We start from the raw sequence: 144,179 nt of genomic DNA on the forward strand, positions 1-144,179 counted from the left end.
TATGAACTGTTTTTGGTAATAATAGCTGGTTAATGTAAACATTATTCTTGTGCAACTGAAGCGCTATCAACTTTGGTTATTCAGGTGGGATGTCATTCAGAGAGCAGAGAACATATAAATAAACATGTCAAGTGGCCCTATTAGCCTTAAATAAAGCTCTTCAAACCTGCTGTCTCTCACCAAGTCTCACCCATTTCCATACAAAACACACATGAAAATTTCACAAAGGTTTTATATGGTTAAAAACCTGGAGAGAATGTATACTTTATACTTTTATTTGTATAGCCCATATTCACAAATCACAATTTGTCTCATAGGGCTTTAACAAGGTGTGATATCCTCTGCCCTAAACCCTCAACAAGAGTGAGGAAAACTACAAAAAAGAAAACTTTTAACAGGGTCAAAAATAACGTAGAAACCTCAGAAAGAGTCAGTGTAAAGGAGAACATTATCAGGATAAAGGTTTTAGCAGCATTGATGAGGGTAAACATTTTGAAGCATAACTAAAGGTCAATGAATTGATGGATTATTGTCAGTAATGGTCAAGTATCTGAGGAGAAATACTATGCATCAAGCCAGTGGCGGTTTTGGGCATGGGCGAACCGGGCAGCCGCCCGGGGCGATACCTTTTCATGACACGTATGGGGCGGCACGAGCACTTAAATAATAAATAAATAAAATCATCTGGCCCGGTTTTCTATTATCTATCATATCACTGTGTGGGTAATTGGCAAATTGGCACCCCCTGCAACTGCAGGCGCCCCTGCTTGTGTTACGACCCTGGTTGTCTATATGTGTTACTGTGTATATATGTTATTGTTCTGTTCCTCCTTCTAGAGTGTGAGCAGTCTTCTTGAGTGAGTGTGTGTGTGTGGGTGCCTGATTGCTAGCAGGTTGGACCTGCCGATTGGCGTGAGCCACCTGATTGCTGCTCCAGGATTGGCCAGAGGGAAGAGAGGAGCCTATTTGAACCACTGACTGACTGCAATCTTCCTCTCTCCACCAATTCTCCCACAACCAACTTGGACCAGTGTTGGATGAATTATTGTTTTGTTTGCGTACGGATGAAAATAGAAAACTGTGTGTGGTAGCCCTGTAGGAGGGAGAAGCCATTTTCTTTTACCCTTTTCTCCTGTGTTTCCTGGTTTAGTAGTTAGGTAAGCTTTTCTCTTTTTGTTAACATTTTTGGTTTGTAGCAGGAAGGTAGGGAAATAGCTTGTTTTTGTTTGTTGTTTTGGCCTGTTCTCCCTCTGAAGTGTAAATAAAAAGCTACCCGTAAACTAAAATACCTGGTGACACTGGCCTGCTTGGGAGTGGGAAGAAGTGGGAGACGCACCACATGTTATGTCTCTGGGTTCCCCTAGACCAGGGCGTAACATGATTTGGGGGCACGTCCACTCTTTTCTGTGTCGATCGTCGTCGTGAATCGGGTGAGTTTGATTGTACTTTTGGTCCTCATCTCTGCTTGTTTGTTTGGCAGTTTATTCTTTTGTGGGGGCTGGCAAGAGTCTGAAGTGGACTCTTTTTTCAATGCGTTTGAACGCATCGCTGCTACGTTGAAGTGGCCGAAAAATGTGTGGTCTCTTCTGTTACAGTGTTAACTCGTGGGTAAAGCCCAAGAGGTGTGCACGTCGCTGTCGATTGAGGACAGCTTAAATTATGAGGTAATGAAAGCCACCGTGCTGCGTGCATATCAGTTAGTGCCAGAGGCTTATAGACAAAAATTCAGAAAGTGTGAAAAAACTGCCACCCAAACATATGGGGAGTTTGCGAGGGAAAAAGGGGCTCTGTTTGACAAATGGTAAACACAGCTGGTATGATCATTGGTGCCCCACTCCCTTCCTTGCAAGACACTTACACCACCCGCCTCACCCGGAAAGCTACCTCGATTGTGAGTGACACCAGCCATCCCGCACACGGTCTGTTCAGCCTCCTACCCTCTGGAAGAAGGTATTGGAGCCTCCGTTGCCGCACCACCAGACTCAGAAATAGTTTCATACACCAAGCTGTTAGGAAGCAAAATTCTCTCCTCACTCCCTCCAGCCATATCCTCCAGTCTGACTGGAAGCTGAAATCCCCCCCCCCCCCCCCCCCCTAAAAACACTCAGGACTCTGCAACAAACTGTCTCTTGTACTTTTTGCACTTTTATCACTTAATCACTACCTTTACACTTTAGAGAACCTTATGCTGCTGTACTAAAAAATCTTTACGTTTACTTAGTATTAGGAAATGTCTTGTTATCTGTTGTGCCTCTGCACTTTATATGTTTCACTGTGGGAGAAGAAACGTCGTATCGATTCCTTGTATGTTTTGAACATGTTAAGAAATTGACAATAAAGCTACTTTATCTTTATCTATAGATTAAGGTGATGTGTTTAAGGGAAAAACAATATCCCTGTCCCTGCCAATTGGACAGAAACAATTTGCAGTTAAGCTAGGGTGTGCAAGAGATCACATGAATCATTATAATCATAAATGTGCTTATTTGACCAGTCCCCATGATTCTGTTACTAGTCCGATATTAGTTTTGGAATGTGTGGTTGTCAATCTAGCTGTCAGGATTTTAATTATTACAACATGTGTTGTTATGGTAGTTTTAAAGTGGAAAAAGTAAGTGGATCACTTTACCCTGTTGATGTCTCACTTTAACCCTGTATCTGGGATAAAGTGAGACACAAGACAAGACTTTTTTTAAAACAATTATATTTTCACTGCCCTTTGTCCTGAAGACATTCTGATCATTTCCATGGCTAGAAAACATCCTGAATTAATGGGAAATGTGTACATTTTACTGATATATCATTTTAGCTCGCCTAGAGGGGAGCAAATGTAAAGTGTCTCACATTACCCCTCTCTCCCCTCTGAACCACAACGAAGCAGGTTCATTGTAGACTGTATCCACGTAGAAATACAACAAATAATTTTGCACTCTGCAGAAAACCCCTTTTAACGGCGTTGAAGTTCTTTTGTCGCGTTCTCTCAGCCGGCGCTGGGCATCTGTTGTGTCCGCGCGTGGTCGCCGCTGCGCAAGACGGGAAGAGAGCACGGCAGGATGAGCTCAGGTGAAATGTCATGTGAATGACAGCAGTCAGGTCATGTATTTATAGATTATTTAGTATTAATTGTTAAATGTTCTTCATGAAAGTCCATGGGCACTTTTGGGCATCCAAGGCAAAGGGGCAGGTGCTCCAGCATTTTTCGTGTTTTCAAGTGTAAAACGAAACTGCTCACGGAATCGAATCAGATTTTAATGGTGACTGGCGAGGGGACAAGCCAGAAGCCTTCTTGTTGAACCAGCAGGATTCGCTGATGTGAGATATGGCGGTGCAGGGTTTTAGGGTTAGATGATCCGTCGTTAAATAAGAGTGAAAAAGTTGAAGAACAGGTATGTTCATTGTGAGGTAGCGTTATCGCTGTCAGTCCGCCGTGCCCTTCCTCTAACGACACCTCCTTTCTACCTACGCACATCAACTGCTCACAAATCACCGCAGCAAATCGGTGGGACTGTCAGTGAGAGACGAGATGAGGGTTTCCCACCTGAGGTTTATATGTCTGCTGGCTTTCGTCTGTTTGGTGTCGTTTACTTGGATTAAATCGATTCACCGTGATGAAGGTAAGTTGCCAGTGTACCTGTCGGCTGCGACAAGAAATAACTTGCAGCATAACTATAGAATAAGCTATTGTCACTCACTGTCCGTGAAGCATGTTAAAGGTTAAACGCATTGAAGCTCAGCCAGGAATTCCACTGATGGAACCTCATGCTGGCAATTTGTGGACTGAAGAGTCGACAGAATATACAGAGCTCTGATGTTTATTTTGGCTTGAGACACGTGGTCTTAGATGGACATGAAGTGGCATTGCAGCTTTGGAGACCTCATCTAATATTCCAATACTTTCACTACAGGAGTCAATACTTTTAACGGTTGGAGCTATTACAATATATTTTTTTTAGATAGCCTCACTGATAACATTAGGTTTTCCTGAAGCGTTAAGTGTCAGAATAAAATTTTATTAATAAAGAATTTGACAACTGTGACATTTCGTTAGTCTCTGGTGCATTAGTTATACGGTTTGGGAGTGAAAAATCATAGATTTGGGGAACGTCGACAGTATGCATGGCCTTATCAAACGACAACAATTCAGGTTTGTTCTGATTGTCATGGACATTTCCTCATACTCAAACTGGAGTATGACTGAGTCACTCAAAAGTTAGTAAACTCAGTCTCTGATAACACACCCTGTTCAGAGGAACTTCTACAAACATACAAAATAAAAAAGGTATTATCTTATTTGTTTGTAGCACATGCTTCAGTATTCAAAACTATATATATATATATATACACAAACATTAGGCTTAAGATCAGAATGAGAAATGGTTTGGAGTTTGAACTTTAAGTTTACTTTTGGGATGTACATTTCTTATACGCCAGTCTAGCCAAAACAAGTAGTGCATCTATTCGCAGCACTTCGTTATTCTGTGGGGGGCTATTCGGGTTCAGCATCTTGCCCAAGGACACTTTTCACACAATGAAAAATAATGATGGGGACATTTAATAATGGGGGAAATTTCAGTTACAAAGTGTTTTTTTAGAGAGTTTTAGGGTTGCCATCAATAAGGGTTTGAATAACCGGGCACCGATATCCTGGTTTCACGGAGGAATAAGACACGCAGCCTTCATCTGTGTTTACCTGGAGATACCAGGAGACCGTAAGTTACACAAGGAGAGCTGGACAGGGCCGTAAAAGGGCATCAATCCAGTAGCTGGACAGATATCTGCTCCTTTGTGCGAGGAGGACCAGGAGCATCAATGCCAGACCCCTACAAAATGACCTCCAGCAGGCTACAGGGATGCATGTTTCTAACTAAACTGTCAGAATCCGACTCCATGAGGATGGCATTAGGGCCAGAAGACCTCTAGTGGGACCTGTGCTCACAGCCCAGCACCGTGCTGCTCAATTGGCATTTGCCAGAGAACACCAGATTGCTACCTGTAACTTCATCCAGCATGACCAGTTTGGAAGTGAGTCAGTGATGGTCTGAGGATGCATATCCTTGGAGGGTGGCACAGAACTCCATGTCATAACCAACTGTATGGTGACTGCTGATAGGTTCCGGGATGAAATCGTCAGAGCGATTATAGGACCTTACGCTGGTGCAGTGGGCTCTGGGTTCCTTCTGGGTCAGAACAATGGCCACATTCTGGCCTCATGTGGCCAGCATGTGAAAGCAGTTCCTTGATGACGAAGGCATTGATGCCACTGACTGGCCCTTTCATTCCACTGACCCAAATCTAATTGAGAACCTATGGGACATTATTTATCCTTGCATCTGACGCCGCCAAGTACCGCCACAGACTGTGCAGGAGCTCACAGATGCCCTGATCCAGGTCTGGGACGAGATCCCCCAGACACCTTTCACCAACTCATCAGGAGCATGCCCACACATTGTTGGGTGTGCATAGAGACACATTGGGGACATACACTATATTATGAGTTGCTGTTATGAAAGTCATGCAAGTTGGATCACCCTCTGGTTTCAGTTTTTTTCTTTGATTTTCAGTATGATTTGAATCTAGCCCTCAATGGGTTGAAGATTTTGGCTTACATACTGTTGTTGTCAATTTGTTATCAACGAATTATAGAACATCAGTTAAGATTTTAAATTTGAATAATTCATTCATCAAGATCTGATGTATGATTTATGTCAATCAATCAATCAAATTTTATTCGTCTCATAGGGCTTTAACAGGGTGTGACATCCTCTGTCCTTAACCCTCAGCAAGAGTGAGGAAAAACTACTAAAAACCCTTTTTAAAGGGTAAAAATACATAGAAACCTCAGAGAGAGCCACATGTGAGGGCTCCCTCTCTCAGGACGGACAGAAATGCAATAAATGCCACTTTTTTGTGAATCCCCTATTTTTTTTGAGAATTGTGTTATAGTTTCAACAATTGTATGTTTTTTCTCTGTCTCCAGGTTCAATCATGCTGCCAGACCTACAGAACTTGTATGAGCGTCTGTTGGTGGCTGAGGAGTTGGGAGGGCAGGTCAGCAGGAATCTCAGCAGCATCCAGGAGCAGCTTAGGAATGTGTTCAAAGCTGCCAATAACACCCACCCCACCACCAACACCACCATTATTATTTCCACAGGTAGATGCATGGCTGGATGAGTTAATCTCATCACTATTGACTTTGCATGTTGTAAAGCTGGTAGCAGTATTTCTTTCTTAAACTGTAAAAGTGACTGTCAAGTTCTCCAAGGTTTTTGTTCACCTCCTGCCCAAACTTGAAAACGGCCTGGTTAACTTTAAAGGATGCATGGGACAGCTCACTCTTCTTTTCCCCAATTTTTATTTAAAATCCACTTCTGTGCAAATTGGAGGTTTGATATTGATTGTAGAATTTTCAAAGTTTTGTCTTTCAGGGTTAATCAGAGTAAATTTTTCCAGGTTGATAACCTTTTTAAAGACAAATAAAAAATATTCACAATATATAATAACAGAATATCCATTTAACTGTACGTAAGTACATGCAAAATACAAAACAAACTTGATACTCTTCTAAACAATAATATTCAGATCACTCTTCTTTTCCCCCATTTTTATTTAAAATCCACTTCTGTGCAAATTGGAGGTTTGATATTGATTGTAGAATTTTCAAAGTTTTGTCTTTCAGGGTTAATCAGAGTAAATTTTTCCAGGTTGATAACCTTTTTAAAGACAAATAAAAAATATTCACAATATATAATAACAGAATATCCATTTAACTGTAAGTAAGTACATGCAAAATACAAAACAAACTTGATACTCTTCTAAACAATAATATTCAGATAATTTTCATTAACTTAAATTACTACCACAACACATTTACAATATCATAATCAAATTAAATCAGTCCGTTTTCTTTTTTAATACCAGTAGCGTCTGTCTGTTAAGCCACGAGGTGTACGCCGTCTTGTCTTTGTCTACCTGCAAAGATACCAAGTGTCCACTTTTCACTTTTCTTAATGAAGCTGTGATTTTTTCTGCTTTTTTCTCTCTTCAGCGGTGCGCCGATCGGGAACAGCAACCTAAAGTTAAACTTAGGTTACGGCTGGTTCCTCTGCGTTACGTTATTATAGATGATTTTTGATTCTTATTTCTGCCTTCTGTTCTGAGTTTTAACTGAACAGTAACCAACAGTCATTGAGCTGCAGCAAGTAAAAACTGGCTGTGGGACACACTACAACTAGTGTTGAATAGCTTTGAACTGTTCTTGTTCTGAAGTTTTGCTGTGTCTGACACTTCATCCCAACATATCCTAATAATAATAAGTTCTTAAAACTAGATTTAGACACAGACCTTCTCAAGACAAGATAAAAGTAACAATGCATGACCCATTTACTCAAGTTGTCTAAATTCTGTATTAGCAACTAATAAAGATAATCAATCTTAATAATTTGATGTAATTCAACGAGTTTCATAATTACAGTTTAACATGTGAAATGTAACTCCTGTTTGACTGCTGAGTACTAGCTTTTTTACTGACAAAATACTTCTTCTGTATCCTCATAAAACAGTAATGCAGACAGGCACTCCTGGTCGACAGACGCTCCTCCAGCCCAACATTTACCTCTACTTGCCTCACCTCAATCAACATTCAGACAGCCTCATTCCTAACATGGTCCTGGGTCGGGGACACTCTGGAGGTATGGAGCAGTCACACATAAACACAAAAGTACATCCATAAAAACACACACCTTTACTGAGGCTCTTTGAAGTCAGCGTCTCTCAAAATGTTATCTGATAATTATTTGAAAATTTTACATAAATGTACTTTCATGATGCCGTCACATGAAGATCAAGTAAAATGCTGCTGTTTAGATGGAACGTGAGAGAGTTACGTCAGATAATTATAATTTACAGATGAGAGAGAGAGATTTTTTAATTAGATTCTGAATTTAACAAAGCCTATGCAGAGAAGCTATGACAGGAGTGTCGATCATTGCTGCTCTGTTTTCTCTCTCCTCACCTGTATACGTGGGTGTCTCTGTCTACTCCCAGTGTCCATGGTGCTGGGCATTCCTACAGTGAAGCGTGATAAACAGAGTTACCTGTTCAATACTCTCAACTCTCTGCTCTACAGACTGAATTCCTTCGCAGCGCCAAGATCTTCTCATCATTGTCTTTGTTGCTGAGGTCACACAAATGCTCACACACACAACCGTACAATTGTGACTCCATGGCCTTGTTTGTTTGCGTGTGTGTGTTTGTGTGTCTGTGATTATTGCCAATGGGAGTCAGGAATAAATTACACTGAGCACATGATACTACACAATAAGTTGACATTTTAGGATGCTACATCAACCAAATATCAAATGAAACTTGAATGGCCCTTACCTTAGGGTGATGAGCACAATGAAGGTGTCTCCCCCCATAAGACCTCCAAAATCTGTTCACTGTTGCAAAAGTAAGGATTTTTTTATTAATTAATTAGTGACCTCTTTAAAATATCGATGACATTTTTTGTTATCCTCCTATGTCAGATGGACTCAAACAATGAGGGCAGCATAGCAGAAACCATCAGAAAGAAGTGAGTGTGTTTAGATTGCTTCCAATGATGCAGTTCTACTATTATCACTGTTGTTTACATTGATTTAATGTCCTCTAATGTCAGTGAAAAGTGACATCAGTTGTAAAGACAACATCAAAAACAAGTTCTGATCAAGTTAAAAAAGAACCACTCCTACATCAGCCCAGTGCCTATATCATAAAGTGAGGCCTCCCGTCAAGCTTTTCCCCCTGCTCACTCTGAGTTTCATATATTTATAAGTGTAAATGTGAAAATCCCCAACCAATGTTCCAGCAGAGTCTGTGTTTAAGTCTAACCAAAAACATAAATCTTGACAACAGACCATTGTACTTCCACCTTGTAATAATGACTATAGTAGAGTTTGTATATATAAATGCTTATAAGGCAGGTGGAGCTGATGAGTTGTTAACAAAAGTATTTTATCTTAAGTAAAGGAGAGTGGTGTTTTTTTTTAATATGGGTTGGAGTGTTAAAGATGTAAGGCGTTTTTTGTCATTTTTAAGATTGTTAAGGGCATTGTTTACAATTAATTAGTGATAGTAAATAGGTAAAAGGAAAGAAGATATTGGGAAGTATATCTAACATTGCCAGCATCTTAAGGCTTTTGGCCCCTTAGAAAGAGAGTGGTTATTGAATTGAAAATGCGTTTTTGTTAGCATTCACATATTCAAGAGCATAGAAAACTACAATCCCTTTTGTTTTACAATAGGGATTACAAGATTGTTTACAGAAAACATCTTTTAGATTTTCAGAATGATATTAATTTGTGAAATATTACATCGAGCATAAGGGGTAGTTAAACAAAAACTGACAAATGGTATTTATATTCACATAGCCTTCTTGCTTTGAATTGAAAAGCAGAATCCATTAAATTCTGCACTGGATCTGGGAGTTTTTTAGCCTGGATGCCAGACGAACTTAGCCCCGCTCACAACATTTTAGGTCGGGAAGTTCGGTCTGGAGTCGCTCCGTTGAGGAGAAATTATGCCCGACCGGGCCTATCAGATTGTCAGGGCGGGCTTTATACGATGATGGACAGATGATCAACGGTAACGTAATCAACCACGTCATCAAAGTGCCCTTGGGTTGAATTTGATTTCAACAAACATGCCTGCTGCTGGAGAGCTGAGATGTGTAGATGCTGCCATTGAGTCTGTTTTAGAAGACACAGACAGCGCATTCATTTTGAAAGAGGAACAGAGAACGTGGAGGCGACGCCAAAGCACCATGCTAATCCCTATCGCTCCGGCACTTGGCTGTTCTCACCGGACACTGAAGCGACGCTGAACCGCCGGGCAGCGCTAATAATATCACCCGTTGGTTCTGTAGATTAAAAGCATATACTTACTTGTTGCTCCAACATTAAGCAACAGCGTCCCAACATGTGTCCTCCTTGGTGTTGTCTTTATACAACCTGTTCCGAGGATCATACAACTCACTGTACTTCTCCACTTCAATTATTAATTTAATGTCATCCATGTTGAAGAACTTCGCTGTTTGCGCCGTTAAATGTCGGGTGTCGGGGGTAAATTACGTATTCTCAACTCAAGCCTATGTGGAGAATACTTAGCCCCCCCTCTCTCTCTTTTGATCTGTATCACTGCCTGTGTGGCTGTAGTGGATGGGCAGAGGGGGACATTTAATAATGTCATTGGTCAAATTAAAACTCCAGGACAACAGAAGGGGACTTGAAAGTATGGGATGCATATTTGATCATTTATATCATATAAAATATGTCACAAATATCGTTTAAAATCGTTTTTCAGTGTGTTTCCTGTTGCGATACGCTCGCATCAAGCGCAAAAAAAATGACTCGACGCAGAAGCGAGGCAGCCTTGGCGCAGCGCGGTGCTTCAGCCTCCGGTGTGACCGGCACAAAGTTTTAACATGGGAGAGGATGGGAGCCAGCTGTAATTTAAGGCTTGGCGCTGCTCTGAAGCGTCCGGTGTGGACGTTTCCAGAGACAAGCATGGCAATGATTGCCCAGAGAAAGACACATTTTGCGCCCAGCAGTAGTAAAGTATTATTATGGCGATTCATGCCTCAGCAGTTAACAGAGTGCAGAGTGGGGAAAATGCTGTTTGTACAGTCACCATCTGTGGGCAGTGCATTAAGTGCAAGGGGTGCAGAGTAGCATCTCATCTTGCCTGCATTGCAGGTGTAGATGCTGACTGATGGGAACAACCCCCCCTGGAGGCTGACAATGGCAGCCCATCGAGAGCAGGCATGGAGCTGTGTTTTGGGAGCCAATGTTTGTTACTGAAAATGTAGCCATTAGCCTTTTCACATGGATTTCCTCTGTCCTTATGTGTTATTGGTGCTGCCGCTTGATAATGCTTGGGACTTATTGTTCCTATGCATGTACAGTCAGTGGACCAGGTGCCATGAGGCTGTCTAGTATAATCTCAGCCAGGGATGAGTTCCGCCACCTCCTCTTGGCCCAGTTCCAAAATTTACCCAGCCCACTTTCTCATCCACAACCACCGAACCTGGGAGTGGAACACCAAATCTATACTACCAGCCCTTTGGAGCCTTGACCTAGCTATGGTCAGTATCTTGAACACTTTGCTGAGACCTTTTTTTTTATTTGGAGGACAAACTTTTTCCAAGGCAGAGCATGTATTCGAGTGGCTAAGTCACCACAGCCTGATTGCATGTCAACCCGGCCAAGTGCCAGTTTGGGTTGGCCATCAGCGAAGTCCGGGCATACAGTATCACTAAGGATGGTGCAGTCTCTCTCCAGTCAAAGGTGGATACCTTCTCAGGTGGCTCTGGAATATTATCCAGACTTTTGTTTTCATTTTGGTATGCCAGCAAACAACTTATACTACCAAGGCCCTGAGTTCAAATCCAGTCACTATAATACAGCATACCCCCAGCAGGCAAAGGGGTTGTGCGAGCAGTTCCATTGTTCCAATAGATGGAGAACCAATATTATTCCCAATTGATGACCCAAACCGTAATAATTAAAATATAAGAGAGTAGGGTTCATGAAACCAGTTGGTTTCTATATAACTTTTAAATTGTTAAGATTTGGAAAGAACTTTGTAACCTTGTGTAGATAAGTGCTAACAAATATAGTCATTATTATTATTGTTATTATTATTATTCAGTGGATATAGCACCATCACTACTGGTAAGCGCTATTAAAAGCATATACATATAATATTTCACACAAAATAAAAGTAAAGAGAAAGAACACACCTCAATTCTACCAATGCAAACTCAGACAAAAATGCATGCAGAAATTAATCTTGGAAATATCTGGCCTACCATTAAGCGAACAAAGAAAAAAAAAATTCTCACAGACAACTGAGGAAATAAGACATAATATGTCTAAGATATTTTCACTAATCTAAACTCAACATGACAAATAATAATGTGTGAACCATTTGGAATGACCAAACATGGACAAACAAAATGTAGTTCAGCAAATAACACATGAACCATTATAATCTTTTGTGTCATTAACACACCCATTTTACATGCACAGTACTGTTTCTCACTGTTGGCAAGCAAACAAACACTTGGGTTAAACAAACAGTAGGTGTGGATTCAACCTGTCAAACCTGTAGAGCAAATTCAGATGTTGAGTCAAATTGTTATGAGATATGTTTTTGTAATTAAAGCTGGAATTTATGATTGTGACAAAACTATATGTAAGAGTAGAAATGATAAGAGGTCATCTGACCCAAAGGAGTGTGACAAAATAAATGGGAGAGCTGTCAATCAAACCATCAGCTTACACCCACCTATTCCTGAGAAGAGTTGGCTTTAATCTATGGCATTGTCATGCAAACTGGACAAGTTAAGAGAGGCTTCTATTATTGGTGACAGGAACCTAAATGTTATTAGGGCTGTTTAATAGTGAAGTAATAAGTTACTCCAAAAAAGTCTACTATATGATTTTTTTTTTTTTTTTTAAATGAATTATTTTTTGTGTGTTTTCCAGTTGGAGGATGATGTTGTTGTGAAGGCAGGCTACTACAGTGACATGAAGACCTTTGCCTCTCAGGAAGCCTCAAAGCCATGGCTTTACCTGGAGTTCTCCCACCTTGGAATTATAGGTGTGTGTCTGTGTGTTTATGAAGACGTTTGTACATTTTGAAATTTTAATCTTTCTCTTGTTACAGCAATTTACAAAAAAATCTATTTGAACAATGATCATAGTTACTTACTCCTTCATGTAGCGTTGTGATGGGGGAAAAGTTACAGGAAATATGCAAAATTGTGTAAATTAACACATGGATTTATCTCAATGGAATTGAAATGTGATCATTTGAGTAATGGTGGCAGATAATATATCAAAATAGGATTGTGAGTGAATGAATGAGTAATTAATCTACGAAAGTAAATTTAAAGATTATCATTCTGGTAACCACATCAACCCAATCATTAATAGCAGAACACAATGATTTGCCGGAGCCTGAGTGCTTCTGTGCTTTGGAGCTTCTGGGCTGGAACTCAGACTTTGGTACGGTGGCCGGTAACTTCACGTCGAGTCCAGGTGGGTTTTCCTTGAGAAGTCAGTGTGTGCAGCCAACAGGTCTTCGATTAAGACTGTTGGTGCAGGCCTGCAGCCGGCGTTGCTGAATAATTAAGCTCAATGCTCGACTAGCATTGGTAGTATGAACCAAAATCTCCAAAATTATTTAAACAAAGTCTTCATAAAGTTGTTTTAAAAGATCAACCATAAGAACATTTAATGCACTATTCTCATAATCAGCTTGTAATTGATTTGGGGGCAGTGGTTGCTTTGGGGAGGCCCAGCTTGCAAATGTTTGAGAACCCCTGTCGTAATTGAAGGTTTTAAGCCTACTCTTAAAACGTACAGATTGTGTCTGACTCCCGAACTGAAAGTGGGAGATGATTCCACAGGAGAGGAATCATCTCCCACTTTTAGAGACTTGATTCCTCTACTTTTTAGAGACTTTAGGGACGACAAGTAAGCCTGAATTCTGGGAGCACAGTGCTATAGTGGGCTGAAAGTGTTACCCGCCGATGAGGGAAGACCAGTGACGAAGTCCACAGGTATATGGGTCCATAGACAGCTGCGGATGGGCAATGTTCGAATCAGTCCAGAGGGAGGTTGGTGGGAGCCCTTACCACAGGCGCCAACCGAGCAGGCAGCGACAAAGGACTGGGTGTCCTGGCCGTTGGTAGGCCACCATAAACGTTCTCTGATATATTCTTATGTGCGTTGGATTCCTGGATGGAATGTTAGTCTTGAGATATACGCCCACACTGGAGTACTTGGGATCTGAGTGGGACAGGGACATAGAGGCGGTTAGGAGGACCATTACCTGGGCCGGGGTCCGTCTACTGGGCCTCCCTAACCCAGGATTCCACCTCCCAGAAGGCAGCTTCCACAATACACGAAGGAGGGAGGATGGACTCTGGGAAATTGCTGGGGGGTTCTGTTGGGAGAGGGCATCCGGTTTCTGGTTGCAGAACTGTTCTGAGTAAAAGGCACAAGGGTGTAGCTTGCCTCCCGAGAGTGTTGTTAGAGGATGGCCCGAACTCTGGTGTCCTGAACATCAGCTTCTAGGAAGATCTGAAGGGAATGCTCTGGGTGGATGAGAACTGGAGCGGTGGACAACCATCTTAAGTTATATGAATACTTTGTCAGCATCAGGAGACCAGCTGAAAGGAACTGTATGAGGTGAGTCCTGTTAGGGGTGTGGCTACCTTACTCCAGTCTCTGATGAATCGGCAGTAGAAGTTGACAAATCCCAGGAAGCATTGTAGATGTTTCCAGGTCTTGGGACAGGCCTAAGGTTGTAAAGGGGCGGACAATTTCCGATAAATTTCTGGAAATTTCCGGAAACTTTCCACGGGAATATTCAGCTCGGGAAATTAGGGAATTTTGACAAAAAAATGTATATGCAAAAAAAACGCTGAACAATAAAAACATCATTCAAAACTCTAATTTAAAGATGTATGGAATGCAGCACATGCTGCTCGGTGAATTTCAACCTTCCACTGTGCATCACATGCGCAGATCATACCCAGCATCCTGCACACTACAGCAGAGGCCTGCTGTAGTGTGCAGGACTAGTCAGGTAAGTTTCGATGATATTAACCATTAGCCACTTTCTATTCATTTATCCATCAATTTTAAAATATTTTTAAAACTATTTATATCTCTAGCATTGCATTAGTGATTTTTTACAAGCTTTTTTTCTCATCTTATTCTACAGAACAATTCAAGAAGCACTATCTCATGTGTGGAGACATTTCACCTCAGCCAATGTAGTAGAAGAGGCTGTGTACATTTGCAAATACTGTGCAAAGACTTCTACAAAGATTCAGAAGCATATAGTCAAGTGCCCAACGTTTCCTCAGGGCTTAAATCAGCCTATGAGAAAACAAATGTTTATATTTATGTCTGTATATGACAAGGTAAATACAGTCAGTATAAATTACCCACACAATTTCCCGTTAATTCCCGTATATTCGCCTTAATTCCCATGGCAAGTTTCCAACTTTGAATATTCCCAGAATTTTGCAACCCTAGACAGGCCACGCCCTGACTTGTTCCTTCTCAACGATGTAACCCAGTAATGAAACAGACTGTGTGGAACAAGGAAAATAAACCATCTAAGGATTCGGTGTCGTGTTTGACGGCTAATTCATCCTTAATAATATTGGCTAGACCCTGTGAAAATACACTCTGTAAAGTGAGCGCATCACAGCCACTTTAGGCTGTCAGAATGCGGAACTCGACTACACAGCTGGCCACGCAACATGTACCCTGTTGAGGCGAAAGCGATTGAGCTGCAGGTGAGATGGTGAGCTGCCCCTGGTAGCATCTCCACTGAGTCATCGGGAGTATCTGGCGCACACCTGAGGAGCAGAGACATAACAAGGGAAGGGGAAATATGCTAGGGAGTGCAGCGGAGCTATGACAAAAATCTCTGAGTATGTGGAATACATATGCCGAGAACCATTACTGTTATCTGCTTGAAACTTGGCATGTGTACTGTTAAGGGCATTCACATTTATATGTACAGTGCCTTGCATAAGTATTCCCCCCCTTTGACTTTTCTACTTTTTGTCATGGCATGACCACAGATTATAATTTATTTCATTGTGATTTTATGGAGTGGACCAACAGAAAATAGTCCATCACTTGGAAGTGGGGGGAAATATTATGGATATATTATGGATTTAAAAATAATTTGCAAATAAAAATCCGAAAAGTGTTGAGTGCATATTTATTCACCCCCTTTACTGTGAAACCCCTAACAGGGATCTGGTGCGACCAATTGCCTTCACAAGTCACAGTAGCAAGTCACATAATTAGTAAATAGGGTCTACATGTCTGCAATTTAATCACCTGTTCTGTGAAGGACTCAGAGTTTGTTAGAGATAATTACTGAACAAACAGCATCATGAAGACCATTAATGGTTGGGGCAGTGTTGCCTAGTGGTTGGAGTGGTGGTTCTCCAACAAGAACCAACCGGTTGCCGGTTCAAACCCCACTCTCTCCCATCTGCATGCCGAAGTGTCATTGGCAAGATACTAAACCCCTAAAATGGCCCCTCATGAATGTTGAGTGTACTAATTGTAAGTCGCATTGGACAAAAGCGTCAGCCAAATGACATGTAATGTAATGTAAAAGACCAAGGAGCTCAGCAAACAGGTAAGGGATAAAGTTGTGGAGAAGTATGAAGCAGAGTTAGGTTATAAATAAATATCCCCAGCTTTGAAAATCTCACGGAGCACCATAACATCCATCATCAGCAAATGGAAAGAATACGGCACAACCGCAAACCTACCCAGACAAGGCCGTCCACCCAAACTGACAAGCCGGACAAGGAGAAAATTAATCAGAGGAGCAACCAAAAGGCCCATGGTAACTCTGGAGGAGCTGCAAAGATGTCAACTATTAGTCGTGTACCCCACAAATCTGGCCTTATGGAAGAGTTGCAAGAAGAAAGCCGTTGTTGAAAGGGATCCATAAGAAATCCCATTTGGAGTTTGCCACAAGCCATGCGGGAGACAAAGCAAACATCTGGAAGGAGGTGCCCTGGTCAGATAAGACCAAAATTGATCTTTTTGGCCTCTATGCAAAATGCTATGTGTGGCAGAAACCCAATACTGCCCATCACCCTGAGCACCCCATCCCAACAGTGAAACATGGTGGGGGTAGCATCATGCTGTGGGGATGCTTCTCTTCAGCAGGTATAGGGAAACTTTTCAGAATTGAGGCAAAGAAGGATGGAGCTAAATACAGTGCAATCCTTGAAGAAAATCTGATGCAGTCTGCAAAAGACTTGAGACTGGGGCGGAGGTTCATCTTCCAGCAGGACAATGAACATAAACATACAGCCAGAGCTACAATGGAATGGTTTACATCAAAGCATGTTCATGTCTTAAAATGTCCCAGTCAAAGCCCCGACCTAAATCCAATTGAGAATCTATGTCAAGACTGGAAATTTGCTGTTCACAGACTGTCTCCATCCAATCTGACTGAGCTTCAGCTTTTTTGCCAAGAAGAATGGACAAACATTCTTCTCTAGATGTGCAAAGCTGGTAGAGACATATCCCAAAAAACTTGCACCTGTAATTGCAGAGAAAGAGGGTTCTACCATAGCCTGACGTTGTCATACTCATAATTCTAGTCAGAATATGAGTCTGATAACGCTCCATTGGGCTGTGATTATGGGGCGTGTGTCAACCGAACCAGGGGAAAAAATGCCTCTTCGCTTAATTGGATAGACCAGCGGTCGCAACCTGCGGCTCCGGAGCCGCATGCGGCTCTTCAGCACCTCTGCAGTGGCTCCCTGTACAATGCATGTTGCGCATATTTTTCGCGAACAGTGAACTTAACAAATCAGTTCTTTCATATGATGAACGTGAGTGAACGTCACGTTCACGTTCACATTCACGTTCACTTTTAAATAATCATCGTATCAGGCCATCATGAAATACCAGGAGCGGGTGAATGTGTGTGTGTGTATGCGTGTGTACGTGCTCCCAGATAGCCGTCACACACACAGAGCCTGGGCTCCGCCCCCCGCCCTGAGCCCCGCTCACTCGCTCAGAGAGACACATCAGCCTTACCGGCTGCTTCTCAACAGTGGAAACAGTGAAAACAACGAGTTTCTCTGCTCTCAACTGATCAGAGATCAGCGCCTAAGCTTCTTGATAAGAGCAGAAGCTGCAGGTGGTTTGTACCGATCTGCAGTTTCTGTGTCGGCCTCCAGTCTGACCTGCTCTCACGTTTTGTTTTAATATTTCAGCAACTAAAATATGCGTCACATCCTATTACGTCCCGGCGCTCTTCCCTGCAGGTCGCTAATCTATAGTTCCAACCCCCGGCCTCGGTAAACTAATCATGGATAAATCCCAGCAAAGAAAAGTCTGGGAGGGGAATAGAGTTTAATTCTGCGTGGACAGATTACTTTGCTTTCACTGCCACCAATGCTGTCTTACATGTATGTTTGATATGTGGCGAGGAATTAGCAAACAATAAGAAACGTAATGTTGAAAGATATTTCCAGAGCAAGCACACAGCATCTGCTGAAAAGTACCAAGCTGGAGATGAGCAAAAAAAGCTGAGTTCTGTGTTTAATTTATTCCAAAGTAGGGCCACACATGTATTTTGTTCTCCAATTCATAAGAGTTTGGTGATTTTGTAACAGGTAAAAATAGCAGTTAAATGTCAACAGTTTTTTTATTGTTGTTCTATTATTTAATAAATGCAACAAACTATAGTTTTTATATATATTGTATAACTATATATATATATATATATATATATATAACTTTATAACCTGTGTTATCAAATATGTTGTGCGGCTCCAGACAGATTTAATTTAGGGGAAGAGGGGGCGAAATGGCTCTTTCGATAGTAAAGGTTGCCTACCCCTGGGATAGACCTACCACCAATCAGCGCAACGTAGTATGTGACGTATGTAAAGTGACGCATAGTTGTTGTCAACAGACCTCAACTGCACGCACGCTGGAAGAAGTAGAAGAAGAAGATCAGCAAAAACGATTTTTGCCGGTGTTGTAAAAATAATTTAAGGATACACGGAGAGCTTACCAACATGATAAGCATTTTTGAGATAAACAGTGTAACAGCCCCCCCCCCCCCGCTTCCCCAAACATGACGCAGAGTTTCTCTACTGATGTCACACAGCTCTTTATTGTTCACTTCATCGTAGCCATAAATACACCGTAAAACTGGAATGACATTAAGTAAACGATATTTTAATCCATAAAACCAAACACAAATGTCAAAATACAATAAAAAAACAAATCACCACGAGACAAGGCTGATGCGTTAGCGTGACATAGCGACTCCCGTTCTGCGCTACCTGCAGCAAAGTAAATGGGACCAGCTTCCTTACCTCGTTCCGCTGGTGAGGGGTTTTAAACTATAGTTTTTGAGAAATGCCGCACAGCCGGCGTTCGGTTGTTGTTCCTGTTCCTATCCTTGTGCCGGCACTGTACGGCAGGTGTCTTATTGCACTGGTCAGAACAGCTTCTGTTCGGGCATAGTTTTCCCCAACGGAGCGACTCGAGACCGAACTTCCCGACCTCAAATGTTGTGGGCGGGGCTAAGTTCGTCTGGCATCCAGGCTAGTTCTACCAAGTATTGATTCAGGGGGGTGAGTACTTATGCACCCAACAGCTGTCAACCTTGATGTTCTCATTATTGTTTGTGTCACTATTAAAGGTATGTCACACCTTCAAAGTACTATGCATATTGTGTTGATCAAATAGGAAAAAGTCTGTTAAGTCTAATTGAATTCCAGTTTGTAACAGTACAAAATGGGAAAAAGTCCAAGGGGGGTGAATACTTATGCAAGGCAGTGTATATATGTCTATGGTTAACGGCACAAGACAGTAATATGTTGAAAAACAGAAATCCAACCAACTACTTTCATGTGAATTTTACAACCGGTCTGGACCACTCATAACTATATAAGTATGATCCTACCATTGAAAAACCTCAAAATATATGAAAAAATTGGTTAATAACTCAATTCTCATCGACAATTGAAGAGCAGAACTGCTAAACAATGATTGCATGAGTCCCTTTGTGTTTGTCTGTGTTATGAACTAATATTGTGTGTGTGTGTGTGTGTGTGTGTGTGTGTGTGTGTTGTGTGTGTGTTCGTGTGTATGTTTCTTTCTGTCAGGGAAGATGTTTCGGACTAGTGACCTTCCAATGATCACTGAGTTTTTCCTGATGTTCCATTGAGACAAACCCATTGACTGGCGTTTGGATCATATTCTGTGGTTGAAGGTTTGCAACCCAGAGAAAGATGAGGTGAGTCAGTTTTGCCAAGCGGTGAAAGCACATCACATGTGTATTTTGGATGGTGAATTGACTAGTGGGGTGATTGTGCACAATATGGAGGTGCTCTGGGCCAAAGCAGTAATCTAATATAAGGTAAGAAGATATAAGATATAAGAACTTTATCGGTATCTTAAAGGGAATTTATTCAGCAAAAGACAAAAACAACAAAGTTTTGTGTTAAAAAAAATATAGTACAGGAAAGATAAATTAGTAGATGCATAAGGGAAATTAAGGCTGGTATATATAAAAAATGTTGTTGTTTGAGTGTTTTTGTCTGTCTGTGTGTCTTGTCTCTGTGCTTATCTTTTGGACTGTTTTATGTCTGAGTTCATTTGTGTGTGTGCATGTGTGTTTGTGAGAGAGAAAGAGCAAGAGAAAGAAAGAGAGAGAGATTCACATTCTTGTGTTTCCATTCACATTCGTGACATGGAAACACTAAGACAAAGATTAGACATCATATATTCTATTACTATATATATATTATTACATCCGGAAAGTATTCACAGCGCTTCACCTTTCCAAATATTTTTATGTAACAGCCATATTCCAAAATGGATTAAATTTAATATTTTCCTCAAAATTCTACACACAATACCCCATACTGATAACATGAACAAAGCTTTTGGGAAAAAATCCAATGGACATTATTTTTCACAGCCTTCGCCATGAAACTCATAATTGAGCTCAGGTGCATCCTGTATCCACTGATCATCCTTGAGTTGTTTCTACAACTTGATTGGAGTCCACCTTTGATAAATTCAGTGGATTGGACATGATTTGGAAAGGCAACCACCTGTCTATATAAGGCCCAAAGTTGACACTGCATGTCAGAGCACAACTAAGCCATGAAGTCAAAGGAATTGAATGAAGACCTCCCAGACAGGATTGCATCGAGGCCCAGATCTGGAGAACGTTACAGTTTTTTTTCTGCAGCATTGAAGGTCCCAATGAGCACAATGGCATACATGGAAGGATTTTGGAACCACCAGGACACTTACTAGAGCTGGCTGCCCCGTCAAACTGAGCGATCGGGGAAGAAGGGCCTTAGTCGGGGAGGTGACCAAGAAACCAATCAGGCCTGTATGGTGCAGTGGCCAGACAGAAGACACTCCTCACTAAAAGGCACATGACAGCCCAGCTGTCAGTGCACAGCTGAGGGACTTCAGGCCATGAGAAACAAAATTCTCTAGTCTGATGAAACAAAGATTGATCTCTTTGGCCTGAATGCCAAGCGTCATGTCTGGAGGAAACCAGGCACCGCTCATCACCTGGGAAATACCATCCCTACAGTGAAGCATGGTGGTGACAGCATTATGCTGCAGGGATGTTTTTCAGCTGCAGGAACTGGGAGACTAGTCAGGATCGAAAGAAAGATGAATGAGGCAATGTACAGAGACATCCTTGATGAAAACCTGCTCAAGAGGGCTCTGGACCTCAGACTGGGGTGAAGGTTCATCTTCCAACAGGACAACTACCCTAAGCACACAGCCAAGATAACAAAGGAGTGGGTCTGGGAAACTCGTGAATGTCCTTGAGTGGCCCAGCCAGAGCCCAGTCTTGAACCCGGTTGAACATCTCTGGAGAGATCTGAAAATGGCTGTGCACTGACGCTCCCCATCCAACCTATGGTACGGTGGCCCTGAGAGCTCAACGAACAGCAACTTAAGAAAACACTTGCAAGTTGACATACACATGCAAGTTGACAAAACACAAGCAAAGTAAGAAAACATCTTCATCAATTTCACAACACAACACATTACAGAAACGCGCTGCAAATAGACGAACGCGCAGCAAATAGAGGCGACAACACAACGGAAGTGTTTCCAGAGGACAGCTAAAAGGGATGGACACCGCGGCCACAGGAGACACTAAAACGTCCAATACACCATACAATTTCGGTTCCGCACAGGGGTTGTCATCCCGCGGCTCTGGAGCCGAATGCGGCTCTTCAGCCCTCTGCAGTGGCTGTACAGTTCAGTGTTGTGCATATGTTTCGCGAACGCTGAACTTAACGAATCCTTTTTCATATTATTAACGTGAACGTAATTTTTTAAATCATCATCGTATCAGGCCCTCATGAAATACCAGGAGCGGGCGTTTGTGTGTTGTGTATATTGATACATCAACCCAATAAACTCTGTAGTATGCAATGTAGTGATCTACATGCCTGTGTGTTGTGTGACGTAGAAAGACTGCAAAGAACATAAGGCATTGCTCAAGCAGAGGTACAAGCCCTCACTCTTGCAGCATGTAGGCCTACACTCCTCTCTATCTGGGAAACTCCAGTATCTTGTGGTAAGTGTGTTACATAAACCCAACAGACAAACCAGACAATGGATATTTGTGGACTGTATTACTTAATAGTATTTTGTTTGCCTCAGCAGGATTATTCCCTGTACATATGAATATGTAACTGAGTGGAGGGATAGTCTCTATCTGATAACACCTACCACACCCTTTGACATGAACAGTAAAAAGCCTTGTTAAACCTATTTGCTATGAAAATATTTTAGAACAAAAACATAATTTCAAACATGTAAAAGGCGGACACCACCTCAAATCTAATATCAAAGTGAATTTAATCTATTGCAATCACAACTGTATTACACAAATTATTATGTACTTGACAAGATTCAATCATAAATACAGAACAGTTTTGTTTTTTAGTGCTGCCAGCAATGGAAGTAAACCGCATGTGTGTGCATGCGTGCTTGCCTGTGTTATTTTCTTTTTGGCCCTTCAGGATAAAGACTTTGGAAAGCAGATTCTGTACCATGCCCATAGAAACCTGGCTGCAAAGCTGAACAGCAGCCTGACACATTACCAGCAGCATAGTTTGGATAGGGCTTACAGGGGAGAGGACTTCTTCTGGGTATTAACGCCCATCCAGGGTGACTACATCCTCCTCAACTTCCTCGAGCCAATCAACATACCTCGGTCAGTTAATTAGTAACAATTTCCTCTGTTGTGCATGAGGTTTTCAGTTCACTAATCGTGTAGTTTACTTTTTCTTTCTGGGGTGCCAGCCAGGGAGAGCCCTGACAATAATTTATTTCAATTAATCAACTAAGCCACACAAGGTTATTTTCACATATAACCAAAAGGAAACTTATCAAAATATAAATAATTCCAAAACCAACGATATGACTTTTAAATGTACAAATTGTAAACACACGAGGCGTAAACATAAATTAGATCCTTTCGAAAACCAATAAACAAACTCCAACAAAAAGAGTCCCCTTCAGGATATGTTTCAGAAAAATAGAAATATGTCAAAACTCCAACAGTCCAAATCCCAAAAAATATGAGAGTAATGTTCGCACACGTCAGTTCTTCAGTCAGTCAGTCAGCGATCTCAACCGGCAGCGACAACGCGGTCGCTGACCGGCCAGGGCTTACTCAGTTCCTCACAGGTCCGGTTTCTGTAGGTTCGAGGGTTTCTCTTTTACTTCCTCAGCTTCCTTGTCTCGCTGTTTTGCCGGCTTCCTCCGCTCTCCCTCTCCCTTCGCCTCACACTTCCGCTTTCTCCTTCCCTCTGCGACTCATCCTCCACCAATAAATAGTCTTGACAGCGCATCCCACGTCATCAACCGGCGACGTCTATTAAACAACACCCCGGTGGGTGGGTGGGGGGGGGGGGGAAGAGAGTCTCTCGCTCCGTTACACCCCCTTCCCCGTGAGAAGAGCCTGAATAGGCGGTCCCATCCTAGGCATTTATTGGAACCCAAGGAATTCTTCATCCCTAGACTCCTCTCCAAAGATCTCCCTGAGGCGGCTGTGCTGGTGTTTTTCCAACTCCAGAGCTGTTGGATAGCACGGTTTAAGCTGGGCAATGTTTACAACGCGGAGATCCTCTCCAGAATCCTCCAGGACTACTTTGTATGTCAGTGGGCTGATTCTCTGCACTACTGGATAGGGGCCCTTCCAACGTGGAGCAATTTTAGCAGAAAAGGACTGGCCCATCTTTGAGTACGGATGACTTTTTAACCAGACTCTGTCTTTTTCCCCAAACATTTGGTCTCTCCTATAACGGTCATAATTAAGCTTCTGCCGCTCTTTCGCTTTTCGGAGGGTTTTGGTTACCAACTGTTGCAGACCTGATATTTGATCCATCTGGTTGTAAGCAGATTCATCCGGGGTGCATAAGCGCGGGTTTAGCTCAGCGTCCACTGGGCCCTTAAGTGTCCGACTAACATTGAGCTCTACCGGGTCGCACTCCAATGGACTCATGGACAGCGGTGTTGAGTGCAAATCGGAACTCGGGTAAATACTTGTCCCAGGTTTTGTGATCACTCTTCACATAGGATGCAATCATGGCTTTCAAGTTCCAGTTTACTCTCTCTGTAAGATTGGTTTGTGGGTGGTATGGTGTGGTTTTCCTTTGTTTCAGGTTCTATTTCCTGCATGTCTCCCCAAACACTGAAGAGATGAATTGGGGTCCCTGATCCGAAAGAATGTAGTCCGGCACTCCCCAACGAGTGAGTATTTCTCGAACTAACACTTGAGAAACGGTCTGTGCCATTGCCTGGCGTAAGGTGAACAATTCCACCCAGCGGGAGTAATAATCAACAAAAACAAGTAGATAAAGGTTGCCGGCAGAGCTTCTAGGGAAGGGTCCCATGATGTCTACCCCTAGCATTTCCCATGGATGACTGACAGTGGTCTGTTGTAGTTTCCGCGGGCATCTTAGAGGGTTTTATGAGGAAGCTGTATCACCCGGTATACTTTGTCTTCTATAATTGTGATTTTAGTGGTTGGGTTCACAAGTTGGTCACCAGAATCCAGGATGGTTTGATAAAGCTGCCCAATATCCGCGTCAGCCTGTTGAGCTTTCCAAATAGCCTCATCTGATATTTGCAGATCTTCAGCCATTTCCCTCTTGGCAGGTTGTATGGTGGCATAAATAGGGACTTGGCCAGGCTCGGTGTCCACAGGAGCTCGGGACAGGGCATCAGGAACAATGTTATATTTCCCCTTCCTATACTCAACCGTGAAGGTGAATTCCTGTAGCCTCAGCGCCCATCGTATCAACCGGGTGCTTGGTTTTTGTGTTTTAAAAACCCACACTAGTGATGAATGATCTTTAACTACAGTGAATATTCTCCCTTCCAGGTAATAGCGCCATTTCTCCAAAGCCCAGACAACTGCTAAACATTCCTGTTCTGTGGTGGAGTAGTTTCTCTCTGCAGAGTTCAGTGTACGGCTAGCAAAAGCAAGGACCTTTTCACTCCCCAGTCCAGTTGATTGGGCCAAGACCGCCCCAATTCCAACATCACTAGCGTCAGTGTACACGATGAAGGGCAGACTGAAATCAGGGTGGCCAAGGATTGGTGGTGAAGCCAGATGCTGCTTGAGGGTCTCGAAGGCCACTTGACAAGCTGAGGTCCAGATGTACTTGGCACCTTTTTTCTTGAGGGCGTTAAGGGGGTCAGCAATTTGTGAAAAATTTGCAACAAAACGGTGGTACCACCCAGCCATCCCCAGGAACCTCTGCAGCTCTTTAAGATTTGGTCTTGTCCTCATCCACCTGCACACCGTTCACTGAAACAACATGGCCAAGGAATTTCAGAGAAGTCCTGAAGAATTGGCATTTCTTCATATTAAGGGTGAGGCCTGCTTCTCGCAACTTATCCAAGACAGCTTGAACGTCCTGGTAGTGCTGCTCGAAGGAAGGTGAATGTATAATAATGTCATCCAGATAGACCATACAGATTTTCCTTTTCAGATCTCCCAAAACAAGTTCCATAAGTCTTTGGAAAGTAGCAGGGGCATTTTTCAATCCAAAAGGCATCACCTGGAACTGGAACAACCCAAATGGACAGATGAAGGCAGTTTTTTCTTTACTAGCTTTCTCCATAGGCACCTGCCAGTATCCACTGTTTAAATCCATAGTGGTGAAGACAGAGGATCCAGCCAGTGATTCCAAGATTTCCTGTATATTTGGTATGGGCTACGCGTCTGTTTTCGTTTCGGCATTGATCTTCCTGTAATCCACACAGAATCGAGACCGGGGGTTGTTTTTCTTGGGCACCAGCACGACTGGAGCAGCATACGGTGAGGTGGAAGCTGTGATAATCCCATCTGATAGCATCTCCGCAATGTGTGATTTCATTTCTTGGAGTTTTCCAGGTGAACAGCGGGATGGTTTCTGTCTGATCGGTAAGTCATCAGACAGTAAGATTTTATGCCTCAATATATTTGTCCTTCCCACTTTTCTGGTGCAGACATCAGAGTTCCCTTCAAGTTGGTGATACAAATGTTCTTTCCCTCTCTTCCCCAGATGAGCAGACTGGACAATGGCATTTAGCCCATTTTCTATCGAACCGGCGGGATATGAGTTTTCCAACACAATGGCAGGGGATAGAGCAGAGTAAAAATACACCTGAGGGTGTGTGTTGTCAGGGAGTATTACGCCCTCCTTTAGAAAGTTGAACTTTCTTTTATTGGCAGATTTGAACCAGTAAGTGTTCTCCGACACATCAAACTGTAGACCGGAAAGAGACACAAAATCCAGACCCAGGATAACAGGAACTGCAAGGCCTGAAGAAGGCAGGACCACGACAGGGACTTTGTTAGATGGTCGTTGGACATTGAGCTCTAATTCACTCCAACCCAGGGGGTATCTTCCTGAGCCATCCGCCAGATACAAAGGCCCTTGTTGCCAGGGTTGTAGCCCAACATGATGTCCTCTCAAGTCCTTCCACAGGGTAAGTAATGAGGGTATAGGAGGAGCCAGTATCCAAAATAGCTGTTCCTCTCCAGGAGTCAACCATGACAGGGAGCACTAACTGCTGTGGCCGGGGTGCTATTGATGTTGAAGAGACAGGGTTTCCCCCATAGGGTGTGCATGCATTAAGAGTGGGATTTGCTGGAATATTCTGTGGATTTTGGTTAGTCATTGGAAATGACTGCTTTTGGAATCTGTTCTTCCCCAATAGGTATTGTGGACATGATGATTGAGCATGTGAATTTTTACAGCGCCAGCAGTAAACCTGAGTCGCACCAGGTGGATTGGTCTGAGGGGGCGGAGGACCTATATCCGGTTTTAGCGGTTTCTGCACGAGTTTCTTCCTTTGCTCATAGTAGCGTTGATTTTCCCTGTCCTTCTCCAATTGTTGGCCAAGCCGCACCAATGCTTCCACAGTTGTTACTCTACTGCCTCTTAGTTGACTAGCCAAGTTAGGGTTGATGTTTTTTAATGTTAACTTGACCACTTCCTGCTCAGTGACATTTGGGTTCCATCTTTTGCATAGGGACCGGTACATATAAGCAAAATCCTGTATACACTCCTCTTCTTTTTGAACACGGGTCCTGACTCTCTCTGCTAACTCATCTTGATATTCTTCAGAGAGAAATGCAGACCGGAACCGCTTTTCAAAAACTGCCCAGGTGGCAATTTCAACCCTAGCAACATCCTACCAATCATGAGCTGTACCATGTAGTACGTTGTGAAGCGTGGCAATTAACTCTGCATCAGTTAGGGGATGTTACGCCAAAAAATCATTACACTTCTCGAGATACAACAAAGGGTCTTGTGTGTCTTCTAACATTCCAAACATTGGAAAGTGCATTTTAATTGGGCTTATCCCACGATATAAGGTTTTTGGCTCAATGCACTGTTCTCGTTGGACTGGAGAATTTAGGTCCTCTTCATGGCCATCGGTGTACATGGTGGATTGTAGTCGTTGATCTGGACCCTGAACCTGGACCCTAGGTGGTAGCTGGCTAATAGATAGGGTTTGGGTCGATGCATTGACTAGGGAGGAGTGTGAAGTTGATTGGAAGTTGTGGAGGTTTACTACTTCCCCTGATAGGGCACTGACATTCACGGCGCAGTGAGTAACTTCATCCTCCAGATGCCGGAGTGCAGTTGCCATCGGAGATAGGACAGATTTCAGATCCTTCAATAGTTCCATGTGATACTGCTTGAGTCGCCAATTTATGGTACTGGTAAGCTGATGGTTGATATATTGAAATTGTTGTTCCATTTTGGTCTCCAATTCAGTCATCTGTATTCGTCCTGCTGATGTGATTGCCTCCGAGGTTTTCCCCAACCCAGCTTTGAGTTCTTTCTTGAACTGCTCATGCTGGGCAGAAACTATCTCAGGGATGGACATGTTAATAATGGATGTAACACCTGGTTGCTCTGTTTGGTCATTGTTCTTTTCCATCGCAGAGGTATTGTCCAGTGGTAGTGGAATCAATGGATCCCCCAATTTGACTTCTTCGCACAGTTCCATTTCTAACAGAGTGTACTTGGTTGCTGCAGTGTTCTCCTCATTCCCAGGAGGGCAGATGTAGGATTCCTCAAGAAGGTTACCTAAGCTCCATGTGCTTTCAGCCATTTTTGGTTCAATTCTCATCAAAGAATATATATATTTATCCTTTTTTTTCAATCTTATTATTACTATTATTATTATAACTTTTTTCTAAATCTGGGATTTCTGGGTCCCATCTGGGGTGCACTTATTTATGTGTCGGCTTAAGTTCACTAATTGTGTAGTTTATTTTTTCTTTCTGGGGTGCCAGCCAGGGAGAGCCCTGACAACAATTTATTTCAATTAATCAACTAAGCCACACAAAGGTTATTTTCACATATAACCAAAAAGAAACTTATCAAAATATAAATAATTCCAAAACTAATGATATGACTTTTAAATGTACAAATTGTAAACACACAGGACACGAGGCGTAAACATAAATTAGATCCTTTCGAAAACCAATAAACAAACTCCAACAAAAAGAGTCCCCTTCAGGATATGTTTCAGAAAAATAGAAATATGTCAAAACTCCAACAGTCCAAATCCAAAAAAAGATGAGAGTAATGTTCGCACACGTCAGTCCTTCAGTCAGTCAGTCAGCGATCTCAACCGGCAGCGACAACGCGGTCGCTGACCGGCCAGGGCTTACTCAGTTCCTCACAGGTCCGGTTTCTGTAGGTTCGAGGGTTTCTCCTGCCTCTCTTTTACTTCCTCAGCTTCCTTGTCTCGCTGTTTTGCCGGCTTCCTCCGCTCTCCCTTCGCCTCGCATTCAGCTTTCTCCTTCCCTCTGCAACTCATCCTCCACCAATAAAAAGGCTTGACAGCGCATCCCACGTCATCAACCGGCGACGTCTATTAAACAACACCCCGGTGGGGGGAAGAGAGTCTCTCGCTCCGTTAAAACATGCCTATGCACAATTGGTATAGTTAAGATCCTATTATCATTGAATAAAGTAGAAAATGACTCCAATTATTACTAGTGAGGTGTAGTAGAAAATAAATAAGTGTGCTGGAAAACCATTTTGATTACCTGTCTGAGACTTTTATGAGCTTAACTGTTTGTGACCTGAAACCTGTATGACCTTTTTAACTTATTGACTGTCCAAGAACTTAGACAGTCTTTAGCCGTTTCGAGTGGTGGTCCACATCCACCATCAGATGTTAGTGACATGGATTCAGTTATGTACTTTAATGTCATCAGGTGTTTAGCTCTTGTTATCAACGATACAGGCTGAACATGATGGTACCCTGAGGTAAATCTGAGTGGCTACTGGCTTGTGCAAACCATTGCTTTCCAGCCACGTTACTCTGGTCTCAGTGTGGTAGTGACAATATGTGATGGCCCACGTCCACCAACATCTCCCAGTCTCGGGGTGCTCAAACTGACCAACCCTGGTCATTGGAGAAGGCCCTCTCTGTCTCTGTTCCCACTCTTGGACAAATGTTGCTCTTTGAAATGCGATAATACCCTGCATACTTACATACGTTTTCAATTCGAGAGACTTTCCATTCATGTTTGGGTATAAGTGCTTCTGTGTGTTTTTCTTTAACAATGTGATGCGAAACACTATGGGATTTGAATATTATTGAAACTACCTTTTCATTTTACCCTTCTCTGTCATTATTTGATGAGTAAGGCGTTTAACTTTATATTTGCATTTCCAAACACCTGGTGGCTGTGTTGTATGACAAGCAATTCAGTTTAAGTTTGTTAAGAATTATTTTTGGAAAGATCTTGAAATTATTCATAACCATATGCTATTTTAGATCAATATTGTCAGGCTCAAGGAATAAAGTATAACCTAACAGGATGGGTTGGGATGGAGTACTCACTCGTTGGCAGAAGTTTTGGTCCCTAGTCTCTACCTTTAAGAACTTATAGATTATATGGCAGGTCTGAAAATGATATGTCACAATGTGATGCAATATTTTTTATACACTTTTGCTGTCTTCTTTGTTATAGGTACCTGTTTCACTGTGGAAACATGGAGACAGGTGGAGATAAATTCTACAACACCACAGTAGAGGTGCTGCCCAGTAATGTGAGTACACTACGTGTGTGTGTTTTCCTGTACATATATCTTTGTGCGGACCATCTTAAGCATAGACCCTGCAGATGGAGGACATTTTGTCTGGTCCTCACTTTTTCAATGGGCTGTGTCAGGGTTAAGACTTGGTTTTAGGGTAAGGGTTAAAATTAGGTTATGTCAATGAGTGTCCTTACTAAGCTAGAAGTAAAACATGTTTGTGTATGTGTGTGTACAGTTTGTTTCTCAGCCTTTTAGGGTGAATGTAGCAAATTTGTTTGTGTGAATGCACACCTCATTCATCATTTTAATTAGTACCTATAACAACTAAGAGCTTGTGTAATGCTCCAGTGATGACTACTTGTTACACATGTAACAATATAGTGATTATAAGCTTATAAGCTTAGATTTAGTTTTTCAATTTCAGTTCTTTTTTAACCTTCAGATCAATCCTGTTACCTTAAGAAAAATGTAGGTACTATGTACACCATAGTCACGTGATTGGCATTAAAAGAACAAATGCTAGTGACGAAGTTGCATTTAGCAATCTGTTATAGACTGTACTTGGAACAACTCTTAGTTTCCTACATTCATAATTTGACCCTGTAGAAACATGCTGCACAACATCAGGAGAATACGTCCATCTTCTCACGCAGAACGCGACACATTGTCTGGTCCAGTCTCTTGTCATCGCAACTCCCTCCTGGCAGGTCTACCTGTTAGTGCCATCCGATCTCTGCAGCTCATCCAGAATGCAGCTGATCAACTGGTCTTCAACCTGCCTAAGTTCACTAATGCTAATCCGCTCCTCCGCTCCCTTCACTGTTTACCATTGGCTGCCCGCAACTGTTTCAAAACACTAATACTTGCGTACCGTGCTGCGAACGGCTCGGGTCCAGTCGCATTACACCTCAGCCTGTCCGCTCTGCATCTGCCAATCAGCTTAATGCTCCCTCACTGGAAGGACACCTAGTCAATTAGCAAAATCCCTAATGCTTGCTGTCCTGGCTCCCAAAAGATGGAACGAGCTCTCCATTGACTTCAGGACAGCAGAAAGTCTACACATCGTCCGCCACAGGCAAACAAAACCCACATCTCTTCAGACTACACCTTGGTTAAGAAAAGAATGTCTAAAAAAACACTGTCAACTCCGGTGTTGATATTAAAACGAAAATGATGTTTAGTTACACTTATATGGCACTTACATGTAGCACTTGTAGATTAACTTTTTTGAAGCAAATTGTACATACTTGATTCTTGCTGTTCTGGGTTTGAGCCCTCATGGTTAAATGCGCTTATTGTAGGTCGCTTTGGATAAAAGCGTCAGCTAAATCAGTGGCGGCTCCTGGCAAAGGCGACATAGGCAGTTGCCTAGGGTGCAAAATGCTGACTGCCAATTAGTCGCTTTAATCTTGATCACGGACAGATGCTGGATTTCATATACAGAAAGGTTTGAAGTTAGCCTGACGTTTTCAGACTCACAATTCTAGTCAGAATGTGAGTCTGAGACCGCTCCATTGGGCTGTGATTATGGGGCGTGTTTCAACTGAGCAGGAAATAAAATTCCTCTTCGCTCAATTGGATAGACCTACAACCAATCAGAGCAGCGTAGTATGTGACGTATGCTAAGCAACGCATTGTGAGTTATTTACTAACGCCGGGTTCACACCGGACACTTCAGCGCAGCGCCAAGCCTTAAATTACAGCTGGCTCCCATCCACTCCCATGTTAAAACTTTGGGTAAAGCGATCGTTTCGTCGTCGAGTCTATTTTTTGTGCTTGACTCGAGTGTATCGCACCACGAAACACACTGAAAAACGATTTTAAACTATATTGATGACATATTTTATATGATATAAATGATCAAATATGCATCCCATAATTTGAAGTCCCCTTCTGTTGTCCTGGAGTTTTAATTTGACCAATGACATTATTAAATGTCCCCCTCTGCCCATCCACTACAGCCACACAAGCAGTGATACAGATAAAAAGAGAGAGGGGGGGGGGGCTACGTGTTCTCCACATAGGCTTGAGTGGAGAATACGTAATTTACCCCCGACACCCGACATTTATAGAGCAAACAGCAAAGTTCTTCAACATGGATGACATTAAATTAATAATTGAAGTGGAGAAGTGCAGTGAGTTGTATGATCCTCGGAACATGTTGTTGTTGTGCAATAGTAGGAGTAGAATTGACGTTGGCTAATTATTAATAATCATGAAATATGATTATTAAAATAACAATTATTTCTTAAAAATAATCAAAAAGGATAAAGCTATTAATTAAGAATAGAAATACATTTAATTAGAAATGATACGGTTATCCACTAATAATAGTTAAAATAATTAATGAAAACAATAAAATTATCAATTAAGAATAATACAAATCTGTAATCATTGCTTATTGTCGCGAGGCACCACCCTGGTTACAGGGACCAACAAGTCAATCTATAAAATATCAGTCTCATAATGATAAATGTCAAATCAATAATCTCAATATTTAATATTAATAATTATTTAATTAACAGTGAAGGCTTCTAAGTTCGAGCACAGGCAATCATAATCCAGCTGCAATCACATACATATGCACAAATAATCACAGACTACAGATACTTTAATTACAAAAGCATTTATTAAAAAGGGGAAATAAAGTTATAATGTTATTCAATGATTCATCATTTTAACAAGCTCCGATATTTCAAAGATAAACACAGCCGCAGCACTTATCACAATTCAGAAAATACATGTAAAACCGGCGGTCTACCTATGTATGTCTGTCTCGGTGTGTGTGTCTGTGTCAAAGGGTCTCTCTGTGTGTGTGTGTGTGTCTATGTGTGTGCATGTGAAATACAGTTAGTGTTATTTAATGATTCATCATTTTAACAAACTCCCATATTTCAAAGATAACAGCAGCAGCTTATCACAATTTAGAAAACACATGTATTCATCTATGTGTATCTGTGTGTGTGTATCTGTCCGTGTCTATCAATGTGTCTCTGTGTCTGTGTGGGTGTGTTAGAGTGTGTGTGAGTGTGTGTGAGAGAGAGAGAGAGAGAGAGAGAGAAAAAGAAGAGGGGCGTGGCGATGACGAAGTCACGTCACATCTAAGATGGCGGCCGATCATGATTCGTGGAATCAAGGCCTAAAAACTCTCAAAATGGCGAATTGACTACAAAACAAGATGGCGGAGCCGTTATGAATTTAGAGCCAGAATGGGAGGAGAGTGAGAGGAGGCGTGGCAATAATAGACTCAAAATGGTGGTTTAACTTGCGTTATTCAAAATGGAGTCTATGTTAATGACAGCATGTGGGTGGAGCTCACACTGGTGGTCGTCACATGAATTACACAAAGGGATTTTCAGACAAAGAGAATTCTTTGTCTCTGCTTTGGCGTTCGGCCGCATGGCTTCCAGATGTGTCCAGCCTCTCTGAATATAGCTTTAACTATGTTACATGAACTGTATTCTAAATACAGATCGGATGTGTGTATAGGTCGGTTTAGAAGGAGAGAGAGAGAGATAGAGAGAGAATACAAGGAGAGAGCAAAGCTCTTAAAAGCACCGTCAGAGACAAGTTACATTTACTTTACCACTCAGCACCCAAGTGGCGTTGGGTGCTGAGGTTTGACCGGTAAAGTATCTTTAAAGTTGTTCAAACGGTCACAATGAGCTGGAGACGCTGCTCACGGCGCTTAAAAACTATGGCACAAGGCCGTAACCGGAAACCGGAAGTGGCGAATCGCCGCTAAAACACTAGAGACTCGGCGATCTCATACAAAACAAATACATTCAAGTATTAAAACCATACGCTACGTATTAGATTAACATCTGCCCAGACAATAAAGCCTCTTACTGTGACCTTCACGGTGTTGCATGCTTGGTCGCGCGGATATTTCCGAAGTCCAGTGAATAATCGTGGCCGCTCAAGCTCTGTTGCGCTGGTTCCTCTGTCGCAGCGGCGTTGGCTGGGCCGAATAGGAACGGATTCTGCTTGCTCCTCAACGGGATGAACGTCGCGCTTCTTCTTCAGGGATGTGGAGGTCGTGCTCCTCAGCGGAATGAATCTTGCGCTTCTGCAGGGGACGGCTGAGAGGTTCTTGCTAGATTGTTGGGAAAAGAAAGTAAAGTCCGTGGGGAAAGTGAAACAGTCTGAGATTGTTCCGCGTGCAATTTCCTGTTTGGTCTTTTCAAGTTAAAACAAAAATAGTCTCTATCAAAGTAAGATCAAACTTAAGATAGAAGAAAATGAAAGAAATGAAAGAAAATAACTCTGGTTGCCCCCTTTAGCAACTAAATCATCTGGAAAGACCCGGAGGGGTCTGTTGACGTCTTCAGAGCAGGGAAAAATGGCTGATAAACTAAAAGTTAAGGTTACCCCCTTTAGCAACTAAAACAGCTGGGAGGCCCCGAAGGGGCCTCATGATGTCTTCAGAGCAGGGTAAAAATGGCTGCGATTATTGATGTCTCAGAGGTTTTGTTCTACCTGAGAGGTCCTGCCTCCTTGAGGTGCTGGTCATGGGATGATGCTGGCTTTTAGCCAATTGAGTGTCAGAGGTCAAAGGAGAGTGGGAGCGGTCAGGAGCAGAGCAGGGGTTTCTGGGGAGACCCCAGGGATTAAGTTAACACCAGAAGATACAATCTCCATGCTGGATCTTAGAGGGAGACTTTAGCTGGCTTCATCTTGGCTCAAAGGCCCCGCTTTTACGATCCATTGTGTGTGGATCCTACCACATGGTTAGTTCTGTAGGGACTCTTGCCCAACATTGTATAAAGACAACACCAAGGAGGACACATGTTGGGAAGCTGTTGCTTAATGTTGGAGCAACAAGTAAGTATATGCTTTTAATCTACTGGATCAACGGGTGATATTATTAGCGCTGCCCGGTGGTTCAGCGTCGCTTCAGTGTCCAGTGTGAACAGCCAAGCGCCGGCGCGATAGGGATTAGCGCGGTGCTTTGGCGTCGCCTCCATGATCTCTGTTCCTCTTTCAAACTGAAAGCGCTGTCGATGTCTTCTAAAACAGACTCAATGGCAGCATCTACACATCTCAGCTCTCCAGCGGCAGGCATGTTTGTTGAAAACGAATTCAACCTAAGGGCACTTTGATGACGTGGTTGATTACGTTACCGTTGATCATCTGTCCATCATCGTATAAAGCCCGCCCTGACAATCTGATTGGCCCGGTCGGGCATAATTTCTCCTCAACGGAGCGACTCCAGACCGAACTTCCCGACCTAAAATGTTGTGGGTGGGGCTAAGTTCGTCTGGCATCCAGGCTAGTTTGAAGTCTCTGTCCAACATCTTTCTGTGAAGATCAGCCGCAGAGCCTCCTATCCTGCATGCACGCACGCACGCACACACACACACACACACACAAATACACAAATTCCAACCTTCACTCCAGAGGTTACGTTCAATATTTTTTTTGAAATAAATGGACTACTGGATACTGGATGTAGGCTATAAAAAACATTACAAATATCTAATAAAAATATAAAAAGAGTCGGAAATCTGCTGTACTGACACCTGATAGCTGGCCCTGAGCTAAATGAAATGTAATGTCATGTAACTGTGAACGTTAAAAGTATTAGTTCTGTTCAATCAAGACAATGGTGCCTGCAGTTTACGTACATTCGTCAGTTCTATTCTTGTGAACATATTTCAAGATTGTCTTCAGGGAATTTCTTCACATGTGATCAAATGTGTCTCTCACATCGTAACTTTTGGTAAGACGCTGAAAATGGGGTGTGTTATACCTCGTGTTGCTGCATCTTTTGCGTTTTCTCCCCTCAGGCATCAAAGCAAAGAAAACTAGTCACTGGCTCATCCACACTCAACAAAGAGTCTAATAACGGTTTCATCATAATTGGTAAGGAGGCACAAAATAATGGTAGATAAATCTGTCCCTGTGTTTCATGCACACGTGCAGTGCCTGTTCTAAAAGTGCCTTCAAAGTTTGGAATAGGCTGCTTGCTTTGCTCATGACAACACTGGTTGCAGCTTTCTTTCTGAAACTGTAGCAGTGACCTGCAGAATTTGAGCTGCTGCAAGTAAAGGATGGTTGTGGAACCCTGAGACCATACCAAAAAGAGCTGTGACAGGCAGACATTTCCGGATTTATTAGACTGATCAGATGCTCTTAACGATATCTGTTTTATCCCCAATTTACATAAGAATGTATGTGTATAATAATTTTTAAATATGACATCTTAAATGACAATGGCAATTTACTTCAGAATTATTCCTTGTCATTAATGAGCCATCCTCAATTACTTCTACTATAGGGTGTCACTTTTTTTAACATTATTTAATGTAATGTTTGTGTGCTGAATGTTATATGTCTATGGTGCAAGTAAATCCATAATTAATCTGTTGTGCATCCATGATCAGCTGGAGAAAGAAAGCAATTAGGAAGCATTACAGACCTGAACTAGATCCTGATCAACACCTGATGGCTTAAAATTATTGTTCCAAAAATCTCTGTCTGTCCATCTGTCCATCTGCCTGTTTGTGGCTCAAATATCTTGAGAACCATTTTGATTTGGATATGCAATATGTTTATTCTGTTCACCATGCCACAGGGCTCTCCCACACACAGCCAGAGATAAGGGTGTTGCTTTTTAGCATTATACAAACAATAATACAAAAACTTAACCTTAACTTAAGTGGCCAGCTTTTCAGCTAAGCTTCGCTGTGTCTCTCCGTGACTCCCCTGTGAGCTTCCGAGTGCGTCTCTCCTAGATCCTCTGCTTCTCTGTCCAGAGCGTTTCCCAATCTATGCCTTTTCAACCTGATGATCAGTCAGCTAACAGCTCTCCCCTGCACTGTTTGGTCCTCTGGTACAGGTGGAGGTGCTCTCCCAGCCACCTTTGAATAAATAGTAAAAAGAGCCTTTTAGTCAGTGGGGGCGAAGCAACATGCCTTACAGGGGAATTTAGCTTTTTCTCAACCTGGGCACTATTTTTATGAATGTCGGTGTGTAAATAATTTCGCACCTTGCACTCGGTTTAGTAAAGTCAGCAAGGGCAACATGGCAGCAGTGGCTACAATGTAATCATATGGGGCAACTTCAACATTACACTTAATGTCCACTGAAAGTGCTTTATTCTCAACGTGTTCATCTCGCTCTTTGCTAAGAGTCTAGCAACATTAAGCCAGGGGTGCAAACTGGATAGTTGTTGGCCTATCACATGGCCAACAGAGAAATGAATATACGTATATACAAATTCATTTAAAAATCTATTATGTGTGGTTTGTGTGTTTGAGGTGGATTCGAGGATGGAGTAGCTGAGGGGGAGATTGAAGAAGCGCTACAGCCGATCTCAGCACTACGTCTGGTGGTTCACTCTGATTCCGCTGTCTGGGCTCGACTGGCCGAGGTCTGACCTGAGAGCTTGTGTTAATTAAGAGTGCATTATCCTGTGTTTGTGTTCAGATACATAAACACAGTTAAACAGTATTAAATACTATCATTTAACTGATTAATAACAAAATTATAAGGTGTTAATGTATAATGTCAGAGGATGTGACAGACCCTCTCATTAAAACTACTTCAGAGTAAATACACATGAATATATACATGACCAATTTAACTCTGATTGGTGATTAATAGTAAAACTGCAGTGGGTCAGAGGATGTCGGCTTAGTAGGAGGTCCTTCATATGTGGCCCAGAGTTACTCTTACACAGACTTCTAGGCCACAAATTTCAATGAACACGGTTATGATCCAATTTGTTGGTCCTCATGACATTACCGTGACAATAAAGGCATTATAATAATTAGGAAGAGATTTTTTATCCACATAAATCCTGATCCAAAGAGCACCTCAACCTAATTAATTCTGAGTCCAGGAAGTGCTCTCTCTCAAAGATTTAAAGGTTATGATCCGAGTTGGATTTTCATAAATGGCTGTCTACTCATCTACATTGTCAATTTAAGTATGTGGCTATTATTTATATTTTGACACAACTTTACACTAAGAATAGACCACCTGGCTCTCTCCATGCTGCTTGCCACTAAAGTGATTGGGCAAGGAGGTGTTATAATGGTGCGATGGTTAGCTTGACTTTTCTGTTTCTACGCTGTTTAGTATAGAGCAGAACCAGGCTGCAGATTGCTAGTCACATCTGCCACTGCCAGCAATGCACATTGCCACTCACTTTACATTATCCTCTGCATAGTGCTCTGAACTCACCCTCCTGTGGTCATAGGGTTAGGGTTAGGACATAAATGGAGTTTAACGAACAAAACAGAAGTTGTGTGAATGTGGTCTCAGATGGATTAGCTAGTTGAAACTGTTGCCAACTATTAACTGTTGCAGCACGCCTCACACTTTCGTGTTTAGTGTAAAAGACATAAATAAGTAGGTCAACTGATTAAAGCCTGTCATGTCTAACTATTCTACTGCAATATATTCAAGTTATTTATTATCTTTATTTTGTTATCTTATTACTGTGTGCCTGACATTACCTAATGTTCATCGTAGAAATCCAAAGCAGTTGAAATAGTGGACGATATTATTGATACTGTTAATCACGTAGTTCTGCAACCTAACACTGTTCTTGTCTGTCAGATTCTCATTCAATTTGAGGACTAATATGCAAACTTGCTGGCATCCAGTCCAGTGCTTCTCCTGAACAAACCTGCCTCCTGCTGGACAAAGACCTTACACTACAAAGGAGACCTGAGATGCCTTCAGACTGTTCCATATGGGGAAAGACGTTTAGATTTGCCAATCTGACGTCACTTACTTTATCTCCAACATGTTGTGAACTGACCAAATGGCCAATGTTACTGCCTCAGAGAACCTGTATAATTTATTACAATGATTTTGCTGTAAGAAAGAAAATATATCAAACTTCTTACTGTCTTTGTAATATTAAAGGGCCCATATTGTGTAAAATACATTTTTGGGAGTTTTACTATCCATAATGACTTGAAGGCGGTCAGTAGGGACCCTCAACATATGAAAACAGTCCCTCAGCTGACCTTTTCACTCAGTCCGTTCTAAGAAATATGTATTGACATCCCTCCGAAACCACCAACCCTGCTCCCTACCTCCCCCACACCGAACGAGACACCAAGCAGACATGTTGCTGAGATAGCAGCTTGTTGGCTACCACAAGCTAACCACAACAAACAACACTGAAGAAACACTGCAGTCTGGAGGGATGCAAGGAACAGAATGTGCCGTGCACATTCCTCCTAAGAACGTTACTGTTCGAGGCCGGTGGTCTTAAGGTAATCGGTCCTTACGTGGACTGTACACATTTTGTTTTCCTGTTGTGGCAAGGAACAGAGAGAATTACATCACTGAGTTATAGTTGGTCACATTCAATATCATTATTGTAAGTAAATCCAAAACAGAGAAGTACTGTGTGTGACTCTAAAAGTAATGTATTTCTTTTAACTCAGTCCTGCTGCCATAAACGCTCACTGCACTGCCCAATATTTGACATTTGTTAATAGCACATCAATGATCTCTGTTCATTAAACTTCATAGCACTAACAGTGTGTATTACGATGTTTATGGGAAATCAGATCCTCTTAAAAAGTTAAGCATAAAAAGGCCAATACTCTCACTCTAGATTCATTGAACCTATGACTGTAAACTATCAGTTAAAGTGCATCTTATATGTATCCAACACACAAACCTACTGGTGGAGACGAGGTGCAGAACGCCAAGCAGAAGGTCACTTGTCATTGTGAGCACCCTAAGGTATAATGAGCATGTGAAACATTGAAATAACCGATGATTAAATTGGTAAACATGACTCAACAAAGACAATCCTCACTTTATTAAAACAAAGTAATTTAAAATGAGTAACACAACAACCAAAGTTACTGATATACAAATGCAGTGCAACCTACAAGAAGCAGACTGAACTTGTGCTGACAAATGGGCCTTTAGGCTTTACAGGCTTTAACAGCAATACTGACCCAAAAAAACTGAAGGAAAGGGAGATTTTTTGTTACACAGTGGGGATATGCAGTGTCAATAACATGATCTCTCAACAGCTTCCCACCTGGAAACAAGGTAAACCAAGGAAGGGGAAGTTTAAACATGAACACTTTATCTCCAAAGAGGGTGGCAGGTGTGAGTGCGGTTGTTCAGAGGCTGAATCACAGATATCTGTGGGCAAAGGAATGTCTGATCAAATGGCTTATCAGTTTCCTTCATATTTATTTCAGATTAGAGCGATTGATGAGTGAAGTCACTGTAAGTAACCAAGGGCTTACTATTGTATTGATTTTTTGTTGCTGATTTGCGTCATTAACTGCACCAACATCTACTTGTGATCAGATCTCTCAGGATAGATGTTAATGCCAAATTCTGAATGGGTTAATGTTTTTTGTGGAGAGGCGGTGGTCTAGTGGCAGAAACTTGGACTATGGGCAGAGAAGGTCTCTGGTTCGTCTCTGGTTCAACTCCACGGAGAGACAACAAAAGACGAACCTGGATTGATCTGTCCAAAAATCCAAGAGTCTCCCTACCCTGTCTAGTGCCCCTGAGCAAGGCACCTTACTCCCCCAACATCTGCTCCCCGAGCGCCGTACATGGTCGCTCACTGCTCTGTGTGTCCTGCACCAAATGGGTAAAAAGCAGAGATTAAATTTCCCTACCTAGATGAGTGTGCCTTTGCATGTCTGTGCATGTGTTTGGGATGAATAAATGGATCTTAATCTTAATCTTATCAAACTGATTTTCCCTAACTGAATTAAAAATCAGGCTCCGGTTATATAATTTTTGTATCCAATTCATCACCAACTTCTGCACATATGAAAGTGACAGCAAAAGCCTCCACCTGTAGTATAAGATATTTGACATGTTTTAGGATTAAGCTCTAAGAGTCTGTAATGTTGACATCAGAGTCCAGTCATCCAGTCTATTAGGTGCTGGGTTCAGGTTTGGAATTTCTCCTTATTTTCATTTTGCTCTTGGTCTCACTGGTCTGGAAGGCACTGGAGGCAGACATAAGGTTCTCCTTATGTCTGCCCTTAGGGTTTTCAGGTTTTCCTCTTTGACAGCATCCACCCGGGAAGAGAGGTCTAAGAAAAAGACACATCAAAAAGTTGATATGCTGTTATTGATGACTGATCAACCAAATAACATGTAATTCTGCTTGCAGGGATAGTTCACAAAAAAATGAAAGTTCACTCACCACTATGATGATAGCAGGTATGGGTGAAGTGTTTGAGTTCACAAAAGTGAGGCATTTGTCTCACTTTACCCCACAGCCACCGTTTTAGCAATTCAGGCTAATCTTCAGATAGCATCAAACACATGGTTTTATAGGTTGGAAGATCACAAACATGTATGATATAAGTTTTTCTACCTGATTCAATTTGTTTTGACACAACAGTTGATTAAGTTCAAAGCAAGAAACTGTACTTTTACAGAACTACAAAACTAATTTTTGTGAAAAAACATACTTTCCACAGCACCAGCACCAACTTCACCTTCATGGCAAGGTGGGAATGGGAGGGGCTTGAAAACATAATGGTCACATGACCACAAATGTGTTCCGTTGCCTAGATAAAGGCGGTGTGTCACATTTGAAGATTGAAGATTGTTTTTGCTTCAGTACAATGCTGTTGATGTAATCAGAGCTCATTTAAAGATGGTTGTGAATTTGTAGTTGCTGTGTTTTCTGCTTATGTGTAATAGTACGTGTTTGTTTCATGTACATCTATCAATTTTAAAGAAAGAAGGAAAACGAGATTTCTCTACCAAACCAAGTGACCTCTCCGTTATCTGCAGATGGTCAGGGGAAGTTTTTGTTCAGCCTCGGTCATTGCTCTGGTTACAACAAACCCTAAAGAGAAAGCTGACGGCTGGATGAAGTAAAGAGATCATGACAGTGAAAGTGATTTGGAGTGGAAAATTATCACATGAGACAACATCAGTAACAGATTGACTTGATGTACTCATGGTTCAATCTGCCATCTCACCAGTCTGGGTGTTACTAGTCTTTTATGTCTTGCAGAAGAATTTTTTATTTTGATGTCAATACCACTTATAGGGATATTAAGATGAAAACTTTGGTCAAGTAATTGCTAGTGTTTGGTAGATGGACAATTTGACTCAAAACAGGATTCTGTTGTTTGTGTGCGTGTGTTTCTGTTTCTGTGTGGTTATGATTCCTTCTAAAGTGTGCTGAAGCTCCAAAACCTGGTTGATGAGCCTCGTCTTCTCTTCCAGCTCAGCCTGGTCACCTGCAGCCATGAAACAGTCAAACAACACACACTGACTGACATGTGAACTCAACACAGGCCGTGAGTGAGTGTGTCTTACCCTTGTCTGAACTCATGGTGAAATTCTCGTCTTCCTGTGTGGGGAGACTATAAAGATTGAGGATGTGCCATTTCATTTGTTCAGTGTTCTGGGTTTACAGAAAAAGATACACATAGTAGAGCCCGGCGATACAGCTTGCCTGGCGGGTCGGGAGCATAGAATGTACAAAACGAAAACCAAAGCAGAGCAGTGTAAATTAAGAGGTTTAGAGGTTTAAATACAGGCAATGGTCTGAATTCACTTTTCATTACACAACATGAAAATGTCGTATTTGTAGGTGACTTTCCAAACACCCCACTCATATTCATTTCAGATTCACTTATTTGCAAAGTGGAACTTCCAAAATATAATTGTAGTGCTTTATAGTTCTCTGCCGACGTTGTCAAATTATAAGATAATGCTGTATACAAGAGCGACGAGCTGCTACCATGCTAAAACTCTTGGCATGTGTTGCACATAGCTACAAGCAGCGAACAACGAGAGCTGTGGAGTCTGAACACACCTCGTGATGTGGAAATCCACAACGGTTGTGCTAATGTAGAATGTTGACAGAAAGTGTGAAAGGTTGAAGTAATTTCACAAAGCTTTGTCCGATATTTCCAGTTCGCCATCATCAGCTCAGTAACCTATATGGCCACCAGGGGATGATATGAGACTCCAAAGAAACTTCTTCTTCTTCTGCTTCTTCTGCTTCTTCTTCTTCTTCTTCTTCTGTGTGGCGGCTAGCAACACCTTATGGGAGCATTACTGCCACCTTCTAAACTGGAGTGTGGATCTTAATGATTTTTTTTATACCACTCTCATCAGACAAGCCTTGTTTTTTTTTTACATGCCCAGAGCTGAATGTTAGAATTTCTTCCAGTTGTTATTCTAAAGTAGAACTGTCCAGAAAAGCAGATGTCTCCATCCGTAGGTTATTACAATATACAATTATATACCGACTAGAATAGAATTCTGTTAATTTTTAATGAACTGAAATTATAAACATCATACATGTGACCCCTAACTTCACACTGCAAAGAGCTTGTTATACTATCTTTTGTGTAAAATCTTCATGTGACTAATAACGGACATTTTCAAATAAAAGTAGAGGAGATGGTATATTCCTCTGAAATGTAGAGAAATTAAAGTATAGAGATAGAGTATAATGGAAATACTCAATGAAAGTATAAGTGACCCTTTATATTGCAATAAACATTTATTAAAACAGGTATTGGCTCATATTTATTTTCTGCTAATTGTTTCTTGTGTGTTTTCACTGTAAATAGCCCCTCCCCTTTTCCAAATTCCTCCATCTGCTATTAAGCCACACCAATAGACCGATCTGCACTAATAAATGTAATTCAGTAGGACTGAAAACATAACTGAACTGAGAGTACTCCCTTACAGACTGCAATATTTCACTTCATACTTTGCGACAGCCTTTCCCTTATCTTAGTGATGACCATGACCATTTGAAGTTTGTCATTTACCTTTCTTTCTTGAACATGTCTTATGCCTTCCCACGTCAAAAAAACTCTGATATTAAACGTTCTCTATTAATCTGTGCTATTTCACTCTCTAAACACAGAGCTGAATCTATTGTGGCCTACTTCCTAAACCCACTCTGATAATTGTTTAGTAGTTCATGTGTGTCTATTTGATATCATTATCTTTGATTTATAAATGTTTTCATGACTTCTCCTTCATGTGAGGTCAGTTGGCCTATAGCTTCCTCGGCTCGGATTCTTACCACGCCTGAGTTAAATAAGGAAAAGACTAAAACGAATGCAACATGTGGCAGTTTCACAGTGAATGACGCTCGGGTGTGTGGCGATACAGCCAGTCGGGGCTGGTGTGCTCATCCCGCAGCATGGAGAGCGATGAGGAAAATCTAGAGGAGCTGGTGGAAGGTAAGCGTTGTCTTACTTTGACTTATTTCTGTATATTGTACTCAAAGGAATGCTGGTCATATGCAACATTTCTCTGCCACCCACAGCTTCTCGTGTCAGTTCTCCGTAAATCTCCACGAGTCAGTCTCACTGCAGGCCCGCGCCAGGGACTTTATTTCAGTAGTGAACCCGCTTGACAGGCGGCAGAGTGCGGTCCGGGTCATGTGTGTGTCCCGCTGCCTGCATGAGAGGTTAATGTATGATTTCACAGTCTGTTACACGTGCATTCCATATCACAGTTGGCAACGTAGCATGCTAATGCATAGGTGGGTCCATACTAATGCTGCTGAGACATTTGTATTGTTGATATTTGAATAAGTGAAAACGCAGATGAAAGCAAATGAAATCAACCTTGAGCTGCAACTCTCCTTTAGATACGTTTTTAAATGTAGTTGAGAGTTGCTACATGGGGGAATCAAAAGAAGAATGCGAAGCTGCACTTATCCATATTTGTATTTTAACAATAGATTCAATGACTGTAATGTGAAACAGCTCCCGCATTGTGATGAACCAGTGCATCATAGTTTGGGTTGTATGATCCTCAGCAGCTGTTTGGTTAAGTGGGATATTGTCTCAGGACTTACTGTAGTTGTAGGATAATGGATAGTTGTTTGAGTGAGTCAGCTGTGAAGTCAAATGACTTAACTTCAAGTGTATATGTGCAGGTCCATTGGATGACGATGGTCAGCCCCATGGTTTCTGCACTCTGACCTACTCATCCAGTGATCGTTTTGAGGGACACTTCACCCATGGAGAGAAGAATGGAAGGGGCAAGTTCTTCTTCTTTGATGGAAGGTACCATAAAGATAAAAAACAATTAGAATCTTGATCACTCATAAATCATGCAAGCGTTTTGTGTAAACCTGTGACATAGATCACTGATAGCAAATGACCGGATATGCTGTTGCTCGTGATCATAGCGACCGCAGACAAACAGGAGTGTGAAGACCCTCCCTCATCATTTAATTCTGCTGTGTGGCAACACTACAGTTTCACAGTCACTATACGGATGACGGACAAAGACAAATGAAACATACAACAGCTGACATTGCGTTATATGTATCTGGAGCGCATCGAACATGCCGACTCGTTGGTAACGGCAACACCCGAATAAGACTAGTTCCGCTTAAACCCAGCTCCACGCTCCATTAAAGCTGCTGCTGACATATGTGTTTTTATAGCAGCGGACATCCGACCGTTATCTGTTGTTGAGCATTCTGGTTTCTAAACATAGCCTGGTTCAAACGTGGCTGGTCGCGCTGATGACGTCATTCTTCCGTGCCCATCCATACCAGCGTGATGTGTTTACGTCGTAACGGAAAACTGCGTTGTCGTTGTGGAAGTGTTTCACACTTGTTTAGAGCGACTGTATGACTATAAATTGTTACAAATGTGCATAGGTTCCGATAGAGGTGGAAACTTTAATATTACCAATCACAAAGGTCACCCGTAGAGTTCGGCATCAACAAAGATGGTACTGGTGCTTTTCATCAACGTTATTAAATTAACCAGGTGAAAACATAAACTTGCAACTCTTTAACTTAACGCTGCTTGCTACTAACTTTGCAGCTCAGTATTGTATCTTAATTACTATTTAAGAACATTTACATTTACTTTTGAGATGTCAAAATAATTAATTTAAATTATTTTGAAGGAGACATTTTCCTCCTCCACCAAGTTTTCTGATGTACTAAACGAACACTCTTGAACTGAGTCGTAACTGTTTTTGTTGTGTTTACAATGGAATATGAATTCAGCCCTATTTTCTCACTAAATTCTATCGTTATCGGACATGTGAAGCATGTAGGTATTGGTTTTGGACATATCCATGGGGAGGTGTAGTGTATAGCATGCCGCACCATGGTGCGTTGTAAACAGCGCACGGAGTGGAAGCGGCAAGGTGCTCAATGTTGCCAGATTGGAAATGGCAAAGGAACGTTCCAAAGGCTCAAATAGTCGTATTTGGAGGATAATGATCTTGGCTCTGGCAACCCTGAGATCGGTCGCCCAATGACAGACTCTCTCTACAGTCAGCTCGCGCAAGAAGGTGGAACGTAAGGGTGGTACCATTTCCAGAACTTGGAAGGCCGAAATAACTAGTAGGCTATGTTAAAGACCCAGAAACACAAATATGCGACGAGGCAAAAAAAAAAAAAAAAAATATTAATATTTTTTTTGCGACGAGGCAAAATACCGGACGTTTTTGGAATCCCTGCCGGACGCATTTTTTAGCTCTCGAAAAGAGGACATGTCCGGGAAAAAGAGGACGTCTGGTCACCCTATGTTACACCCCCAGTTCATTGTGAACTGAGTGAACCTCAGTGCTCTTTTGGTATCATTCTAATACCACTGCAAACCGAAGCAGTGCCGCAAAGCTCCACCCAGTAGGCACCTAGAACCTAACATGCTTTCCAAAGAAGCTGAGGAAAGCTCTTGTACACCCTGTTTTATCAGAAGTGGAGAAGTTAACCCACTGAAGGCATTATTAGGAACCCTGTGTATTCTATAATTATCCCATCAGCCAATCATGTTGTGGCAGTACAATGCTGCAAATAGAAAGCTGACAAATCACAATTTTTCTCATTTAATGAGGTGTGACTTCATCTGCCCTTAACCCTCAACAAGAATAGAAAAGCATGGTTAAAAAAAACATAGAAACCTCAGAGAGAGCCACCTGTTAGGGATCCATCTCCCAGGATAGACAAAAGTGCAATAGATGCCACTTGTAACATGTCATACATATCTGATTATCATTGCCTTTAGGTGATGGAATAGATTGTTAATTTTCTTTCTTCCCCCTCCATACAGTACCCTGGAGGGTTTCTATGTAGATGATGCTCTCCAGGGCCACGGGGTGTACACGTATGAAGATGGCGGTGTACTCAATGGAACGTATGTGGATGGCGAGCTCAATGGGCTTGCTCAGGAGTTTGATGGAGAGGGCTGTCTGGTTTTCAAGGGCCAGTATAAAGACAACAACCGCTGTGGGGAGTGCTGGGTCTCCTACCCTGTGAGTGAGCTCACTTTTCACTATCAAATTCTGTTCATAGTTACATGAATGGAGAATTGTGTGTTGATGTTTATTGTGGTGTTTCCAGGATGGGGGCTGTGTGTTTGGGAAGGTGAATGAGGAGGGGGAGATGACCGGTGAATCTGTAGCGTACATCTACCCAGACGGACACACAGCTCTCTTTGGAAGCTTTGTGGATGGCAACCTCATCGAGGCTCGCCTTGCCAGTCTGATCTCCTGCGTGACTGGAAAGTCATGCTTTGATGTCCCACCAAACAGTCAGTGCATCTATCCTCTTTATGACCTGCTTTGTCCAGATGCTTTAGCCACATGCTCTACCCATTGGTATATATGTCTCTGATGAAGATGTCATTAAAAAGTTTTTTTGCCAGAGGCAGGAGAGAGAACGACTAAAGGCCAATTTATGCTTCTCCGAGTCCGTTATGGATGGATCGGACACACACTTTTTGATTTATAGTTCTCCGTTGCTGAAAACAATTGGGCGCCTGAACAGTAGTTGGCGCAACGGAAGACAAGCTTAGAGAAGCTTACCTCATGAGTTCTCAGAAGAAGTCCACGTTCATTATTTACCTGCTCCCGGCTTTTCACACACTAACTAAATAAAATAAAGTGACACCCAGCAGGTCATAATGCTTATGTTATCGTTTCTTAGCGCAGCGGTTCCCTGGTCTTGTTCCCGAACTGCGTTGCTAATTCCATGGCTTCAAGCTACACGGAAGCAGCTAGCCCCCCCCAGCTTCCACATACAGTCAGCAGGGACTCCCGATACTAACCACTACCAAGTGTTTGCTTCTAACCTGACGGTGTTTGAGAAACAGTGTCATGATAGCTGTGGAATTACAGTCGTGACAGCGTTTTTTTTTTTCGCGCTGTTACCACCGCTGTTAGCATGATGGCTAGCACGCTAGCACCATTATGAAAGTTCGTTATAACCGTGTGTGACCGTACACACATGCCGTCAGGGCTCTAACCAACCACCGTCAGCCGAACAACTCCGCTGGATTAACACACTTGTCACATTAATCGTAGAATCGTAGTTGTGTTTGGTTTTATTGTGATATAGGAAATGAAACAGGAAGTTTGAGGTCTGGAAATGATGTCGTTCTGAAATGCTGTCGTTAGCGGACCAATCACAGCCAATAGCTATCAGTAGGCTCTCCGCCATGCTGATGTGTAGTTAAAAAAATCAGAGGTGCACGAAAAGCTCAAAGGAGGTCCGTCAAAACGGAGAAGCATAAATTGGCCTTAAAGGCCTCTAGGCCTATGTAAATAGAGTTATTTTGAATTAAATAACTTTACAAAAAAGAGATGACATACGCTCCTCATTTTTCAAACCACTTTCTGAAAGTACCTTTCCATCAGCCACATCTTCATCCCCTTCTCTTTCCTTTTTCAACCCCCTGTCTCCCAATCAAGTTTTTACCCTGGTAACTTCCGCCTGCCCAACCACCTGCCCACTTGACCCAACCCCTCTCATATTCTCCAGTCTATTGCTCCTGACGGTTTTCCTTTTCTCATCCATTTTATTAACACTTCCCTGTCAACTGGCTGTTTCCCTTACTCTCTTAAAGAGGAACCCTCTCCTCAAGAAGACCACCCTCAACCTGTCAGAAGTAAACTACTACAGACATGTCTTTCTTCTTCCCTTTCTTTCCTGCTGTCCTGGCTCACAAATGGTGGAAACAGCTCCACATTGACATCAGGACAGCAGAAAGTCTACACATCTTCCACCACAGGCTAAAAATACATTACTCCGACTACACCTTGGTAAAGAAGATGATGGTCTAGCAAAAAATAAATAAATAATTCAGTTTATTTCCACTTATATATTATTTGTACAAGTAGCCCTTTGTAGAAGCTAATGTACTTGCATGATTCTTGCTGTTCTGGGTTAGTACCCTAATGATTGAATGCACTTATTGTATCACCTAAATAAAACTGAATATAATGTAAAGAACTTTTTTACAAGGAAATTATAAACAGTATAAAACCCCAGGTGTTCACTTAACTGTGATGTAAATCCAAACATTGCAGAGTCTGAAACCATTACATTACAGGTGTATTTTTTTTATTTAAAAAGTTACTCTTAATGAATGGATTTTCTAAATGGTTGCCAGTGCTATATCATGATGTTTCTATATTTAGGATGTTAATAGTAATATCATGGTGTTAAACTTGTAGTTATCAGATGTGCTGGAATATGGGTGAGTCACATTGTAATCTCTGTCAAGTTGTCCTCTATTGTTTATGGAAACAACGTTAATCTGACATCCCCTGTTTTAAGGTCCTGTATACTCGTATGACCGGTCCACATCCACCTGCATTGCCACTCACACTCTGCTGCCTGACCCGTATGAAAGCAAAAGGTATTTCTGCTTTATCCATGCGCTTGTCCTGATAATTATTGTGAAAATTTAAGAACTGTTCTTCTTACTGTCACCATGTGGTTTCTGCTTGTCAGGGTGTTTGTGGCATCATCAGTGATTAAAGGAGCCGGACAGGGATTGTTTGCCAAGACCGATGCCAAAACGGACACTGTGATGGCTTTTTATAACGGAGTACGCATTACACACTCTGAGGTATGAAACACAGAGCAAGTGAAGAAGTATCTTTACATGGAAAGATTTTAGATTAGCTGAACTAATATAAAAAAGAAAAGGTAATTACAGTTTGTTCATCTTAAGAAAAAACATCCCTTTTATTGAATCAAGGTAAATGTACTGGCAAGCAAAGAAGTTGAAATAGCTCAAAAGAGTTATCAGTTGAAATATGTATTTTTGTATACAAGATTAAACTAAAAACTAGTAGAAAGATTATCACAAAGCTTGGTGGAAGGATCTGGTTCAATTTTGATCAGGTTGTGGAAACAGCATATTTGGTAATTTACTTTCTTTAATATAGCAAGATAGGATATTGTGAGTGCCATTCATATTCTTAGTTTTCTTAGTTGTTTTTTTAAAGTATTTCTACTTACCCAAATTTCTGTCTTTGGTAAAAACATGGACTTCTCAGGTCGACAGCAGAGACTGGGCCCTGAATGGAAACACCATCTCACTGGACGAGGACACTGTTATTGATGTCCCTCAGCCACTGGACCAGACAGAGAGATACTGTGCCTCTCTGGGTCACAAGGCAAACCACTCCTTCACACCTAACTGCAAATATGACCCGTGAGTCTACACATCTTCAAAATACAATTAAAATGTTTGAAATTATAAGTTATTATTATTATTATTATGACTATTATTATTATGATATTAACTTGAAAGGTGCCACATCAATAATAAGCGCCGCGCTGCGCTAATCCCTATTTAGCCGGCGCTTGGCTGTTCACCCCGGATGCTGAAGCGACGCTGAACCGCCGGGCAGCGCTAATAATATCACCCGTTGATCCAGTAGTATAAAAGCATATACTTACTTGTTGCTCCGACATTAAGCAACAGCGTTCCAACATTTGTCTTTTTTGATGTTGTCTTTATACAACAGGATCATACAACTCATTGCACTTCTCCAATTATTAATTTAATGTCATCCCTGTTGAAGAACTTCTCCGCTATTTGCTCTGTTAAATGTCGAGTGTTGAGGGTAAATTATGTGTTCTCCACTCAAGCCTATGTGGAGAATACATAGCCCCCCCCCTCTCTCTTTTTATCTTAATCACTGCTTGTGTGGCTGTAGTGGATGGGCAGAGGGGAACATTTTATAATGTCAATGGTCAAATTAAAACTCGAGTACAACAGAAGGGGAATTCAAAGTATGGGATGCATATTTGATAATTTATATCATATAAAATATGTCATCAATATCGTTTAAAATAATTTTTCAGTGTGTTTCCTGGCACGATACGCCCACGTCAAGCGCAAAAAATAGACTCGACGCCGAAACAGTCGCTGCACGGCGCTAGGCAGCCCTGGTGCGCCACGGCGCTTCAGCCTCCGGTGTGACCAGCACAAAGGTTTAACATGAGAGTGGATGAGAGCCAGCTGTTTTTTAAGGTTTGGCGTGTCGCTTCAACGTCCATTGTGAACCCGGCGCTAGTAAATAACTCACAATGCGTCACTTAACATATGTCACATACTACGTTGCTCTGATTGGTTGTAGGTCTATCCAATTGAGACAAGAGGCATTTTTTTTCCTGGTTCGGTTGAAACATGCCCCATAATCACAGCCCAATGAAGCGGTATCAGAATCACATCCTGTCTAGAATCGTGAGTACGACAACGTCAGGCTAATGTTTTGGGCCTATTGAGCATGAAATATCACGTTTACAATTTCTTCACATTTTGATAATTTGACGATTGCCACTTTCAAAAAGTGGCATTTTAGTGGTCAGGTCACAGTGAGCTCATGAATCTGGAAATGTGTGAAAATGTATATAAACTCAAACCACAATGGTTTAAAGCTCCATCTAACCGCTGGGTGATAGCTAAAGTTAGAAACTAATAAACAAAATTCTTAGTCAAGTCTTGTATTAAACCCGTCTTTGTACTTTTTTTTTATTTTTTAGATTTATAAAAATCAACTATTAAAATGCATATAGAAAATCTCATCTGTTTGGCACCTCAATACTTGTAAATAACATAACATTCCTTCAAGTGATATTTTTGTTGTTGTTTGGCTGCAACCGTCCAGTGCAGTGGCGTTCAGCTCAATCACATAAAGGGACAAAATAAAAAACTGGGACTATGTCGAGGGCCAAACCGGGTCAAAATGTATTAAGGATATACAGGATATTGGATAAAGTGCAAAAATAAAACTTATTTAAATTCTTCTTTTAAGCCTGGCATTGAGCACCATGGCTCGGCCTATAGCCCGTGCACACCGCCTTGCTCTCACCCGGCAAGTGGAGAGGAATAATGGCTAGCTCCGTGTGCACTGCGCACTGTGGCAAGGCCTATGGAACAGTGTGTGTCCTATTTACTGGCGGGCCAGTTAAACTAGACATATGATATTTTATCGCATCGAATTTGACATGTCTGATTTACTGTATCATCAATGATCTGAAAAAAAACATCCAGTTTCTTTATAACTGTCATGATAGAACACCTCTACATCAGAATATGTCAAAGTCTTGATCTTTTGGGGACTGACATTCATTAGTGTTCGCAATTTGGTGCAGATCCAAATTGAAATCCATAAATAGTGAATTCAAATCTGGTTTCTTAAAAGGACTTCTCTTCCATTTCCCCTCCCCCAATAATCTACATACATATACTGTATATATTACTTGAATCCAGGTACTTTTTCTTTCAGAATCAGAAGTATTTTATTGCCAAATAGGTTTACACCTACAAGGAATTTGCTCTGGTTATTGGTGCATACAATGAACATAGAAACATAAAACGCAATATATACAACATACATAGGAAAAGCAATAAAAAATAGAAAACCAGTATATATTTACTCACTGTTTACTTCTTATTTACTCACTTTTTTCCAATATTTATACAAATTAGCATTTATTTTGACAAACATTTCTGAATGAAAATATATGAAAGATAAAAGATATGAAAAGTGAAATGCAAAATTCAAAACAGTAAAAAGTGTCAGATTGCAATATGCAATGAAATACAGTATAATATAATATGAGATAATGTGTTCATTTAACACATCCTTGAGGTGTGGGGGTGGAAGTCAGGTGGGGGTCCTGGGCCTTGTTGATGAGGCCAACTGCAGCTGGGAAGAAGCTGGTCTTGTGGCGGGCGGTTTTGGTCCTGATGGACCGCAGCCTCCTGCCCGAGGGAAGAACCACAAAGAGTTTGGGACCCGGGTGGGAAGGATCAGCCACAAGTGGTTTCTTGTTATTATTATTTAGTCGGAATTACATGATGATTTGTTATGTCTTCTGTGCAGGTTTGTCCATCCCCGTTTTGGACCCATCAAGTGCATCAGAACATTGAGGGCTGTGCAGAAAGACGAGGAGTTAACTGTTGCTTATGGCTATGATCATGGGCTGACTGGGACGAATGGTCCAGAGGCTCCTGATTGGTACAAGCAGCAATTGGAAGTGTTTCAGCAGAGACAGGTTGCTGCTCCTGGCCAATGAGAATGCAGACGAATACCTCTGGAAAATGTTGTGTGTGCTGAAACCTTACAAGACTCCTGGAGATTTATGGCACTTGATATCCTGTGCAGTTGCAACACACTCTAGATATTTATGCTTTTGTAAGTTGTATTCATGTGGAATACTGCTTTAGCAATTCATGTGAATGTATGTAGTATGATTGGAGGCCTTGGAGGTACAGGGCGACACACGAACTATGCAAAAAACAATTGTAACATGACATATTACATTCAGTAGATGGATGTGCTGATATGCCCTTTTTTTTACTGTCCTCCTCATCACATATTATACATATAGGGATGATTTACCTGCTGATGATTGGTGATTGTAAATTCAGGGTATGACAAATTTATTTCTTTCAGTTTTCCCTATTTTCACATAACTGTCATAAATACTGTTTTTATGATGTAGTATTTATCATATGTTTTTAAACTGTTAAGCTTACACAATTGAATTCATTCAGCTGGCCCCATGCTGACAAAATTGCAAAAGTTTTAGACACTTTAGGTATAAATTCTTATCCGCCATCAGCCCCATTAGGAGGTTTGGATTTTTACACCGTAATACAGAACCATGTTCAGAGACAAAACAAGATAAGGAGTCCTGCTGCAGATGGTCCAGTCTGGTCCCACATGTGAGGGATCCCTCTCCCAGGACGGACAGAAGTGCAATAGATGCCACGTGTAGCATCTATTGCACTTCTGTCCGTCCTGGGAGAGGGATCCCTCACACGTGGCTCTCTCTGAGGTTTCTACGTATTTTTACCCTGTTAAAAGGGTTTTTAGTAATTTTTCCTTACTCTTGCTGAGGGTTAAGGACAGAGGATGTCACACCCTGTTAAAGCCCTATGAGATGAATTGTAATTTGTGAATATGGGCTATACAAATACAATTTGATTGATTGATTGATAAAAGGTGGTCAGACCAAATTTTGATTTGATTCAGCTTTTTCTTTTTACTGCACACACATGAAGTTAAATGATAAATTCGATGCATGGCTTTATTTATGTAGGTAAATACTTTACTGTTTTTTTTCTTTTTTAAAGTCCCTAAAACATTTGCACAGTGCTGTAAATTTACAAAGTATAAATTTGAAGGCATATACACAGGCTTAAACAATGCTTATGTTATATACAGTATATATTAAGGTAACTATAATATCTGAAATTGGTTATGTATTGTATTATCTGGCAGTAGTACATTATATACTGTATGTTAGCCTATTCCACTTTTCTAACCCAATTGTTTGTGTTAAGACCCTTCAAATAAAGTCCAAGATAAAGACTATCTGCATATCAAATTTTTTCTATAATGACAATACTTACCTTTTGTTTTGTTTTTTTACTCTGCCGAAGAGGTTAGGTTTTTGTCTGTGCATACCTTCGCCGAGGCCAAATAGTCCCCTTAAAATCAATCAAGATGCACCAAATTGCAAACACTTGCAAGCACACAGCCAACTATGCAGTTTTTTTCTATGATTTGTTCTATGAAAAATAGGTGAAAGTAAGCCCTTCAGCAGTTTCTACCTAATCTTGTATACAAACAAGCAACTAACGAACGCACTGGGGTGAACACTGAACCTCCGTTATCGAGGTAATATTTATGTGAATATTCAGCAATATTAGTAATTATAATGTAGTGCCGGTATCAACTTAATTGATAAAGTCGTATGCTTTTTTCAGCCACAATATGGAAACAAATAGGGCTAGCAACTTACCACCAATGTGTGACAGAAACATAAAGTTTTAATTGAAGGGGCGTGTTGGGCTTTGATGAAAGTATGTGGTCTTCTGAGTGCAATTCTAGTTTTTCAGTATTTTTAAATTGCTGCTATCAGAATACTGTAGTATTTCTAAATTAAAATGTAGTAGTTATTCATTATGCTATCAGTATTTTAAGTATTGGGTTAATGACTAAAGACTTAAGTTTGGTTGAAAGTAGCAGTATAAGGACTCATTTTAGGTGGTGAACTTTAATTTGCAAATGTATTGATATTTTAGGATCAAATGAAGTGCTGACTGAGAAAGAATATGCTAGAGAATGCTATTAATGCAAATGTATTAGGTAATTATAAAACCTTAGCAGCTATCACATTTCATTTATTTATGTTTCATACACCGAGAGATACATAAGGGAAGTCCTTATTAGATCCTTTTTTAAAAGAAATGTGAGCATTTTAGATTAGATTAACAGGAAAACCTTTACTATATATGCAATGTTACCCTTGTACAGCTTATACATATATCACAATTATTTGACACAAATCCTTTGGTTGAGAGAAACGATGGGGTTGGATATGTCATGTCATCAGCAAGAGAAGGGGGCGGGGCCAACCGCCTGACAGTCTTTCCTGTGGGTAACAAAGTCCCTGGTGTGTGGGCCCCTGCAGCTCCAGTAGGTTAATGATAAACCGAAGCGATGCATTCAGTTGTAGCGCACAACACAGCTCCTAAGAAATACCGGAATCAAACTATAAATGTCATTTTGCGCAGAGCTGTCAATACCGGGACCGAAATTGACCACGAGAGGGCACAAACCTACGTCGAGCGCAATGTTACACTGAAGTTAGTATTATACACTTAAGTGGGACGGTGTTAAAGTTTACTACAGGTAGGAAGTACAACAGAAATCACCGCGGTCAGAGTTGGCTGGGGCTGGGGTGAGCGGACTATTATTAGGCTGATAAAAAACCGGAGATGGACCGGTACAGGTACTTCAATTTGAACCAGAAGAGCGTGCTAGGCCTCGGTGTCCTCCAGGTGGCTTGTGCAGGTCTCTGTATGGTCTGCGGCTTTATGGACGCTGTTTTCCGCAAGGATACCGTGCTGAGTAGCACCAGGACGCCGGTGTGGGGAGGACTGGTGAGATACTGACCCTTTGTTAGAAACTCTTGCCGAAAGGTAACTATCTCCTGTGGCTGTCATCTGCGTTGTTTGGTTGGCTGCACTTTTCTTCCTTGAACTATGACGCCACGCACTGAATAGTTTGTTGCCACATCTCCAGACATCACACATGTTAATCGTCTGAGTCTGTTGCTCACACTGTAGAAGGTTCCCGCTGCCTGTCTGTTAAGTTTACTCTTGAAACTTCTCTGCCTTTCAGATCATGGCCTCTCCAGGTGTTTTGGCGCTGTTGGCTTCACAAAGAAAAAATTCCGTTTTGGTAAGTATCTCTGGCTAGGGTGGGGTTTTCAAGTTTATTAGGCTCATCATGGATCGAAGAGAAATACCACCAGCACAGACACAGTGTATTTATTATCTCCCAAATTATAATGCCAAAAAGACAATTGAGTTATTAAGCATAACCCCAAATGCCGGCCCATGGAGCTTTGAGTGGTCATCAAGATTAGAAAAGCGCTATATAAATACAAAACCATTCATACAGAGGTTGGCTGAACATGTCCTTCTGTCTCTGCAGGTGAGTGTGATGGTGGCAGCAGCAGGACTCTCCTGTGTGGCTGTGCTGTTTATTTTCGGTTATGCCTGTCTGACGCTCACTTATGGAGAGGAGGATGAAGATGTCTTTCACCACCATGACAGTCCTCAAGTGGTAACCATCACACATATGCATAACGATAAACGACTTCCACTGCATGATACCCAATATCCTTTTAACATGTAGCAAAGGGGGAGATACAGTACATTCTAAGAAATATGCTATCTAAACGCCTCGTTTCGTACTTCCTCCCCCGTATGAGTCATACGGTGTCACACTCGTCTCTCAGCCCAACCCAGCCTGTACCAGTCCAGCCTCGGAACCCCCCACCCCGCTCCCCTCTCACCTCCACCACCCCTCCACAACAAACGGTACACCAAGCAGACTTGTTGCTGAGCTAGCAGCTTGTTAGCCACCTCAGGCTAACCAAAAGAAACAACACTGAAGAAACACTGCAGTGTGGAGGGATGCAAGGAAGAGAATGTCTTTGCAGATTTCTCCTAAGAACGTTACTGTTTGAGACCAGCGGTTACGCTTTATTTCTTATGACGTGCCTTATCAGTGTGCTCACTACATTAGTGAATAAGGACTAGGGCTGGTTTTCTATGGCTGCAAACATACCAGCCTGATTCTCAGCTGTTTTTACAGCCAGAGTGAATGCTCCAGAATGAGACGTGGCGTGTCACTCAAAGTGCAGTCAGCCAATCAGAGGAGCGGCTCAAGAGGCAGACGAAAAAAGCCTGTTCTGTCTGCAGCTCCAGAGAGAGATACAAGAGGACATGGATATACATGATGCAGCAGTTTTTTCGCACTTAAAGCACTGATAAATCATTTTAGTGGTACCAATGCCGCAAATTATATCCCAGAAAGGTGTCAAATAAGGGGCCTTTAAGACTAACTTAAATCTGAGAACCTTTCCTGATTTTTGAGTTGACTACTAATGGGGCTCATGTAAAAATATTTTTGTATTCTTATCCTAAAATTATCTTGTTTGTACCATAAGGACACATCAAATTGAAAAAAAAAATCTTACTTCAGAAAAGTGTGAAGATTACTTAAATATAGAACATTTGTATAATTAGCAATCCAATATTACCATATAAGGTAACACTTATGTCAGAATGGATCAGGCAATGGAACACCTTTGGATCATTGCAATATTATGTAAAATATATTAAATATAAAATATGCAGCAGGCAGCATGGCAAAATAATTTGACATGCCTTCTTCTGCATGCAGCTTGCATTAAGGCTTTTACAACTCCTGTCTTGTCTACAGGTTGGCTAGATGTGTTATGAGCCAAGGATTTTAAGCAAAACAACAATCACCATTTGAAAAGGTGAATGTTCAGTAATTGATCTTTAAATAGCTTGCATGGTGACTACAAACAATTGTTATTCCAAACAAATGTCAAGTCCGCTATAGGGTTGTTCCATATAATTTTGGAAATCCCTATAATTGCTTCAAAGTTATAAAGTATACAATCAATTGAGAAACTATTTTATGTAATACATTTGACAGGACTGTAAAACTAGTACATTTTCTTCGTACCAGAAAATGAGGCTAATTACTATATATTAAATTTTTTAATATCATCAGTCAAAATTCCAATTTGCTTTGCGAACTCTTACAAGTGCAGTACAACAGTTTCTTAATTACTAGTTCAGGTTTTGAGTTTTTTTTCTTATACAGGATGTGCTGCATTGACATTCTTTGTGTGTATCTTCAGACTTTTGTGCTTCATCGGATGGTGAAGGGGGCCAATGCCACCATACTGCTGACCTGCACCATCAGCCTGAGTCTTTCCTCTCTCATTGCCTACGTGGGCTGCCGCAGTCTGCCCTGCTGTGGCTGCTATGATGTCAGAACTGGACTGGTAGGGAACAACATAATCCCAATGAATGTTATTGAAAATAATCTTAAATTAGATCTGCTTATCAGTGTTTTATAATTAATTTAGCTACATCTGTCATTCTGTCATCTGCATGTGTGCACATGGAGCTGGCATTGAGTAACAAGGCAGATACATGTACAGATAGTATTCCTTATGATTTTGGAAGCGATGAGTCCTTGATTTCAGACGTGTAAACTAATTTCCATTGCCAGCAGCCAACCGTTTTATCAGCACAAACTTAAACTGTGCACCAAGTGTGGCAATATATATTCATTTTAGTTGGAAACGTAATTTCTTTTTCAAAAATTATCTAGTGTTTTCGCTCATAGCTTCTGAAATTAGCATGCTAGCCAGCTATCCTTTTCCATCTCATAATACTCCAGGGAGTAGGTTGTAAAGCTGTGTGGTACTGTTTTGATCAAGTTATACTACTGCTTTTAACCGCTCTTCCTCACCTTCCTCCACCTTTTTGCTTGTTCTTCACTCCTGCCAAAGCCATGCCTTCCCCTCTCTATGACTGAGCAATTCAGAAGGGATATTTAACACAGATTTTAATTTTGGATGCTAATTTCCAGTGTGACTGGGGATTGAACTGCCGACTTTCAGGTTGGAGGCCACCCAAAATCGCCTTATCTCTCATTCACTTTATTTCATTGCTAGTTTCCTGCTCCACTGCGTCACATGGGGTAACACTGTGTTTTCATTGGTTAAGGGAGAAAGTAGGAGCACTTGTTTTGAGCAGCTGAAGCGCTTAATCAAAATGCAGCAGAATAGTTGTCAATTAGAAATGAGATTGTATGTACAGTTGCAATCAAAAATATTCAACCCCGTCACCTCAATAGACATTATAGTGATGTGGATGACAGATAATGACAATAAATGACAAAAAAACTCAAATAACTAAAAATATTTATTGATGCGTATTTTAGTTATTTTGACAAGAGAAGTTGACTTAACTTTGAAGTTCAAATGAAAAATGTAACTCTTTCTGCACATGTGCATGTGCAGTATTATTCAACCCCCCAGCTTCAGTACTTTATGGTGCATCCTCTAGCTTTTGTAACTTCTAAAAAAAAATTGTAAGTGCGGACAAGCTTCTTACCTCTCTCGATTGGAATATTTGCCCATTTTTCACGTGCAAAAGCCTCTAAATCAGTGATGTTTGATGGCTTCCATGCTGCATCTGCCTTCTTTAAATCCCACCAAAGATTTTCAATCAGATTCAAATCTGGTGACTGAGAAAGCCACTCCTGGATCATTGTCTTGCTGGAAAGTCCAATGATCACCAAGGTTTAATTTTTCAACAAAAGGCCTCACGTTCCTCTTTAAAATTGCCTGGTATTTCTGTGAATCCATGATGCCATGTACACAATAAAGATGCTAGTTCCTGCAGCAGAAAATCAGCCAAACATCATCTTTGACCAACCTCCATGCTGGACTGTAGGGATGGTATTCTTCAGGTCCTAAGCCTGGCCTTTCATAAGCCAGACATACCGCTGGTCCATATGTCCAAACAGTTCCAGTTTGGTTTCATCAGTCAATAGAACTGTCACCCAAAATTTAGTAGTCTTATCCAAATTCCTCCTGGCGAATTAGTCGACTTTTGTTGTTCCTTGTGGTCAAGAGCTGGGTGTGTCTTGAAGCCGGCCATGAAGTCCTTTTTTATTCAGTGCACGTCTTATAGTTGCCACTGCCGCACTTGTACCAGCCTTTATCAGGTCATCCTGTAGGTGTCTTGTAGTCACACAGGGGTTTATCTGAGTTATTCTGACTAAGTTGCTGAGGGTCCTTGATGAAATGTTGGGCTTTCTTCCACGGTCAGGCAGGTTTGAAGCTGCTCCATCAGTTATAAACTTCCTTATAATGTTCCCAATTGTGTCTCTTGGAATATAATTTTTTGGGGAAATCTTCTTCTACCCAAGGCCTTTCAGATGTGATGAAATAATCTCCTCTCTCAGCTTTTGTGCAAGCTCCTTTGTCTTTCCCATGATTGCAACTCACCTTGAAGATCTTCATGGGTGGGGTTTATTTATGCATCACAGCTGAAGCAAATGAAGGATCAGTATAGAGTTCCCAAAGGCTTAATAACGTTTCAACTCAACTTTAGGACAAAAAAACTGTCAGACAGCTTTAAAAACAACAACTTTATATAGGGGTTGAATAATTGTGACATGGCTATCTTAACAAAATATACTGCTACACTCAAATACTACATCATGCATTTTCCGTGTTGATTTTCTGTATCACTCAGAAAGACCATTTTTCTGTATCACTCAACTCATAAAGAAGTCATCCGAAGCAGAATCTTAAAATTCTTTGGGGGGTTGAATATTTCTGATTGCAACTGTAGGTGTGATTCAAGATCCAATTTAACACTATTCATTGTGCATCCCTGCATTGGGTCCACATAATCAACAGTTTTCTTTCTCATAAATGGTTTCTAAATACTTCCGGTGTGTTTGTCCCCAGTACACTCCTGATCAAAATCTTAAGACCAGTTTAAAAATTGCATGAATTTGCATTTTGCACTGTTGAATCTTAGGAAGGTTCTAAGTAGAGTTTCAAAATGCAAAAAGAAGAAATGGGAACAAGAGCCCAAAAGTTGTGAGCAGGCAATTTATTGAAAACAACAATTTAACTGAAGTAGGCTGTTCATCAGATGATCAAAAGTTTAAGACCACAGCTAAAAAATTAAAAAAGACTCCTAAAACAGAAATTCAAGTGTCAAAAACTGACTCGGTAATGAGTAGCTCCACCATTATTGTTGATCACTTCAAAAATTTGTTTTGGCATGCTTGATGCAAGTGTTTCCAAAAGGCTAGTGCGAATGTTGCGCCAAGTGGTGAAGATGGCTTCACGAAGGGCATCCACTGTCTTGAACTGAAGTCCATTTTTGTAAACTTCCCTTGCCATCCATCCCCAAATGTTCTCAATTGGATTAAGATGAGGGGAACATGCAGGATGGTCCAAAAGAGTGATGTTATTCTCCTGGAAAAAAGTCTTGGTCAGACGGGCATTGTGAATTGGAGCGTTGTCCTGCTGAAAAACCCAGTCGTTACCACACAGACGAGGGCCCTCAGTCATGAGGAATGCCCGCTGCAACATCTCCACATAGCCAGCTGCTGTTTGACATCCCTGCACAACCTGGAGCTCCATTGTTCCATTGAAGGAAAAAGCACCCCAGATCATGATGGCGCCCCCTCCACTGTGCCGCGTAGAAAACATCTCAGGTGGCATCTAGTTGTCATGCCCGTAGTTGGAGCCATCAGGACCATCAAGGTTACATTTTCTCGTCAGAGAATAAAACTTTCTTCCACCTTTGAATGTCCCCAAAGTCTAAACGGGCAATTTTGTGGCGTTAAAGGAGACGTGGGCTTTGAAGACGTTTCTTGTTTTTGAAGCCCTTCCTTCGCAGATGCTGTCTGATGGTTATTGGGCTGCAGTCAGCACCAGTAATGGCCTTAATTTGGGACGAGGACAGCTATTCGGATCCTCCGGCTCAGATTTTTTTGGGTCTACCACTTGATTTTTTTGTTCCAATAACCCTGAGGATCTTTTAAGTAATGCAAAACGACTTAGCAGCGATGGCACGTTGTGAGAGGCCTTGTTTATGCAGTTCAACAATCCTACCACGTTCAAAGATGGTGAGCTTTTTTGCCTTTGCCATCAAGAGATCTTCACAGTGTGATTACTTGACAGGAAGTGACATGGAATCCAAATTTTTGCACAGATTTTGGCTTTTAAAGGCTGTGGTCTTAAACTTTTGATCAGCTGATGAACAGCTTATTTGAGTTAAATTGTTGTTTTCAATAAATTGCCTGCTCACAACTTTTGGTCTCTTGTTCCCATTTTTTCTTTTTGCATTTTGAAGCTCTACTTAGAACCTTCCTAAGATCCAACAGTGCAAAATGCAAATTCATGAAATTTTTTAAATGGTCTTAAGATTTTGAGCAGGAGTGTATATACCTATGCTGTGGATTTTTATTCGGTGCTGAAGGGAATTCTGCTGTCTTTTCACAACTGTTACAAGAGTTCCTGTTTCTGGCTAACGTCAACTTCTGCTGCAGCTGACTACTTGATATCAAGTGCTGTGTGTTTTTTTTTAAATGACAAAGTTGTTAAGTTTCACAATGATCAGTTGCTCATTCCAAAGACATGGACACCAAACAAGCTACTTGACTTCCATGGATTATTCAACATATCTGTGATTGCCAAGTCTAATTTGTTTCTACACCATACAGGCATTTCAATGCACGTGTTCAGTGATGCATGAAGCCAGGTGTGGAATGACAATACGAAGTACTGAAGGTTGGGTTAGATGTACCTGCAATAACTTCATTCTATTTTCAACCCTAGTCAAAATAAATACTAAATAAGCATTAGGGCAGCTGTACATACTAACACTGGATGGTTACAGTTTGAAGAAGAGGTCAAAGGTTGAACTGCAGTCACCCTGGGTTGAGTAGTCCAAAGACAGGATAACACAGATCCCTCTGTTCAAGACATGCTATTGATTAAACAAAGAAGTTATACTCTAAGAATAACATTTTTGTTGAGTTTTTGACACCAAGGATGTAACTTTTTTTAATCCAACTGACCTTTCTGTGACTGTGTTAATAATTTGTGTGTCTATGATGTAGGAGACCCTGGTCCCTCAGTGCGAACCTGGTGACACTGAGATGGTTTGTATCTGGCAAGGTAATTTTATTTGAAACCATCTTTGTTACAATTGTTTCTGTACGTCTCTGATGTAGTTCTCCTCTATGTGCAGCAGGAGGTGATGACAGGCTCTTTAACTCTCCACCTCAGTCCCCTGAGCAGTACACCGCTGAGGAAGAGGGACCCTCCAAACTACCTCCATACAGCAGACTGACCTGACACACATAAGACCTGAAACACATCCTGTCTGCTGTCTTCATTCAAGTGATTAAAGATGTGCCGACTTCTTATTGGTGGATATACTGAGGGGAGAAATCTAAACTCTGCTGAAGCAGTCAGCAATCTTAAACCTTTGGACAAATTCGTAACTTTGTGAATTAACACAAAGTAAGGAAAAGGACATTATGGGACCCTGTGTGAAGGTGGATGGCCCTAATCTTAACCAGTAGAAACACCAACATGATCTTCCACTGACGTCACACAGCTGTCAGGCCATAGAGAGTCTGTGTGCACAGGCCATTTGGTTGAAGTGCCCCAAATATCTCAGTGTATCAGGTAACAGATTCATATGGCAGACTTGTTTAAAAGAGTATAATTCTGGGTACTTCAACTGTTAAACTACATCATACGCTGCCAGTATGCAGAGTGTTAGCTCTGTTGCTTGATACTAACAAACTGATCTTGACAATAGGATAGTGTCACTCAAAACTAAGTTTATCTATTTTAACCTGCCACAGAAAATTCATTTTTGGGGGGTAAAGTGCTTAGAAACGCATTTTATGAATACAGACTATTACATGAAAACAAAGCTGCAAGTGTTTTCTACTGATCAACTTAGGTGATGTGTGGCTAATAAGCTCCTTACTTCCTTATTTGTTGGTGATGCTGTTAAAGCAACTTTCTCAGGATAGCCTGGCATCTGAATGGTTATGTCATATATCATGGGCATGAATCCTGATTATGGGTTTTAAGTAGGTTCCTGATTTGACTGAGTGGCCTTACCATCCCCTGCATGTCATTCCCATATTTTCTTCCTGCATACACTCTCTTTTCATTGTCTCAAACATACAAAGGTGCAAAATACATTATACTCACTGGCCTAGCAGAAGTTACAATGTTCTCCAACACTTGTGAAAAAATATTAAAATTATTCTGTAAATATGAAGACATATTTACAGAATTGAATGCCATTTTTGTTATTTTAATGTTTTTATCCGGCACCTCCATTGTTTGACAGTAGGAAACATTGTGACCTATTTTGTTTACTGGTGAATTTGTGCAAGAAGCTTCTGCGTAATATAAATCCTCAGCACTGGACTTTAAACAGTCAGATACAGTAACAATTTATGTTAATGAGGTCAGTGTCAATCAGTAGTCAGTGATCAGCTGAAACAGAAAAGTCTGAGCTCAGCACAAACACCTAGATCAGTGATTAACAATTCATAAGCAGCCCCTGATTATGTTGACCTACCAGTAGTTTTAAGTGTTTTCTTGATAAAAAAAAACACATCGCATAGCAGATGATACATTAAACAGTTGAGCAGCGCACAGCAACAAAGGCTTTAAAAAGCCTCAGCAGTTACTCTACCCTGCTGAAGAGGAACTCAAGTCCCTCAGAGAATTATTTATAAATAGTGCTAATGCTAACTGCTAAATTAATTGACACCCTTAGTCACAGTTATGTTCTGGGTTTAACACTACAGAGAGCAGATTTACTGTAGCTCTGAATCCAGCTTCCCTCTGTTATCTGACAAAAGCGACTTTCTTCATGTGCACATTGATCAATGATGTACATTTTGTATTTGAGGGGACTCGATTCAATGCTTTTATGAGGATTCAATAAATCTGTTATGATGAAAAGCACTGGATTTAACCATAGAACAAAAATTTTAAAAACTTTTAATGAAAATTAAAGATTTTCAACCATCTGATATCTATACTGTTGTACTTTGAGGGTCGCAGGGGAGCTGGAATCAATTCCAGCTTTTGTTGTCCGCAAAGCGGGGTATACCAGGTCGCCAGTCGTAAGACTATCATCATATGTCGACAATACCACCAAAAGAAGGCATGGCCCAACTCCTTTCCATATGAAGCAGTCCTTACTGCAATGCCACAGATAAAGGCATCACAGGTTGCATGATGTTATGTATCGGGTTGTATTGTCCGCATTCAAATTTTATTAAGGTCACTTGTCAGTAAAATAATTGTATATTCCCACCAGTAGTTCTCATTAGCTGCTCTTCACACTGATACCTGATTGTATCTGGACTGGACAACAATCATAGAGCTCAAGAGCTCAAAGATCAGTTTGATCTTATCCCCCCCGGACTCAAAAAATATAAAGGCCAATGTGTTTCTGTGTTTTATGCTTCAACAAAACAAAGTTATTGACTTGAAACTTAAGTAGTGCAGGCTCTGCAATTACTATCTCAGGATAACTGACTCAGGTTCTGATTTTGTGTTCACAATCATTTCCATCAACCAACATCCGAACAAGGTAATCGCTTTGCCACATTGCAGCAATCACATTGCCCCCAGCTTAACTATTAAAAGTTGTTTGTAATATCAAGCACATGAAAAATGTATTGTTTTCAAATTAACACATCGTTTCAGTTGTTGAAACCATTTTGTAGGATCCACTCTTTCCCTCCATTTTTCTTCTTCAGCAGCTGCTGCAGGCCCAGCTCCTGGCCAAATCTCCTCCAACACTCATCCCCCTACTCAGGCTGATGGTGCCTCCTGATCCCCCAGGGGGCTGGCTCAGCACTAGAGGTTTTTGAGACTTGAGTTTGTGGGCCACCGTCATAAAAATAGCCTCAACATGGTCACTGTTTCCACTGCCATAGCTTCCTTCTCCCTGGCTGTTTGGGCTTTTTGCAGATGTCTCAAATAGGGGCATGGAATGGGAATCTGCAAACTGTTGTGCCACATCTGTGCTCACTTGGATGGAGTCTTGGAGGTCGCACTTGTTTCCAACTAAGATCCTGGGTACCTCTGTGCCCAGAGCGTGCTGCTTGCACTCCTCAATCCACGCAGGGAGGCTGCGGAAGCTAGCAGCGTTGGTGACATCATAGACAAAGACAACAGCATGCACATTGCGGTAGTAGTGCTGCACCATGGACTTCCTGAAGCGCTCTTGGCCTGCAGTGTCCCACAGCTGGATCTGTAGAGGACAATAAGGAGACATAAAATCCCATTAGAATACCCACACTAGCAGGGGTTGTGTGTGTGTCAAAGCCTGATGCATCTTAATATCTTGCTTAAAAGTTATGGCTAATAAAATTAACCCATCAGGAGTAACAAGCCGTGAAACTCTGTGGTATCAGTTTTGCATACTATGTGGAAGAAGACTAGAAAAGAAAGAAAACATATACACATGTGGGGTAGAGCTTTCAGGAGGTCAGAAGTGTCAGCTTTTATAGTAGCTGGGTGCATTGGGCCCAGGTGATCCCTGTCCACCTCAGTTAGCAGACCGGCCTAGGGAAGGCCTAGAGAAGGAGACAAAAATACAAAACACACACAAGCAGGCCAGAGAGCCACCACACCCTGTGCTAGAGCTCCACTGTTGGCCTAAAACAATCACAAATACATCAGTGAGACACACAACAAACCTCTGCTTTTTGTTGTTTTTTAAACCTATTTCAATGAAATTCAGATTACAGAAAGCACAGCAACTTCTTTTTAAATTATCTACATTTAAAAACTAAAACTAACATTTCCAAATAAGGGGTAAGTAATTCATTCCTAAAATGAATGTATCCAGCACGAGCACGCTTGTACTTCTATTTATTTGAGGCTATTCATTCCCTAGCCCCTTAGCCTATTTTTTACCATTCAAACTAGATGATACAAGTACAGGCGAACCGCAGTACGCACACACAGGTTTTAGAGAGTTGTGTTTTGCACACCTTGATTTTTTCGCCATCAATCTCGTCCAGTCTCTCCCTGAAGTCAACCCCGATCGTTGCCTCAGTCTTCTCGGGGAATTTGCCTGCACAGAAGCGATAGGTGAGGCACGTCTTTCCGACCCCCGAGTCCCCGATCACAATGATTTTGAAGATGCGAGTCCTCGGCGGAGGAAGAATGGAGCTCGTCAGAGAGCCGGAGAATTCAACCGACGGCCCTCTCTCCGCCATACCAGGCCGACAGAGTGGACGGGACACGACTTAAAGACGTGTAGCGGATTCACGGTTGTTATTCGACGTCCAGGTACACACAGGTATCAACCATATACAGTCTATGGTCCAAACCTGCCTACAGACAAACCAAAGCAAACACTGCCAGCACACAGCTGTCAAGCCACGTACTGGGTTGTCTTGGAAGTCTCTTCTCGCGAGAATGTTCATAGTGCTGTGGGAAAGCCGAACTCAGCGCTCGGGTGGTTAACAGACTATCTATAGTAACCTTAACTATCAGTGGCCAAACACCACTAACACCGTATGACCAGCGCCTTACTTCAAATGTAAACAGTGCTCGCCTCTGATTTCAGGTGTTTGTGGGAACCCTCACATGCGGCGCTCTGCCTGTTGAAGAGTGACACCTGATGGTCACATAAGAGAACTAACGGCAATTGAACGTAGCTGAGCGTTTCCACTTCATGTCATGTCGTTTTCTACTTCCACTTCACCTCAGTCAAACAGTATCTGCACTTATGGATGATTTAAGTTTAAATTACTTTGCAGATTCCGATTTTACAAATGTATAAATCAACTAATAAAATAATGTCTATTATCATAGACCATGCCACCCAGCAGTATATAGTAGTAAAGCAGTTCACCTGATGTCATGCCCATGCCCGTTTTTAAAAGTATGGTAAGATTGAAGCAGCACAGCCTGATGCAGCTGACAAACAGAGGGATTTCCATTTAGTTACAAAATAATTTTATTTACACACCTGACAAAGCTCCTGGGCACTTTCTCTACTCCTTCCCGTTTGTATCAATATTATTTGATTGTACGTCCACGTAATTGCTGAGGACACAAGTAAAAACGAGAGAAGGAAACTTCAATTGACACATTCTTTTTGTTGGTAAATCCAACCATAAATATTCGGCTGCCCATATGGGTCCAAGCAATGATGTTTTCATTACTAGACAATGGGCCCCACTCTCCTGAATAAGACGTCCATATACACAAAGCCACCATAAACAACAATCTTTGTGGTGACTTGGTAAGGCAAAGGAGGGTGACTTTATTTACATTGCTTCATTCATTGGTGTTGAATCTGGGAACACTAACTAAATCTTTCCCACATGACCTGAGCGGTGTAAATATTTAATGATATGAAAGGTAAACATAGATGTACAGTGGTAAAATTCCAACACAAAAGAATTAAAACAAGCGTCAAGAAAAATAGAAAGGATGTTGCGCTCAAACAACTCAGTTGAAAATCACCTAACCTGGAAAGATAGTATTCAAGCATATAATAAGGCCCTTCAAGAAGCAACTACTACACCACAATAATAAAAGTAAATAAAAAAAAAACAAGGTTTCTCTTTAGCACTTTAGCTAGTCTGATAGAGTCAGAGCTCCATCGAACCCAGTATCCCTCCATCCCTGAATAACAATATCTTATGAAATTCAAACTATTAGAAATTAAGTTGACCATCTCCGGCCCTCAGTTGACAATAATATAACATCCAGCACAGAAATCTCAGACACAGCTGAAACAATTATTTAGACAGCTTCTCTCTGATCATCCTTGATCAGCTGACCAATAAAATCTCATAAACCCACAACTTGTATCTTAAATCCCATTCTTACCAAATTACTTAAAGAAACTCTGCCCCTAATTGATAGTACGTTACTGAGCACAATCAATCTCTCATATCATCAGGATATGTACCACTGTCCTTTAAACCAGCTGTAATCAAATTCCTTCTAAAAAAATCCACCCTAGAGCCAGAGGTTATAGCCAACTACAGACCAATATATGATCTCCCCTTCCTGTCTAAAATCCTCAGAAGGTTGTAGCCAATCAGCTGTGTGAGTTTCTACAGGAACGTAGTGTACACACGTGGACAAATTGTTGGTAACTTCCCCTTAAAGAAAGAAATACACACAATGGTCACTGAAATATTTTGAAACTGACAAAAGTAATAATAAATAAAAATGTACTGAAAATTACCAAATGAAAATCAGACATTGCTTTTGAATTGTGGGTCAACAGAATCATTAAAAAAAATAACCAACAGAGTAGGCTCGTGAAAGGGGGATAGAGGGTGAGTGGGGGAGGACATGCTTACATGGTCAGTGGTGAGAAATCCAACCCGGGCCTGTGCAGGTTAAGGCCTCTACAAAGGGTAAGGGTCAGCACTTGTGCCATCCCTTGGATTTTTACCACCTAGCCTGCTCTCTGCCTCCATTGCCTTCTCTCTGTTGCTTTTTGTTGATCAATCTCTGCTTTGGTCCAAACTAAATCGAGACTTAAAAATGGTAGCCTTCACCCTTTTAACCTGATGGACAAAGTGTTTAGCTTTTGAGCTGACATCAACTTTGTAGAACGACCTTGTTTGAGTAGGCTTTGCAGCATACATAGTGCACAACACAATATAGAATGCAGCCAACATGCTCCTGTTTGACAATGAGAGCTTTGTTGAAAAGGTTTGTGATTTGAGAATAATGTACACTCTTTGAAAATCATGTTCAAATAAGTGTAGGGGAGAGCGGGGTAATGTGAGACATCGGGTAATGTGAGACACCCTCTGTATCTAGGCAACGGTACACATTTGTGGTCATGTGGCCATTATGTTTTCAAGCCCCTCCCATCCCCCCCTTGCCATGAAGGATAAATTGGTGCTGGTAGTGGGTTAAGGATATTTTTTCACAAAAATGTGTTTTTTGCATTTAAAAAGTAAATTTTCTTGCTTTGAACTTAATCAACTGTTGTGTCAAAACAAATTGATTCAGGAAGAAAAACTTATATCATACATGTTGGTGAACTTCCAACATATTAAACCATGTGATGGCATTTGTCTCACTTTTGGTGGGGTAAAGTGAGACAAATGCTGTGGGGTAAAGTGAGACAGTGTCTCACTTCACCACTGCATGGTTCACAAGTTAAGTTTTAAACATATTTTAGTGTAATATTACATTACACATGTTTTATTTTTAATGGCATAAACATTGTAGAAGAGCCATCATGCCAAGAAACTACACCAGGAAGAACAACCTGGGGCCAAACACCCCTCGCAGAGATGGAGAGTGCAGCCGCTGAGGTCATGCAAGGAAAGAAGTCCTTAAGAAAAGCTGGAAGGGATAAAAATATTGACAAGACAACCCTCAAAAGATTCATAAAGAAAGAAGAGAAAGGTAAAGTAAAATCAGTAGCCTGGGGTGCAGTAGCTGAGGCAAAGAGAATATTCACAGATGAGATGGAGGAGGAGCTTGCCAGACACTTGAAACAATTAGCTGACCAGTTCCATGGCCTTGCTCCAGTTAAGTGCCGTGAACTGGCATTTGAATACAGAGAGAAAAAAAATATCCCTGTCCTTGCCAATTGGACTGAGAAACAATGTGCAGGTAAGCTAGGTTGTGCAAGAAATCACATGAATCATAATAACCATAAATGTGCTTAATTGACCAGTCCCCATGATTCTGTTACTAGTCCGATATTAGTTTTGGAATGTGTGGTTTTCAATGTAGCTGTCGGGATTTTAACACTACCATTACAACATGTGTTGTTATGGTAGTTTTAAAGTGGAAAAAGTAAGTGGATCACTTTAACCCTTGATTTCTCTGGTCTGTGTGACTTTACCCCATCTTAGGGGTAAAGTGAGACACAAGACCACTTTTTAAAAAACAATCATATTTTCACTGCCCTTTGTTCTGAAGACATTCTGATCATTTCCATTGATAGGAAACATCCTGAATTAATGGGAAATGTGTACATTTTACTGATATATCATTTAAGCTCGCCTAGAGGGGAGCACATGTCTGACATTACCCCGCTCTCCCCTACATGAATGCACAGCACACTTCATGGTTCTGGTCTGAAAATATGCTCACCCAAGACATAAAACCTACCCCAAAATGTGAAATACCCTGGTGGCCCTTTAACCATGGTATTTCTTAGTTAAAATGTTCTGTTCCAAATTGCTTAACACTGATGGGTGTATACATTTTTTTGTAATTTTCTTGCTGCTCGTATGTCTCCTAAGTTTAATGTGGGACAGACCACGTCAGGAACCCACAGTGCCACACAATTTCCTCATTAGGAATATTTGGCCAGCTATGGGACTACAGAGTGAGCGGTGGTTGACCATGTTCACACAACAAGCATATGCACTGTATGTACTGTCAAAGAGGGCTGCAGTTTTTAAGAAAAAAAACTAAAATACGAAATAATGTTTGAAGAGACATTTCAAAACATGGTTAGCTGCAAAAAGTTTTTCAAGATTTCTAGATTTTCAAGATTTTAATAGAATTAATCTGAGTTATAGACTGTATATATGTCTGAGGCCTTCTCTTTCTCAGGCTGCTTCTGTGCACTTACCACACTTTTTGCTCTTGCTCCTTGATTCTTGTGAAACCTGTGTCAGATTTCTCAAATAGAATATCAGGTATGACTTGTCAGGAAGCTATGGATTTACATAATATAGGCCAGGTGGGAGCTGCAGAATGACGCGTTGGATTCAGTAATGCACCATAGTGTAGCCTCAAGGTTTGCTCTTTCCATCTGGCCATTTGTCTATGGATGGAAACCAAGGGAAAATCACCCCAGGAGCTTATGAAATTAATTTCATACGTTTTTAGGTCAAATGGAGCTCAGCGTAAGTTCAATAAGGAAGACTTAAAACCCCATTCAGATCAGCTGACTGCGGGCGTTCCTAAATATCGGGAATGCCCAGGGGAGGGCTTAACCCGTATGCGTCAGCTGATCGTAGGTGTTCCCAATCATCTAATCAGGCCCGCGCTGGTTCCTTCAGCCAGTCACACAGCAGCTGTCAAACTTTAAAAATCCCTTCTCTTCTCTTCCTCAGCAGTGTCAATGCAGTGACTCGCACAACCCCTCCTCCACCCCAATCTCCTCCAGTCCTGAGAAGAACATTCATCACCTCTTCCGGATCCCGATGACAGCCGATCACGGGCTAAGGTGGCAGCTGACTGCCTGACAACAGACTGTTACTCGTGGCATCCATTGCACTTCTGTCCATCCTGGAAGAGGGATCCCTTGCATGCGGCTCTTCCTGAGGTTTCTACGTTTTTTCCCTCAAGAAGGGTATTTTCGTAGTTTTTCCTTACTCTTGTGATGGTTAAGGACAGAGGACGTCACACTTAGGAAGTCCAATAAGAAAATGGTCATATGTGGACCATCTAAACAAACGATTGACCAATGAACCACCACCAGTGTCTAGACCCCGGGGGGGTATTCCTGTAAGACGCTCTGCTACACCCCCTTTTAATGACATCACACAGGGGTCTAAAATGCCAACGACTATAAATATTCGCATTCTCTGTGCACTGTAAATAATAAATTTGTTAAAGTAAAAACCAAGTCTCTCCTGATTGAAATGGCAATGTTCATTAGAATGCTGGAGACAAAAAATGTGGTTAACCAGTTGGTCAGCTGTTTATCAGAGTTAGAGAAGCTTGGTGAGATACACAAAGTGCACTGCCTTAGAGAAAAAACCTTTAACCCTCAGCAAGGGTAAGGAAAAACTACACAAAAAAAGAAGGTAGAAACCTCAGAGAGATCCACATGTGAGGTATCCCTCTCCCAGGACCGACATAAGGGAATTAGATGCCACGTGTAAAGGAGAACATCAGAAAGATAAGGGTGTTTGCAGCATTGATTAGAATTAACACTTTGTAGCATAATGGAGGGTCAATTAATTGATGGATTATTGTAAGTAATGGTCGAGTATCTGAGGAGAAATAGTATATATGAAGCAGTCTTGTTGTAACCATAGTCCAGCCACCACGATCTTGAGCCACCATCACGATCGGATGCCACCATAGTCCATAGTCATGATCCACTGCCGTCATCAGGATCCACCATCAGCTGCCACCTCGATTGTGGTCCAACATCACTATCAGATGCCAACACGATACAGGATCTGCCATTATCATCACAATCAGCAGGCACGATACAGAATCCACCATTACGATCACAATCGCTGATTCGCATCCACCATCATAATCCACGATGTGGCCTCAGCGACGGCCCTGGATCTGGGGACAATAAGGCAAAGGTACTCCGGGGAAGAAGTCGAGTCAGTAACATGTATTGATGAGATACTAATTTCTTTGATTTGATAAGGATGGAGAAGGGTAGGAGTAGCTGGGAAGAGAAGCTCTGTGTGTCATGTGTCCCCGGCCATTCTAGACCTATAGCAGCATAACTAAGAGCAGGTCTAAGAGAAGCCTGGACCGGCTCTCACTATAAGCTTTTAGGAAGGTTTTAAGTCTACTGTTAAACGTACAGATGGTGTCTGCTTCCCAAACTGAAAGTGGGAGATGATTCCACAGGAGAGGAGCTTGATAGCTGAAAGCTCTGGCTCCTACTCTGCTTTTATAGACTTTAGGGACGACAAGTAAGCCCGAATTCTGGGAGCGCAGTGCTCTAGTGGGTTGATTAGGTACTAATTAGGTACTAAGGTATTAGGTATTAGGTACTAATCAACCCACTAGGTACTAATTAGGTACTAATCAACCAGATTTTGTATAATGGTGCCTTGATGGTGAGGAGGAGAATTTTAAATTTCATTCTAGAATTAACCGGAAGCCAGTGTAGTGAAGCTTATACAGGAGAAATTAAGTCATTTTTCCTAAATCTTGTCAGGACACTTGCTGAATTATTTTGGACAAGCTGCAGAGTCTTTAACGACTTAATTCTGGAGCCTGATAATAAGGAATTACAATATTAAACAAAGTCACAGGTGCAGGTATATATCTCTTTACTGGTATCCAGAATTGTCTTTGAAGAGACAGTGTTCTTTTCAATCGATGGATAAAAAACAAAAATACACATTTTTAAAAATGGGAGCAGGCAAAACCAGGGACAAATACATTTGACTGTTATCTGGGTCAGGTTGGGTCAGCTAAATATACTGTATGCACACTCTGTCCCACACATGTGGGCTTAAGTATGTTAACCATATGATTAACCATCGGGGCCAACCTGCCAAATGTGATTAAAGTTACTGGGGTGCAGTAGTTAAGAAGATAGAGTCGACAATCCATTAAAGGAATTCAAAGGACAACCCTGTTTCCAGCATTTCATTCTTAAACCCAGATTATCAGGATTTTCCTATCCTGTCGGTTGGATAATTTCGCCTTCATAGCTTAAAGGAAACTCTGTTGACGATGCGTGATGTCAGAGTAAATGTTAGTAAATGATTACCCACGTCATAACTACCAGGGGGGTTTCATCCTGTGGGGTGACTAGTCCTTCACATGTGCACACACATGATCTATCTTTGCTTCTGTCTTGCTTTCTATGTCAGAGCCGTCCATGAACAGTGTGCTGACGCACCACATGTCACATGGTATCAGTCCTCCACTGCTGCTGTGTTATGTGCCGTATATGCACACTAGATAAAACAACGTTTGCTGGTATGAATCACACTGTTGTTTGCAATATTTCTTCTTGAGTTATTTGTATACTGAACAGTAGCAAAAGAACAAGCATTGAAGAGTGAAATCTTTCTGCTGGAGTTGTGACATTTGTAAGTCATTTTCTTGATGGTACCAAAATCAGATGTCAGATATCTTCACTTTCCATCTAGAGTCATCTTCCTTACACTGTTGCATTGTGTGCTTCCCGAGCCATGGAAATACCTCAGGATAAGGTCTAGGAAGTACATGGCAGTATTAGCACCACACTTAATGGTGTTGTAAAAATGGCATATGAAATATGAATTATTAAAGTGCAAACAATAAGATAATGATTAATATTGATTCATATTAGTGATATGATTAAGGGGGGCATTATTCTGTAAACAAGCTCTTGTATCTTCCTTCCAGTGGTTAAAACTTGCTTTTAATTGCTTTAGTTTCCTAAAAATCCATAGATGATATTAAAAGTAATAATAATTGTTCCTGTTTTTTGTGACACAAACCAGGTTCACGTTGCGTCCAGGAAATAATTGTCGAACTGTCTTACATGACAGCTCAAATTCACTACTTGTTTTCATACGTTGTTAGCTACATTTCTTGGAGAGTTGGGTAGTGAGGCATATTGTTTTACTTCCACTCAATACTGTCATATCATGTCATGTGAGTGAGTGAGGGAGAGTGAGTGAGAGTGAGTGAAAGAGCAGTGGTGGTCTCCTTTTTTTGGTCGTTTTTTGTTACTCTTGGGTCAAGGGCAGAAGATGTTGCCTCTAAGTAGACTGATGAGACAAATTGTGACTTGTGAATATGGGCTTTTGAAATAAAATTTGATTGATTGCTTGATTGAGAGTGACTGAGGATAGGGAGCAGTATTCATAAGGATCAAGGACTGTATATAAAGATGGTTGACATGACTTCTCTCCAAAACTGGACACAAAGTGTCTTCACTTGATGGCTTGCTGCAGTGTACCTCAAGAGAATCCGGTTACCTCCATCTGAGTGAATGTTGCATTAACCAAACTAAAAAGTCAATGTGAAACGAAAATACTTTTTTCTCAAAACTGGTTTCTGTCAATTAAGTTGATTTCATCACACTGATGTATGTTAAGTTAACATTTTTATGATAAGTTTGGATTTGATTAGCTATTTGGTGGTTAAAAGCAGGGAGAAACCAAATGATTAACAACCGAAACGGACTTGTATCTGCGATATTTTGGATTCACTTATGAATAATTGGAGGAAGTGGAGATGCATAATCCATATAAACAGTCTATGATGAGGCAGTGAATCAGAGAAACTATTGTTACATTCTAAAACACAAATAAACATGCACTCAAATGTATTTACAAACTATAAAGTCTCTTGTGTGTTGATTTTTCCTGCTGTACTCTCACTTTTGAAGTTTGCATTCATGACCACCAGGCGTGTATTCCAGTAAGAGGGTTTAATGAAAAGTCTGTTTCTCTCCAAACCCGGACCTTTCTTTTTCTCATTCCAATAAATATTGAAGCATTTTAGTTTGCAGAAGTTTGGGCAGAAGTTAAGGTGATGTCTACCTATGAAATATAAATTACCATCAATCAATCAAATTTTATCTGTATAGCCCATATTCACAAATAAAGATTTGTCTCATAGGGCTTTCACATGATGTGACATCCTCTGTCCTTAACCCTCAACAAGAGTAAGGAAAAACTTATAAAAACCCTTTTAACAGGGTCTAAATACGTAGAAACCTCAGAGAGAGCCACATGTGAGGGATCCCTCTCCCAGGACGGACAGAAGTACTAGGTCCCTTATTGAAGCCAACATGTTTATCATATAGTTTTCTTTTAAACAAAGTAAAGGGAATGTGATTGGCCACTAGTCTAAGAGTGTTCCGAGGATCATACAACTCACTGTACTTCTCCACTTCAATTATTAATTTAATGTCATCCATGTTGAAGAAATTCTCCGCTGTTTGCTCCGTTAAATGTCGGGTGTCGAGGGTAAATTATATTCTCCACTCAAACCTATGTGGAGAAAACGTAGCCCCCCCCCCCCCCCCCCCCCCACCTCTCTCTCTCTTTATCTTCATGACTGCTTCTGTGGCTGTAGTGGATGGGCAGAGGGGGACATTTAATAATGTGGTCGGTAAAAGTGGTAAAATTAAATCTCCTGGGCAACAGAAGTTGAATACAAAGTATGGGATGCATATTTGATCATTTATATCATATAAAATATGTCGTCAATATCGTTTAAAATCATTTTTCCTGTCGCGATACGCTCGCGTCAAGCGGAAAAAATAGACTCGACGCCGAAACGATCGCTACACGGCGCTAGGCAGCCGCGGCGCAACGCTACGCTTCAGCGTCCGGTCTGTTCAGCACAACGGTTTAACAGGGGAGTGGATGGAAGCCAGAGGATTGGCGCTGCGCTTACGCCTCGCTTCGGCGTCGCTTCCGCGTCCGGTGTGAAACTATCCTGCACCTCTGCAGTATTTTTTCCTCCTGCACTGGGAAGTTATCACATACAATTTGACAGTTTATAGCCTATGTGTTGGAGTAGTAAAGTGACTGCCCTCAAGAATCCCTGGTCCATCTGCCCTGTTTTTTTTATGTTATGTTAAATTTGTAGAAATCTGTACAGTGCAGTCAAGATTAGACTAAACTTTCATCACTATTACTGTCGTGCACATGAAAGCCCCTGAGAGCTGCATGAATGATTTATGATGAAATAAGCACTGTGTGGAGAAGCGTTGTATGAAGGGATGAATGTGGCTTGCAAAAGTGCTTTGAGCGGTCAATAAGACTAGCAAAGAGCTATATAAATACAGTCAATTTACCATTTAGTTTCAGGTAAAGATGACATCACCTCCCACGGAGAGCATTTTTTTATGGAACGTTTTAAGTTTAATGTACCCAGAGTGAGAGCTGGTTCCACACAATTCTCCTCTTCCAACTTGATTCAACCGGGCACAGAGTAATTTTGGTGGCAGCAACAGATGGTCGTCCTTCTAGTTCACACAAGACGGACATGCTTTGGTCTTCACATTCAAATTCACCCAACCAAATAAATGTATTTAAAATAAATCAAATAAAATCTCGCAAACACATTTCAAAACTAACCAGGGAAGTGGCAGCCATAATTGAACATGTTGATATCGAGAAAATAGCTGAGAGGGCGTTTTATATCCATTTCCCTAAAATGTCTGTCTTGTCGGCTGTTTATTTATTAATTTCTGTGTACTTGCGTGTACAACTTTGTTTTCTGTCACTACGTGTTTTATGTATTTGTAAGCTTGTGTATTTCTACAGCATCTGTGACTCACAGGCATACAAGACAGCAGGTGGTGTGTGATGTAATATGGTGCACATATAGGTCTGTTTGCAGGATCTACCTGAGGAGGAAACAAAACTTGGGAACAGGAGGCAAACACTGGCAAACCCTATGGGTTTAGTGTTTTGAGATGTCTAACTATGCATGCTAAAACTTCTCTCTGGGTTTTAAAGAGTGCAATAGTCTAGAGATTTTCTCCACGGTATGTTTTTTGAGCAACTGAAGCTGGAAATATTTCTATGACCATTTTTGTTGATACTTAGTGAATTCTTTGGACTTTGAAGTACACAATAGTTGTGTACCTCCAGATTGGTAAGCAGAAGATGTCATCAACAAGGTCCAAGCTGCCACTACTCCTCTTTGGGCTCCTCCTGTGCAGCTCCTTTGCTCCTCTCCCAGTTATCAGCAGTAAGAGACAAACCATACAGAGTGCTGTGTCATTGGTTCAGGCTACCAGTCTCTCCTTGGACAAGAGGGAGGTGACAGCCAGAGATGGAGAATACCTACTGGGCATCAAAAGACTGAGAAGGCTGTACTGTAATGTAGGCATCGGCTTCCACATTCAAATTCTACCAAACGGGAAGATCACAGGCGTGCATAATGAAAACAGACACAGTAAGTCATGCCATTCCCTGTTGAAGTCTATGTAAAGTAGGCAAATAACTGGGGAACTATTCTAAAATAGCTCGTCTATCAATTTACCCATGCAATTTCTATGATATGAAAAAAGAAGAACTCAAGACTTTTTAGTCATATGAAAATGTATCTCTACTTTAAATTAATAAGGAATTATCAGCATTATGCCTAAAAATGCCCATTTTCAACAGCAGCAATTCCTGGAATTGTTGACAGATGAAATGCTTATAACAATCTCTGTTTTATCTCCCCTTTCCATATTGTGAATAGTAGATGTGCCTTATAGTTTTAAGTTTTAGGAATTATTCCTTGTAGCCCTCTAGTGGCCAAGCAGCCGCTTAGTTTGCTCATGCGTCACACTGGCTCAGAAAAAAATCTTTACTTTCAAAGCATGTTGAAGACACATTGTCCTGTGTCCACAGGGCAGCATACACACCATCTGCTGTACCCGGTCATTAGGTTTGATGATTTGAGCCTCACTTTCATAGAATTACTCTGCAGTGATCATCCTTTTTTGTTTATGTCTTGCTGTGATGTCCTGCTTACATCAGCAATGATTACCAATGACTTGTTTTTTTAATATTTGCATGCAAATACAGTGCTATAAATGAAAACAAATGAGGTATCAGAGACTGGAGCATCCGTCAAAAAACTATGTTCAGACTCTTAGAGCTGAAAGGTTCAGAATGAATCATTTGTGTGGACTCTATCACATAGAGTCCACACATAGGATTCATAGATTTCATATTTGTATGCTTTTTTCTTGTGAGTTGTCAGCATTGACATTAAGGGTGCAAATTCTGCATAGAAGTTTATGTTTTAATAAATTGGTTACATTTGATCCAGTTGGGTTTGGTTTCCAATTGTAATATAGGTTGCGCACTAAAGAATCTTGTAAGGCATAGGTATGTCCTGTCAATATCTGGTATGTGAGCTGTTTCTACCTATAGTTGAAACTGACTAACGCTCAACAATAGTAAGGAAAAACTACCAACATACAGGGGGAAAAAATAAATCTCAGAGAGAGCCATGTGAGGCAGAAGTGCATAGATGCTGCGTGTAACTAAGAACATCGCCAAAATAATAGTATTTATGTGTGTCAATGTTTAAAGTATTTGTTTCACTATGTCTGGTTCTGGCAACTCCACAGCAGCAACTTGGCTTAATTTCTGTCTAACTAAGGTTTCAGCTTCTTTACCAGTTGGTAGCTCAACGCAAGAAACTTTGGCACAAAACTCAACTGAATAGCATTACTTTTATCAAAGAGAATTTCGTCCTTATTTTTTCATATTGTGTTGTCTCATGGGCCACAGACAGCCTGCAGGCAAGACATTTCCCATCCTTTCTTCAAAGAATAAAACAAAGGCTACAAGCCTCTCTGCAGAGAGTCTGAATATATTAACATTGTTTGGGTGCTTTCCCACTTTTCCTAATCCAAAAAATACAGCATATATAGTGTATAATAAGTACTTGTTTTCCATTTTGTTTAGCTTTCTCTTTTGGATGTACTGTATGCTATATGTTGCTTATTATGTTTCTGTTTCATCCCAGCCCTTCTAGAAATGTCCACTGTGGAGAGAGGAGTGGTTACCATGTTTGGGATGAGGAGTGGTTTCTTCGTTGCCATGAGCCACAAAGGCAAACTCTATGGCTCGGTAAGAACTCATCAGCATTTGCTAGGTTGATGACAAGTTGTGTGAAGTGAACTAAAAAGCATTTTTGGACAGTGTTAACCAGTGCATTGACTCATGCATTGATGAAGAACCCTAGGTTCTTCACATTTAATATTGTAACACAGTTGAGGTTCAATTTAATAGAAATGGGCAGTTCAGGAGATATACCCAGTCAACTGCTGAACAGAAGGTCAGTGGTTTGATTGCCGTCATCTCTAGTCTGCAAGTTTTCACTTTGATTCTAAGTTTAAGATTTAAGACTTAAAATGTCCAAAGAGATGTTAATAAGAATCATTTGGGTAATTTAATAAATAAAGATATATGCAACTATTAATTATATAATTTAGAACAATTGAATGTTTAACAATTTACAAACACCATGCCAAAACCATTCACTTTCATTCAACTCGGATTCAAGGATTTTGCATTCCTTTCCCATTGACTCACATGGTCATTGAATCAGAAGCTCCTTCCTATGCTTTCAGATAGTGATCCATTTAAATACTGAATCAGCAAAGCAAACTTCTGGGGTAATGGGAGTCTTCTTCATAGCCTAATGCTCACCCTACGCAGATGACACCCAACTGTATATATGAAGCCTGAACTTTTCACTTGCTTGACCCTAAACACCTCAGAGAAACGTTGTCAGACCTGGCAGTTACCATGGATGGCATTAGTTTGGGCCCCACCTCCACTGTTGGGAATCTTAGAGTTAAGTTTGAAAATGACATGTCATTTGAGTTCCACATAACATATTTAACATTCGCACACACTGCACACAAGATTTTTATTTAATTTTTTTTACGAATGGCTGTTTGATGGAGTCTCAGAAAGTCTTTACACCAAAGTTTTTAGTTTTATTTATCATTTGAAACTTACCACAGGGTCAACATTACAATGAAAAGGGTTGGACAAGGACAGGTCAGCTCACCAGTGCAATAAAATAACAAAAACAATACTATTAAAAAATATATAAATTAGAGGATGCAAGAGCAAAACCAAAATGACTAGTGTAAACCGTTTAAGAATCTGAAAGTGAATGCAAGTTTTCCTGTGGTGAATACGAAAAGACCGGTAAACAGATATCCAGAGGTAATAGAATGATGAGTTTAGAAATCTGATGGCTTAGTGAACTATGGTGGTGCATGCAGCCTTACTCCTTTCTGCCACACAGCAACCAAGAGAGCAGTCTGTGGGCTGGATGGCTGTGGTACTTGATTATACTGTGTGCCTTCCTCGAACACCACAGGTGGTCGAAGTCCTGGATGGCTGTGTTGTGCCACCTCTACCGCTCTCTGTCATTATTTGTGGCTTATAAATAACAGTTCCCAAACCAGACTGTGATGCAGTACATCAGCAAGCTCTCCATGGTTCACTAGTAGAAGTTTGTGAGGCTCTTCTTTCTCCAAAGACAGAAGAGCCGCTGACAAGCTTTCTTGACCCAGGTAGCTGTGTGGAGTGACCAGGAGCGGTCCTCATTGATGTACACACCAAGTCATCTGCGCTGTTGACTCTCTCCATTACAGCATCATCAATGTGGATAGGGGGGTGTCCACCCCCTGCCACCTATAGTCCACAATCATCTCCCTTGTTTTGCTAACAGTTAGAGAGGTTGTTTGCCTTGCAACAGCTGGTCAGTGATGTCACCTCCTCTTTGTAGGACGTCATGCTGTTTTCCTTGATGAGGCCCAAGATGGTAATTTCATCATCAAACTTAATGATGATGTGGGAGCTGTGCTTGGCAGTACAGTCATGGATGAACAGGGAATGCTGGAAGGGCCTGAGCACACCGCTTAGAGGTGTGTCCATTTTGAGGATCAGCTATGAGGAGGTTTGGCTGCCAATTCTCACCACCTGGGGCAAGCCTGGGGAGGTAAAGTATCCAGCTGTAGATGTAAGTCTCCAGCCCAAGATCTATGAGTTTGAGGGGTTTTGAGGAAATAAGGTGTTCAACACACAGTGTTGTGCAAGTTCACACCTCTCATGAACTAGTTCAAAGTTCAGTTCATACAAGTAAACATGAATAGTTCACGTTCATAGTTCACCATTTAAATTCGCAACTAGTTCATAGTTCAGTTCATGTCATAGTTTTAAGGTGGAAAGTGAGAATGAAAGACTTAACTTGTTAAAGAAAACCTTATTCATCATTACCCCTTGCCTTTACTGTAGGAATCTTTATCACAGTGTGTAAAAATCCCTCAGATAATAATAAGGTGCATCGGATCTCGGATGTAGTTGCTGAGTCTGCGTCTCTGCTTTCTCTTGCCCTCTGTATATGAGACCGAGAGCTGTTGTGTTGCAGGTAATGGCCTGCCCCTTTAAGGAAAGTTTGTAGTGTGTGACGTAGTGCACCTGGGTAATTTGGGAAAGAACGTTGAAAGTGTGTGTATAAGGTGAAGTGGCGGACCACCTAGAGGGGATGCGAGTGTTGCTCCTGCTGTATATCCGAGAAATTAAGTGGCCCCATTCCAAGTAAAGAAACATCTCCTCCTCTTTATTCATGGAGCGGTCCGGACGGCTGGTTACCGGCCAGACAGCGAGCCAAAATAACCAGTGACTGGTGACCGGCTCCTGGTGCGATTTCTGCACAGAAGCCCATTGCGCACATTCTGCGCGCGCAGTTTTTTTTTTTTTTTTATTAAATTTTTTCCCTGTTTTTATATTTAATTAATTTAAATTAACATAGTGTAAGATATTTTGCAGTTAATAGAGCCCCTGCCAATATTAAGAGTTTAACATATTGCCAGCTTGAAAATGGGAAGGATGGGATTCAAACCCGAGTTGCACTTTCTGGAGACCAAGATTTTACCGACTAGGCCACTTCAGCTGATGGTGTCCCAAAGGAACTAAGCAGAATAAGATGATGAACAACTTATCGTGTGTGTGTTGGTGTCATTTTATGCTGCTTTGGATAAACACTATTCTCTACTTTACTACATATATTTGACAGCCTAACTTAAAAGTAACTTTTATATTTTGGCTTTTAGATACTGGATGAAACCTATTGTTATAGAGAATAGCCCAGGGAGGGGGGGGGGGGATATTTTTTGAGAGAAGATTCCAGATTCATTCACTATACGTCTCAACAGATCTCTGATCCATGAAGCTTCCTTCTACCAAGTTGTGTGGTTCGGAGCCGAGACACTGGCCAGAGAAGAAAGCACTTGTAATACGTTGCTTGTTTGGTCTGCATATGTGTGCAATGAGTGATGGGTAACGTAGTGCGAAGTCGAGTTAGTTGGTTTCTGTTAGGCTAAATCGCGGACATTTTACGGGCACTGAGCAACGGCATGGTGAAAGCATTCGATTTAGACAGCGTCTCTCCTGAGGAGAAAGTATTGAAATGTCCCGAGGGTCAGTGAACAGGTAGGGGTGGGGCACGTGACAGTTCTAGGCCAATGGCTGTAGGGTTTTGTGGGATGCCAGGCTCTCATTGGCTGATGAGTTGGCGTATCAAGGGTGAATGAGGAAGGGGAGTGAAGAATACAGTGGTGGCTGATAGGAGTTTAGAGTTACGAACAAGAAGTGTGTCGTGTTCGCTGGACTTTAATAAAATTACACATAAAGAGAGGTTTCCTGTTGTCTATACGCAAGAACACTACAATATGAACATGTTCAACGTTCAAATTCATTATTTGACATTGAGTTGCGTTCAGTTCATCGTTCTCATAAAAGTGAACGTGTTCAATGAGCGAGTTTTGGCGTTCGTTCATGCACAACACTGTCAACACTGAGCTTTAATCGATTAGGAGCCTTTTCACATATGTACTCCCTTTGTCCAGGAGGGTGAGCGCTCTTTGTGAATATACTGTATGTAGTAATCATAACAGCCATTCCTTTGGAGACAAAAGGTCTAAAAAGATCATCACTGTACCGTGACAACAGTGCTTTTATATTTGGTTGCATTGTTGACATAATATATAGATCAAATAAAGTGAATACAGAGCCTCACCCTGGTTTAGGTTAAGCAGCATTTCATCTCTCAAGCTTTCACCATCCCACAAAACACAATTGTTGATTGAAGTTTTGTTCAACGTTCCAGCTTTTCAGACTATCTCATCTGCTAAACTGCAACCCTTTAAGTACAGCGGTAGGGGGCTCAATCATAGTGGTCAAATGAGATCAAATGACCTTTGCTTTCATCGGCTCTTTGACCTCTGTGAGGGAACCTGCCAAGTTAATGTGTTTTTTATACAAGTATAATGTCACTATTTCTGTGGTAAGGGTCAAACAGCACCTTTCGCTGATATAACTTTTCAATGCAGCAATGACATTGTGCCAAGCAATGCTTTGAAAAATCACATGTAGCTCTCATAATGTGCAGAGGGGGCAAACACTCTTCAGAGGACAGCATGATATGGTAAATGATGTTTGTCTTGATGACGTGTATATTTCCCAATTTCACATAAGCAGTAAGAGCCCATAACCAGTTATTTAACCAGCTCACTATATCTTTTTAGTTTTTTTCTTCTACCATTTACCCCTATATCATGCCCATTTACAATAATATATTTCTATCTGAATAAATAATCAAATAATCAAAATTATTTAGTGGGCCAGATATTAATGCTGGTCGTCTGGTTTTGGTCCATGGGCTGGCACTTGCCAACCGCTGCTGTAGGTTATCCAAGGAAGTAAAAAAGACAGGTTCAGCTTAGCTTATCTCTGTATTCTGCTTATTTGTAAAAACGTTTTCATTTATTCATGTTTGTTGATTGGTTGGTTTGTCAGCAGGACTACACAAAAACGACTGAACATATTTCAACAAAACTTGGTGGATGGATAGGACAAATATTTAGTATGTTATACCCCCTTGTACATTTCCATGCATTTAAAACAAATATAATATGCTCTGAAACTTGTCAAGGGTATCCTACGTGGAGGGTTAGGCCTTGGTAGTTATAAGCACTTTGCTCAGGGCGTTTAAAAGCTTCTCAGAATATTGCAATACAGTTCAACAATAATCTCAACCTCAATAATAAGCATTCAGTAGCTGAATTGATATCTGAATTTATACCTCTTGCTGTAATATTAAATTAAGTAGACATTTAGTGTGTGGGTGGAGTAAATTTTAAGTATTTCTTAAAGAAGAGGTCATTATATCGGGCCAAAATTAACAATTCAATAGTATAGTATATAATGTAAATAGTATACTCGGACAATCCAATAGCGGTATTACTATACTCTTATGCTCGTTTTTAAAGAGAAGTACACATTTTTTTATCACAAATCAGTATGTTTGCATTGTATTGGGTTTTTTTTCCAATAGAGGTTAGGCCACTGTCAGTAAATTCCCTTATAGAAATGTAATCATCACCCATTTCAGAGCATTGCAGCATAACATACCTACACTGTCAGAATTGCATTGGAGTTGTTGGATTTGTTTTCATTTAAATCACATGAAATGTATTGTGTGGTCAATAAGACATAAGGAAACACATTGAATGATCAAGTCACAGGGGCAGTAAAATATCACATGATCAGTACTTTTCTCCGAATGCCTTAAAGGATCAGTATTTACACTCAACTAACAAAATATGACTGTGCTTTATCCTCCTCAGGGCCACTACAGTGATGAATGCAAGTTTAAGGAGAAGCTCCTGGCCAACAATTATAATGCCTATGAATCCGTTGCTTACCCTTGCATGTACATTGGCATCAGCAAGACTGGCAAAACCAAGAGAGGCAACCGTGTCACCACCAACATGACTATGACACACTTCCTTCCCAGGATATGAATAGAAGGATCAATACTCAGTACAGATAAACTAAACTAAACAGACAAAGATAACACTCTACACAAAACTAATACAGTGCTGTAGGTATTGTTTGCATGAACTGTTATTACCACCAGAGAAGAGTAACATGGCATCAACATGGCTGTGAATGTGCACTTGAATGGACGTATCAAATATAAAACATAATCAGCATTAACATTATCAGAAAAACCTGGCTCCTACTCATATTGGTGTGTAGCACCAGGAAATACATTAAATGTGTGTCTCCCTTCACAACTACCATTTTTTATGATTTATGCCATCGACCAATCCGAGTGTTCAAATGTTTGTTTTAACTCCAGTTTTCAGTTGTCCATCTCACATGTGAGTTCATGTTTTATTATGGTTTATGTCATACTGCAACCAAAAGAGCATTATTTTCTTCTGTTCTTTGTGCATATTTACAATGACTGCCTACTGGGGTTAGACAAATTATAAAACAATGGTGGCCGAAGAAAAGTACTATTGCTCAATGCATCTATTGCAGACTCTATGGAGTACGAAGGGCAGTGATGATTGCAGTTCTAGTTGGTGAATCAGAGGGCTAATGAACTGAACAGTTAGTTTAAGCTTGAACTTAAAAGATTAACTTAAAGATTTACATCAACCCCAACTCAATTCCACTGATCATAGTCACTCTACCAAGATTAACTGATTTTGTTCTTTTAACTGCGTGTGACCAGGCTTAAAGTGGTTTTCAACTGCAGCAAGTGCAGGTTTAACTGTCAGTACTGTACAAGGACAGTGTGATGTTCAGTTGTCCAAAGTTGAAAAGTGTATAGAGATACAATACAATAAATATTGAAAAAGTTCAAAAGTCTTTAAATGTCTTGTCCTTGTGTTTGAGGGGCTTGAACCAGAAACGGTTTAGATTTTTTGCTGTAATGATGATTCAGTTATCAGAGTGGTTGAATTTTCTGCCAATCAACTAATAAAGATAGAGCTTGATTGATTTTGATTAAAAACCTTGTTTCATTATAGTATAGTATGGTATCATATGTGCACTATACTATTTGCACTGCTGTGAATGCAGTATCAAGTTATTTTTTAACCATTCCATCTTCTTTACAAGATTGAAAATTGCCAACAAAGAATTAATAATAAAAGTTAAGAAATTATACTATGTTAATAAGTAGTATGATTATTTTCATAGTTAAGTACAGCGTACACATTGTTGTATAGTATAATAAAATGAAAAAAGTAACATGCAGAACAAGTGCTCTTACTTTTAATACATGTTGCTGATAATATCCTGTAGCTTACTTCATTTATAGTGGATGATTTTTGACATTGTAAATATGCTGCTGTTAATGGTATGTTTAACTTAAGGATAAATCTAAGTTTTGGGCAGACATTTTCAGTATGCCTTTTTTTTTAAGTTTGGGAGAATACATTATAACTAAAGCTCTGACCTTCTTGAGTTGAGTTGTATATTTCATATTTCTTATGGACATTACTCTATATATATGACGTTTTGTAAAGGGGTGAGGCTAGAGCATGACCCAAGGAAGGTTATATCTTTAAAAACTACAGGTGATTCAGCTTCCAAGCTAGTGCCTCCAGGTATCACAAAGCTGCTACATCTCATTTGTCCACTTCAGATACCTAACTCCAGGCCTTAAAGGGGACATATTATGCCCATTTCACCACAAGTTGATATGGTTACTTAGGGTCTTAATGCAATGTCTGTAACATATTTTGGTTGTTACAGACATGGCCATGTCAGAGAGACTCCCATTTCATTGTGACGAGAGACTGATGCTGAAGCTCATTCGCAGTCACTCAAGCATGACATTTCTGAGAAACCATAACAGATCGCAGTTGTTTTTTTCCAGAGTTTTGGGGTCAATGCCAGATACCCAAATTAACGATTAGAAGCACTACAAAAGAGAATTGTCATAATATGTCCCCTTTAAAGTGTGTTATGGGAAGTTATGGAAAATGTTCTTGAGGGCCATGGGATCAATATATACATGCTTTAAACTAGCACCTCTAATTGGGAAGATATTACCTCTGTCCACATTACAAGTTGCTTGAATTGGACTGGAGTGGAAGGGGCGAGAGAGTCTGTAGTGTGTGTTTATAGGTAAACACTCTTGGGGAGCCCTAAGAGTGGGTGCCATGGTTCTTGAGGTGAGCTGGGTGCCTGATCCTTGTTCCTTTGGTGGTTGTTGAGGCAAAAAGATAAACTTTGCCTATTTTAAGTCCCATAATGCACAGCCAGAGACAATCAGAAGGTTTTCAGCATCTTTGATTCTTAACCACACACCTGGATGTGCTCTCCGAGCCAAATCAAAATAGTAATATTTTAAATTAATTTGCTTGAATGAAGGAGAAGGGAAGTTGGGCTTTTGCTAAAGTTTGGGCCAGATCTGGGTTAAGTTGAAGAGCTAAGTCAGGAAGTACTCCAATTGGTGGAGCAGATTTCCAGCCTGAGTCGAACTGAGAGGTTTGATAAGGCAATATAGTACAAGAGGTTAGTTCCAAAATATAAAGGAATTGTGCATTTTGAGATAAAAGCATGAAATTTGGTGCACTTATAGCCAAAGGCATTCTCAAAAGATTTGGATTTGGAGCCATCATGAATTTTCAACATGGCGCCCATGGCCTTTTTCAAAATGTCCGCCAGCAACAACTGTTTTCTTATGAATGATGGATTTAATATGATATTTCAGACTTATTTACCATTCATACTACTTGGTAAATGTCTTTTGGATAGTGGAACATTTTCATTGAAAATTCAAAATGGCCGCCAACTGGTTAGATATGGATGATCTCTATGTTTAATTATACATTTATCTTGATGCAGTATTTGATTTGGGAACTTTGGAATTTCTAAGAATCTTCTTTCTATCTCAAAATACTCATGTTAAGCAAGGGAAACCTAGGGTCTATCACAGGGAAGACCAGTCACACTCGCCTTCACAGACACAAAGGGCTGTGCACTGTAAGTGGGATTTTTTGCACTTACACTGCCCAACACAACCTTTCTTGCATTTGCATGAGACAAGTTCATAACTTGACTGGCCTGCATCTGGTAGGCATGTCCAGAAGGGTTCATAGTCCCCCTCAGGTGACTTTGACCAGCCCCATTCGCATGGTGAAGGTAGTTCTGGTGTTGACACCGGGACTGTACCCCACACGTGCCCTCCTTGGTATACAGCTCTCTTAACATGCTCTTCTAGGGCAGCCTTGTTAGGGGGGATTGTTTGCACATTGTGCCTCTTTGCAAATAACTTCCTCCTTGCCGTATTGATTTCTGTACATGTGCTGGTTCGGTCATAGACTAAGATAACAAACCTCTCAATTGTGGCCATTACCTCCTGTGGTATGTCATCTGGGGCTGAAGACACTTTTAACAGGGCAAGTGTAAGTTCTGGAAGCACAGACCATACAGCCCATGCAATCTTTTTCCCATGGCCAACAAAGCTTGACACAGTGTCACAACCCGTCAATGCATGGAACACTGGTAGTGCACATGCTTTCTCGGGCCCGAGCCCTGCTGCAATTTCATGGGCTGCCAAATATCGAAAATTCTTACCAGTACCGAAAGCCAACCAAAGCTCATCCTCTGGTTGTAGAGTCTGAGCCACTGCCACAGCCAGCACCACAACATCAGTATCAACTGTTTGAATCATAATATTGTGGTGGCCGTTTCTTGCTGCATGGGCTACGTGCAATAACATGCGACTATCCGCTTCCTCATGCGTGCAAGGAGCAATCGATGTCCTATCTGGGAGAGGTGGCCTGCTAAGGACTTCCATGTCACTTGTGATGACAAGCTGTTTATCCTCCTGCACAAACCATCTGAGCAGAGCCTCCGAGAGAAAGGCAAACAACTCAGTCTTATTGCTGTCAACTCTAAGAAAGTTTTGCCAGTTCCTGGGAATGGCTGCATCACCTACCACACGTCTCTGAATTCCAGTGCCACGCTTTGCTTTTGTAGCAGCTTTCAGAGAGTCAGACAAGTAGCGGTCCCATACCAGATCAAGCCTGGACACAGTTTCAAACTTTCTGGTCAGATATGGAATGAAGATCACATGGGCATAGTCAATCAATCAATCAATCAATCAATCAATCAATCAAATTTTATTTGTATAGCCCATATTCACAAATTACAATTCATCTCATAGGGCTTTAACAGGGTGTGACATCCTCTGTCCTTAACCCTCAGCAAGAGTAAGGAAAAACTACAAAAAACCCTTTTAACAGGGTAAAAATATGTAGAAATCTCAGAGAGAGCCACATGTGAGGGATCCCTCTCCCAGGACGGACAGAAGTGCAATAGATGCCACGTGCAGGAGAACATCATCAATAATCAAAGTCTCTAGCAGCATTGATGAAGCACAGTCCATGCTCAGCAACCATCTAGACCACGATCCACCATCCAGACCAGACGCCACTTCAGTCCTCAGTCACCGTCCACCGCCGCCCACCAGGAGGACCCATCACAAGCCACCACTGCGGTCCTGGTCCACCGCCCGTGCCCAATGCCAACGCGACACAGGGTCCGCCACCAGCACCACGATCAGCCCACATGACTCAGAATCCGCCACACTGGATCCAACACCGCGACCCCCGGTTCGCGATCCACAAACCGTAATCCATGGTGCGGCCACAGAGGCCCTGGATCTGCGGGTGATAAAGCAAAGGGATTCCGGGGAAGGGGGATAGGGATGGAGAAGAGGAAGGAGAAGCTGGAAAGAGAAGCTCCGTGTGTCATGTGTCATAAAATAGAACAAGTAACGTTCTGGCGCACTAATTAGCTCTAACTATAAGCTTTATCAAAAAGGAAGGTTTTGAGCCTACTTTTAAACGAACAGATGGTGACTGCCTCCCGAACTGAAAGTGGTAGATTATTCCACAGCCGAGGGGCTTGATGGCTAAAAGCTCTGGCTCCTACTCTACTTTTAGAGAATTTAGGGACGACAAGTAGGCTTGAATTCTGGGAGCGGAGTGCTCTAGTGGGTTTATAAGGTATTAACAGCTCTTTAAGGTATAAAGGCGCTATATTATTAAGGGCCTTGAAGGTGAGGAGGAGAATTTTAAATTCTATTCTAGATTTAACTGGAAGCCAGTGTAGCGATGCTAATATTGGAGAAATGTGCTCTCTTCTCTTTGTTCTCGTCAGGACACGTGCTGCAGCATTTTGGACAAGCTGTAGAGTCTTTAACGACTTCCTGCTGGAGCCTGATAATAATGAATTACAATAGTCCAGTCTCGATGTAACAAAGGCGTGGACTAGTTTTTCTGCATCTTTTTGTGAAAGGACATGTCTAATTTTTGAAATATTACGCAAGTGGAAAAAAGCGGTCCTAGAAATTTGTTTTAAGTGACTATTAAAGGATAAATCAGGATCGAAGATCACTCCCAAGTTCCTGACTGTTTCATTGGAAGCAAGGGCAATGTCGTCTAGCGCAGCTATATCATTAGATAATGCATCTCTAAGGTGTTTGGGGCCAAGTATTATAACCTCTGTTTTGTCTGAGTTTAATAAGAGAAAATTGCGGGTCATCCAGGTTTTTATGTCCTTGAGACATGTTCGAAGTTTAGTTAATTGATTACTTTGTTCAGGTTTTATTGACAAATATAACTGGGTGTCATCCGCATAGCAGTGGAAGTTTACCGAGTGTGTCCTGATAATGTTTCCTAGTGGAAGCATATATAATGAGAATAACATTGGGCCGAGCACAGAGCCCTGTGGAACACCATGATTAACTTTGGTGCGCACAGATGACTCATCATTAATTTGCACAAATTGGGAGCGATCAGAAAAATACGATTTAAACCAGTTAAGGGCGGTTCCATTAATGTTAATTAACTGTTTTAGTCTTTGTAATAAAATTTGATGGTCAATTGTGTCGAATGCTGCACTGAGATCTAACAGAACGAGGACAGACACAAGTCCCTGATCTGAGGCTATTAAAAGGTCATTAGTGACTTTTGCCAAGGCTGTCTCTGTACTGTGATTGGCTCTAAACCCCGATTGAAAGTCTTCATATATATTATTTTCCTGGAGAAACTCACACAGCTGATTGGCTACCACTTTTTCTAAGATTTTAGAAATGAAGGAGAGGTTAGATATTGGTCTGTAATTGGCTAAAACCTCTGGGTCTAGGGTGGGTTTTTTGAGTAGGGGTTTGATGACAGCTATTTTAAAAGACTGTGGTACATAACCTGATGATAATGACAGATTGATAATGTTAAGTAACGAACTATCAATTAGGGGCAGAATGTCTTTAAGTAATTTGGTAGGAATGGGATCTAAGATACAGGTTGTTGGTTTAGAACCTGAGATTAATTTGGTAAACTGATCACGGGTGATCAGAGAGAAGCTGTCTAAGTAATGGGTAGGATTCTCAGCCGTTTCTGAGATCTCTGTTGTTGGGAGGGTATTAGTGCCAATTGAGGGCAGGAGATGGTTGATTTTATTTCTAATAGTTTGAATTTTATCATTAAAAAAGGTCATAACGATATTGCTATTTAGGGATGGAGGAATACTGGGTTCGGTGGAGGTGTGACTCTCTGTCAGCCTGGCTACAGTGCAGAAGAGAAACCTGGGGTTATTTTTATTCTCTTCTATTAGTTTTGAATAGTAGGCGGCTCTTACTTTGTGGAGAGCCTTTTTATATTCTTTAACACTATTCTTCCAGTCTATGAGGTTTTCAACATTGTTGCTGGAGCGCCACTTCCTTTCTAGTTTTCTTGATAATTGTTTTAACTCATTTGTCTGGGAATTATACCATGGAGCTAATTTACTATGTTTGACATTTTTCTTTTTTAGAGGCGCTATTGAGTCTAATGTTAATCGTAATGAGTCTGCAGAGCTATCGACGAGGTGGTCGATCTCAATGGAGCTCAGGGTTTTAAAGAATTTGTTGTTTATATCTACTGCTAATACGGGTTTAAATGTAATTGGGATTATTTCCTTAAATTTAGCTACAGCACTATCAGGTAGACATCTAGAAAATGAATTTTTTATTAGTGGCATATATTCAGTTATTGAAAAATCAAAGGTTATTAAATTATGGTCTGATAGAACTGGATTGCGCGGAAGTACTGTTAAATTTTCAATTGCGACACCGTACGATAATACAAGGTCAAGTGTGTGGTTACCACAATGAGTAGGTTTGTGCACACACTGACTGAAACCAATAGAGTCTAGTATTGAAATAAATGCTACGCTAAGGCAATCTTTATTATTATCAACATGAATATTAAAGTCACCAACAATAATAATTTTATCGGTCTTTAGGACTAAGTTTGATAAAAACTCAGGGAATTCCTTTAAAAATTCAGTATAAGCCCTGGGAGCACGGTAAACTACGGCAAATATGATTGGCTGTTGGTGGTTCCTGGATTGGCGTGGAAGACTAAGAACCAGACATTCAAATGACTTGTAGCTGAGTTTAGGTTTAGGATTAATTGATAGACTGGAGTTAAAAATAGCAGCAACTCCACCTCCTCGCCCAATTTCTCTAGGAACCTGTGAATTGATATGACTGGGGGGAGTAGAAGGTCATTGAAGGTTTTTACTGAACTTGGTTTCAGCATCTGGATGATGGCTGCCCCATCTACAATGGTGCAGGTAACCTTTGGACTGTCAGAGTATGCACTGTGAACTTGTTCCAGGCATGGAAGCAGATCACTTTTCACTCCCAGTCGGAGACCTCCCCCATCAGAAAGCGCTGGTGGACATGGTTGGTTCTCATGTCGAAAGAACTCCTCTAGGTTTCCATCTCGGGTCTGGCAAGCAATGAATAACCTTGAAAAGAGCTCCATGTCCTGTTTGAGAGAGACCATTTTCTGTTTCGGTTTTGATACTCTCCTCACGGTTGAAGTACCAAACACCAGAAGCTTATTTCTTGGTATGGTGTTGTCCACTGTCTTTGTTCTCTCAACAAGGCGTTCTTTGGTGAAAGCTTCAAATTGGTGCTCTCCTATCTGCTTCACCTTTCTGACTACCTCAGCAGCTGAGGGTCCAGCAAGTTCCTTTGAGTGGAGAACAATCAGGTCCTTGCTTTCCTCTTCAAATGGATTTCCAAAGTGTTCCATTGCACTGACCAAATATTGTACATCTTTGATGAATGAGACCTGGACACTTGTTGTTTGGTCATGGTGACGTGTGTTATCTGATTTCTTGGAATCAATCTCAAACTCCTGTATGGATCGTGCAACTTCTGGTCCTGCTACCATCCATCGCAAAAGTGCAGATGGGTTGTCAGTAAGGCCCACAGCACCACCATCTCCTTTAATGCAAGCATTCATCTGCTCATGGGCCTGGTCAATGGCCATAGAGGAGAACACATTTTTTGTCTTCTGGACAGTGAATTTGCCTGCCTTGAATGCCTGAGCTACGTTAGGGTGTGTCCTTGGTAGTTCAGCCATGTCTCTCAGGTGAACTGGAATCCATCTTGCATAATGGGTGTGATCCATTGCATGAAACCACTTGGCTAGTTCTGTTAATAAATCAAGGTACATGGAGAAAGATGCCTCTCGCAAGGATCGCACAAATACTAGGACAAGCAGCTCTAGCTCAAGAACAATAGACCAGTATTGAAATTGTGGGATGTTTTCTGCTCTCTGGCTGCACCAAACTTCAAAAGCTAGAGGAACTTGATCTGTTTGAGTTTCACAATAGTTGTCATAAGCTCGGTACTGCAGAACATTCAGAGCTGCTGCTGTAATTTGATGGGCTCTCCTGGTGCTTGATACATGGGCTGCTTTGAGGAAGGAGTCAGCTGTGCCTGGAGATGAGATGTCAGCTTGCACTAGTGCTTCAACCCAACCGCTTCCTTGCAATCAGTTCCCCAACATCTTCAAAGCTGCCATCTCAATATGTAGTCCACAAAACATTACCACCAGTTTATCTTCACCATATTTCTCTGGCCATTTAAACTGGATTTGTTTTGCCAGGGCATATAATGGTTGGTCAAATGTGACGACTGGACTCTGGCCAGGATTCAAGTGTTCCACCGATTTACTTATGACATCAAGTGAATGCTTGATCATAGCCACAGTATGAGCACTTTCCTGAAAAAGTGGAAGAAGAACAGTGGAACATGTGGCACGAACTCCTGGTGTCTGGCGGCTAGCATGGAAGGCAGCCCAAGAGGTATCCAATGAATCACCTGCAGTTCTCTTGTTTTCAATGACCTCAGTTGCATTATCTAACCACTGGTACTCTTCCTTGGTATGCTGGCCGATGCCATCTCTAGTGAGTGATTGTACCTTCATTTCTGGAACCTGTGAGACCTTGATATTGCTAGCAACAGGGGGAACCTCAGTGTAGTATGCTGGCAATCGGTCAATGGTCCTGGAACATCCTCCATCAGGGCCACTCAGTACAACAAGGCTTCGGTCAGTTCCTTCACCCACAAAAGACGGATGCTGGATTAAAGAGATTGCCGTGCCATGGAAAGAATCCCTAGCTGTTGTTGAACTGGGGTTATGATCAATATTGTCAACAGCAGCAGTGGTAAACACATGACTGCGCAACTGTGGAGGGCATACCACTTGCTCTCTATGGAACTGCTGGCAGACATGGTTTCCCATCTGAGTTGACAGCTGTAAAACACGATCATAGGATACGCTCAAGCCCAGATGTGCCATTTTATATACAAGTTCCCTTGTACGTGTGTGGGCATGCAGCATCAGTCCTATGTATAATGGAACTGGCGTCTCCTGTGCAGTACTGTGTCTGAAAAAAGCTGCTGTGTTTGATGACCGCTTGTGCTTAACACTGTTGAATTTCAGCAACTGAGCAATAGTAAGTGCTGCAGAAGATGCTGCTTCTTCCATCTGGTCTTTGATGCTAGGTCCCTCTAAGATCATGTTAATAAGGGTAAGCAACAGCTGTGGCACAGAGTCCTCTTGGCATTTTTCAGGGAAACCATTAAATGGTTTGGCCTCACCGAAGATGTTACGTCGGACAATCTGTGCAGCACGTGCAATGTGCATAGCATCTTCGTTGTTATCCTGCTCACAGGCTTTGGCAAGAGCAGTGCCAATGTCAGATTCAAAGGCCATTAGGACATCTCTCCCCTTGGTGTAAGCTCGCATATCGGGGAACTCTGCAAGAAGTCTCTGTTTCAGCCGTGTAGAGTGAACTCTGTTATCAACCTCTACACCTAGCCGTTCCATCCGTGACTTGTAGAGCTGGGCAAGTTCAGCTAGTTTAAATATAGGTGTCGACCCATCTTGCTGTCTGGTCTCTTCTATATAAAGCACCAACTGAGCAAACACAACACTAGAAGTTGACGCTGCATGTCCCTGGCCATTACCTTGAAGACCTTCTAAGTTTGCCCCTCTGGCACGATTATAGAGACCTATTAGGCATCTGGTATGATACTTGGCTTCTATAGCCACCATGTCCCCAGCACTAAGTCGTCCAAGCAATTCTGTGTCTTGGAGTAGGGTTGCAGCAGCGCGCACCCGATTGTCCAATTGGAAGGTTGCAGCCTCATGACGGCCTTCATTGCCAGCAGGCTGTTTACAAAAAAAACAGATGTCTTACTGTCTCATTTCAGGAGTCCGGATCGGTTGGGATCTTCTGAGTTTGTTGATCAGGACATTCACCCGAAGCTCGCTTTTTTGCTCTTTGCAACTTGGTTTCGTTGTACTTCAGCCTGCATGTGTGATGGTATTGTGCTTTGTTTGCAATCATGGCAGCTTCAATACCATGGCCCTCATCCAGTCTTCCAATTGACAACGTTGAAGAGAGCTGACCAAGTTCATTAAACTGGATTAACTGCTCCGCAAGTGAAGTGTATCCACTCCCCTTGTCTGCTCGCGTGGACTGCAAAGGACATCTCAATGCCTCTGCCGTGTGCTCTTGGCATATAATGCAGAGATTCCAGTCAGTCTTGGCTGTGCAAGATGTTGATGGTCCTTGACCATCAAAATTCACAAGCTGGAACTTCGACATTTTGTCAGGTTAGAAAAACAATGTCTGCAGTAAAGGCAGAGGGGTTATCCTTTTACCACCTTTTACTACAGGGAAACACATTCAAGTGTGGGATACAACTAGGTTTGGATAACATTACCCTACACCTAGCCCGATCGTTCATCCAGTACCATTTAATTCCTGTGCGATCTGTACACCATCCGGGTAACTATATGAAAATCATATAAAGCCCCGTTACCCTTGGCTCGGCTCTCCCGCGCTGGCACATCCTGTCCATTCAGGTGCGGCTATCTAACTACATCTAACTCTGTAAGCTAAGCAGATGTGGGCCTAGAATTACATAGCATTTAGGAAACTAAACTACACTACCACTTAACTTACACCACAACTAGCACATTAAATACAGAAAAGGGCAATGGATGGGTTTCCCAAAGGAAAAAAGCATGTTCTTAGCCTACGCACGTGCTTTGTGCCCATTGTGATGCATGGGCACGTGCGTAGGCTAAGTACGTGCTTTTTTCCTTTGGGAAACCCATAAGAGGAGTGTGTGTAGCTGGCACTGAACCCCATGCTGAGTTTCACAGCAGTGGTGTCACCAGTGTGCCCTGGTTGTGCTTTTTTTCATTGGGTAACATTTCAATTACAATAAAATAGATGATAGTGTACTTGAAATTATAGATTTAATTTCAGAAATAAGTGTGACTATTGTGGTCACCATTTCTGAGTTAGAAGGAAGCTTCTGGCCAATTGTAAAGTTCCAAATTTGAATTCTGCACAAAGAAAAGGAAATAAAAAATAATACTGGTTTGACACAGAGATCACCCATATCAGACAGTCATAAAAGTGATGGCTGCAATCTTGAAGATGTCAGCCATCTTGAATATTTAATGACAAATTTAGATTATCCAAAAGACATTTACCAAGTACTATGTATGGTAAATAAGCCTGAAACATCATATTATATCCATCATTCATAAGCAAACAGTTGTTACTGACAGCCATTTTGAAAGATGGCTGCCATGGGCGCCATTTTGAAAATTCATGGTGGCTCCATATCCAAATCTTTTGAGAATGCCTTTGGCTATAAGTGTACCAAATGTCATGCTTTTATCACAAAATGCACGATCGTTCTGGTTACCAGCTGCACTAATAGAGAATAATGATCTCCTTTTCCTATTGTGTATTGAATCAGTTTGGTTTAATGTAAGCAGAATTGGTGCGGTGATTTACAAAGTTCTACAAGATATATCATCCACTTCTTTAGTGTCTGCTGCTCCTCCATGACAGATCGGGCCTCCCAACAAGCGTCTCCACACAGCCAGACAAGTAGAGCTGCAAGCAGAGATGGCACTGGTTCGAGTGCTACATGGTCATATATCGGGGGCAGGCAGGCAGGGATGGGCAAAAATACATCAAAATGTATTTTGCTAGAAAATACAATTTACCCCTCAAATAAATGTATTCAAATAAAATACAAAATACCTGTGCCAGAAAATGTTACAAAATACAATACATGTATTTTGAAATATAGGAAAATACTTTTTCTGGATTTTCCGTTTTCTCACAATTTGGTATAGCAGAGCATTCAGGTTTGGGCTATATAATGTATACAAAGCTCTGGTGAAGATGTGCGCACATCCTCCGGCGCACATCCTGCGGCGCACATCTGTGCCGGCGCACATCTCCTGCAGCGCACATAAATAAAAATATATTTACAAAAAAAATGTTTATATCAAATTAATAAAAAACTGTGCACGCACATCTCTTGTGGTGCACATCTCCCGCAGAGCACATAAATAAAAAATATATTTACAAAAAAAAAAATTGCGCTTATTTATGTGCAGCGCACATCCTGCGGCACACAAATACAAATTATATATTTACAAAAAAAATTAAATCAAATTAATAAAAATAAATTGTGCACTCATATCCTGCGGCGCACATAAATAAAAAAAATATATATGATGAGATGCAGTTATTAAATCAAATTAACAAAAAAATGTGCGCGCACATCCTGCAGTGCACATCTCCTGCAGACTTATACTTTAACAAACTGCAGTTTTTCAGGCTTACCTTATGCAGCTAAATGTTTTAAGAGAGCTACAGTATCATTTTCACAATATTCTTCAGTTGGAGCACAAATCACAAATTATTAAATTATCAACATATCATAACTGTGCTCTACCTGGTGCTATCTCTAATGATCTTAAGCTTCCTTTTAGTGCAGACCTGGGCATTGTACGGCCCCCGGGCCGCATCCGGCCCTTTGGCTGTCTGTGACCGGCCTGCGTGAGGTCAAAGGAATATTAGGAATCACACGTAAATAGGTGGACATCATGCAAAGAATACAACAACATTTCTTTTATTTTGAAGGTGCTTTTTTTTAACATCTACCTGACGTACATCCTGAATGCCCGCGAGCGTATGATTTTTTGGCGAACGGAGTTAAGAAGAGATAGGAGTTAGCTGTTAAAGTCCGCAAAAATGTCAGCCCACGTTAAGACAAGAAATATCGATGGGAAAGCCGTGTGCTTAGTTTGTGGAGAAAAGATCGCTATTTTTAAGGATTACAATTTGAACCGGCATTACAAGACAAAGCACGGAGAGACTTTTACGGACGAAACTTAACAAGAAGGATCGAGGACATCGCGGGAAATCTCGAGCTTCAGCTGCTAAAGAAAGTAGTCGATTTTGACTTTTTCTCCTTGGCTCTGGATGAGGGCTGTGATGTCTGCGACACAGCCCAGTTACTCATCTTTGTACGTGGGATGACGAAAGACTTTGCGATTACTGAGGAGCTGGCAGCAATGCGGTCAAAAAAAAGGGACGACTTTTGAAGCGGATGCAAGATAAAGTGTGGGAAATTAACCCACGGTCATGAAAAACCTGGAAAAGTCATGGAATTGTTAAATGTTTATTTCCAGTCCTGGAAAAGTGCTTGAAAAAAATGTAATCCCAAAAGTTTTGGAGAAGTCATGGAGATTTGTTATATTCATATTTTCATGTTGTTAATTTACGCTGAGTTTTAATCAATTCATATGCTTTTAAAAGAAATACGCTCAAAATATATGCAGGCGTACTATCTCATACTAATTGAAATGTTCGGTGGGGAAGCAGGTGAGATAATGCACTACGCCAGGGAAGTGTAGATTTAACCATGCTTGGCTACAAATGGAAAAGTACATGCCATGTGTTACAACAGACGTCAATCAAACTATTGTCTCATTCATTTGTGTAATTAAAGGTTTACTGTATGCTTTGAAATTCTCATTGTTAGCTTAAATACTAAATTTAGACTCTTTGGCATGTATACACTGAGATCTCACAAAATGTCTGGTCATGGAAAGTTGGTTTAAAGATATTGAAAGTCATGGAAAAGTCATGGAAATCCATGGGTCAAAATGTGTATGAACCCTGACTAACGGAAATGGCGCCGTACTAACGGGTGCCTGTCGTAGCAGCTCCTGGTACTACTGTCGGTTTTTTGTGTTTTTATAACGTTTGCTATTTGTTTTTTATATTTATTTTTGCACTACTCTGTGCATCTTCGTTCCGGACAATGACGAGATGCTTTTGAAATTTATTGGACACTTTTTATAACTTTTAACCGCACTTCGGTCTCTTCGGATCACTGGGAGAATGCCTGCAACACATGCCGGCATTGTTTACACCCGCGACCAGCTGATCGCCCTGAGGCACACTACCCTCTTGGCCGGAGAGAGACCCACCATCCGGGAGGAACTAAAGAGGAGACCGCGGGGCTGCAGAGCGGGGCTTAAACGGAGGATGGAGAAGAGGAAGTTTAAGCCCTTCATCCCTGCAGTCATCACTGGAAACGTGAGGTCGCTGGCAAATAAAGTGGACGAACTGGAAGCGCTCATCAGGACACAGAGGGAGTACAGGGAGTCCAGTATTGTGTGTCTCACGGAAACGTGGCTGCTCGAGCAGATACCGGACTCCAATGTCACCATTCCCGGCTTCCAGACGGTTCGAGCCAACAGAGACACCATCGCGACCGGCAAGAAGAAAGGAGGGGGACTCGCCGTGCTCGTGAACAACAGGTGGTGTCACCCCGGGCACGTCACTGTTAAACAGCGTGTCTGCAGCCCGGACATCGAGCTCGTCGCCGTCGGACTTCGTCCATATTATTTGCAGAGGGAGTTTACCAGTGTTTTCGCCATCAAAGTTTACATTCCTCCATCTGGGAACGCAGAAGCAGCGTGTGACGTCATCCACACTGTGACTGCAGGATTACAGACCCAACACCCCGGGGCCTTCATCATCTTCACAGGTGATTTTAATCATGCTTCCCTCTCATCCACACTCCCAACCTTCTTCCAGTTTGTCAAATTTGCCACCCGTGAAAATAAGACTTTGGACCTGCTGTATGCAAATGTTAAGGATGCATTAAGGATGAGCCACATGGTGAGGACATTGATGGCCTGACTGACTGTGTCTCTGAGTACATTGGGTTCTGCATCGATAACACCATCCCCACTAAAGAGGTCCGCTGTTACCCAAATAACCAGCCTTTGGTTACAAGCGACCTGAAGGCCCTTCTCAACGAGAAGAAGAGGGCCTTAAGATCACGGGACAGAGCAGAACTCAAGCGGGTTCAAAGGGAGCTCAAGCGCAGCATCAGGGAGAGCAAACACAACTTCAGAAGAAAACTGGAGCACAAACTGGAGGAAAACAACACCATGGACGTCTGGAGTGGTATGAAGGAGATCACTGGTTTCAAGAGGAGAGATGGGGGAGCAGCTGGGGATGAACGACGTGCGAACGAGCTGAACACGTTCTTCAATAGGTTCAACTCCAACCCCCCCACCCCCAGCGGACCCTCCACTGACTCCACTGACTCTACGACTGCCTCTACTGCATCTCTGAGCAACAACCCCCCACCTCCCCCATCACCCCCTGCCCCCCTCCACCCCCGTCACCATCTACCCCCACCCCCCCCGCTGGCCTTTACCACAGACCTTTTCACACCTCCCACCCCTAGGACATCCTCACATCCCCCACAGCCCCCCACCACCTCCTGCAACACACACATCTCTGCACCACCCTCAAACCCACCACTGACACCCCCCACCCCCCAGTCTGGACTCCACATCACAGCCAGCCAGGTGAGGAGAGAGCTGGAGAGGCTCAAACCGAGGAAAGCTGCGGGGCCGGACCGCATCAGCCCTCGTGTGCTGAAGGCCGGTTCCAGCCAGCTCTGTGTTCTGTGCTCTGAGTTCTCCAGCACCTTTTCAACCTGAGCCTACACCTTCAGAGAGTGCCAGTGCTCTGGAAAACATCCTGCCTGGTCCCAGTGCCCAAAAAAGGACGTCCTGCTGCACTGGAGGACTACAGGCCGGTGGCACTGACCTCTCACATCATGAAGGTCATGGAAAGACTGGTCCTGGCCCACCTCAGACCGCTGGTGTGCCCATCACAAGACCCCCTGCAGTTTGCATATAAGCCCCATGTTGGGGTTGATGATGCAATCATCTACCTGCTGCAGAAGGCTTACTCCTCCCTGGACAGACCCAACACCTCAGTCCGAATCATGTTTTTCGACTTCTCCAGCGCCTTCGACACCATCCAGCCCAGACTGCTGAAGGCCAAACTGGAGGGCACGCAGGTGAGTGCTCCCCTCATCGCTTGGGTCGATGACTATCTGACGGGCAGACCGCAGTTTGTGAGATTACAGAACTGTGTGTCTGATCGTCTGATCAGTAACATCGGGGCCCCCCAGGGAACTGTGCTGTCCCCCTTCCTCTTCACCACATACACTGCTGACTTTAAGCACTGCACAGAGACGTGTCATCTGCAGAGGTTCTCTGATGACACGGCCATTGTGGGGTGTGTTGAGGGCGGAGGGGAGGCCGAGTACAGGGACCTGGTTGACAGCTTTGTGAAGTGGTGTGGGGAGAACCGCATGCAGCTCAACGTGGCGAAGACGAGGGAGATGGTGGTGGACTTCAAGAGGAACAAGCCCCTTCCCTCTCCTGTCTGCATCGGTGGGACGGCTGTGGAGGTGGTCCCTGCATACAAGTACCTGGGTGTCACACTGGACAATAAACTGGACTGGTCCACCAACACAGAGGCCGTCTACAAGAAGGGCCTAAGCCGGCTTTATTTCCTGAGGAGGCTCAGGTCCTTCAATGTCTGCAACAAGATGCTGCAGATGTTCTATAAGTCTGTTGTGGCGAGCACCATCTTCTTTGCTGTGGTGTCCTGGGGTGCAGGCATCAAGGCTAAGGACGCCAACAAACTGAAAAAACTCATTAGGAAGGCAGAGTCTGTGGTTGGCTCTAAGCTTGTCACCCTGGAGGAGGTGGTGGAGGACAGGATGCTGGCAAAACTGCTGGCAATCATGGACAATCCCTCTCACCCCCTCCACATAACACTGGACAAGCTAAGGAGCAGCTTAAACCACAGACTCATTCAACCCCGCTGCTCTAAGGAACGATACAGGAAGTCGTTCCTCCCAACCGCAATAAGACTGTACAACTCCTCTACCTCTGTCAGAGCCACCATCACAGAACTGACCTAAACACACCTGTCTCAATTCATCACTTTATACAATAATACTGTCTTTTGTACACTCAGTCTACATATTCTTACACTCTAATAGTATATCATATTATCTATTGTATCGCCAAATACTTATATTTATACCCGTACTATATATCATATATTATATCATACTCTTTATATATTCTTTGTATAGATAAGTCTATTTACACATATTTATACATGTGTATATGTTGTTGTTATTATTATTATATTTTACTATTATTATTATTATATATATACTGTTGCTGCTATTATTACTATATACTGCTATTATTATATTGGTATAATTACTTTCATATATAAATATATATTATATACTATATATACTGTACTATTTTTTATATATATACTGTAACAATAACATTACCATCATATCATCAGTACTTACCATCATCTGCCACTGCACCTTATCTACCCATTTATCTTGTGTTTCTGTTTTTATTGTTTCTACCGCAATATTTTATATTTTATATTTTATTTTATTTTATTTTATTCTATTCTATTCTATTCTATTCTATTGTATTTTATTGTATTCAAATGTACCGGCTGCTATGACAACTTAATTTCCCTTCGGGGATGAATAAAGTAATCTATCTATCATATCTATCTATCTATTATACATCAGGAGGTGTTGTGTAAGTCAGTGTTAAAAATGAATCATGTTACTGATGTTGTAACTAAATTAGTTAACTTTATCAGGGCAAGAGCTGAATCACAGGCAGTTTGTTGCACTTTTGGAAGAGCATGAGACTGAACATGGGGACATAGGCTACCACAAAGCTGTCAGATGGCTCAGTCTGGACAAAGTGCTTAAAACGGTATGGGACCTGAGAGCAGAGATTCAAGAGTTTTGTGAAAAGAAAGGCAAGGACAGCCCAGATCTCTCAGATGCAGACTGGATGGAAGATCTTGCATTTGCTGTTGATGTCACTGCATTAATGAATGAGCCAAATACCAAACTGCAAGGCAAGGGTCTATTTGCACATGAAATGTACAGCCTGGTGAAGGCTTTCATGAGAAAGTTGCAGTTTCTTTCAAGCCAGTTGGAGGGTTACATTCTCAACCACATGCAATCTCTGAAAGAAGCCACACAATCAGTTGATCACCTCCGCAGGTACACTGCTGGCAGAGCACTTTAAGTCAGCGTCACTGCTGGAGTTTTATTCTTCTCTCAAAGAGGAGAACTTTTCATACGTGACGAGGCATGCTCAGAAGATGTTGGTTCTCTTTGGATCTACTGACATGTGAACAAACATTTTCTGTGATGAAGTTTAACAAATCATGATACTGATCCTCTCTCACTGATGATCACCTTTCAGCTGTCCTGCGCATATCCACCTCAAATATTCAACCTGACTTCAGTGCACTTGTTCATGCCCATGAACAGACTCGATATCTCTCACTTAACAAGAAAAAAAAACGCAAATGGGGTGATAAGACTATATGCAAATAGTAATAGCGCTTTGTATACAGTTAATTTAAAGCTGATGTTTGGAATACTGCAAAAAAATTGCATTATTTGTTCACAACTGTTCTTGTAAATGTTGATTAAAGTGTGATATATTGTTGGCGTTATTACTTTGCCTGCCTCACTTTTTCATTGCCTAACCATAACATTTACTCTTATCTGTAGAAGCTCATCAAATTAATATGAGTAGAATTAAGTTCACTTATTGGTCCGGCCCTCCACAACTGTCCATGTTTCTCATGTGGCCCCTCTGGAAAATTAATTGCCCACCCCTGTTTTAGTGCCTGGTTGTAAATGGTCAGTGATTCACAATAGCCTTGACAAAGGCTTGTGAATGTATAACTTTCTCTGTTGAACTCAAATGCAAATCAGTATTGGCTGTCTTTATCAATTTAAACACTGAAGAATACGTGGTAGAGCGTGGCCTAGGGGATAGAGCGGGTGCTCTGCAACAAGAAGGCTGCCGGATCGAATCCCACTCTATCCCATCTGCATGCTTAAGTGTCCTTGGCAAGATACTGAACCCCTAAATGGCCCCTCATAAATGCTGAGTGTTCTAAAAATGTAAGTTGCTTTGGATAAAAGCGTCAGCTAAATGACATGTAATGTAATGCAATACATTTGCCAGATCAACAACAGAGAACCATTTAATATCCTTCAGAACTTGCTAAAGGATTGTTTTAATAATTTGGAACAGACGAAGCGCGTTGTTGTACTGTGGCGTTGACAACTTACAAATCTTAGATGAATCGCAAATCATCAGGTTGTGTTTTATCAAAAATACTCTTCACCGGAAAAAATCGGAGTGTGCACTAGTGAATCCTTGCAAGGAACAATTACACCTGCCCTCGATAGAGAGTTGAAAACGGTGTAATACCATCGATGGCTTTCTGTTTCAGTAGATATTATCAGATCATGGTGTGATAACCACAGGTTCCATTTTTCAATTAAACCCACATTGTGATTACCTTGAGCCCTTGAAATGTTGTTTGTATAATCTTAATATGCATGTGCATATTGGGCTTCTTTACGTGTGTCTGGTACCAGTTAAACAACCTTGGAAGTGTGACCAACAGATGCAAATCATTTTCTAAACACTTTCAAAAATAGTTAATACTAAACCACAGGATCTGATATCTTTTCCCAAATGTGAGCATTGACACATTTTTATATCCATGGTCCCAAGTCTTGCCATTCATAATTTTTGTTTTTGACAGCAAGTCATGCGAGTGTGAACCAGGAACGTCAAAAAGGAGAGCATCCTCTGAACATCTGTGAAGGAACTGAGAGGGTGACTACGGAAACAGCACATCTATGTTCCTACCAGAACATAAAACTTGGTGTTAAATTATCTTTCACACAACTTTCTCTAAACCATCTTTTCTGAAAACCTGCATCTCTCCTGTTGTGTTTGAGTGCAGTGTTCATCTTTTGGATGTTCTTTGTGTGACTGAATGTGACCTGGCCACTAGATCATTGTTGATTGATGTGACAACTGATGAACAAAGCTTCCATTCATACTCGTATAGCAGTGAAGCAGCATTACAATTAATGCCAAGTAAATCTGTGGTGGATAAAGATCAGCCGTTCGGATCACTATGACTCCTGATGGGGTGGAAACTATAAAAATATCCAAAAGACACTTTACATCTCTTCCCATCATATTAATTTGGACAACAGGAGGATAGCAAAAAATGTACACTTGAATTTTTCATTGAGACATCATATTAGCCTCATATTATATTATAATATCACCTCATATTAAGGGAGTCATGAATTTTCAACCACGTGCTTCCTGAATCAAAAACAGATCCAACAACTAATTTGCTCATTTTAGGATGTGTGTCAAACATATCACTATTAGTAGTTTGTCTTTCTTTTCTAAAAAACAAAACAATCATTTACTTCTCTGATAAGTGTTTGTGTTGGTGTGGTGCATTCACCCTCTTGATGTGTGATGAGTTCCTCACGGCCTCGTTCTCTGTTCGAAGCTGCTGGTTCCTCCCTCTCCTCCATCTCCGCCTCGGTTCTATCAGCTTTGTAGAGTTGCTGTTTCTTCTGCAATTTTTTGTTTTTGCCCAATGTCCCTTCTCTCCACAGAGAACACTAATTTCCTAATCATTATTCCACCTTTCCGTCTCACCTCCTTCCTTGGAATCCTCTTCTTCTGCATCCGCGATGTACCTTTGAAGATTGTCAGTGAGGCTTTATGCAGATCAGTGTCTTTAGCTCTTCTTCTTCTTCTTCTTCTTCTTCTTCTTCTTCGCATGAACTGCATGTGTTTTTATTATGCTCTTCCCAGTCCCACTTGATGCCTGTATGCTTTAACAGGCTGGCAACCTCAGGTCACTTCAACAATTCGCGATTTAGGCTGGATCTTTTCCCAGTCCATATTGCCTGCTTGGCTGGTGCAAGGTGAGAGAGGAGTTGCGGGTCTTGAACGTTATTAGCTGGAAAAGGTTGTTGTTTTGGAGCTTTGGCTCCTGCCTGTGGAACATCTGTTTCTGGTGGAGCCTGGTGTTGTTCTGGTTGTCTTCTTGTCAGCCGGGAAGAGTCGAGGTTGGAAACCTGCATTAAGAGACACTGAGACATTTGTGAGGTGTTATCTGTCCCTGCCAGTGAGTGTTTTCTATCCCTTTGATGCAATTTTTCTTCTATCCACATTCCTTACACTAAAACTCATCCACAACATGTATCAGACTTAGTGCTGTGTCACCATAGTTCCTTCACATGAAGTTCGTATAAGGACTACTCAGCTCAATTATCCAAATCTTATTTTTACATTTACCTATGTAAAGAATTTTTTTTATTATTTTAATTTAAGTGTTAGTTACCTTAAGTCTTCATCAATCTCCTAAACGCTATCTTAAGGAGCAAATATATAACCTAGTAATATAAACATCATCAAAATAATGTAATACCTCCTACATATTATTCAATAGTAATTTCCTCTTGTAATTACTTGGTTGCTGTTAGTTTCTCAATTCATCTTTTCTAAAATACACTTTCAAATATCCTGCCTAACCAACACAAATCATAGTGCCTTAAAGAGGTTCTCTACATAGCGCGCTTTTTAGAGACTTGTTTCACACAATGCAAATAGTACATTACATTACATGTCATTTAGCTGACGCTTTTATCCAAAGCGACTTACATTTTTAGAACACTCATCATTTTATGAGGGGCCATCTAGGGGTTCAGTATCTTGCCAAGGACACTTAGGCATGCAGATGGGATAGAGTGGGATTCGAACCAGCAACCTTCTTGTTGCAGAGCACCCGCTCTATCCCCTAGGCCACGCTCTCCCCAAAGACTACTCCTTGAAGCTGGAGTTGAACCAGCGACCTAAGGATAACAACATATCTAACCTACAGTCCTCCGCTCTACCAACTGAGCTATCAAGGGTCCAAATACAACTCAGTGTTATGTCCTCTCTGTGGTTGGGATATTTAACAAACTCTTTCTTAAAGATACCTCGTCAGTCTACCTTCCAGGTTTATTCTAAACCTTGGTTCAAAATGTACAGGGCTTTCACCTGTCTGAAGGATCCTGTTCCTCTTAGACCAACTTCTTCGTAACACTATGTTTTGCTAGTATATATTACACTTGAAATCTCAGATACGCACCAGATAGATCGGAGCGCTGAGACGATCCGGGACTCGGGTATTGGTCCCACCATCTCACCCGGATGGGGAGGTTTGAGGTTGGAAACTATTCTTCCAAGAGGATCAGTCAACCGCTCACCCGAGTCCAGATCCGTCCAGACGTGCGATCCCACTTCTGACACCAAATTGTGATGGAAATCTGGAGATACTAGAGGCTAGAAACAACAAAGTTATCTACGTGTATTTAATAAGTGGCTTTCTGCAGAAAGGATCAACACAGGGAGACCACAAGGATCTCAGAGTGAGGATGCAGAACATTCAAAAACAGATCTTATATAGGAGGACTGAGGGCTGTCCCTCTGAGCCGATCCAGACAGGTTCCAAAGGTGGGGGAAGGAGAGGAATCTAAACATTAGCAGCTGATTCAAATGTGTTTCATTAGGTGATAAGAAGACATACACTCCGTCCTTTAATGGGTAATTAAGTCACAAAAGGTCTCACCTTATTCACGTCATAAACAGTTCCGACCATCAAACAGCTCAAGTCATAAAACATTTGGTGTATGTAAATACAAGTCATAAAAGTCTCTTGTCAAGACTTCAAACGCTTACCATCTAAATACAAAATAGTTTGTCAACCATGTTTAGTTAATTTTTCTACTACACGGCGTAATGTGAGGTGACTGCCTCCTTGTGTGCAGGAATCCGGTGTTCCAGTTTAACTGGAACGCATGGCAACTGGCGACATTCCAGATGTTGAGGCTGTTTTTCAGAGCCGCTGGCAGATTCGTCATTTTCACAAAGCGCCTGTGTGTGAAGTGCGGTGATCTACTGAAGGTCTTGCTGAAATAAAAATCCTACAAAAACCCTTCACGAGTTCATGTGTCCGTGTCAGCATCACGTTGAGACCGCAATATACATTTAAATGGTCAAAAAAAAAAAATTGTACAAAAACCTTGAACAGGATTCGAAACAAGCTGAAGCACTATAAGCTTCTAGCCTGATGACGATCTCACTACGCCACAGAGTCGCTGAAATTTGCATCGCGCGTCAGATAAATGTCTCGTTCTTTGCTTTGTCAGATGTATATCACCAGATGTGCTTTAAGGTAACGCCCAAGTCATCTGGTGATAGTCCGAAAACAGAATAAACGCTTTAAACGTAATACCAGGCTTCACAAATCTGACGCTCCTCTTCATAGGAGACACATGGAGCATTGAAGAACACACACGCGTCACCAGCTCCACTCGAAGTGCTTTTGTTTGTCGCTGGTGATCATTACAACGCGCACACACCAAACCAGTGCTACATGTAAACATCCCTCACATCAACAAGGCGGAAGCTCGAGCGGTGTTTTCATGAGTTAAGTTGGTGAACGTGCTTCTAATGGACGCGTGGAGCTTCACGTGTCCTCCTGTCGCTGCTGGTTAAAGTCAGCAGACAGGATTTTAAAAGATGTTCTCGTTGTCGATGATAAGGTTCTGTCATCGGAGACTGAAAACAACCCAACCGCTCATCACAGAACGGGTGTGTTGGTTTTTCGTAGTTTCTGAGATGCAAGTGTGGTTAATCTGTGTAAAATCAACAGATGATCTGTCTGAAGTGTGTTGAGTGTGTTGTCAACATGACAAATGTGTGACGGGACCAACCAGTCAAACTATAGTTATCAGTCTCAAGTGATAAAAGTTAAATTAACAATCTCAATATTTAATATTAATGATTATATAATAAACAATGAAGGGTTTTAAGTTCGAGCACAGGCTATAGTAATCCAGCTGTATTCACATACATATGCACAAATAATCACAGAAATACAAATACTTTAATTACAAAAGTATTTATTATAAAGGGGGAATTAAGTTAATGTTATTCAATGATTCTTCATTTAACAAACTCCAATATTTCAAAGATGACAACAGCCGCAGCACTTATCACAATTAGAAACATACATCTGATACTGAGTATCTATGTGCGTGTGTGTGGTCGTTTGTGTGTCTGCCTGTCTGTGTCTCTATATGTGTGTGTGTGTGTGTGTGTGTGTGTAAGAAAGAGAAAGGGGAGTGGCTATAGCGTAATGAAGAAAACACATGGTGACGTCCTCTGGCAGAATTCAAGGTGAAGTTACATTCACATCATTTCAAGATGGATGTTACCTAAGTGAAGCCACCTTGCGAAAAGCAAGATGGCTGCAGGTCACAGACTTTAAACAAAGGAATTTTTCAGACAAAGAGATTTCTTATCTTGTGGTTTTGGCGCCGAATGGCATCGACATGTATTAAGGCTCTTTAAGTCTAGATTTATCCATGTAACATGAAACATGTGAAGGGAGGTCGGGACGTGTGTAAAAGCAGGTTTAGGAGAAAAGAGGGAGAGAGAGAGAGAGAGAGAGAGAGAAAAAAAGACATCAGAAACATCGTCAGAGACAAACCTCCCCAGAAGCGGTGTTACGCCCTGGTCTAGGGGAACCCAGAGACATAACATAATGGTGCTTCTCCCATTCTCCCACTCCCAAGCAGGCCAGTGTCACCAGGTATTTTAGTTTACGGGTAGCTTTTTATTTACATTTCAGAGGGAGAACAGGCCAAAACAACAAACAAAAACAAGCTATTTCCCTACCTTTCTGCTACAAACCAAAAATGTTAACAAAAAGACAAAAGCTTACCTAACTACTAAACCAGGAAACACAGGAGAAAAGGGTAAAAGAAAATGGCTTCTCCCTCCTACAGGGCTACCACACACAGTTTTCTATTTTCATCCATACGCAAACAAAACAATAATTCATCCGACACTGGTCCAAGTTGATTGTGGGAGAATTGGTGGAAAGAGGAAGTCAAGCTTAAAGGGACGCACAAAGTTCGGAGCGGCCAGAACCGGAGCACTGCAAAGGAGAGCTTTAGCGGCCTCGAATGCCGCTTGACATTTCTCTGACCACTTGAACTGGGTTTTTGGGCTTGCCAAGCTTGTGAGCGGAGCTACTACCTCAGAGAAATTCCAACAGAAGGCCCTGTAGTACCCCGCCATCCCCAGGAACCGACGGAGCTCACGACGCATTTGGGGCACGGGAAAATCAATGATGGCCTGCACTTTTACTCTCACCGGGCAAACCTGACCTTGCCCCACCTATTTGCCCAGATATGTAACGACGGCCTTTCCGAACTCACATTTCGCTAGGTTAAGGGTAAGGTTTGCGGCACACAAATGGTCGAAAATCATACGGAGGGTTATTACATGTTGGGTCCAAGTAGATGAGTACTGAACTGGGGGACAACGTGGGCCTCCGCGGAGAGGGGAGTCTGGGAATCGAGAGAGCACACAGGTCGCTCGGCCCACAGCCACCTGCGGGCGCGCCCCCGCGCTCTACAGTGCTACGGTTCCTACAGTTTAATATTAAGGAGAAAATCCTCCATGCTGCGTGGAAGAAACCCATCTGTGTTCAAGAAAAGCGAGTGTACTTTGACCACGATTAAGCCGAGAATGTACAGCAGAGGAGGAAAGAGTACACTCCCATCAAAAAAGCGCTCAAAGAAAAAAGGATCCGCTTCCAAACTCCGCTGACGAGGATGCGCGTGCACTTCGATTCAGGCACGGTGACGTACAGCACCGCCGAGGATGCCGCGGAGGATTTAAAGAGACGTGGATTCACAGTGGGTCCGCTATCGTTAAGAAGATCCAAAGACATCACCGTGGAGTCCATCAACAAACTTCTACCGTGGAGTACAGCAGGGACTCAGCGAGCAGGGAACGCGCATAACTGTCAGGAGAGCGCACGCGAGAAGTTGAAGATGTTTCGGAGGCCAGCCAGCCAGGATGCCATAATAATGGATGAGTAATTTTCCCCGCCCCTCCCTCATAGAGATATGTTAATCTATCTCCACCTGTAAGTTAATGGTTCTTAAGCAATTGATACCTTAATTTAATGTTATAATAAGCTAAAGAAGCTATAAACATAAAGCCACAGTAAAGACTCATGTGGAACCTGTGACCTCCCTTAAATATAAGTTAATATAGCAATGGTTCGATGCAGCTGACCTTCATAATAGGCCACCACTTTTTTTTCAGTGTTTCTATTTTCTCATATTTTATTTCCTAAGTACTGCTGAGGGGCCCCACTTAGTGGTATTCCCCCCTCAACCTAAAGGGGTTTCAAGAGAACCTCCGAACTGGAAGACCTGTTCTGTAAGTTTATCACATGTTCAGTGAATGTTATATCTTGTGTTGTTTGTGTTGTAAGGGGTTTGACTGAATTCTTAAAGGTACAAGAAAACATATTTATGGTGACTAATGTGAATGCAGTATTATAATATACAGTCTTGGAATGTGAATGGCATAAACAATCCCATCAAAAGGAGCAAAATAGTTGCAAAGTTGAAACGAGAAAAGATTAATATAGTTTTTCTGCAGGAAACGCATCTCTCTGCTGTAGAACATGAGAAATTTAAGAAAATTGGATATAGAAATACCTTTTTCTCCTCACACAGGACAGGAAAGAAAAGGGGAGTAGCCATTCTTATTCCAAATTCTGTTTGTTTTGAATTGATCGCAGAACATAAAGACAAAGAGGGTAGATTTGTCCTAGTCAAGGGAAAAATAGAGCAGGAAGAAGTTACTTTGTGTAACGTGTATGCCCCCCCTGGTAGCAACATCTCTTTCTTCAGGGAGGTATTTAACCTCATTGCTGCAGAAACATGTGGCACATGTCTATGTGCAGGGGACTTTAATTTACTTCTTAATCCTAAATTAGACACAACAAATCGAGCGAGAAGAAAGAATCTCTTAGAAAAACAAATAAATAAAATTCTTCAAGACCTTGGAATAATTGATATTTGGAGATATTTACACAAACACGATAGTGATTTTACCTTTTACTCTGCAAGGCATATACTCTAGAATCGATTATATCTTCATGTTTAGCAGAGATTTCCATAAGGTGAAATATTGCACAATTGGACAGAGAGATATTTCTGATCACTCAGGCTTAACTTTGAAATTTACTTTAGATAGAAATCCTAAAACTACTTTATGGAGGCTGAATACTGGTTTATTAAATAGTAATTCATTTAAAACTGAAATGGCCAAGGAAGTAGAAACTTATTTAGAACATAATGATAATGGAGAAGTCAGTCCTGCAATTCTATGGGATGCAGCAAAAGCATTTCTTAGAGGAAAAATCATAGCTAAGTGTGCTAGGCTAAAAAAGATCAGAGATAAAAAGCTGTCAAACTTGCAGAAGCAATTAAAAAATCTTGAGCTACTTCATACTACTAACAACGACCCCTCTTTACGTGAGCAAATGAGGCCTGTTAAGCAGGAGATAGACAAAATTCTTAGTGAGGAAATTGAAAAAAAAATGAAATTCTTAAGACAGCGATATTATGTGGCAGGGCCTAAAGCGTCTAAAATACTTGCATGGAGAATTAGAAAACAGCAAGCAGAAAACTCAATTCACAAAATTATGGATCCTATCACAAATAAGGTAACTACTAAATTAGAGGAAATTCAGAGTGCATTTGAAAAATATTACAGATTACTATATACACAGCCAGACAAATCAGACAGACTTACAATTCAAACATTTCTCTCTTCTTTAGATCTCCCCTCAATAGGTAAAAATCAAAACGAGGAGTTAATTCGTGAAATCTCAACCGAGGAAATAGATAATGGAATCTCAAATCTTAGAGCCAACAAATCACCAGGCTGTGACGGATTTCCTCCGGAATGGTATAAGTGCATGAAAGAATTCTTGGTTCCTTTATTGAAGGCTTCCTTCAACTACACTCTCAGGGGTGGGGCTCTCCCGCCATCATGGAGCGAGGCATTTATTTCAGTAATACCAAAGGAGGGAAAAGACAAAATGGACTGCAAAGGGTATAGACCAATAAGTGTCTTAAACATAGACTATAAACTGTATGCAGCTATATTGGCTAAAAGATTAAACACAATAATGCCTTCCTTGATAGATGAGGACCAAACAGGTTTAATAAGTAATAGGCAAAGACACGATAATATTAGAAGAGCCATAAACATTATTAATCAAATTTCAAAAGGAACATCAAGCGCAGTCCTTCTCAGCCTAGACGCCGAGAAGGCATTTGATTCGGTAGGATGGGATTTCTTACTTCAAGTTATGGAAAGATTTGGTTTTAGTGATTCATTTATACAATGCATAAGAATGCTGTACTCTTCCCCAACAGCGAGGATACAAATTAATGGGAGCCTTTTGAATCAAATAATGCTACAACGAGGATGTAGGCAAGGTTGCCCATTAAGTCCACTACTTTTTAATTTTTTTATCGAGCCCCTTGCCAGGGTTATCAGAGAGGAGACCTCTCTGGTGGGTATAGATGTGGGAAGTGTGGAGAACAAAATTTTTCTATATGCGGACGACGTCCTTGTCACAATTAAAAATCCTGAATCTGGTATCCCATTGCTTACGAACATCCTGGGAACGTATGGGCAATACTCTGGTTATACACTGAACGTACAAAAAAAACAAGTCTTGACCTTCCGTTTTACGCCCTCAAAGCAATTGATGGGCAGGCACCAATTTAATTGGCACCAACCACAACTTAAATATCTTGGTGTCTCATTGACAAAGGACCTTTCACAACTATATGATGTTAATTATAAACAGATAAATAAGAAAATATATGATGATCTGGGCAGGTGGAGCTTGCTCCCCCTCGACCTCGGCAGTAAAATTCGGACAATCAAAATTAATATTCTCCCAAGATTATTATACTTATTTTCAGCACTTCCAATAGAGGTTCCTGCAAAACAGTTCAGAGTGTGGGATAAACATTTTTCAAGATTTATTTGGAACAACAAACGCCCAAGGGTGAGATACTCAACTTTACAACAGCCGGGGGAGAGGGGTGGCATGGCCCTGCCTTGTCTTAAAGATTACTATCTGTCAGCTCAGCTGAGGTATCCTGTATGTTGGTGTAACCCATCTTATGAAGCTAGGTGGAAAGATATTGAGCTATCTTTAACTGAAATACCTATCCAGTCAGTTCTGGGTTGCCCTGGCAGGTTTAATGATGTTCACCAGCTCCATAATCATTGTACTAGTTTCTCTCTGAAAATGTGGTCAGATGTAGTAAAGAAATATCAGCTCTTTAGAGAGATTGGAGTGTTGAGCTGGCCTGCGTTCCATCCACACTTCCCTCCAGCTTTACAGGACCATAGGTACAAACAATGGACTAAGCGAGGAATCACCTCCTTCTGTATAATAAAGAAAGGAAACCTAAAATCTTTTGAGGATTTGCGTAAATCTTATGAGTTGGGTCAAGAAGATTTTTATCGTTACTTACAGATCCGCTACTTTTTTCTGGAAACAATAAAGACCCCTAATTTAACTGAACCCTCGAAAATAATTCAAATTTTTATAGATGCTTATGATTCCAAAAGTACTAAAGGTATCACTGGAAAACTATTCAGTAAAGCTTTACTTTATTGAATAAAAACTCAACAGATTATATTAGACAACGCTGGGAAAAAGAAGCTAATATAGTAATTCCAGAAGAAACGTGGCTTCAAACTTGGAAAAATCAATCCACTTCCCCAAATTCGTATTTCTGGCGAGATTTCTGTTGGAAGAATTTGATGAGATTTTTTATTACCCCTAACCAGACATCAAAATTTAACGGTACGCAGGTCTCCTGCTGGAGGGAATGTGGTGGGATTTCTGCAGATTGTGTTCATGTCTTTTGGTCTTGTCCTTGTATTCTGCCTTTTTGGAGGGAAGTGAGAGAGTTAATTGTGGAAACTCTGGACATAATATTTGACTTTTCTTTTAGCTGTTTATATCTTGGAGAACTCCCTGAAGGTCTCAGTAAAGGAGACACATACCTCATGAAGATTTTCATGGTTGCAAGTAAAAAAGCAATTACTAAATGCTGGCTCCAGAAGAATCCTCCTACCATGAGACTCTTAACAAACATTATAAACTACATCCAGGCGATGGAGAATTTGACTTTTGTGCTGCGGCTTCAAAAGGATAAACGAGAGGAATACTGGAAAAAATGGGATCGCTACAAACATAAAGACTCCTGATTCTATCTCACTCCATTCCAATCAAAAGCGAGAAATATTTGTATTTTGTACTGCACCTATGCTTAACTTTTCTATACCTGCTTCCAAATGTGTGCACTGTCGTGTCCTAGCCCTCTTTTGTTTACTTGTTTGTTGTTTTATGCTCATATATAAAACGAAAAATAAAGTATAAAAAAGAAAGAAAGAAATGATCAGGCGTGACAAAGGCGCTGATCTCGGACGCACAGCGAGTAAGTGGGTCCTGCCAGTACCCTTTCAGGAGGTCTAACTTTGTCACATACTTGGCAGATCCTACGCGATCAATGAGGTCATCCATGAGCGGCAACGGGAAGGAGTCTGGCTTGGTAATGGCGTTAACCTTACGGTAATCATTACAGAAACGTGGGGTCTGGTCGGACTTTGGGACAAGTATCGAAGGGGAACTCCAAGAGCTACTGCTTGGGACAGCAAAACCGTGATCAAGAAGATATTGTACTTCTTTTTGCATCATGGCACGTTTTATTGGATGGACACGATAAGCCCGCTGTTTAAGAGGTTTGTGATTTTCAACCACAATATCATGTTTGATTAAATTAGTTTGGGTGGGAATGTCACCAAAGAGAGTCGGAAAGTCTTGGATGAGACCACGAATATCGGACCTGGCGGAGACGGGCAGATGTTCAAGGTAGACATCTAACTTAGACAAAACCTCAGAATTTCGGAAGCGCACACAGGGGACAGAGTTGTGCCTGTCATTCAGCCCATCATCCGCGGCATTGTATGGGGGCTGTATGACAGACATGGAGGCTACAGGCGCAACGACAGGGGACGGGTCGGCACAGTTCTCACGACCCACATACTTTTTAAGCATGTTGATGTGGCATACGCAAGTTTTCTTTCTGCGGTCAGGTGTTCGGATTACATAATCAGTTTCACTGAGTTGCAGATCAACCAGGTACGGTCTTGAAAATTTGGCTTGCAGAGCAGAACCAACGACGGGCAGCAAAACCAACACACGGTCACCTGACTGGAAGACCCGTGCAACAGATTTTTTATCAAAACACACTTTCATTTTGTTTTGGGCGGCTGAGAGCGAGGCACGGGACAAATCACACGCATGGTGCAGTCGCTCTCGAAACGAACTTACATAGTCCAGAATATTTTCTTTGGAGCCGAATTTATCTGAGAGCCATTTCTCCCGGAGCAGACGTAAAGGACCGCGCACAGTGTGTCCAAAAACTAGATCGGCTGGACTAAAACCAACGGACTCTTGCGTCGTTTCCCTCACCGCAAACAACAGCAGCGGCAGCTCCTCATCCCATTCTCTGTTTGTCTCCGTGCAGAATTTACGAAGCAGACTTTTGAGTGTTTGGTGAAACCTCTCCAATGCACCCTGGCTCTCTGGGTGATAAGCCCTGGAGGTACGGTGCTTAATATTCATCTCGATCATGACCTGGGCAAATATTTTGGACATAAAGTTTGAGCCTTGGTCGCTTTGGATATGTCTGGGGAGGCCGAATGTGGAAAAGAATTTGACTAGTGCCTTCACGATGACTCTGGCTTTCAACGAGCGCAGTGGGACTGCTTCAGGGTACCGGGTGGCGGCACACATTATGGTAAGGACGTATTGGTTACCGGATTTTGTTTTAGGAAGGGGCCCAACGCAGTCAACAATGACATGCTCGAATGGCTCTCCGATGACAGGGATTTGCTTTAATGGAGCAGCTGGAATCACCTGATTAGGTTTACCGGAGATCTGGCAAGTGTGGCACGAACGGCAGAATTTTACAACGTCAGATTTAAGTCAAGGCCAGAAGTAATAACGGAGGACACGCTGATATGTTTTTCTGACACCCAAATGGCCGGACATACTGTGATCATGAGCCAGACTCAGGACCTGAGAACGGAAGGGCTGTGGCACTACAATTTGACGCACAGACTGGTGCGTAAAAACAGAATCAGGAGACCAATGGCGCATTAACACACCATCATCAACGAGGTAGGACACAGCCTTTTTGCATGCAGATGTATTTACAAATGAAAAACAATGGGACAAAGTAGTGTCAATTTCTTGAGCCTTAATTAGCTGTTCCTTATTTACGGATAAGTTAAGGTGTTCGTCGTCAGGCTGGAGCTCTGTCACAGGTGCATACCTTTCACCCTCAGAAGGTGAGCTTGGTGGGTCAGAGGAACCCATGAACGAGTCACTCAGATCCACCAAGTCTTTGAATTTCCGTGCCTGAGCACCCGTGCCTAGTGTCAATTTCTTGAGCCTTAATTAGCTGTTCCTTATTTACGGATAAGTTTAGGTATTCTCGTCAGGCTGGAGCTCTGTCCCAGGTGCATACCTTTCACCCTCGGAAGGTGAGCTTGGTGGGTCAGAGGAACCCATGAACGAGTCACTCAGATCCACCAAGTCTTTGAATTTCCGTGCCTGAGCACAGGTTATGGCACACACGGGAAACAGGGGAAACAAAACTGGCCCTGCTGGGACAGACACACACATATTAACAGTCGGGTTTTCGATTACCTCGGGGGTTGGGAAAACTTTCCCTCCTGCTATATCATTACCGAGGATAAAATCCACCCCGGCTATCGGTAACTCAGGTCGCACAGCAACCTGGAATTCACCTGAAACAAATTGCGAATGTAACTGAACAAAATGCAAGGGGGCACGAATAACACTCATTTTCAACCCCCATGCTAACACATCTGACCCACAGTAAGACTGCGCAGAGAAGGGAAGGATGCTGCCCCGAATGAGTGACTGCATAGCGCCGGTATCTCGCAGGATAGTGATCAATATGCGCTGTTTGTCACCGACCAGAGAGCACAAACCGTCTGAAATGAATGGCCTGAAAACAGAGTCAATTTGTGGTTGTTTTGACTTCACCACCTTCATGCTTTTGGCTGAGGGTGGTTGAATTTGGATAAGGTTAATCGGAAACGGTGTTTTGGTTTGTCTAATTTGCACTTTCCTTTTAAGAGTGGGACAAACGCTGATAAGATGTCCCTGCTCGTGACAGTAGAAACATTCACGGGCAGTAGTTGCGGTAAAAGTATTTTGACGAGCACTATTAGGGGATCTTACTCTTCGTTCAGTAGAGACCGGTTCCCGACGGACTGGGGAAGAAAAAACAGTTATGTGCGTTAGTGCAAATTCATCTGCCAGCACGGCAGCATCAGTCAAGGTTATAACTTTTTGCTGATTCAGATAGATCACAATCTTATCGGGAAGCCGATTTTTAAACTCTTCCATTATCAAGAGCTCACGCAGGCCCTCAAAGGTTTCAACTTTGCAGGCTTGGCACCATTTGTCAAACAGAGCACCTTTTTCCCTCGCAAACTCCCCATATGTTTGGGTGGCAGTTTTTTCACACTTTCTGAATTTTTGTCTATAAGCCTCGGGCACTAACTGATATGCACGCAGCACGGTGGCTTTCATTACCTCATAATTTAAGCTGTCCTCAATTGACAGCGACGTGCACACCTCTTGGGCTTTACCCACGAGCTTACACTGTAACAGAAGAGACCACACATTTTTCGGCCAATTCAACGTAGCAGCGATGCGTTCAAACGCGTTGAAATACGAGTCCACTTCAGACTCTCTAAATGGTGGAACTAATGCGATGTGCCGGCTCACATCAAAACTGTCCTGGGGGGTCGGGGAGGGTGACTGTGTGGTTGAGGGACGGGCCGCAGCCACAGCTCCCTGCTCCATCTCAAGAGCCATCAACCCAAGATGCATGGCCTCCACCTCCAACTCCCTTATGCGCAGAGTCAATGACAATTCCTCTGCAGACATACCAGTCTGTATGGGGAGGGCATGGAGTGGGGCAGGAGTGCCAGCCAGTACACCCTGCTCAGCTCCCACTACAGGAGCTGGCTCCTCCAACAAGCCTCTTTCAGTCAGTTCCTCCAGTAGGAGCTCCTTTAACTCCCGCTTTTTAAATTTGCCTGGCACAGCCACCTCAAAAAACTCTGCAATCAAAATTAAATCAGCTTTCTTACATTTTTTTAATGTCTCAATCGACGGACTCAAAGTAAACTCTTCCAATTTAAACTCCATAATTGCCACCCCCCACAAAAGAAAAAACTGCCAAACAAACAAGCAGAGATGAGGACAAAAAGTACAATCAAACTCACCCGATTCATGATGACGATCGACACAGAAAAGAGCGGACGAGCCCCCAAATCATGTTACGCCCTGGTCTAGGGGAACCCAGAGACATAACATGTGGTGCGTCTCCCACTTCTTCCCACTCCCAAGCAGGCCAGTGTCACCAGGTATTTTAGTTTACGGGTAGCTTCACTACTCACTCAAGAAGACTGCTCACACTCTAGAAGGAGGAACAGAACAATAACATATATACACAGCCAGGGTCGTAACAGCGGGCAGTCCAGTTACGTGAGATTTATCTTTTAACAGATGTAAATCTCCACACAATATCTCTGACGGTAACACGTTAAAAGGAAGCACGCTTCTCAAAAACACAGTAGACAAAGGAACCGGATGTGACGTCTCCAGTTCGTCATGCGTTACACGGCTTAAAACAGATCAGCGATCTACAAACAAACAAACACTCGAAATGACACGCTAAGTTTAAATACTAATCCCTGCCCAGACAATAAGGCCTCTTACTGTGACCTCCGCGGTGTTGCTTGCGCGTGGCGTGCAGATTGTCCGGAAGTCCAGTGAATCTCTTGTTGTTGAACATCAGGATACGTGCGCGAATGGGCGGATTCCTGGAAAACAAGTGAACAATCATGGCCTCTTTAGCTCTGTCGCTGGTTCCTCTGTTTCAGCGGGCGTCGTGCTGGGCCTGATAGAGCGAATTTCTCTTGCTCTTAGAACGGAATTAAACGTTTTTCGTCTTCTTCGACGGGATTCTGCTTCGTCCTTCTGCGACAGAATGATGCTTTGTCCTGCAGGGATTAACCGCTGTGGAGCAGTTTGTGGATTGTGGAAAAGAAAGTCTCTGAGCCTCGGCCTGCAAGCGAGTTCCTGGGCGCGGCCTTTTCAAGTTAAAAACAAAAAGTCTTTCAAAGTAAGATTCAACTTAAGATAAAAGAAAATGAAAGAAATAAAAGAAAATAACTCTTGTTGCCCCCTTTAGCAGTTAGAACATCTGGAAGACCCAGAGGGGTCCTGGTTGTAGTCTTTCAGCAGGGAAAATGGCGGAGATTATTGGGGTCTCAGCAGTTTTAAACTACCTGAGAGGTCCTCCTCCTTGAGGAGTTGGTCACGAGATGATGCTGGCTTTAAGCCAATTGAGTATCAGAGCTGGACCCCAGTGGGAGGGGCTCGGCCCTCACTGGGCGTCTGCAGACCCAGCAGGGGTTCCCCTGGTCCTGCGGGGGGCTTGAAACCTGCTGGGGCTTCTCGAAACTGCCAGGTAAAAGTACTCACAGGTGGATCGGAATGTTCCACAAGGCCTTGATTTATACAGGCCTTTGTGTAAATTTCCTTTGTGTTAACCTCTGAACTGTGTCTGGTGGCCATCCGCTGGGGTGTGGCCCAACACTGGTTACAGAAATTTCTCCAGGAATTTCCTACAACATGTACTGGCACAAATTCTTCTTTTCATGCAGTGTCCTGCGGCGCACATCCTGCGGTGCACATCTCCTGTAGCGCAGATTTGCCCACATAATTATATAATTAAATCAAATTAATAAAAAAACTGTACGCGCACATCCAGCTGCGGTGAAGATGTGAGCACATCCAGCAGCGCACATCTCCTGCTGCGCACATCTCCTGCAGCACAGATGTGCGCACATAATTATATAGCGAAAGTGTTATCTAATTAGCATATGAGTTATAAAAAAAATGTGTGTGCACATCCTGCTGCGCATCTTCCTTCGGCGCACATCATCCTGCGACGCACATCATCCTGCGGCGCACATCATCCTGCAGCGCACATCTCCTGCTGCGCACATCTACTGCGGTGCACATCATCCTGCGGCGCACATCAACCTGCAGCGCACATCAACCTGCGGCGCACATTTCTTAGTGCGCACATCTCCTGCATTGCACATCTTCTGCGGCGCATCTCCTGTTGCGCACATCCTGCGGCGCACATCATCCTGAGGCGCACATCTCCCGGCGCACGTCATCCTGCATTTCTACTTTAAATTTCCTGTTGTGTTTCTAATTATTATTAATGTTAGTGACATTTCCTTTATAATTGTGGGGAAGTTTTATAACCTCTGCTAAGGAGTTTATGTTTTCATCTCTGATTTGTCAGTCAACAGGTTTATGTAATAAACTACTGGACCAATAACCACAAAACTTGCTAGAAGCAAGGTGCATGGATCAGAGATGAACCTATACAGCTCTGTTAATCTCTACTGAGTGCCAGACTAGTAAATTCATCTGGAATCTTCTCTCAAAAAACCTTTCCCCCCCAGGGGTTTGAAGTGTGAAGCTAATGAGGTGTTTTATAAAGATGTGATCGAAAACTTCAGACCAAGTTAATTCACTTTATTTTAGCATGAACAGAAAAAAAAAGAAGAGAGTTTCATTTCACCTTTTACCAGCAGGACAACCTACTGGATTTTTCCTCTCATACGATGAAGGTTACTCTCTCTTCAGTTACTAATAAAGCTCTGTTCAGTTAGACACACAAAGGGATATAAGAACTGGGGTTTATGAAAATGCAAGAGAATTTAAAACCAATACAAATTAGTCCTTCTTAGGTTTTACTCAACCTGCGTCCCTGAAATTCAAGTACATGTCCCTTCTGTATTTCCAAAAACACTTTTAGCTAGGGGTGCACCGATTTATCGGTTGTACATCGGTAGCGGCTGATATTCGCCTCGTTTACTGATATCGGCTTATCAGTAATAAACTTGACATTCACCGATATCATTGGCCGATGTTCATATTTGTGGTAAAACCGCTGGGCACGTGCCGCGGCTGGGGGAGCAGTCGCTCCGTCGCCCTCCTCTCCGCGCCGCCGGAGGCTCAGTGCGCGGCACCGGGAGGTCCTCATCCGTTGGCGCCTCACGGCGTCGCTGGTGCGGGGGCTTTCTTTCTCTTGGTCCGCGGATCACCTCAGCCACGGCGACCGCTGGGGGAACCCTGAGAACTGGTGCGGACCAGGGGAATCCGACTGTTTAATTAAAACAAGCATCGCGAAGGGCCACGGTGGGTTTTGACGCGATGTGATTTCTGCCCGACACTAAAAACAGGTCAAACTGAGGAGGGCTTGTTAAGTTATCTTGACTCACGCAGTGTAACTTGACGTAAAAAGTATGAGCGTAGCGTCTGTTTAAGTACTTTATTCTCATGTGCATCGGCTCTATTCATCCGTCTCATGCACAGGTAACAAGAGAATTGACAACATACGTCATACACACAGAAGCTGTAACACATCTAATAAACGGGCAATACTGCTACCGTAAATCAATGAGAAGAGTGTCTCTATAATGATACTTTAACAGGGCTGTTTTAGACAGGGTAAAAAGGTGCTGTTTTAAATTATCCTTGTGGTATTTTGACCAAAATATGTTACAGACATTTCATTAAGATCCAAAGGAACCATTTCAACTTGCGGTAAAATGGGCATAATATGTCTCTGTTAAATAAAGTTTAGTTAAATCAAAGATTGTTTCATAAATCTGATTAAATTTGTGCTCATTAAAAGATAAGAGTGATGAAGGGCTGAACATTTTTTAAATAGTGCTTTTTAAATAATGATTTAATTATTTTTCTGACACAAAAGGGTGAATGAATAACAACAAAAAGAAAATAAACAAATATCGGTATCGGCTATCGGCCAGATTGTTATTTTAAATATCGGTATCGGTATCGGCCAAGAATTTCCATATCGGTGCATCCCTACTTTTAGCATTTTGACACAAAACACTGGCAATGAAAAAAATCTAAATCAAATCAATATTTGGTGTTACTATCCTTTGCCTTCAAACCAGTATCAATTCTTATAGGTAAACTTGCACAAAGTCAGGAATTTTTTAAGATTATAGTCAAGTGTATGATCAACCAATTATATCAAACAGGTGCTAATGATCATCAATTTCACATGTAGGTTGAAACATTGTCATTAACTGAAACAGAAACAGCTGTGTAGGAGGCTTCAAACTGGGTGAGGAACATAGAATGTATATATAAGGTGAGGAACATAAGCCAAACTCTGCTACCAATGTGAGGATGTGAAAGACAGTTTGATGTCACAGGTCATACACCATGGCAAGACTGAGCACAGCAACAAGAAACAAGGTAGTTCTACTGCATCGGCAAGGTCTCTCCCAGACAAAGATTTCAAAGCAGACTGGGGTTTCCAGATGTGCTGTTCAAGGTCTTTTGAAGAAGCACAAAGAAACGGGCTACATTGAGGATCATAGATGGAGTGGTTGTCCAAGGAAACTTAGTGCAGCAGATGTAAAATACATCAAGCCTATTACCCTTCGAAATCGGAAGATGTCCAGCAGTGCCATCAGCTCAGAACTGGCAGAGGCCAGTGGGACCCATGTACACCCATCTACTTTCCGGAGAAGACTGATCAGAAGTGGTCTTCATGGAAGAGTTGCAGTCAAAAAGCCATACCTCCGATATGGAAACAAGGCCAAGCAACTCAACAATGCACGAAAACATAGGAACTGGGGTGCAGAAAAATGGCAGCAGGTGCTCTGGACTGATGAGTCAAAAGTTGAAATATTTGGCTGTAGAAGAAAAGAGTTTGTTCGCCGAAGTGCTGGAGAGCGGTACAATAATGAGTGTCTGCAGGCAACAGTGAAGCATGGTGGAGGTTCCTTGCAAGTTTGGGGCTGCATTTCTGCAAATGGAGTTGGAGATTTGGTCTGGATTAATGGTATCCTCAATGCTGAGAAATACAGGCAGATACTTATCCATCATGCAATACTATCAGGGAGGCATGCCAAATGTATTCTGCAGCAGGACAACAACCCCAAACATGAAGCCAATGTCATTAAGAACTATCTTGAGCGTAAAGAAGAACAAGAAGTCCTCGAGGTGATGGTATGGCCCCCACAGAGCCCCGATCTCAACATCGTCGAGTCTGTCTGGGTTTACATGAAGAGACACAAGGATTTGAGGAAGCCTACATCCACAGAACATCTGTGGTTAGTTCTCCAAGATGTTTGGAACAACCTACCAAGAGAGTTCCTTCAAAACTGTATGCAAGTCTACCTAGACGAATTAATGCTGTTTTTTTTTTTTGTTTTTTTTACTTATTTTTTATTTGGTTTTCAACAAAATAATATGCATATCCAGACAGTTACTTTCTTTGTCCATTTTTCAACTGTATACAATACTGTTACACATGGTATTCAAGTACAGTGTGCAATGCATAGAAAAAACAACAAACATCAAACAGTGCTCACTCCAAGAGCGAAAAAGGGGGGACAAGAATAGATGATTGATTACATACATAATATATTAAATTAAACAAGGAAAGAAAAAAGAAAAACAAGTAAATGAAAATAAAACCAGGGATAAAGTAATAGTTATTGTCCACTCCAGAATTTAGTATTATAGGTGCTATATATGCTTATTAGAGAGGATGGTTTATGATTTACATAAATAGGCAAAGGTGACAGATAGCCGCACGATCGGAGGCCCAGAGCGATACTAATTAGTAACCCTCATTGTATTAATAACGCAGAGACAGGACCCCATCGTTTAGTAAAGATAGACTTTTGGAGCCTTAATGAATATGTGATTTGCTCCATTTGGTAGATGTCCCATACTTTTTGGGTCCATATATTATATGTGGTTGGGTCTGGTTTTAACCATTTGATGGTTATACATTTCAATGCTGCTGTGAGTAGTATGTTTAGCAGGTATTCTTTTGCCCTCCCATCCAGGCCTTCAGGTATTGCTCCCAGTAGTGCTATTGTGGGGTCTTGTGGGATGTCCTGTTGGAATATCTCTTTGAGGGCATCAAAGATTTCTCTCCAATAGGTGTTTAACTTAGGGCAGAGCCAGAATATGTGTGTGTGATTGGCAGAACGTGTTCCACAGTTCCGCCAGCACAAGTTGGAATGTGTCGGGCCCATCTTGGCTACTATTTCTGGTGTTCTGAAGAATCTGGTAATTGTTTTCCATTTAAATTCCCTCCAGGTGTTTGAATTTGTAGCTAGGTGTGCCTCTGTGCACATCCCCTGCCAGGTATTCTGTGGTATGACCATGTTCATTTCCGCCTCCCATCTCTGCTTTATCTGTAGGGAATTATGTAGATCCATAGATAGAAATATGTTATAGAGTTTACTTATTGTTTTCTTATCTTCGCTCCCCATCTGTATTTCTATTAAGAACTCCTCTAGAGGGGTACGTTTTAAAAGCTTTCCCCACTCTTTGTGTGATGTTAGAAAAGTTCTCAATTGCAGATATCTGAAGAAATCTGTTCTGGGGAGATCAAAATCCCTTTTCAGCTGCTCAAATGTCTTGAGGTTGTCCTCATTAAATAGTTGATGCAGGTAGACCAATCCCGTATCTGACTACTTTCTAAAGCCTGTGTCTAGATTGTTAGGTGTGAAGGTCTTCATAGATCCAATACTTGTTAGTGATTAAATTAACTTTGGAAGCCCAAAAACAGTCTGAATTTTGTTCCAGATTTTAAGAGTGATCTTAGTCCACTCTGCTAGTTCTTTTATGGGTGTATCTTAAAATGGCACGTTTTGAGAGGGCTCTGGGCATAGGTTTTTCTCGATATTAAGCCAGCGAGTGTACGTGCTATTCTGAATCCATGCTATCAAGGGTTTCATTTGTGCGGCCCAGAAGTAATATTTTAAGTTTGGAAGTTTAAGGCCTCCGTTTAACTTAGATAGTTGTAAGGTTTTAAGTCTAATTCTAGGGCGCTTTTTTTGCCAGATAAATTTGGAAATGATTTTATCTAGGTTATCAAATACTGATTTTGGAATTTTTTTTGGTAGCATCTGAAATAAGTAGAGAATTCTGGGCAGAACATTCATACGAATACTTTCAACATGACCGAGCAGGGAAAAAGGGAGTGCAGACCATCGTTCCAGGTCACTATTAATGCATCGAATTATTTTACTATAATTGGCCTCGTACAAATTCGGTAAGGACGGGGGGATGTGTATGCCAAGGTATTTTATACCGTCTTTTGGCCACTTAAATCCACTTTGGAGTTTTACAGTTCTTGAGATGTTACCATTGATATCCATAGCCTCTGTTTTTTCCACATTTACCTTGTATCCTGAGTAGTATCCATACTGTGAGATGAGCTCCTTTAGATGTGGTATAGTTGATGCAGGTTGCGTCAGATATAATAATACATCATCAGCGTAAAGGGATATTTTATGCTCTTCTTTTTGTATTACAGTTCCTTTTATTTTGTTATCATCTCGGATGAGCTGGGCCAGTGGTTCGATACTAATTGCAAACAGCAGGGGTGATAAAGGGCAGCCTTGTCTGCAGCCGCGTTCCAGTGTGATCTTTGTGATCTATATCCATTAACTTTAACAGCTGCCTGTGGTGATGAATATAATGTATGTATCCAATTTAGAAAGTTGGGGCCAAATTGTAATCGTTTTAGTGTTTGGAATAAATATTGCCATGATACTCTATCAAATGCTTTTTGAGGATCTAGGGACAAAATCATTGATTCTGATTGCTCTTCTTTTTGATTGGATATAATGTTTAATAAGCGTCTTAAGTTATCGCCATAGTATCTTCGAGTGATGAATCCCCTCTGATCTGGGTGGATAATTTCAGTGATTATATGATTGACTCTTCTTGCTAGGATTGCTGTTAGGATGCGCAGGTCTCCATTCAGCAGCGATATCGGTCTATAGGATTGGCACTCTGTGGGGTCCTTGCCTTCTTTATGAATTACCACTATACTGGCTTTTTTCCAAGATGGTGCCATAGTTTTAGATTCTAATGCATGGTGGTATGCTTTTAGCAACAGTGGTGATAAAATATCATTAAAGGATTTATAAAATTCATTAATATATCCGCCTGGCCCTGGGCTTTTATTATTTTTGAGCGTTGACATCACTTGCTTGATCTCCCATTCCTCAATAGGCTCATCTAATTCCTTGGCTGCTGGTTCTGTAAGTACAGTTCATTTTATAGGATTTAAGAACTCTGTAAGTTTTGTATCATCAGAGCAGGTATCTGTATTTTTGTATAAAGATTCATAGAACTCAGCAAAGGATTCTGCTATTTTATCTGGTTTTGTAACAAACGTTTCTTTTGATTTTATTTTCTGTACTGTATTAGATGATTGCTGCCTTCTTAATCTAAATGTTAATAATCTGCTTGCCTTGTTGCCGTGTTCATAGTATCTTTGATTTGTGAATCTTAATCTTCGCTCAATTTTGTCTGATAGTAGGGTGTTGAGTTCCCTCCGGGATCCCTCCGGATCTTTATGTACTAGTGTTTGTGTGAAATTAATTTGTCTGTGTAGCAGTATGGATACTCCCTTTTTGTCTCCCTGACCGGTGCGAAGAGTAATATAGTTATCTGCCCAGGATCTTTTCAACTTTTCATGTTCCGCATCAGATAAATGGGTTTCCTGTAGGAATGCAATGTGACAGTTGGCTTGTTTCATCTGATGTAGAATTTTCTTTCTCTTAACAGGGCTATGGAGACCTTTCACATTATAACTTATCACTATTAGCGGGTCCATTACGTATTATATGTAATTTGGATATTTTGAGAGTTTGTCCAGGGAAATGGGAAGCGGAAGTAAGCAGTGAGCACCTGGGGTATGTATCCTGTTATGTGGCGTGTGAGGACTTGGACTACATAATGAAAACAACTGGGGAGGGTTAAACAAGGATATTTAAGAAAAGTAGATAATGACCTTGTTGCACTTATATCCAACATAGGATCCCATGAGAACAGTGGGATCCGAACAAGGGGAGCACAACAGTTGTGACTGCTGTTAAATAACATCAACAACAGTCCGGTGGGACCTAGTCCCTAGCCACTTAGGGCAAGCAGCAAAGGTGCACAGTTGAGATAAAATCAACTATGCTTAGGGTGTGCTAAGATAAGGAATAAAGAAAGAAAGAATAAAGAGAAAGTAAAGTAGACACAGATAGGGGACAGTGTCGAGTAATGGCCATTCAGGCCCCTGCAGCACCTAATATAGGTCTGTAAAATCAAACAGCTCCTAATGGTAAAATGGTACCCGAGTTGCGTGCAGAGCTAATAAAAAAAATAAAATAAAGCCCTCTCAAGGTGGTTGACTGTGAGCAAGTAAAGAGGAATGATACAAATAATATTGATAGAAATAATAGGCACAGTATAGATTATAAGGAATTGTGTTTTCAAATGGGCTTTGAGTAATATTAGAAAAAATATATATTTAAATACAAAATAGACATGTGTCAAAATGTGCAAAACTCACTGGACAGTCTTTTTAGTGTAATTAACAGTGTTGGTGGGGGTATATTTAGTCAGCAGCCTCAGTAGATGGAATAACTTTCTTCTGGACATACTCCATGGCTCTGCTGGAGTCCAGTGTTGTGCAATAGTAGGAGTAGATTTGACGTTGGCTAATTATTAATAATCATGAAATATGATTATTAAAATAAAAAATATTTATTAAAAATAATTAAAAATTATAAAGCTATTAATTTAGCTATTAGTAAAATAATTAATTAGAAATGATACGGTTATCCATTAATAATAGTTAAAATAATTAATGAAAACAATAAAATTATCAATTAAGAATAATACAATCTGTAATCATTGCTTATTGCCGCGGGGCACCACCCTGGTTACAAGGACCAACAATTCAATCTTTAAATATCAGTCTCAAATTATATAAGTTATATTAATAATCTCAATATTTAATATTAATGATTATATAATAAACAGTAAAGGGTTTTAAGTTCGAGCACAGGCTATAGTAATCCAGCTGTAATCACATACATATGTACAAATAGTCACAGAAATACAAATACTTTAATTACAAAAGTATTTATTAAAGGGAAATAAAGTTAATGTTATTTCATGATTTTTCATTTAACAAACTCCAATATTTCAAAGATGGAAACAACAGCAGCAGCACTTATCACAATTGTCACACATGTAATACGGAGTATATATGTGTGTGTGTGGTTGTGTGTGTCTGCCTGTCTGTGTCTCTGTGTGTGTGTGTGTGTGTGTGTGTGTGTAGGAAAGAGAAAGGGGAGTGGCTATGGCGTAATGACGAGTTCACGTGGTGACGTCGTCTTGCCGAAATCAAGATCTTACGTTCAAGTTATTTCAAGATGGAGGTTTTATGACCTTTGGGACGACATGAGGTCGAAGACAAGATGGCGGTCGGTCGCCACTTACACAAAGGACTATTTCTAGACAAAGAGATTTCTTATCTCCTGGTTCTGGCGCCGAATGTATTAAGGCTCTTTAAATCTAGATTTTTCTATGCCAAATGAAATATGTAAGTGTAGGTCGGGACGTGTGTAAAAACAGGTTTAGGAGAAAAGAGAGAGAGAGAGGGAGAGATAGAGAGAGATCAGGAAACATCAGAAACATCGTCAGAGACAGACTTCCGGCAAAGCGGGCAGTCCAGTTACGTGAGATTTATCTTTTAACAGATGTAAATCTCCGCACAATATCTCTGACGGTAACACGTAAAAAGGAAGCGCCGGTTTGTTACCGCGCGCTTCTCAGAACATAGTAGACAAAGGAACCGGATGTGACGTCTCCAGTTCGTCGTGCGTTACACGGCTAAAAACAGATCAGCGATCTACAAACACACTCAAATAAAAATTGACACACTAAGTATTTAAACTAGTCTCTGCCCAGACAATAAAGCCTCTTACTGTGACCTCCGCGGTGTTCCTTGCGCGTGGGGCGCGGATTTCCGGAAGTCCAGTGAATGTCTTGTTGAACCTCAGGATGCGTGCGGACTGGCAGATTCCTGGAAAACAAATGAGTGAAGTCCTGGCCTCTTAAGCGGTGCTCCGGTGGGTCTCGTGGTTGCAACGGTGGTCAGCGCTGGGCCGAATAGAGCGAACTTCTCTTGCTCTTGGAACGGAATTCTGCCTCGTCTCTTCTCTGACGGAATTCTGCCTCGTCTCCTTGCAGGAATGATCAGCTGTGGATTGTGGAAAGAAAGTCTCTGAGCTCGGCCTGCGAGCGAGTTCCTGTGCGCGGCCTTTTCAAGTTAAAAACAAAAACAGACTTTCAAAATAAGATTCAACTTAAGATAAAAGAAAAATGAAAGAAATAAAAGAAAATGACTAAAGTTGCCCCTTTAGAGCTGGAACATCTGGGTGACCCCGAAGGGCCCTGGTCGAAGTCCTCAGCAGGGAGAATGGCAGCGATTATTTGATGTCTCAGTGGTTTTATTCTACCTGAGAGGTCCTGCCTCCTTGAGGTGCTGGTCATAGGATGATGCTGGCTTTAAGCCAATTGAGTGTCAGAGTTGGACCTCAGTGGGCGGGGCTTGGAACTCAGCGGGGGTCCTAAAGGCTCCCCAGGACATTTTCCAACCACCAGGGGGAGATTCTTAGGCCTGCTGGAGAATGTTTTCCCTCCAAAAGTTTACAACCCTTTGTCCCACCATCGGCTTCAGTGTCTGGTGCTCAGCCTCTGGACTCTGGCCCAACACCAGAAAGTCCTCGTCTTCGTTGTTGTGTGAGATCCGGAGCCTGGCTGGATACAGTAGACCGTAGCGAACTCCCTTCCTTCCTCGTAGGGCCTTCCGTATGTCTGTGAATGCGGCTCTGGCTTTGGCGACGCTGGGTGTGTCGTCTGGAAAGATAGCAATCCGGTTCCCGTTGTACTCCAGCGGCGCTCTGTCTCGGGCTCTCCTCAGGATCTCTACAGCATCCCCGTCATTGCGTAGTTTAGCGATGATCACTCGTGGTTTCTCCTGGTCTCCCGGTTTCCTGGTGGTGAATGTGCGGTGCGATCGGTCAATCTTTATATCCTGGTCCATCTGCAGGACTTCTCTGATAACTTTAGCTACTGCTTTGGTGGAGCTGGAGTCCGGTTGCTCTTGAATGCCAGCTATACGGATGTTGCAGCGTCACATTCTCCCCTCCATGTCCTCGCATCGGGCTGTTAGAGTTGTCACCTGTCTTTGGGGGCGGGTTACCGTGGCTTGTTGTGTCGCCGCCTCATCGGACCATGTTGATAAGCCGCCCTTAATGTCTTTTATTTCGGTTTTCATGTGGTCAACTCCTGCATGGATGGCGGTCGTGTTGCTAGCAATTTCGGACCGCACCGCTTGTAACTCGGACTTCAGGGCATGGAAATCTTCCGCTAACGCACTTTTTATTTCCTCTCTTATGATTTTGGAAATCTCTCCCTTCACGGAAGATAGGATATCCGCTTTCATTCTTTCAGTGGTCATACCTGGGCTTTCACTTCGGGTGGGGGAAGGTTGGTCCGGATCACCTGGTGGTCTCTGTCTCGTGCTTCTTGTAGGCCGCGATGAGCTAGCGCCGGATTTATATTTGTATTTTTTAAGCTTTTCCGCCATTCAAAACGGCGTATCTTGCATGAGTCCGGTTATGGCCCCTTTGTGTTGTCCTCGGAGAGCTTTGTGGCTGAAGTTTGTGGAATTGTAGCGTTTTTTTTGATGAAAATATTGTAGCTTCTGCAGGAGCACTGAAATTAGCGTCTCACTCCATTTCTTGCTCACTAGCGCCCCCCATTGATGCTGTTTTTTTTTTGTTTTTTTTAACTTTTTATTTTGAATTTTGAACAGAAAGAAATAAAGGGAAAAAATAAAAAAAAAAAAAAAAAAAGACAAAAAAACAAACAAACATACAACATACTCATGGGTGTAACAGTATATGGTCACATTCTTCTCAATACATCGAAGTACAGTGTCACACTATTCCAGGCACAGTGCATACATAATCCATTTTTCCCAACGTTCAACACATTTCTCCAATTCCAATCCTAAAATATAAGTCAGTCTCTCCATACAGTAAACTTCTTTCACTATCCCCCTCCACTGGTGCAATGTTGGGGGGTCAGTTTGGAGCCATCTTCGGGTTATAGCCTTTCTACCACATGCCAAGAGAATCCTTAGCAGGTATTTGTATTTGTGAGGGACAAATTCTGGTATTTTACCTAGATACAAAGTAGTAAAAGAGTAGTCTAATTTAATTCCCATCATCTTACATATTTCATTAGTTACTTCCCTCCAATATGGTTGAATTCTTTGACAAGCCCAAAAGATATGAAAATGATTGGCCATAATGGCTCCACATTGTCTCCAACAAAGCCCCGGATTCTGAGAGCCTGATTGCAGAGCCGTTATTTTAGGAGTGATAAAAAACCTCACAACATTCTTCCAACCAAACTCTCTTAATGATCTTGAGTTTGCAGTGGTTGCTTGTGTCTCACATATCTCCATCCAGGACTCATCTGATATTTCTGTACCAGACTCCTTTTCCCATTTTTGTTTGATGTATAACGTAGAGTGATTTTTGGAGGTTTGTATACTTTCATATATTCGTGAGATCAGTTTTTTAATGTTTTTTTCATATGCTTCATGGAATATAGAGATCAGGTTATATTCTTTCCCCGTTTTGATTTATGATATTTTATTAAAGTAGTCTCTGGCTTGTAGGTATCTAAAAAAATTGCATTTTTCCAATCCAAATGAGTCAGAAACTGCCTTATAACTCTGAAATTTACCGTTAGAAGTGAGTGAACAAAAGGATGTGATGCCTCTCCTAATCCACTGTTTAAAGCTCCCGTCCAGTCTCGCAGGTTCAAACTCTGGATCATATGCTACCCAACTCAAGACCCTGGCCTGTTTCTCTCGCTGCAATTTCCTCAACACCCTAAACCACAGTTTAACCGTGAATAGGGTCCATTGATTCAAGCTGTTATAATTATTTTCTGCTTGGCTTTTGTTTCCTAATATTGATTGTATTGGAATATCTGTCTGTGTAATTTCCAAAGACTTCCATTTAGATTCATAATTTGGTGTACACCAGTATACTAAGGGTTTCAATTGTGCAGCATGATAGTAGGCCTGTAAGCATGGTAGAGCTCTCCCTCCCCTCTCCTTCTTCAGCTGCAGTGTCTTGAACTGTACCCTCGGTCTTTTACCGTTCCAAATAAACCTTGAAATCCACCCGTCCCATTCATCAAATTGTTTGGGTGGTATCTCCAGGGGTAAGGACTGGAAGAGATAAAGAAATCGTGGCAACACATTCATTTTGATTATTTCTATTCTATTGCTCATATCCAGCGGGAGCATCGTCCATCTAGAGATGTCTGATTTTACCGCTTTGTTGATGGGGCCATAATTAATTTCAGAAAGCTTCGACATATCCTTTGGTAGATTTATTCCTAGATATTTTATTGTGGAAGAGTCCCATTTAAAGTTGTACTTCTTTTTTATATCTGGATGGGGAGTATAATTAAATGTAAGGGTTTGAGTTTTTGAAGTATTTAGCTTATATCCAGAGTACGAGTTGTAAGTCTTTAATAGACACATCAATCTGGGGATGCTCGAGTCAGGGGTTGTGATAAAGAGCAGGACATCATCCGCAAACATACAAATTTTATGTTCCTCTCCTCTAATAGTAATCCCCTTTATCTCAGGGTCCTCTCTAATTGCTTGGGCCAAAGGTTCAATAAATAAGGCAAACAAGGTCGGGCTCAGGGGACATCCCTGGCGTGTCCCTCTTTCTAGGCAAATAGTTTGTGACAGGTTTCCATTTATCCTAATCCTGGCTGTTGGAGAGGAGTATAACGATTTAATACATGTGATGAAGCATTTCTTAAAGCCAAATCTTGCAAGTACCCTATACAAATATTCCCAACCTACTGAGTCGAAAGCCTTTTCGGCATCTAGACTAACCAACATTGCACCAATTTTGGCCGAAGTAACATGACTCATCACCTGTAATGTTCTCCTTAAATTATCCTGTGTCTGTCTATTTAGTACAAAGCCTGTTTGGTCCAAATCTATTAGCTCCGGGATAATAGCTTCCAGCCTTTTAGATAGGACTGAGGCAAATAGTTTATAGTCTACATTGAGTACTGATATTGGTCTGTATGAGCTGCATTCCTTTTTATCTTTACCTTCTTTTGGGATGAAAGAAATGACTGCTTCCTTCCATGACTGCGGGGCTTCTCCTGTTCTCAAAGTGTGGTTAAAGCAGTTAAGCAGCATAGGGGTTATTTGTGTTCTAAATGTTTTGTACCATTCAGACGAATATCCATCTGCACCCGGAGCTTTATTAGTTTTCAATCTTGAGATGGCTTTATCCAGATCCTCTAGCTTTATCTCAGCCATAATTTCTTTATTCTGTTTTTCTCCTATGGATGGTAGGTCCAGCGAACTTAGAAACGTCTCTATTATTGTGGTATCGGCTCTGGTTGGTTGAGTGTACAAGTCCTTATAATATAGTTCAAAAGAGCGTTGGATGTCTTCTAGATTACCGCTCATATTTTTTGTCATAGGGTTCCTAATTTTATATATTGTATTCTTTTCCTGTTGTTTTCGTATCCTCCAAGAAAGGAGTTTCATAGACCTCGATCCTGTCTCATAGTACTTTTGTTTGGTAAATTTAAGTTGTTTTTCAATTTCCTCATCATATATACCATTTATATCTTGTTTGATTTTATTTATTTTAATTAATATTTGAGGATCTTTTTGTTCTGTATGTCTAATCTCTAGTGACTTAAGTTCCTCTTGTAAGTCGTTAAGTCTTCTCTGTTTTTCTTTTTTCCGTGAGGCCGTAAGGGCAATTATTTTACCTCGAATTACAGCCTTTGCTGCATCCCACAAAGTATTAGGAGACACTTCTCCATTATCATTATACTGTAGGTATGTTTCAAATTCCTGCTGGATCTGTTTCTGTACTGCTTTGTCATTTAAAATGCTTGTGTTAAGCCTCCAAAGTGTATTTTTCCGTTGGTTGTTTAAATATAAGGTTAAATATACGCCTGAATGATCAGATACGTCTCTAATCCCTATCTCACAATCTCTGACCCTATGCCAGTCTGATTTATACATAAATAAGTAATCAATCCGTGAGTAAACAGAGTGACAAGGGGAGTAATATGTAAATTGTTTTTCTATGGGATGGGACTCTCTCCACACATCAATCAGGCCCAGTTGTGTAAGCATTTGCTGAACCAAGATGGCATTTGGGCTTTTCTTTTGGCGTTGGTTAGATGTATCTAATTTTGGTTGAAGTTGGATGTTGAAGTCACCACCAAGAATCAGGGATCCCTGTGTTTCCTTTACCATCAATTCGAATATTTTCTTAAAAAAAGATTTGTTACTCCCTGGGGGAGCATACACATTAAATAAAGTTACTGCTTCATTATCTAATTTGCCTTTTACTAAGACAAATCTCCCTTCATTATCTTTCACCTGAGAAATAAATTCAAAATTTACTGCATTGGGGATCAGTATGGCCACACCTCTCCTCCGGCCTGATTTATGAAAAGAATAATAGGTATTTTGAAACCCAAGCTTTTTTAATTTTTCATGTTCAGAAGAAGAGAGATGTGTCTCCTGCCAATATATTATCTGCTGCTTTTCTCGCTTCATTTTTGCAATAATTTTACTCCTTTTTATCGGATTATGCAGCCCATTGACGTTCAGTGTGACTACTTTATACTCCTGACGATGCATATCTTTTTCCAAACTGTGTTAACTTGTGTGACATTACCCATGATAACAAGAACAACGAACAGTGAACAATGAACTAGAAAAACAGAAAAAAAAGACTTCCAAGTCCGAAGTTCCAATAAAGCTTCAAAGTGAGAGGAAATCCTCGCGTCCATCGAGGGCCTCTCTGTGTCAGAGATGGTACTCTGCACCGGTAACATTTAGAACAGCTCCCAACTATCGGTAAAAAGTTCAAACCTGTCCAGCTCTGTGAGAGACGATAGTCAGTGTCTTAGTAGCTCACCCATAGACGCTTCACTCTGCAGCGTCAGATGTTCCCGGAGTGGCGCGCTGAAAGCTCCGTAGTTTCTCCCTTATCCGTCCGTGATCCACCGCCCGTCCGGATCGATTTGCACCCGCTTTCTCCCACGTCGATAATCTCCGTTGTTTCTCCCCGGTAGGGTCTGGCTCTATCTCATTTTCCAGAGTGATTCCCCTCTTCTTCAGGTCCTTAGCAGCCTCCGCCGCGCTCTCGTAGATCCGGGTGCCGCTGTCAAAAAACACCCTCAATTTAGCTGGATGTGGCGTCTGGAAGCGGATACCCTTGGCTTTGAGCTCTCTCAGCATTCCCGCGTATGCCTTTCTCTTTTTCAAGATCTCGGGAGGGTAATCTTGGTCGAAATAGATCCTTTTCCCCTCATATCGAACGACTTTTTTCTTCCATGCTGTGTGCAGCACCTGCTCTTTCACTCTGAACTCGAGGAAGCAAATCACCAGTGATCTTGGTGGAGCGCCTTGGGGAGGTTTTGGAGCCAGTGCCCGGTGGCAGCGCTGTATGCCGAGGTCCATGTCCGCTACCGGCATGCCGACTTCTGATTTTATTAGCTTGGTCACAAACGCCGACAGATCGGGCCCCTCAGACTCTTCCGGTATTCCATGTATACGGAGGTTGTTTCGGCGTGAGCGTGCTTCTAATTCGGTTAATTTAGCCTGCAAAGTCTCTTGGGTCTCTAATGCCTGGATGAGAGCCTCCCTCGCAGCTTCATCCCTGTCTTCGATATCAGCTATACGTTGTTCTACCTCCGCAACTTTGGCTACAGTAGCATTTAGCTCGCTAGTAGCTTCTTCAAGTTTCTGGTTGATTTCTCCTTTAAACTCGTTCAGTTCCTTCTTCATGTCGTTGCGAAGAGAGCGTCGGAATTCACTCATTTCACATTTTAGATCTGACCTGAGTGCCCGAATCTCGTTGTAGATAGCCTGCATGTTCGGGTTAGCTACTTCTTTATCAGCGCCGCCATTGTCCTCATTGCCGTCTTCGTCTTCATATGTTTCGTCGGATGTCGCCGATTTATCACGTTTTGAGCTTGGTTTAAGTTTAGCCTTTCTTTGCTTCTCCCCTTCCATGGTAAATATCAGTACTTTTTTTTTATCAGTAGGGTTTTTCTAAGGGGATTATATCACACCGGGTGGGAGCGAGATTTTCAAGCAGCCATCAGGTTCAGCGCCACCGGAAGTCCTCCCATTGATGCTGTTTTGAAGGCAAAGGGTGGTCACACCAAATATTGATTTGATTTAGATTTCTCTTCTTTTCATTAACTGCATTTTGTTAATTGATGCATACTCGTGAACTGTTTTTTGATTCGTACAGAAAGTATTTTGAGTATTTTAAATACAAAATTACTCCACTCTAAAGTATTTTTTATCGGCCTTATAAAATACTCAAAGTAATTGAAATACGTATTTCAAATACAAGTAATAGAAATGCTGCCCATCTTTGCCGGCAGGTAAGAGTAAACCGCAACTGGACGGTTCCACATCACCGCCAGTGCTGGCCTCAGCTCCTCTTCCATGCAGGTTGCTTAGTGCACTAGCTCAAAGGGGCAGGTTGTCACAATGGGTGTCAGAGGGGCTTTAGTTGTGGGGGCCACTTACACACTTGTGTTTGTGATGGCAGATTTTATATTTAGATATGTTTAATGAAAGAAATGACAAGTATATAATTATGATAGATTTACTGTGGTTAAGACTGCAAACATGTGGGGGTCAGCTTAGGAGACTCAGATGTGTATTTGCTTGAAGATTCCTCTATGCCTCTGTTGAGACAGAAAGGTTTTCACACCTAGAGTCTTTTAGGGGTCTGAGAGAAACAGGTTTCAGACTCAAGATGCCATTGCATTGTGTAACTTTCAACGGGGTCCTCATTCAGATTGAAGGTGACCAAATGTAAGCCTGATTACAACAGAGCTGAAAGCTGATTGGATGAACCTTCTGCCTCTGTGTGAGGAGGGGTCTGACTTGTATAAAAGCAATGTGATTTCATTGTTCAAGTGCGCTTGCTCGAATCTTTCAGTGGTACAAGCAAGTTGCCCTCAGCCGCAGCTGAGTAGGAATTAAACAACCAGAATTGATAATTATCATGCTATGAAATGTATTAAATATTCCATTACATGTTACAAAATATTCAGTGTCACTGTGCATGTCAACCCAATCAAATCTGGCCTGAATCAAGTTAAGAGTCCTTTCAACCCCCTGATGTCCCATATCTTGTTGGAACTTGTGGAACACTGCTAATGGTCTTTTGGTAAGACAAGCTGGTGTTTGTCTCATGCTGTCTCTGTAGAGGATCCCATTGTCTTGATAAATACTTTTTGTCACTGTCTTAGAAAGTTCCTCACATCTGCAGATTCAGTTTTAAGAGAGCTCCTGGAAGGACACTTGTTGCTCCTTTTGCACTGCAGAACACTACCCATGATGTGGTCTCTTACTTGACTCTCCCTAATCTGCTCTGGTGCTAAGGGTTCACCTAAGACAGAAGAACGAGCTTCACTCACTAAGTCCAGTGTACCTATATGAGCGGTCAATACCCAAGCTGGTGGAGTGTCTTTTTGAACAATAACTCCCTAAACAGTTGCACTGATCAGCTCCTGGTTCACTTCTACTGTGCATTGTTTCATGGGTTCATTTATAAGGCACAGGGATAGGCCATCTGCGTCAGCGTTATGCTTACCAGGTCGGTACTTAATGGAAAAGTGTCACAGTCTGCTCATCTCCTGTCTGCTGGTATTTTTCCACTCACCTGTCTCTGCTCCACTCTGCCAGTCAGCCACACCTCCTCATCAGGGCAACTCTCCACACCTGTGTCAGCCCTGGCTGCATTTAAGCCTGCTCCTGTCTCTGCTTCAGTGCCAGATTGTTCTTGTGTCATGCCTGACTTTCCAGCGTTCTTTCCCCGGACTGATCACCTGTTGCCGACCTGCCGGCCTCGTCTCTGCCCTGGATGTTACCTCAGCCTTCTGTCTTCGACCACGAGTTTCACCTATTCCCTCTGGATTACGCTCCTGCTCTGCTCTGTGGCTACACAGCTCAACACTGGACCTGTCTGCCAGCTAGGTAACCCATCAGCTGTTGACTTTACCTTCAGTCAGCGACAGCAGGCTCGCTCCTGCTCAGATCTTGCAGATGATCACTATGAGCAAAGACTTTTCACCCTGCAACTGTTTGAACTGTTAAAAACTGCAGTGAACAATAAAGGTCATTACCGACTGGTATTTAGTCTGCCTGTGCTGCTTTTAGGTCCTCACCATATCCGTGACAAAAAGTTTAAGTCTGCCAGCTGCACAACCCATCTGTGACCTGTAGCATTAAGCTTAGCTGTTGACAGGATGTAGGTTAAGGGGTTATCATCTGTTTACAGAATGAAGTGAGTGGCATGATACAAATAATCCCCAAACCATTCACATATGGCCCATTTCAGTGCAAACAATTTGAATTAACCTGAGTGCATGTGATCGTTCTTCACAGGGGGAGTCAGGGATTTGAAGCCCTGGCCAATTACTACAATCTTGTCATTTTGCTTTCGATAAAGTACTAGCCCCAGTATGGAAGGGTCAATCAGTTCATCAATGAGAAGGGTCAGTGTCCCTTGGTTGCACAGGAATTTGAAGTGAAAGGTTACCTGTATTTCTAGTGGTGATGACCTTCCGTTTGTTTTGGGAATTTGGATGAGGGGTTTGCCCAGGAGATGTTGTGAGCAGCTGGTAAAGCGGCTTTGCTGTTCTGTAAAAGTTTGGTGTAAGCTCTGTAGTAGAGAAACCCAAGCATTTTTCTTAAATCTCCAACTGTAGTGGGCACCCTCTCTTTTAATGCTTGAACTAGGGACACTTGAATCACGTCCATAATGTAGCCCTCACCTGACACCATACGTCCCAGAAACCACTTAATTTGCACTGTCACTTTCTATACTCTATTGCTATTTTTCTCTGTTCCCCTTTCTCTTAATGCTGATCCAGGTTCATCTCTTCAGGATGTATCACAACCCTCTGGGCTTGCCTGCCAAAATATGTAGCAGTGCACAGAATGATGTTACACAGGCTCAGTCTGGTGCTAAACATTTAATTAAGTTTTCTGAAAAATGCAAAAATTTTACTTAATTTTGAAAATAGCAGCACAGTGTTGTCTGCTTTCATCTGGTTCACAGATGATCTCATTATCTGTCTCGTTCACATGAGACTTCTGTGTGACGCGTCCTACATATACACTGCTCATGGAGCGACACTGACACCTATTGGCGGTTTGTAGGTGCTGCTTCCTAACAATGATACAGGCAATGAATAATACTGTGCCCCTCAACTTTAACTTGAAACACTTTTTTTTTTTTTACATGTACACATATAAACAAAAGAGCATGCCTTTACTTCCTCCTTAAGCTGAAGACAGCAAGAGCTCCATCACCAGTCATTTACACCTTCGAGGCACCATCAAGATAATACAGACATACATAGCTGCATCACTATGTGGTTGGGAGCTGCACAGCCGTAAACCACAGAGGGCCTCAAACACACCATGAACTCTGCTGAGATGATCACTGGTGCCTCATTCCCTTCTCTACTAGGCATCTATAACACGTGCCTAGCCCAGCATTTCCATCCCGTCTATGTCCAGTACATTTAACAGAATTGACAATAAATTTGACTTATTATGCTAACATAGAACTCATACACGTTAATATCATAACAGCAGATGATGCAACACAGTCACTGCAAAGACTTTTCTTAATTGACTGACATCAGATGAAAAGTCAAATGTATTTCTTTCTGTGTATGGCAAGAAGTATAAGGAGAGCGCTTACACTGGGACTGAAAGTAAGACAATAATTCTATGAATCAGAGTGTTTAATACAGACTGTCATCAAGAGTCTGGCATAGATTGACCAAGTCTCTCTCTCTGTGAGGAGTTTTCTGGTGATGTTATTTGGTTCGAAGAAGATAACCAAAGTATTGAGAAGGTCTGCTGCTGTGACAATGATTTAATTATTGTTATGCACTTACAAGGCGTTAATCAACTTTATGGCAGTGCCCTGTAATTTCTCACTCAAGTAAGCAGAAATCAAACAGGACACCATAAATTCCATTACAAGGTCAACTTTCCACATAATCACCAAAAATTACAGCAAGACAGCAGTGACTGTACCTATCTGTGACCTCTGGTGAAACAGTTTTCTCTCTGACTTAATTTACTTATGTCCATTTTCTACAATTACAAATTCCTTACAAATAAATATTTCACCATCACATATGTTAAGTTGTTTTAAGCCTAACCCTATGTCAGAAAAGACAATCTTTTCACAGAGGGTTAAGTTACTCTTCAAAATTAGAATCAGTTAGTAACCTCATCTAAATTAAACTCCAAACCAAATCCTTAAAATATTCATAGTATATTCTGTGTTGTCGGTTTTTACAGGTGTGATATTATTGTTTGTATATTAATGTATGCACTAGGATTTACTGACTGCAGACAATGATAGATAAACTGATTGAGAGGAATGAAGAAATGAAACAACTCTTCATCAAGATTTATTGTAACATTTGCAGGGGTGAGAAAAGAAATGCAGCTGGACACATTCTTTAATCCAAATTACGTTTCATGAGACACAAAACAACTATCCAGAAATATATAACTGTGGGCCTGAACCGGCAAGTCTATTTGACTAAGAGGGTGTAGCAATTATATAACACAATAAATCATCCATAGTTACTTAGTGCTTTAAACCAATAAACCCATGCTGTAATTTAACATCCGTCGATTAAAGGAATACGCCACTGAATATCTCTCAAGTCAACAGTGGGCAATTACTTTATCCTCTAAAGACAGTTTTAGTGAAATCTTTAAAGATTGAAAGCTTCAGTAAGAGTGGCAGGCTATGGAGACTGGGTGGTTCCTAACCCTACAGCATTTGCATACGCAGAGAGCAAACTGATAACCTGCCTGGTTTCCAGTGTAAGTCTGGCTTCAGTCAGCCAGTCCTCCACCACTCTCCTAGCCTCACCTCTCAACTGGTTCACCAGTTTAGCTGCCAACTCAAGATCTCCATGTTCTAAGCAGTAACTTGCATATGACAAAAGCTTGAAAGAATCTAAATTCTCACTACTCAGCTGGGCAGGCGGCGCTTCCTGTTTAGCCTCAAACAGGAGTGCAGCTTGAAGGTAGGACAAGAAATAGTGGTACAAGGAGTTATGAGATTCATCAATGAGTGCGACCTGGCGGGCCAGTGATCGCAAGGTGTTGAAACGGGCGCGGAGAGCAGACTCACTGTAAACACCT

At 41.6% G+C, this 144,179-nt stretch overlaps 5 protein-coding genes, 1 long non-coding RNA gene, 1 other non-coding gene and 1 pseudogene across 13 annotated transcripts in view; 4 read left to right on the forward strand and 4 right to left on the reverse strand.

The window, feature by feature from the left end:
• Positions 1–1,798: 1,798 nt before the first annotated feature.
• LOC133958583 (alpha-1,3-mannosyl-glycoprotein 4-beta-N-acetylglucosaminyltransferase A-like) lies at positions 1,799–38,996 on the forward strand (annotated as a pseudogene).
• A 963-nt stretch (positions 38,997–39,959) lies between these two features.
• Positions 39,960–43,267, reverse strand: LOC133958573 (uncharacterized). The gene is made up of 3 exons (XR_009921703.1): positions 42,975–43,267; positions 42,473–42,611; positions 39,960–42,393 (listed from the first exon to the last, which is right to left on the reverse strand). It is a non-coding gene; the product is annotated as an uncharacterized LOC133958573 (long non-coding RNA).
• Positions 43,268–44,161: 894 nt separating this feature from the next.
• Positions 44,162–54,784, forward strand: setd7 (SET domain containing 7, histone lysine methyltransferase). Of its 3 annotated transcripts, XM_062393434.1 has the most exons (9): positions 44,231–44,364; positions 44,451–44,594; positions 45,069–45,198; positions 47,212–47,413; positions 47,502–47,691; positions 49,719–49,800; positions 49,896–50,013; positions 50,447–50,604; positions 53,288–54,784. In XM_062393434.1, exons 2-9 carry the CDS (start codon positions 44,588–44,590, stop codon positions 53,478–53,480), a joined length of 1,080 nt encoding a protein of 359 aa, XP_062249418.1. In that variant the 5' UTR covers positions 44,231–44,364; positions 44,451–44,587; the 3' UTR covers positions 53,481–54,784. The 3 variants fall into 3 exon arrangements, 2 of the variants coding, with proteins under 2 accessions (XP_062249418.1, XP_062249417.1); XM_062393433.1 differs by lacking the exon at positions 44,451–44,594 and having other exon boundaries at positions 44,238–44,364; XR_009921692.1 differs by lacking the exons at positions 44,451–44,594; positions 50,447–50,604; positions 53,288–54,784 and adding an exon at positions 49,121–49,201 and having other exon boundaries at positions 44,162–44,364; positions 49,896–49,912.
• A 1,058-nt stretch (positions 54,785–55,842) lies between these two features.
• zgc:113425 (uncharacterized protein LOC541425 homolog) lies at positions 55,843–65,413 on the forward strand. 4 transcript variants are annotated; one of them, XM_062393449.1, is made up of 6 exons: positions 55,860–56,358; positions 56,600–56,659; positions 56,915–57,046; positions 58,662–58,808; positions 63,467–63,524; positions 63,581–65,413. In XM_062393449.1, the coding sequence occupies exons 1-6, from the start codon at positions 56,194–56,196 to the stop codon at positions 63,697–63,699; spliced, it is 681 nt and encodes a 226-aa protein (XP_062249433.1). In that variant the 5' UTR covers positions 55,860–56,193; the 3' UTR covers positions 63,700–65,413. The 4 variants fall into 4 exon arrangements, with proteins under 4 accessions (XP_062249436.1, XP_062249433.1, XP_062249435.1 ...); XM_062393451.1 differs by having other exon boundaries at positions 55,861–56,358; positions 63,601–65,413; XM_062393450.1 differs by having other exon boundaries at positions 55,866–56,358; positions 63,598–65,413.
• A 421-nt stretch (positions 65,414–65,834) lies between these two features.
• rab33ba (RAB33B, member RAS oncogene family a) lies at positions 65,835–68,007 on the reverse strand. Its single transcript, XM_062393448.1, has 2 exons — positions 67,394–68,007; positions 65,835–66,648 (listed from the first exon to the last, which is right to left on the reverse strand). Exons 1-2 carry the CDS (start codon positions 67,619–67,621, stop codon positions 66,148–66,150), a joined length of 729 nt encoding a protein of 242 aa, XP_062249432.1. The 5' UTR covers positions 67,622–68,007; the 3' UTR covers positions 65,835–66,147.
• A 2,991-nt stretch (positions 68,008–70,998) lies between these two features.
• On the forward strand, positions 70,999–86,438 carry LOC133958584 (fibroblast growth factor 4-like). Its single transcript, XM_062393467.1, has 5 exons — positions 70,999–71,006; positions 78,411–78,471; positions 78,806–78,971; positions 80,544–80,647; positions 86,227–86,438. Exons 1-5 carry the CDS (start codon positions 70,999–71,001, stop codon positions 86,401–86,403), a joined length of 516 nt encoding a protein of 171 aa, XP_062249451.1. The 3' UTR covers positions 86,404–86,438.
• Positions 86,439–108,696: 22,258 nt separating this feature from the next.
• trnay-gua (transfer RNA tyrosine (anticodon GUA)) lies at positions 108,697–108,785 on the reverse strand. The gene is given in 2 exon segments: positions 108,697–108,733; positions 108,749–108,785. It is a non-coding gene; the product is annotated as a tRNA-Tyr (tRNA).
• Positions 108,786–143,415: 34,630 nt separating this feature from the next.
• Positions 143,416–144,179, reverse strand: part of immt (inner membrane protein, mitochondrial (mitofilin)) — a 20,220-nt gene continuing 19,456 nt past the window's right edge. For both annotated transcript variants that reach the window (XM_062393399.1, XM_062393398.1), the window contains exon 14: positions 143,416–144,179. This exon is cut by the window's right edge and continues 205 nt beyond it. In XM_062393399.1, coding sequence (XP_062249383.1) covers positions 143,777–144,179 — 403 coding nt within the window. In that variant the 3' untranslated portion in view covers positions 143,416–143,776.

This window comes from Platichthys flesus, chromosome 8, assembly GCF_949316205.1.
Source record: "Platichthys flesus chromosome 8, fPlaFle2.1, whole genome shotgun sequence".
Lineage (NCBI taxonomy): Eukaryota > Metazoa > Chordata > Actinopteri > Pleuronectiformes > Pleuronectidae > Platichthys > Platichthys flesus.

Excerpts from the sequence above, each read along its gene's own strand:
- zgc:113425 (XM_062393449.1), top strand. The coding sequence starts at position 56,194 with ATGGACCGGTACAGGTACTTCAATTTGAACCAGAAGAGCGTGCTAGGC. Across the intron at positions 56,660-56,914 it reads AAAGAAAAAATTCCGTTTTG|GTGAGTGTGATGGTGGCAGC; the intron begins GTAAGTATCTCT and ends CTGTCTCTGCAG. Across the intron at positions 57,047-58,661 it reads ACCATGACAGTCCTCAAGTG|ACTTTTGTGCTTCATCGGAT; the intron begins GTAACCATCACA and ends GTGTATCTTCAG.
- LOC133958584 (XM_062393467.1), top strand. Across the intron at positions 78,472-78,805 it reads AACACTGGCAAACCCTATGG|GCTACCAGTCTCTCCTTGGA; the intron begins GTTTAGTGTTTT and ends TCATTGGTTCAG. Across the intron at positions 78,972-80,543 it reads GCATAATGAAAACAGACACA|CCCTTCTAGAAATGTCCACT; the intron begins GTAAGTCATGCC and ends GTTTCATCCCAG.
- rab33ba (XM_062393448.1), bottom strand. The coding sequence starts at position 67,621 with ATGGCGGAGAGAGGGCCGTCGGTTGAATTCTCCGGCTCTCTGACGAGC. Across the intron at positions 66,649-67,393 it reads TTGATGGCGAAAAAATCAAG|ATCCAGCTGTGGGACACTGC; the intron begins GTGTGCAAAACA and ends TGTCCTCTACAG.
- setd7 (XM_062393433.1), top strand. The coding sequence starts at position 44,325 with ATGGAGAGCGATGAGGAAAATCTAGAGGAGCTGGTGGAAG. Across the intron at positions 45,199-47,211 it reads TTCTTCTTCTTTGATGGAAG|TACCCTGGAGGGTTTCTATG; the intron begins GTACCATAAAGA and ends CCCTCCATACAG. Across the intron at positions 50,014-50,446 it reads TACGCATTACACACTCTGAG|GTCGACAGCAGAGACTGGGC; the intron begins GTATGAAACACA and ends TGGACTTCTCAG.